The following is a 144,179-nucleotide window of genomic DNA, read 5'->3' as shown; positions in this document are numbered from 1 at the left end:
GCTTGATAGCTCATTTCTTTTTATCACTGCATGATATTCCATTGTAGAGATGCACTACAGTTAGCTTATCCAGTCATCTATTGAGGAATATTTTAATTGCCTCCACTTATTTCTCCCTTTAAAATTTTTTCTTACTTTAGTTACCATCTAGCTTGCCTCAGAGGCTTTATATCCCCCCTTTTTTTCCCAGAAATCTCTTAATATTGTTCAGATCTCAGCTTATGTATCATTAGCTTTTCTTCTACCTTACAGTATATCCCATCAAATACTTTCTCATAACTTCTTGTTTTGACTCTTAGCAGTGACTACCACTATTTCCATGACATATTAAAGTATTTCTACTCTGAATGTCTGTAACCTCATGCTGACTGATTCAACAGTGCATCACTGGCACCTACTAGTATTTTAACACATAATAGATTCACAATACATGTTTGTTGAATATATTTATTAGTAAACAATCTCTGTACACTTTTACAATAACTATGACATAGATATTCACATTTTAGTTTCAGAAACTGAGACTAGGAAAGGTAACATATTTGCTTGAATTTATGTAGATAATAACACAGCTAAGATTTAAACTACAATATCCTAATTTGAAAGTGAGATGTTCCTTCCCCTTAAAGGTGCTGCAAGTAAAGATGTTACACAAATGACGGTTAAGTATTTTCCTATCAAAAGAAAGCTATTTCAGAAATCTACTGTTTTGAGGACATGGAGATAAATGATCTAATCAAAATCTTAAAGAATTTAAATTATTTTTTAAAAGTTTACCTTATATTTAATTATTAATTGATTGGTTAAGGGAAAAGCACTTATTTGAATGTCAAATAAGTGTCATGTTTAAAGCTATTTTGCAGATTATCTTTGCCTGCTACTGCTACTGCTAAGTCACTTCAGTCGTGTCCGACTCTGTGCGACCCCATAGACAGCAGCCCACCAGGCTTCCCCATACCTGGGATTCTCCAGGCAAGAACATGGAGTGGGTTGCCATTTCCTTCTCCAATGCATGAAAGTGAAAAGTGAAAGTGAAGTCGCTCAGTCGTGTCCGACTCTTAGCGACCCCATGGACTGCAGCCCACCAGGCTCCTCCGTCCATGGGATTTTCCAGGCCAGAGTACTGGAGTGGGGTGCCATTGTCTTCTCCGTATCTTTGCCTAGAGAATGGTTATAATGTTACCCCTGAATATTTTTCTACTGGCAACTAAAGTAAACATTCATGAGTCTCTACCTGTTAGACGTTGAGGGTAGAGTCCCAGTGACTTCCAAAAAAATTTTTTTTCTGCTCTATAGGTGAAATTGAGTCCTTTGTCATTGAAGTCAGGCCTGGACCCCGTGATCTATTTTCTTAGCTTTTTCTTTTCAGCATGGAATAGTTTGAAAGCCTTTGCCATAGGTTTTTAATCCATTTTAAACACAGGCAAAATATACTCACCAAAAGTGTCCTAAGCTTACAAAAATATACTACCTCCGTCTCAGCATAGTAACGCCAATCTTTCAACAAATGTCACTTTATAGAAACCTTCTAAAATCACTGAAAATGAGGGATTGTGCAATTAAAAGATTACTCATGAATCAGTTCAGTTGCTAAATTAATTCTCAGTCACTTTTCTGTTCAGAATGGTTAAGCCCCACAGCACTACAAGGACTATTTTTTCTACTAGAATTAAAAAGATTAAGAAGAGCAATAAAGAATCATTAGTTCATCAAGTCCATTTATCTCAATAGTAGAGCAATCTTTGGAACAACGGACTGGTTCCAAATTGGGAAAAGAGTACATCAAGACTGCATATTGTCACCTTGTTTATTTAACTTCTATCCTATGCAGAGTACATCATGTGAAATTCTGGGTTGGATGAAATTCAAGCTGGAATCAAGATTGCACGGAGAAAAATCAATAACCTCGGATATGCAGATGACACCACCCTTATGGCAGAAAGTGAAGAGGAACTAAAGAGCCTTTTGATGAAGGGGAAAGAAGGGAGTGAAAAAGCTGGCTTAAAATTCACTATTTAGAAAACTAAGATCATGGTATCCAGTCCCATCACTTCATGGCAAATAAATGGGGAAATAATGGAAGCAGTGAGAGAGTTTTATTGTCTTGGGTTCCAAAACCACTGCAGATGGTGACTGCAGCCACAAAATTAAAAGACGCTTACTCCTTGAAAGAAAAGTTGTGACAAACCTAGACCGCATATTAAAAAGCAGAGACATTACTTTACAGACAAAGGTCCATATAGTCAAAGTTACGGTTTTTCCAGTAGTTATGCATGGGTGTGAGAGTTGGACCATAAAGAAAACTGAGCACTGAAGAATTGATGCTTTTGAACTGTGGTGTTGGAGAAGGCTCTTGAGAGTCCCTTGGACTGCAAGATCAAACCAGTCAATCCTAAAGGAAATCAGTTCTGAATATTCACTGGAAGGACTGATTCTGAAGCTGAAGCTCCAATACTTTGGCCACCTGATGAGAGGAACTGACTCACTGGAAAAGACCCTGATGCTGGGAAAGACCAAAGGCAAAAGGAGAAGAGGGCGGTAGAGGATGAGATGATTAGACAGCATCACCGACTCAATAAACATGAATTTGAGCAAACTCTGGGAGATGGTGAAGGACAGGGAAGCCTGGCGTGCTGCAGTTTATGGGGTAACAAAGAGTCAGACATGATTTAGCAACTGAACAACAACAACATTCGTGAAATATGCAAAGAAACAAAGAAAGGTAACTCTTTGTTTACCTTTACCACCAAAGAGTGGGACATGACTGACTGACTGAACTGAATTGAATTTTGTTAATGAGGTTCCATTTAAAATTTATTGTTTTTGTCTGTCATCCTTATATTTAACATTTTCTTAAACCACATACTTGGAAAGCGATTACATCACTGAATACAGTGCATTTCTTTTATCTATTTAGTTTTCTATATCATAGATTTCTATATCAAGGAATTACCTAAAATAATGAAAAGACATGCTGCTGTCATTATTCTTCTCCTGGTATGATATCTCCTTTTCCCTCTTTACCATAGTCAGACCCATTGAAATAAATTGAAATAATTCTTTATGTGACACATGGATGAAAAATAATATGCTAAATTGCTTCAGTGGTATCCATCTGACTCTTTGCAACCTTATGGACCCTATGGTAGCCCACCAGGTTCCTCTGTCTGTGGGATTCTCCAGGCAAGAATACTGGAGTGGATAGTCATTCTCTTCTCCAGGGGATCTCCAGACCCATGGATCAACCCCGAGTCTCTTATGGCTCCTGCATTGGCAGGCGGCTTCTCCTGATCTGATATCTTTTTCTCTGTCCTCACCATAGTCAGACCCATAGTCACCATAGTCAGAAATGATTCTTTATTTGACACATGGATGCAAAATAATGTATGTCATACATCATAATATTTGAACTTGGTTCCACTGTTCTTACTGGTTTATACTCTTTTTTTTTTTTTTTTTTTGCTTTTTAAATTTTATTTTATTTATTTATTTATTTATTTTTATTTTTAAACTTTACATAATTGTATTAGTTTTGCCAAATATCAAAATGAATCCGCCACAGGTATACATGTGTTCCCCATCCTGAACCCTCCTCCCTCCTATACTCTTGAACAAAGTCATCATTTTTTGTTTTGTTTTCTTTTTTTAACCATACAAAAAAAATCAATAAAATTTAAACTGTTTAGTTTTAAATGTGCAGTCTCTATCCTGACTTACAGAGCACCTGTACATGACTCAGTTAATATGTACAGGAATATTATCTTATTATGAAGATAGTACATGGTCATTTAAGAAAAAGATTAAATGAATTAAGCAAACATTTTAGTTATATATAAGCATGAAGGCAGGAGAAGAAGGCAACGACAGAGGATGAGATGGTTGGATGGCATCATTGACTCAATGGACATGAGTTTGGGTAAGCTCCAGGAGTCAGTGATGAACAGGGAGGCTTGGGGTGCTGCAGTCCATGGGGTCACAAAGAGTCGGACATGACTGAGCGACTGAACTGAACTGACTGATGTATCCACACTGCCTGCATATGTTACGATTATTTTGATAGCTAACCAATGTGATGTGTTAGTATGATTATATTCTATAAAACTTAGTTGACTGCCTCACAAATGGGACTATATATATATATATATATATATATATATATATATATATATATTTTCCATATATATGACCAACATTATATCTAAATTTATATCTATCAAAATGCTACACCATATTTTATTTAGTATCTGTAAGTAGCTACCTAGATTTTGCCTCATTTTTCACAACTTCATATAACACAATGATATACATCCTTATGCACATATTATTTCCGATTACATTTTCTTCAAGACTATTTATTATAAGTGGAGTTTTTGAGTCAACACGAGCATATATTTTATGTCCAATATTTCTATTAAATATACTGGAAGTGTTTTAGTAATTTGCATGCAGTGCATGAGATTCCCCATCATTTATAACTTTTAAAATCTTGACCAGTCTAAAAAGCAAAGCATGTTTAACAAACCTTATTTTTGAGTTTTATTTCTGGGTATGTTGACTTTTTATAGTATTAATTGAACATTTATATTTCTTCTACACCACAGATAAAGCCTGAGGAGTCAGAATACTGAAAGGAAGACATGACATATGTTACCTGCAATTTGCCAAAAATTATCTCCCCATCTTAGTAAGAAAACTGATACAAGCACATTACTAAGTATGTAGTGAATCTGTTCCAAGAAGTAAAATAAATGACATCTCAGACCTGGCTGCCTTTATGGATGCTGCCTACAACATCCCTTTGAGTCATTTTGAACTTACTATCCAACATATCTCACATTTTTTCAGCCACTGCATATATTTTCATGATTACTTTTAAGTATACTAAAAGTAAGTTATTAGATAAGAAAGTTCACAAAATAATGTAAGTAGGAGTACACTCTACATCATTATTGGTATGGAGATCTTTATTATGCTGCATAGAATATAACATCAAAGACACAGGCTAAATTGAAGTCCATTTTTACAGTAGATCTTCAGTCAAGAATTATGCTTTCTGACAAAAAATATATTTTAATATTACTGTTTTGACTGATGAGTGGTTTTTGAGTTCATGCAGGAGAGGTGCATAAATTTACTTTCCAGTTATGGTTCTTCCCAGTAAAAAGCTGAATAATTAAGTTCTACTACAAATACCTTGCTTATATTACGTTTCTTCATTTTGTAGGTTAATGTGGCCCAAATCCATTTAAAATCAATAATGTCTTACATAACACAGTGATGTTTCTTAGATATATACATTCACACCAGTAAAGAGGATGATTTTGCAAGCAACAAATATTATTTCAGATATTCCTCATCTACTAGTAAATGTAACTGCTCACAGTCTGATGAGTTTCAGGTCATTGACAACATCAAAAATGTAAGTCACTAGTATTACAAGCTAAATGTCTTTAGTATCAAAATTTTGCTTCAGTATTGTAGATTGAGATATTTTCTCATTGTTTAAGATGGCACCATTTTAAGGCATACTTCCCTGGTGGCTCAGATGGTAAAATGTCTGCCTGCAATGCGGGAGACCTGGGTTTGATCCCTGGCTCAGGAAGATCTCCTGGAGAAGGAAATGGTAAACCATTCCAGTACTCTTGCCTGGAAAATTCCATGGACGAAGGAGCCTGGTAGGCTACAGCCCATGGGATCACAAAGAGTCGCACATGACCAAGCGACTTCCCTTCCTTTCCCTTTTCTTTTTCATTTACGTACAGAATATCACATGCACACACATATGCTACTATTGTGTCATGTAGTATAGGCTAGTTTACACTACAGCAATGAATATTCCCAATAACAAATGGTATATGTTTCTGACTAATTCTGCATGCCTACCATGGGTTGGTTAGAATCTTAGATTGATGAACACTTTATCTCAAAATAGGTTCTACTATCATTCTAACAAAGGGAAAGGATTTGGCCAATGGATTCTGGCACTGAATGTTCCTACCAGAAAGTGATATTGATGGTTAATTTTATGTGTCAAAGGAGTTAGGTTATGGTGCCCAGTTGTTCAATCAACAATGAAATTTTCTGAAGGAGAAAAATTCTGTCTCCAGATTATAACACAGAAATCTTTTTTGAGTTTCCAGCCTTCTCTCACACAGAATTTGGACTCAAAATTGAAATATCAACTCTTGCTTAAATTTCCAGACTTCCAGTGTGCTGGCCTACCATTGAAAATTGAGACTTTCTAGCCCCCACAATTGCTTAATTCTGTGTTTAACTTTTTGAGGAATCAACAGAATGTTCCCCATGATGACTACACCATTGTACATTTCAACAGCAATGTACGAGAAACCCAATTTTTCCACATTCTCATGAACACACCTGTCATTTTCCTTTTTTCCCCCTATAATTTTAGCCGTCTTAGTGGGGATGAAGTAGTAGATGATTATTTTAAAATCAAAACAACTTGATATTTTGTTATTAATCTTGTCCATTTTTATGTTTTCCATTTCAAACATTTGGATTACATATTTATAGTCTTCCTAATAATTTTATTAAATTATATCCATGATTGCTTTGATTTGGCTTATACTGTCATACGATGCAGAGAAGGCAATGGCACCCCACTCCAGTACTCTTGATTGGAGAATCCCATGGACGGAGTAATAGTCCATGGGGTCGCTACGAGTCGGACACGACTGAGCGACTTCACTTTCACTTTTCACTTTCCTGCATTGGAGAAGGAAATGGCAACCCACTTCAGCGTTCTTGACTGGAGAATCCCAGGGACAGGGGAGCCTGGTGGGCTGCCATCTATGGGGTCGCACAGAGTCGGACACGACTGAAGCGACTTAGCAGCAGCAGCAGCAGCAGTCATATGATGAATTTTCTTCTGTTTGAGCTCATATTTTCTGGGAGAGAAATAATTCTGTGAGAATTCTTAAAGTCCTGGATTGAGCACATTTTTTCTTCAAAAAAGATTTCCTGAAGAATGACCAAAATGGTGGAGCAGGAAGACTTTGATCCTGACTCTTCTCACAGGCATACCAAAATTACAACTGTTTACAAAACAACTATTAATAAAAAACTAAAACCTATCAAAAAAATTGTCTACAACCAAATATATAAAAAAAAGAAGCACACAAAATGGGCAGGAGTATGGATTCGCAGTAGAGTCAAGACCAATAACCTTGGTTGCTGCTGCTGCTGCTAAGTTGCTTCAGTCGTGTCCGACTCTGTGCGACCCCATAGGCGGCAGCCCACCAGGCTCCCCCATCCCTGGAATTCTCCAGGCAAGAATGCTGGAGTGGGTTGCCATTTCCTTCTCCAATGCATGAAAGTGAAAAGTGAAAGTCGCTCAGTCGTGTCCGACTCTTAGCGACCCCATGGATGCAGCCCACCAGGCTCTTCCATCCGTGGGATTTTCCAGGCAAGAGTACTGGAGTGGGGTGCCATTGCCTTCTCCATAACCCTTGGTGGTGACCCACAAACAGGAGTATAATTACTCTCTAAGGAGTAATGGGTCTGAGCCCCACATTGGACTCCTCAGCCCTGTGTTTCTGTACTGGAAAGATGAGCTCATAGAAAGTTTGATTTTGAAGGCCATCAGGGCTTGCTTTCAGGGGACCCAGAGGACTGTCACAAACAAATATTCTACTCTTAAAGGATGCACACAAAATCTCACATGCTCTGAAACCCAGGGCAGAAGCAGTAATTTGAAAGGAGTCTGGGTTAGACTCATCTGCTGGTTTTAGAGACTCCCAAAGAGGCAGAACACAACTGGACCTCACCCTGGAGACATAGACACTGGCATCAGCCATTTTTGAAAGCTTATTCTATGGCACAGACACTGGTACAGACAAATGCTATTTTTTAATCTTTCTTGCACCTTATTAGCACTGGATACCACCTGACCTACCAGCATGCAGTATGCTTTAAGACTGCCTGATCCCTGTGACATGGTCCTATCCACAAAAGTAAGCAGGACAAGGCTCTCTCCACCAGTGAGCAGGTATTAGACCCAGGACTTGCAAGGCCTGGGTGTAGAGGTCCCAGGAATTATCTCTACCCACCAGTGAGGCAGCTCTAGCCTTGGAAACAGCCTCACCCACCAGTGGGTAGGCATCTGCCCTAGGGCCTAACTGGGCCTCAACTCTGACCACCTGTGAGATGACACACCAACTATGGGACTTCTGGAGCCCAATAGCAGAGATTCTGGGACCCCACTCTGCCTAACCGTGAGCTGTCATCAGCCTACAACTCCCTGGGCCCAAGTCTAACACACCAGTAGTATGACAACCAACTCAAGTACTTCCAGGGAACTGCAGGCAGAAACACTAGGACCTGGCTTTCTCCACAAGAGAGGCAGAATTAGCCCTGAGCTCAACCTCACACATCAGTGGGCTGGCATCAGTCTCAGGATGCCAAGTGCCCTGGTAGTGCCCACCATGGGTGGACACCAGGCTCAAGTCACTGCAGCCCCTCAGCCTGCTATGGCAAAACCCAGTCTACTCACCAGCAGGCTAGCACCAGTCTTGGACCCCCTGGTCCCTGACCAGGTCCACTATCAGGCCAACACCAGCTCTGAGAGATTTGGGCCTCTCAGCCAACATCTCTGGGATCCAGTTCCACCAAGCAGTGGGCACACACAAGCTTCAGGGCACCCTGGATACTGCAGTCACCTGTGTCAGAAACAGGCCCCACTTATCAAGGTTCCACTATGCCTGCCAGTGGGTCCCAAGACAAATTAGCCCCAAATACAGCTTCACACAACAATGAATGTGTGTGAAGCCCCAGGAATCAGCCTCACCCTCCATCAGGCTAAAACTAGCTTCAGGAACCCCAGGGCCCTGCAATCAGGGATACCAGTATCCAGCTCTGCCTACCAGTGAGCCCCAAAAGAGAACCCCGACTTTCTGAGCCTTCGCTCCTTCCACTAGGAAGCTGACTCTAGATTCAAGAGGCCTGGAACCACAACCACACATGCCAAAACTTGGCTCTGCCCACCACTGAGCTAGCCCCAGCCCCAAACACCCCTGGGGTTCTGCAGCCAGCCAACTCATGATCCCACCAACCAGTGGCAACCACCTGGGAAGAGCCTGCTATGCCCACCAGATTGCACATAGGAGAGAGTCCACCACAATAGAAGGACACATGGAGCCCAAATAGGGGGCATCCCTAGAGCACGTAGTTCTGGTGACCACAGGAAATGTGATGCTGGGAAGCATAGGGTATTTCTTATAAGAGACCACTTCTTCAAGGTCAGGAAACATAACCAGCCTACCAACTACATAGAAATAAATATAGCAAATGAGGCAACAGAGGAACATGTTCCAGACAAGAAACATGATAAAACCCCATAAGGACTAAGTGAATTGGAGATAGGCAATCTACCCAATGGGCTTCCAAGGTGGAGTCAGTGATAAAGAACCTGCCTGCAATGCAGGGGATGTAAGAGAGACGTGGGTGTGAGAGATTCTCCAATCTCTTGAATGTAAGAGATTCCTGGGTCAAGAAGATTCCCCTGGGGAATGGGATGTCAACCCATTCCAGTATTCTTGCCTGGAAAATCCCATGGACCGAGGAGCCTGGTGGGCTACAGTCCATAACATCACAAAGAGTCGGACATGACTGAAGCGACTTAGCACTCATGTACGCAATCTATCAGATAGAGTTCAAAGTAATGATCATAAAGATACTTAAAGAACTGGAGAGAAGAATGGACGAGCAGAGTGAGAAGTTAGACACTTTCAATAAAGAACAAATATAAAGAAGAACCAATGAGAGATCAAGAATTCAACAACTGAAACAAAAAATACACTAGAAGGAATTAACAGTGGATGATACAGAACAGCTCAGCGAGGCTAGTAGATACTGTAGTGGAAATAACTGCAGTCAAACAAAGAGAAAGAAAAAAGAATAAAAAGGAGTGAGTACAATTTCAGAGGCCTCTGGGAAAACATCAAGCATACTAGCATTTGCATTATAAATGTGCAGGAAGGAGAAGAGAGAGAGGGTGAAAGGAGCAAAGAGCATATCTGATGTAATAATAGTTAAAGACTTCCCTCACTAAGAAAGGAAACAGATATCTATGTCCAAGAATTACAGAGAGTCTCAAACAGAATTAACCCAAAGAGGACCACACCAAGATAAATTATAACTAAAATGGAAAATATTAGAGATAAAAAGAAATTATTGCCAGATGTGGTGGCACGTGCCTGTAGCCCCACCTGCTTGGGAGGCTGAGGCGCGAGGATTGCTTGACCCCAGGAGTTCTGGGCTGTACTGCTCTGACCGATCAGGTGTCTGCACTAAGTTTGGCATATGGACACCTCCCAGGAGCAGGAGACCACTAGGATGCCTAAGGAGGGGTGAACTGGCCCAGGTCGGAAATGGAACAGGTCAAAACTCCCATGCTGATCAGTAGTGGGGTCATGCCTGTGAATAGCCACTGCATTCCAGCCTGGGTAACATAGAGAGACTCTGTCTCTAGGGAAAAAAAAAAAAAAGAGAGAGAGAGAGACAATATTAAAAGTATCAAGGAAAAGCAGTAATTTACATACAAGGGAAATCCCATAATACTATCAGCTGACTTTTCAGCAGTTTATTTACTTTATTTTTTTTTTAACTTTACTTTACTTCCAAAATGGAGAGAATAGTAGCACTTCCTTTCCCTTTCAAATAACTGCCCAGTCCCTAATTTCTCTATCTCATTTTTTATTAACTGCCAGTTATATTTTTTACCTCTTATTTTTGCATGATCAAGGTTGTATGGGGCCCCAAAACACTTAATCTAGTGAAACCTGTTTTAGTAATTTTAATAGAGAATCAAAGTCATTACTATAGGTGTTACTATTGCTATTGGTCCTTACTATTGGTTCTTGGTGGGTGTGTGGGTTGAGGGTGACAGTGGAATTTATCTACAAAGTAAATTCTTGTGCTCATTAAGATGCTTATGATTATTTCTCCTCACCTAACTGCAATAATCTCCATAAAACTCCTGCTTTATGGTTCATATTCCCCAGTAACTTGGACATTTCTGTAAATCAAATAACAATGTTAAAGAGATACAATCCAAGAGTGATTCTAAACCTTAAAATTAAGTCTAAGAGAAGACTATATTATTCATGGAGCAAAGCCTGCAGAACCCAAAATCATGGTAGCTATATTGCCACCATATCTATGTGCATGGTTTGCTACAGTTATATGTAAAACAGTAAAAAGCAATATTTAAATAGCACTGATAATACTAATAGAGAGCTTGTTTTGAGCCTTGCTCTGTTTTAGGTGCTGGACTTTAGAGCTAGAGAGGTTCTAAATTCAGGTCCAATATTTGATAATTGTGTGACTTGACACAGATTTCTAACTGCACTGAGTTTCTGTTTATTTCTAAAATGAAAATACGTAAGTTGCCTGAGAGGATTGTTGTGCAGGTTAAATACATGATGAACTTAATGTCTTTATCAAAGACCATGCACAAAGTGACCATTTGCTAGTATTTAAATTATTTCCAACAGACTAACCTCAGTATGTAGATTTGTGTGTGTGTGTGTGTGTGTGTGTGTATTGTTGTCTACGACTTATAAAATCCAGCAAATTAGTTGTTTCACTTTGGTCAAAGGATAAGCTAATGAATTTTTATTTTCACACCTTCTTTAAAGCAATTATGTTTAACTTACATTTCTTTCATTCTCCCAGTTCCTTATATAGTCCTTCACTGGCTTTGAAGTCATAGAGTTTGACACCAAGGTGATGAGATTTCCATTTCAAAATAGAAAAAGCCATGTAATTTTTAAGTGGTTTAAAGCATAAAGTTCTCAATTTTGTTACGCCAGAAAACATAAAATTACTTTTCCTTGCTTCTTTGTTTTTGATGAATGCTGTGGTTCCAAAGACTAAATATTTAGCTCATCCTCAAACCCTCTTTCATATAGCAAAATAAATGTGGATATATGTATAGTAGATAGATTTATACATATTTATAGAGATAGATTTTTATTCATTGATTTTTCTATAAAAGCACTGCTGCTAAGTCATTTCAGTCGTGTCCAACTCTGTGTGACCCCATAGACGGCCGCCCACCAGGCTCCTCTGTCCATGTGATTCTCTAGGCAAAAACGCTGGGGTGCGTTGCCATTTCCTTCTTCCAATAAAAGCACATCCACTCACAAACAAAACAGAGGAGGGAAAATTATTGATAACCTGTAGTCTTTAAGATATCTGCTAAAGTGGGCTGTATAAACAGGAAGAGTAAGTGACTGCCTTTATTGAGTGAACCAGAGGGTGCTGTTTAGACTAAAAATGCCACCCTAACTAGGACTTTTTAAGGTCACTATATGAATGCAAAACTACTTTCTGAGGGAAGGTGTCACATGAAAAGAAGTGAAAATAATGTGAGGGAGAAAATGTTTCCAGATCATCAAGGTCAAAATTTTTTGACATCTTAAAAGTTTTTATTTTAATTTTCAATTAGAGTGTAATTTCAATATTGTGATGGTTTCTGCCATACATCGACATGAATCAGCCATAGGTATACACATGTCTCATCCCTCCTAAATCTCCCTCCTGCCTCCCTCCCCACCCCACCCCTCTAGGTTTTCTTAGAGCACCATTTTGGGGTTCCTTGCATCATACAGCAAATTCCCACTGGCTATCTATTTAAAATATTATAATGTATATATTTCAATGCTATTCTCTGAAATTATCTCACCCTCTCCTTTACACCTTCAATTTTAATATTTTTTTAAAGAAATCAAGTCTTTCAGAGCCAGAAGATATATTTATGGTGTGAATTAAAGACTGAGATGAGAGAAATGTGATGAGCAATGAAGAATGACCTGAAACCCCGCCACCTGGTTAGGATTACTGTCCCCTCTTCATTTTTATATGAATGATGAAGAGGTTACAAGATGGGGCAGGCATATCGTAATTGGAAATACATATTTACAAAAACTTCTTTTCTATTTGAATGAAGGAACTTCAGTTTCTCTATGGCATGTATTGACCTATTGCCATGTTTTGTATGACCAGAAACAAAATACACTAAGTAAGGTCTGGAGCACTTGAGAAGTTTCTTCTTATAAATCTGAAGGCTTCTTACATGGCGATGGCGGAGTTAGAATTGATGGCATCTGTTTCATATAATCCTATCACCACTCAAGTGAAGCAAGGCTGGATGATAGGAGTGGCATTACAAAATGTATCTGCTTGTGAGGGTACAACTGGGATCCAAAAAGCAGATCTCAAGTTCTAATTATTTAATAAAGCTTTATAAATGAATAGAACAAGAGGCTACATGCAAGCAGAATTGTCTTCACGGTTGGTGCTAAATACTTCTTTGTTATGTAAATTAATGAATAAGTAAATAGCATTGTTCCTCAGCTCAGTGGGATATTTTGTAGTGTGTTAAGATCATAGTATAATTCTATTTGTTCTTGGGATGCACAGGAGACTTTTAATAAAGACCCAGATTATATGAGATAGAGTAGGCCGTTGCCCTGTCCTTTCCATTTTGAGGCTTTCATGTAGTTCATCTACAAAAATGAAGAGAAAAAAAGGTTTTCTTAAATGATTAACCTTATCACTAACTTTTTATTTTTAGAGGTACATATATTTGAGCCTTTAGAGTTCTTAAGCATCTTCTTTCAAATAATAAATTCTAGGTTTTATTCAGCCTCTAATTTTAATAAAGTTCTCAATCACACTTGGATAGATATTGGAAAATATTACTAACATTTATTGTTTCTGAAGAATCAGCGGAGAAAACTATATTGTCTATATTATAGCTTTGATGAGAAAAAGAAAGGATAAGGGAATATAATGTTCAGATAACTGGGCATTTAAGGCCTACATAAAAAGGAGATTATTTACAAAGTAACAAGACTTTATCATTCAATAATATATACTATATCCATATTTACATCTATATCCATTTAAGTGGATTAATATTTGCACAATAACTCCAAGTGATCGATAATGAGTGCTGACAGTTTTGTTCTTTGGAGTGATAATGGAGTCACCACTGGGTGTATCTTCAATGTCAATTATAACTGATTAATAAATGGGAAAATGGCAGCATAAGACTGTGTAGTTGTTCTAAGGAATGCCAAAGTTGCTGTTGTTGCTGTTTAGTCACTAAGTCATGTCCATCTCTTTGCTACTCCATGGACTGCATCATGCCAGGCTTCCCTGTCGTTAACTGTCTCACAGAATTTGTTTAAACTTATGTCCATTGAGTCAGTGATGCCTTCCAACCATCTCATCCTCTGTCACCTCCTTCTTCTCTTGTCCTCAATCTTTCCCAGCATCAGGGTCTTTTCCAATGCCTAAGTAATAGTGACAAAAATATGATACACCCCCAGAGCAATACAATCAAAATGGTACAGAAAAGACAGACTAGTGAGGCCCAGTTTGCTTTTCTGTCAGCTCTAACCTCTGTGCATCTCCTTAAGCAAACAGTAGCATCATAGATGACATCAGCCCATAGCCCAGGTAATTTCTGTGATGAATTGGCAGCAGAGGAACAGTGATCATCACATTTTTACTTTTACCCTTTGTATTCAGTTGCAAAACTTAAGGACAAGGATTCAGCTTTTTATCTGGATTTGTGTTGGGGTTTGTTATGTGAAATGTCTTCAATATTCTCAAATAGCCTCTCCTCTGAATATAGAAACCGTCACCCTCAACAAAACACAGCAGTCCAAAGAGACCAGCATTTAGTCTCTTTTTCCTGATGTTTTAAAGAAATGAGTGAGTTACCAAAATGCCCTGGATTCATTTAACTGTGAAATGTAAAAGAAATACATGTTTTCTCACTCCAGTCAGAAACATGTTAAAGCTCTGAAGCATAACACCAGATATTTCTTGCACAGTGGTTTTGTCCTATTGATTATCATGTACACACTAGTCTTATTCTCATTTAACCAGCCAACAAGTATTCCCCATAGAACTTCAAAATGGCTAATACCTGATGGTGAATTGTACATCCCTGGAAAAATGTTTGTTTCGATCTATTTCAACAATTGCTGTACATCTATAAAATAGGTGACAACTATAACTTGATGAGGGAATGTATCTTTTCTGCATCTTTAACTTCACAACCAACTGCATCTTCTTTAGAGGCAGAGATCGGATATGATGTGTCTGTCCTGTGGTATAATTACTCTATACCAGAGTCCAAATGGCTCAGTGGGAAAAGAATCCGACTGTAATGTAGGAAACACAGGAGATGCAAGTCCAATCCCTGGGTCAGGAAGATTCCCTAACGAAGGACATGGCAACCCACTCTAGTATTCTTGCCTGGAAAATGCCATGGACAGAGAAACCTGGAAAGCTACAGTCCATGGGGTCACAAGAGTTGGACACAACTGAGTAACTAAACAGCAGCAGAAGAGTCCCAACATTAGTGCCAAGAAAGACCTTGACAGTTATTGAAATACGAAGAGATTATATTACTCTTAGACTCGTATGTAACTACACTAAATTTAGTTGTAGATTGAGAATTATTTGCAAATATTCTTGACCTATTTAATAGCAAAACAGTTTCCAAAATCCAAATCCACAAATCAAATGTTCTTTTTATGCTATAACCACCATTAACTCAAATCTTTCCACTCAGTCTTTGTTTTTAAGTACAGAAGGTGAAAGAAAAGGAGAAACTATGATTTGCATGTGTGTATATGTATTTGTGATGAATAAAACATTGGGTTAAATATTACCACATATATATACCCTAATGTTTGACTATCACCAATTTTTTTTTTATTATTATTTTAGAAAAGTAAAATTAGACTGTTCAATTGCTTTGTTCCAATGTCTCAAGGTTACTAAATAGCCAGTATTCTACCTTGGACAATTCTATTACCAAAGTTCAACTGCAAAAAAATGGAAATTCCTTTGAATTTCTTTCAGGGACGTCTTTAGGGTGTTCTGATAAAATAGTGAATATAAGCACTGGGGTTTGTTAATCTTCTTTATTGTTCTTATTAATCTTTCATGATTTTCCTGCACACACTGGTTAAGAGAATACAAAGAGAGTTTGGGAAAGCCAGCAATGAGAGGGAGCGTGCTTTGCCTTTGTGCCAGCACTCTGTGCAACACTGTGGCTCCTTCCTTCTGTTTTGCTCTCATTCCCCTCTTTGCAGTGGAGCTCACCTCTTCTCTCTGCTAGTGCCATCCAGGTAGCCCAGCTTCCGGCTTGTTTTCCAGTATGTATGGTTCTGCTGCAGAACCGCGTGGTTTCACTAGTTGTCACTACTCATGGCCAGGATGTTCCAGGATCAAGTCACTACCAACACAATGTTATTCCTGCCTCCTGGGTCAAATCTTGCCAGAGTTGGACTTTTCATAATGCCTGCCTTTGTTGTCATCACTGCATCTGTTTCTGCTGATGTCAACTTTACCAGTTCCCTCAGAACTACAAGATTGCTCACAGAAGTAGGAGAGTATTCTCTAATCCTTTAACCAGGATTCAAAAATACCCATCTCCTTCTCCTTTCCAGTAGAAATGCTGGTATCATAAATGATATATTAAGCTTGATCTTTCACTTTCGAGTAAACATTGATGGATAAATTATCAGCATTTATCTCAACATAGCAGAGACTATTCAATTGGTACCATATTCTGTCCCAAACAAACAGTTTTTCTCCTTGTCTGGTGTTGGCACACCTTTCACTTCACTCTCCTAGGATGACTTACATGCTTTCCAAAGGCACCATTTCTAAAGACTGGAAAGTGGTGTGTGTCCCAAATTTCATTTGAGAATGACTTTGTCTAGAGACTCACTTTGCATTCCCAATATAATTCTTCAAAATGTTTTTCTTAAATATCCATCAAAAGCTCATGAAAATAGAATTCCTGTTTTATCATCTGATTTCTCAGCACCCCCTTAGAGAATATGTCAATAACAATTCCATCTGTGAGTCTCTAGATGCTTATTCTCACCAAGTGAAATAGGTTCTGGGTAATTTGACTCTTTCTTGGTGCTATTAATACATACATTTCCAGAAAAGTTTGATTCAACCCGTAGCTATAATCACATCTTATGGTAACATAGTGACCTAACCTAGCAGTCACAAACAATTCATTGTTGATAAAATTTGAAGTGGTCCTAGAAAAAAGGTTGCTAAGAAATTATTTTGATTCTGTGGAAAGGTCAACGCATGGGGCTCTTTTAAGAGCAGCTATTTAGCACAGTGACAAAAAGGTGTGATAGGGCTTAGAAGGAAATCATATGAAAGAGTCCAGCCAAATTTAGTGAAACAATAATGAAAAAAGACATTGCAAGTAAAAGATAAATTGCACAAATAGAATCCCTAAATTTTAGATCAAAATGTGTATGAGTTTTAATCACAGGATAATATTGCTCTGATGTGGGAATGGTATTGGTCAAGGGACAAACAGTTGTAATTTTGATGAAGAGACAAGATAACATTTTATTTACCATTGGAAAATAAAACAAAGCAATATTCTGAGGTTACCTCAAGTTCTTGGCTCATTTTTTTTTTAATATTTATTTATTTTGGCTGTGCTGGGTCTTAGTTGTGGCATATGCAGTCAATCCCCTGACCAGGGATTGAACCTAGGCCCCCTGTATTAGGAGCATGAAATCTTAGCCACTGGACCAGCAGGGAAGTCCCCTCTGCTTATTTTGCTTCTTCCTCTTTTCCCTAGTTTTTCTGCCACTAGTTTTCCTTTCTGAAATTTTCTTATTTTGGTTTATCTTTTGCAAGATAACTTTTGGTTTATCTTTGGTTGTGGGCTAGATCTGGAGTGTCACCCCCAAATGGGCTTATACATATATTTTTGTTTCATTTACTTAAATTTCTATCCCAAGTGCCCAGCTGCACTCAGGGCCCAATGTCATTCAGACTGTAAATATTTCTTCTTTAATTAATTTATTTTTAAATTGAAGGATAATTGTTTTATGGAATTGTGTTGGTTTCTGCCAAACATCAACATGAATCAGCCATAGGTATACATATTTAATGATTATTCACTAGCAATGATTCTCTTACATGTCATAAAGAAGGTATAATCCCAGCTGACATAGATAATAAGGGCTCAGCTCTTCCCCTACATCCTCCCTAGATGCAACTCATGTATTTAAGTATTGGTCTATAATATTTCTTGTTGCCCTTCTGTCTTGGTGATGGGAGAGAAGCTGAATCCTGTCTCCATACCCTGATAACAAAGTAAATCTCAGGGACAGAGTTTGGAATGAAGTAGAAAATAGCTTTACTGTTTTTCCAGGTAGGGGGGGGCCACAGAGGGATAGAGCCCTCAACACTGTGTCTCAACCTGGATGGAGTAGTGAGGAGTTTTATAGTAATGGTTCAAAGAGGTTATGATCAGATTGTGGACATTCTTTTGACTGGTTGGTGGTGAAGTAAGTGGAAGTCACCATCATCCCTTCTGGTTCCAACCAGTCTGGGGTCTGCATGTTTCTAGGCAGGTACTATTGTTAACTGTTAACTTCTCCCACGTAATAGGGGTTTCAGTCTCTGTAAAACAAAGATATTTTTGTGTGTATCCCTTGAGGGGGAACCATGACCCTTCTCTGAGACTGCATAATTGGTTCTCTTGACTATATCTCCCTTATCTCGCATCCTCTCCTTTCCCTGATTAACAACCACTTTAACCTGCCATTAGAACTCAGGGGAAGTCATGAAGGTTGAATGAAGCCTGTTTCCTAATGAAAGAAATGGGGGACACAGAAGGCTTTTGTGCTCAGGAGTCCCACAAACAGGGTCCTGCTGATATTAGTAGTAACACAAGTGACAGCAGATGCAGCCTGTCCAGTTCCTGACCCCTGATGAGAATGCCCACCAAGTCAGCCAACTTAATTGCACTTCTGACAAACATATTGCAGCTTTGCCTGCTCTTGGAATCTTACCTGACATATAAACTAGTTTACATGCTTATCTGTTAATCCTTTGCTATACCAGTAACTTTAAGTAATGGTATTCTCAAACTACTTGAGAAGGTTCAGTATTTCCTAGGAGCAAGATATAGAACAATACCCTGGATCATTATTGGGTTAAAACACAGTGTAGACCAAACAGAAAGGAATGGAAATGATTAAAGGAGGGAAAAGGTCTGAATTCAAATCCTGTGCTTTTAATTTCCTACTGGGTAATGTGACTTAGATTTTGAGAGCCTCAATTTCCACTTATTAATACAGAAATGCATGTGTATAGGGAAATTGTGAAGACTGCTTGAGACAGTATACTGAGTGCAGGCCCAGTACAGGTCAGCACTCTTTAAATCAAGTCATTAGTATGACGATGATTAAGAATTACAAGCATCATATTTCGGGTTGCAGCATCTCTCTGAATATTACTCTTCTTTAAATACTTCCTGGAATGTTGGTTCTTCTTCGTGGTTGGTATAATCTGAACAGGATTGAGGTTTTCTCTTGAGAAATGGAATATCTCCTGCCATATCATTAAACAAGGATGTCATAGTCATCAGCAATCACAGCCCTCCACTGTGAGCTAGCAAGCTGTAAGGGAACTCAAGGAGAAGAATACTTGCTACCTAGAAAAGGTCAGACTGCAGCCACTCCCTATGGTGAGCCCAAAGGAGCTCAGGATGTGAAAAGCACTGGCACCAGATAGCTGGGATACATATGAAAAGAATAATTTCAGTGAGCCCAGATTCTTGCATCTCCCCATACATAGAATACTAAATTCCTTAATTTGGGATATCCGGTTTTCTTTAATTAACAATAATCTTTTGATGTTCAGACTACTTGCCCTTTGTTGTAAAGCTTCTGTATAACCTGGCTGCTCCTCTTGCCTCCTCAGAGCAGTTCTCTCATAGTCATTTGAGATGCTGTCTCCCAAGCCCAAAGTCCTAAAAATCCCCACCACATAAAACATAACTCTCAACTTTTAGGTTGTGAATATCTTTTAATTCAATACTCCTGACTGGAGAGTTACCAAGCTTAGGGTTGACTAAACTCTTGTCTACATATGAGAGAGTCATTTTATTTTCCCTTTGGTAGGATTTTGTTCAAGTTCTTTCACTGTCTCTTCTTTCCACAGGATAAATAAGCATAGAAAGGTAAGAATGAGTACAGCCTAGAAGTAAAGGGTCAGAGAATTTCTTATGCTGTATTTCAGGCAAATCTCTTTCTAGTGCTTTCAGATCAGATCAGATCAGTTGCTCAGTCATGTCCGACTCTTTGCGATCCCATGAATCGCAGCACACCAGGCCTCCCTGTCCATCACCAACTCCCGGAGTTCACTCATCTAGTGCTTTAGCAAGAGTTTATAATAATCATGGAGATTTTATACAGTTTACTAGTTTACATTGAACTTGTACACAGTTTTCACTTTAAGCAAAGACATAATAAAGTTATCAGTGAATTGCCTTTGTGTTTTCTGTGTATGATCATAATGTGTATTTCAGGAAAAATTTAGAATTTTGGACTCTTGTCCAGATATAATTTCAACTGTCCATGATCAACACATTAAAAAAAGTTCTCACTGAGTAAAATAAATAATAGTGTGTTAAGAACTATACATATTAATCATTGGAAATATCTTGTGAATTTAAAATCAAAGCAGACATCCATCATTGCCATAAATTATGATATTAACAGTTTTTTTTCCTTCATTTTTTATCTGAAACATTTTAATTTGGTTTCAAATAAATATCCTTTGGAAAACTTAACAGACATTATCTAAGAAGGTCTTAAAATAAACAGAAGCATTTAAGCTTAGCATATGGTTTGAGATCCAGGAGGGAGAAAATCATTATCAGGGCACACAGAAAATGCCAATTAAATTAAGGTTACCACCTGCCTGGTTTCAATTAGGATATTTCAAAATAAAAGTTTGTGTTCAATGTCTTGATTGACTTCATCTCTGAACCAATATTTTAATTTTTTTAATTTGAAACCTTAATTTTTAGTCTTATAATTTCTCTTTAGGATTGTTATAACAGGGTTCTAAAAGGACATCCTGACTATAGTTTTGTCCTCTTCTCATCTACCTACATTTCTTACAGAACAATCTTTCCAAATTGCATACATAATCATATTACTCTTCTGTTTAATTTGATGAACCAAATTTTTTACATAAAAATTCTAAATCTTTTGAAATATTGTTAATCTAAGGCCTCCATTGATCTTCTTAATGTCCTGACCCTGTAACCCAGAAACTCCAGATCATCTTTAATTCATCACAGCTTGCAGGCAATTTCTTTTGCTATATTCTCTGAACCAAATGTGAATGACCGTCTTCCTTTCTTTACAAGCCTCTCCTAATTCCTTAGACCACTAAGCAGTATAGGGCAATGATACTGTCAACTGAGCTCACTTTTATATTCCCAGCATTAATTATAGTGATAGCTACACAATAAATATTTTCTGAATAAATGCAAGTTACCCAGTTTAAACACATATGTCTTAAACTCAGCATTTTAGTGAAAGGTAACAATTTACATATTTACTAATTAATTATTAATTAATTAAATACTAACTGACTAATTATAATTCATTATAATTTTGATTCAATTTCATGTCACCACTCTTGATCATGAAATACTTGAAGATGAGCTACATTTTATCTACCTCATTATCTACCTTGTGGTTGGTTCTTGGTCCAAATATTCTTGTTCTTTGTTTCATCCTTCATGTTCTATCAAAGTTCAGGGGAGAAAATAAAATTAAGGGAGTTCTGACCATACTGTGCAAAGTAGATTTGGTAGACAGAAAGAGTTGAAAAAATGGTTCAGAAACGAAGTGCTAGAGCAGTATGGGGCAGAAGCTGAAGTCAGGGTGTGAGTTGAAACAAGTCTGATCAGGAACAAAGGGATCAGGGAATGGAAAGTCACTATAAACTCATTTATCTATCAGTCTGTGAAAAATGGCAGACACTATTCCAGATGCTAGGAAGAAGCCATGATAAGTAGATAAAAATCTCTACTGTTGAATCTGACATTAACATGCCTCTCCTAATGCCTTAGGCCTCCAGGCTACAAGAGGACAGTGACAGTGTGGAGGAGATAGGTGATGACAAAATAAATAACTGAATAATCTTAAGTGCCAAAAAATACAGATGGTGAAGGCTGACACTGAGAATGGAAAAAAGAAATAAACCAAGGCAAGAGGGAAATTTATTTTCATGGCAATTTTTATAGAAGTACAGTTAATTTAGAATATTAGTATCAAGTGTCCAACATCATGATTAGATATATTTATAGACTGTACACCTTTTAAATTTATTTAAAAATAAAGGCTATATTCCCTGTGCTGTACAATGTATCCTTGTTGCTTATTTGTTTTATACATTGTAGCTTGTATTTCTTAATCCTATACCCTGATCTTGTCCCCAACATTCCCTCTACTCACTGGGAACCAGTGAATCTGTTTCTATTTTGTTATATATATTCATCTGTTTTCTTTTTTAGATTCCACCTATAAGTGACAACAGAATATTTGCCTTTCTTTGGCTTACTTAATTCATTAAACATAATGCTCTCTAGGTCCATCCATATTGTGGCAAATGGCAGAATTTCATAGTTTTCTATGGCTAATAACATTCTTCCTTTGTATGTGTGTGTGTGTGTGTATATATATATATATATACACATACCATGTCTTCTTTATCTGTTGATTAGCACTTAGACTGCTTCCATATCTTGGCTCTTCTAAATAATACTACTGTGAACATTGGGGTGTAGATATCTTTTTCATTTGGTGGTTTTATTTTCTTCAGATATATATCCAGAAATGGAATAGGTAAACCAAATGGTAAGTCTATTTTTCGTTTCTTTAAGGAACTTTATACAGTTTTAAATAGGAGCTGCACCAATTTACCTTCCCAATTACATGTACAAGGGTTACTTTTTCTATGCATCCTGCCCAATATTTGTTTATGTTCTTTTTGATGATAAGCATTTTGGCAGATGTAAGTTGATATCTCATTGTGGTTTTGATTTGCATATCTTTGATGTTTAGCCATGTTGAGCATCTGTGTGTGTGTGTGTGTATTTTAAGTGGTCAGGGGATTTCTTTCTGAGAATGTGACTGTTGGCAAAAGAACTGAAGGAGATGCATACTATTCACAGCAGTGCTAGTCTAAACTTCAGTAAAAAATTGACTCCAAAACTCCAGTGAAATAATGCAACTAGAGACAATTTCTTGCTTTTGTTGTATATTCAGTGAGAGTGGGTAGTATGCTCTGCTCCACACAGTCTTTGAGACAATAAGGCTGATGGCAGCTCTAACTTGTATGGGCTGCACAGGAGCACACAACCTTGGATGTCTCTGTGCTGTGGGAAGAACGATGAGAGGGCCTTATATCAACCTGTCAGTACTTTAGCTCTACCTTGGTGGCTCAGTGGTAAAGAATCCACCTGCCAAGCAGGAGACATGGGTTCAATTCCTAGGTCAGGAAGATCCCCTGGAGAAGGAAATGGCAACTCACTCCAGTATTCTTCTCCAGAAATCAATCCCATGGAGACAAATCTTCCAGGATAGAGTCCATGGGGTCACAAAGAGTCAGATACTACTGAGTGGCTAAACAACAACTTCAGCTTCAAAATCATGCAAATGTATTCTCACAGCCTACTGGGCAGAACCAATCATATGGCTCAATCCTGCATTAAAGGGGTCTAATAAGGTAAACTTGATATGTTCAAGTTCTCTTATTGTTGTAACAAATCAACACAAACTCTGTGGCTTAGAGCAGCACAAGTTCATTTTATTTCACTTTTGAAGTCAGAAACTCAAAAATGGGTGTTGGTAGCTGTGTTCTTTCTGGAGGCTCTTGGGAGTTCATTAACTTTATCAACTTCTAGCATCACTCCTTGTTCTTCTGTTTATGGCTCCAAATCACATAGCATTTTCTCTCTCTGTTTTCATAATCACATTGCCTTGTCTCCAAATCTGACCCTCTTGCCTCTCTCTTAAAGTACTCTTTCAATTATATTGATCCCTCCTGGGTAACCCAGAATACTGCCCATTGCAAATAGTTAACCTAATCATCCTGCAAAGTCAGGGTTCTTTTACCATGTTAGGTAACACACACAGATTCTAGGAGTTAAAATATTGGTACTTTGGGTAGAGGCATTATTCTGTTTTCCACACTCGATATGCCTAAGGTAAAATAATCTCTGCAACTACATTTGAGCCACGTGGAGATGTGAATTGAAAACATTGCAGATATTTACTTCCAATCTATAGATGTCTTTTCATTTTGCTTATTGTTTCCTTGCTGTGCCAAAGCTTTTAAGCAGGTACCATTTATTTATTTTTATTTCCATTATTGTGGGAGATAAATTGAACAAAATATTTCTGTAATTTATGTCAGAGATTGTTCTGCCTATGTTTTCCTCTATGAGTTTTATAGTATGCAGTCTCATATTTAGGCTTTTAATCCATTTTGAGCTTATTTTCATGTATGGAGTTAAAGAATGAACTAATTTTTTTTTCTTGCATGTAACTGTTTCATTTTCCCAGCAACATTTGTTGAAGAGAAATGTCGTCACTAAGTAGTCAACGATGTGTAGTGTTGCCTCCTTTGTCATAAATTAATTAACCATAGATTCATTTCTATTTCTGGGTTTTCTATCCTGTTTCATTGATCTATATTTCTATTTTTGTGTCAGTACCATACTTTTTTGATGACTGTAGCTTTGTAGTGTAGTCTAAATTCAGAGAGCCTGATTCTTCTACTCCATTTTTCTTTCTCAAGATTTCTTTGGCTATTTGGTTTTTTTTTTTGTTTCTCCATAAAAATTTGAGATTTTTGTCGTTGTCGTTGCTCTATTTCTGTGAAAAATGCCACTAATAGTTTGATAGGGATTTCATTGAATCTGTAGATTGCCTTGGGAAGTATAATCATTCTGATAATATTAATTCTTCCAATGCAGGAATATGGTATATCTTTCCATCTGTTTATGTTTTCTTTGATTTCTTTCAGCAGTATCTTATAGTTTCAGAGACAGGAGAGTATTGTACTCTTTTGTATCCTGATGTAAATTTATTCCTAGGTATTTTATTTTTTGATGCAATGATAAATGGAATTGTTTCTTGAATTTCCCTTTCTGATCTTCTGTTGTTAGTGTATAGAAATGATGTTACTGATAAAGAACTAGTCTCAAAAATGTTCAACTAGCTCTTGACACTTAACAGTATTAAAATAAACAACACTCTCAAAAAATGAGCAGAAGACCTAAATAGATACTTCTCCAAAGAAGACATACAGATGGCCAAGAGGCACATAAAAATTATTCATCATCACTGATTATTAAAGAAATGTAAATCAAAACTATGAGATATCACCTCACAGCAATGAGAATGACTATCATCAAAAAAATCACAAACAAAAAATGCTGGAGAAGATCCATAGGGAAGGGAACCTTCCTACACTGTTGGTGGGAATGTAAATTGGTATGACCACTATGGAGAACTCTATGGAAGTTCCCTAAAAATAATTAAAAATATAACTATTATATAATGTGCATTCCTACTCCTGGGCATATATTCAGAGGGAAAAAATGATCCAAAAGGATATGTACACCCCAGTATTCACTGAAGCACTCTTTACAATACCCAAGGCTTGAAAGCAACCTAAATGTGCATCAAAATAGGAATGGATAAAGATGTGGTACATTTATACAATGGAATATTACTCAGCCATTGAAAGAATGAAATAATGTCATTTGCAGCAACATTGATGGACCTAGAAAATGTCATAGTGAGTGAAGTAAGTCAGACAGAGGAGACTATCCTATGACATCCTATGACATGTAGAATCTAAAAAGAAATAATACAGATGAACTTAAAAAACTGAAAGAGACTCACAGACTTAGAGAACAGACTTATGATGGTGGGAAAGGATAATTAGGGAGTTTGGGAGGGGCATATGCACTCTGTTACATTTAAAATGGATAACAAAAAAGGACACACTATAGAGCACATGAAACTCTGTTCAATGTTATGTGGCAGTGTGGATGGGAGGGGAATTTGGAGAAGAATGGATACATGTATATGTATGGCTGAGTCCCTTTACTGTCCACCTGAAACAATCACAACATTGTTAAATGGTTATACCCCAATACAAAATAAACAGTTTTGAAAAAATAAAATAAAAATAAAGCTGTTTTTTAAAAAAGTTAATTAGAAAAAAATCACAGATAAAAATAAATAAACAAGCAAAAGAGACACTGATGTATAGAACAGTCTTTTGGACTCTGTGGGAGAGGGAGAGGGTGGGATGATTTGGGAGAATGGCATTGAAATATGTATAATATCATATATGAAACGAGTCGCCAGTCCAGGTTTGATGCACAATACTGGATGCTTGGGGCTGGTGCACTGGGACGACCCAGAGGGATGGTATGGGGAGGGAGGAGGGAGGAGGGTTCAGGATGGGGAACACATGTATACCTGTGGCAGATTCATTTTGATTTATGGCAAAACAATACAATATTGTAAAGTTAAATAAAATACAATTAAAAAAATAAATTTAAAAAAATAAACAAACAAACCCAGCAATTCTCTGTGTTTAGAATATAGTCAGGGCTTAGCAGGAACCCCAGCATGGATGGAATGAGCAAAGAGAAGTGACAGGAGACAAAGTCAGAAAGATAAAGGAGGAGTGGGTGGGAGGAGTTTATGAGGGGCCTTTCTTGTGGCCCACAAGGAGGATTTGGACCTTTACCCTAAGTAAGATGGGAAGCCCATTTGAAGGTATCGACTAAATGAATAACATCATTTGAGACTAGACTGTAAAGTTGAAATGAAAAACTGGAAGGAGAACACCAAAGTGAATCAAAAACAGAAGACTATTGGAAATGATAAAAGAAGCAGAGCACAGCTAACCATGTCCCTTATCTAATTCATCCTATCCTGCTGAGTATGCGTGTGTGTGTTCTCAGTCACTTCAGTCGTGTCCAACTCTTTAAGACCCTATGGACTGTAGTCTGCCCCGCTCTTCTGTCCATGGGATTCTCCAAACAAGAACACTGGAGTGGGTTGCCATGCCTTTCTCCAAGGGATCTTCCTGACCCAGGGATCGAACCCACATATCCTACATCTCCTGCATTGCAAGCAAAGTCCTTACCACTAAGCCACTGGTAAAGTCCATATGCAGGCTAAATTTTATTAAAATTCATATTTCTTTCTTAGGAACCCAGCAGGTTCTGGGAGCAAAGCAATTATGTAAGAAAGAATTGAGATGGTTTGTCTACTAAGCTATGCATTCACAGTATTGGTTCACACTTATTCCCCATCTTGTCATAATAATTATATATACATAATGATTTATACTAGAATGAGTTTTTTTATTATTCTATGTATATATTTAATGTAGAATGTAGGTGAAGGAAGGTTAAAGCAACACTATCATAAGGAGGATTTTGTGAGTGTGTGTGATATTTTTATGTACTAGAATTTAATTTAACAGACTAAAAACAAGTTTTTCTCTCCTATGACTTAATATTTGGTCAACAGAGAAAGTAAGCTAGAGGGAAATAAATAACCTCCCTAAAAAAGGCCAACTTCTAGGGATGATTATATTATTAAGCACATAATAGTTGTGAATTACTGTGCTGAAAGGAAATGTGTAAGGAGTAGTCTTACTATCAAACTTTACAGAGGAGAAAACTCAGATCAGAGAGGTTAAGAATATTCTCAATCTTTATATATCACTGCAAATAAGTTGTACAGCCAAGGTTAAAAACAGTCTGACTCTTTTACATTGGGAACAGATTTGTGGTTGCCAAGGGAGAGGCAGGTTATGGAAGGTTGTATTGGGGGGTTGGGAATAGCAGACGCAAACTATTACATATGGAATGGATAAATAACAATGTCCTACTATACAGCACAGGGAACTATGTTCACTATCCTGTGATAAATCATAATGGAAAAGAATATGGAAAATAATATACATACATACATACACACACACATATATAACTGAATCACTTTGCTGTATGATAGAAATTAACACAACATTGTAAATTAATTATATTTCAGTAAAAGTAAATTGTAAAAAACTTTAGTCTGACTCTAAAGTGAAGTGAGTGAAGTCGCTCAGTTGTATCTGACTCTTTGCAACCCATGGACTGTAGCCTGCCAGGTTCCTCTGTCCATGGGATTTTCCAGGCAAGGATACTGGAGTGGGTTGCCATTTCCTTCTCCAGGGGATCTTCCCAACTCAGAGATTGAACCCAGGTATCCTGCACTGCAGGCAGATTCTAAAGCCTATCTTCTGACCAGTACACTGAATACTTCCATTAGCTAAGCTCTGTTCCCAATCCAATTAGATGTGTACAACTATTTTCAAAATAACAAACAAATTAGCAAATTTATTTAAAATTAATCAAATTAATTATCTAATTAGTTAATTATTAATTCTGTAGTCATGAATTATGATCCTCATTTGATAACCCTAAATTTGAGAGAAAGGATTCAACTAATGCATATCACTACAATCTCTGATATAAATACCTAAGATTATAAAGTAAATCATATTTTATGAAGCCATCTGATAAGCTGTAATGAAAAGGTAAAAGTGCTTTTGAATTCAAACTTATTGAAACTTTTAATCTATAATTTTTGCTTAAGTCATTTTTTAAGGTATTTTTCCACCTAGGCTCTTCAACCTTGTTGGGGTAGCAAGCAGCTTAGTTTTGTTTTCCACTGTTTAAGATGTTCAATTTATTTGAACTAATTTAAAGAAAATTTAAGCATTTTTGGATTTTTGTGGTCAAGTTTATGCTATAGCTCCATTTCTCTCTCTTGATTTTATTGGATTAATCATATCCCAATGGCCTTCTTGCTTTCAGAATTTGGTGTCTATGTTTATTTAATCAAGTATAGATATTTAATGTATGCATATATATAGTATTATATATTATTTCTCTATATAGTACATATAAATGGAATATATATATGTACACAATATAAATAAGGTGGAACATTATATATATGATGTATATATATGCATTATAATATATATTATAATATATATAATATATAATATTATAATATATACATTATATATTTGCATATATATATGGTGGAACATTATATATATATGTATGTATGTATTATATATATATTATATATATGTATATTCAATACTATATGGTAGTTACCATAACCTGTTTAAAATGCTTAGAACCCATATTCACATACATGTGCATAGATGAACAGCCATTAACACTATTATTAAATATGTGAGTGAAATGCATATCTGTAGATATGATCATTTTCATAATACAGTAGATTTTGTATCTAAGAAGTGCCCTAACTGAGGAAAAATGACCCTTATTGAGAAAATAATTCAATCAGAAACCAAGAACAAGGATGCAAGAATTAGCCAAGGAGGCAAAAGCCCTTTAATTTTTCTGTGTGTGCATGTGTGTGTATGTATGTGTGCACCTGTGTGTTACTTCACACCATTTTATTCAGTGTATAAAATAAGATTTAGGAAATATTTTTTTATTTCTAAAATAAAATGAGAAGTCTAGTGAGAAAAAGGAAGAATGCATTTTCAAATCTGAAAAATGTTTAGGTAATTTTTATAAAAGTACTTTTAAACATGTAATTTCTCTTAGGGCTTAATTATAGCAAATGCCTTTTATTATGCAGAATTCCTCATCACCATTTTCACATAGAGAAATACATTCTAAACTACTTCTTATTTTCATTTTTGCTTTTGAGAAATGATGTTCTTTGATATCAACTGTTTCAGCTTCTGTACCCTTTCTCATACTGGCGGTGGTGGTGGTGGTGGTGGTTTAGTCATTTAGTCGTGTCTGACTCTTTGCAACCTTATGGACTGTAGCCCTCCAGGCTCCTCTGTCCATGGGATTCTCCAGGCAAGAATACTGGAATCGGTTGCCATTTCCTTCTCCAGAGGATCTTCTGGACCCAGGAATTGAACCCAGGTCTCTTGCATTGCAGACGGATTCTTTACCAACTGAGCTATGCGGGAACAATTAAATCACAGACATACTCCTTCTCTGAATCCCTTCCTATCATTTATAGAATTTAAGGAAACAATTGTATCCTATACTCAGGTCAGTATTCAGTTGCTTATTTGAGTCTTTCTTGTTTTGTAAATGTTTTAGAAATCTTCTGAATAAAAAAGAAGATTACCTCAAGGATATAGAACCTTATATCTTTCATCTTATGACTATTCTGTCTTCCGGTAATGGGCATCATAATACCAAAAAGATACCACTGACTATAGACCAATGGAAAGAAGATGAAATTACAAATTGAAGCAACTTTTTGTAAAAGTATGTACAGTAATCTGAATGTTTGTGTTCCCCCAGAATTCATATGTTGAGATTCTGATCCCCACTAGGGCTTCCAGTGGCTCAGATTATAAAAAATCTGCCTGCAATACAGGAGACCCAGGTTCAATCCCAGAGTTGGGAAGATCCCCTGGAGAAGGGAATGGCTGCCCACTCCAGTACTCTTTCCTGGAGAATTCCATGAACAAAGGAGCCAGGCAGGCTACATTCCATGGGGTCGCAAAGAGTGGACATGACTGAGCAACTAACACTAAAATTCTTATGTTAAGATCCTGAGTCACAAAGGTGATAGTCTTAGTAGGAGGGCATTTGAGAGGTGATTAAGTCTAGACGAGGGAACCTCATGAATGGGATTCTTGCTTTTATAAAAGAGACCCCAGAGACCTCCCTAGCCCCTTCCACCATGTGAGGATACAAAGGAAAGTCTGTGATCCAAAAGAAGACCCTTACCTGACTAGCTGACACCTTGATCTCAGACTTCCATTATTCAGAACTATAAGCAGTATGTTTCTATTGTTTATAAACTAGCCAGTCTGGTATTTTGTTATAGCTGCCTGAACAAAGATGCTAGGGTTTCTATTGGATTTAAATTAGTATATTTTTCTTACTTGAACAGCATAAGCCTTGAATAGTTGTTTCCTTTCAGCAATCTAATATTAAGGAGAAGCAAGGAACTGTCCAAATATGGAAGAAATTAGAGATGGCAAATATACCCAAAGCACCTGTCAGTGTTCTGCAAATGACAACTATAACTGGACACTGGGATAAAGAAAGTTTGGCAGGTCCAGAGAGTCAGGGATCAATTGCCTTTGGTTTATGACTGAGAGAAAGAGAGGGGTAAGTTGAGAAATAAAAATAAATCCCATGCTCTGAATTAACTATACAAAGCTCAGGGCTGAAGATGAATAAATGCCATGATGAAAAGAAAATTACTATGGCTAAGCTACAGCCTTATTTTGCAAAGACATTAGAGAGAATTAAAAGTAATCAGGAAATAGGAGAAAATTACTGGTTTATTCATAACTTGTAAGAGAAACATTTCTGTGAAAGAGTAAACAAAAAGGACATACCAAATGTACAGTTGTGTGTGTGTGTGTGTGTGTGTGTGCTAAGTTGCTTCCATTGTGTCCAACTTTGTGCAACCCTATGTACTATAGCCTGCCAGGCTCCTCTGTCCATGGGATTCTCCAGGCAAGAATACTGGTGTGTTGCCATGCCTTCCTCCAGGGGAGCTTCTTGACCCAGGGATTGAACCCAACACCCTTAAGTCGCCTGCATTGACAGGTGGATTCTTTACCACTAGCACCACCTGGGAAACCCTCTAATTGTATGGCAGGTTGGATGATTTGGTAATCTTAAAAGAAAGATATTCTCATTTGAATGCAGCATTCCAAAGACAGGCAAGGAGAGATAAGAATGCCTTCCTCAGTGATCAATGCAAAGAAATAGAGGAAAACAATGCAGAGGGTGGGAAATTTTGGGAGAATGGCATTGAAACATGTAAAATATCATGTATGAAACGAGTTGCCAGTCCAGGTTCGATGCACGATACTGGATGCTTGGGGCTGGTGCACTGGGACGACCCAGAGGGATGGAATGGGGAGGGGGGAGGGAGGAGGGAGGAGGGAGGAGGGTTCAGGATGGGGAACACATGTATTCCTGTGGCGGATTCATTTTGATATTTGGCAAAACTAATACAGTTATGTAAAGTTTAAAAATAAAATAAAATGAAAAAAAAAGATCATGGAAAAAGAAAGAAAAAGAAAAAAAAAAGAAAGTAAATTCTATATTAAGTAGCTTAAAAAAAAAAAAACAATAGAATGGGAAAGATTAGAGATATCGTCAAGAAAATTAGAGATACCAAGGGAATATTTTCTGTAAATATGGGTAAAATAAAGGACAGAAATGGTATGGACCTAACAGAAGCAGAAGATATTAAGAAGAAGTGGCAAGAATATACAGAAGAACTATACAAAAAAGATCTTCATAACACAGATAACCACAATGGTGTGATCACTCACCTAGAACCAGATATCCTGGAATGTGAAGTTAAGTAGGCCTTAGGAAGCATCACTATGAACAAAGCTAGTGGAGGTTATGGAATTCCAGTTGAGCTATTTCAAATCTGAAAAGATGATGCTGTGAAAGTGTTACACTCAATATACCAGAAAATTTGGAAAGCTCGGCAGTGGCTTCAGGACTGGAAAAGGTCAGGTTTAATTCAAATCCCAAAGAAAGGCAATGCCAATGAATGTGCAAACTACAGCACAGTTGCACTCATCTCACATGCTAGCTAAGTAATGCTCAAAATTATACTAGTCAGACATCAACAGTACATGAACTGTGAACTTCCAGATGTTCAAGCTGGATTTAGAAAAGGCAAAGGAACCAGAGATCAAATTGCTAACATCCATTGGATTATTGAAAAAGCAAGACAATTCCAGAAAAACATCTACTTCTGCTTTATTGACTACTCCAAAACTTACACTGTGTGGATCACAACAAACTGTAGAAAATTATTAAAGAGATGGGAATACCTGACCACCTGATCTGCCTCCTGAGAAATTTGTATGCAGGTCAAGAAGCAACAGTTAGAACTGGACATGGAACAACAGACTAGTTCCAAATCACAAAAGGAGTACGTCAAGGCTGTATATTGTTACCCTGCTTATTTAACTTATATGCAAAGTACAGCATGAGAAATGCTGGACTGGATGAAGCAGAAGCTGGAATCAAGATTACTGGGAGAAACATCAATAACCTCAGATATGCAGATGACACCACACTTACAGCAAAAAGTGAAGAACTAAACAGCCTCGTGATGAAAGTGAAAGAGTAGAGTGAAAAAGTTGGCTTAAAACTCAACATTCGGAAGACTAAGATCATGATATCTGGTCCCATCACTTTAAGGCAAGTAGATGGGGAAACATTGGAAATGGTGGCAGACTTTATTTTGGGGGGCTCCAAAATCACTGCAGATGGTGACTGCAGCCATAAAATTAAAGGACGCTTATTCCCCCTGAAGAAAACTTAGGACCAACCTAGACAGCATATTAAAAAGCAGAGACATTACTTTTTCAACAAAGTCTGTCTAGTCAAAGCTATGGTTTTTCCAGTGGTCATGTATGGATGTGAGAGTTGGAATATAAAGAAAGCTGAGGGCCAAAGAATTGATGCTTTTGAATTGTGGTGTTGGAGAAACCTCTTGAGAGTCCCTTGGACTGCAAGGAGATCCAACCAGTCCATCCTAAAGGAAATCAGTCCTGTATATTCATTGGAAGGACTGATGCTAAAGCTGAAACTCCAATACTTTGGCCATGTGATGCTAAAAGCTGACTCGAAAAGTCCCTGATGCTGGGAAAGATCGAAGTGGGGAGGAGAAGGGGAGGACAAGGATGAGATGGTTGGATGGCATCACCGACTCAATGGACATGAATTTGAGTAGGCTCTAGGAGTTGGTGATGGACAGGTAGGCCTGGAATGCTGCAATCCATGGGGTCACAAAGAGTCAGACATGACTAGCAACTGAACTGAAATATATATAATTATATACAATAATATATAATGTATATTATATATGTATATAATCTTGAAGGGGAAAACACAAAAGTTCTGATAGTTTTCCTCTTCTTGGGCTCCAAAATCACTGCAGAGAGTGACTGCAGCCATGAAATCAGAAGAGGATTGATTCTTGACAAGAGAGAGATGGCAAACATAAACAGTGTGTTGAAAAGCAGAAACATTACTCTGCTAACAAAGGTCTGTATGGTCAAGGCTAAGTCCCAGTGGTCAGGTATGGTTGTGAGAGCTGGACCAGAAGGAAGGCAGAGCATGGAAGATTTGATGCCTTCAAACTGTGATGCTTGAGAGGACTCCTGAGAGCCCCTTGGACAGCAAGTAGATCAAACCAGTCAATCTTCAGGGAGATCAACCCTGAATATTCACTGGAAGGACTGAGGCTGAAGCTGAAGCTCCAGTATTTTGGCCACCTGATGCAAACAGATGACTCATTGGAAAAGTCCCTGATGCTGGGAAAGATTGAGGGCAGAAGGAGAAGAGAGTGTCAGAGCATGAGATGATTGGATGGCATCACCATTGCAATGAACATGAACTTTTGCAAACTCCAGGAGATGATGAGGGACAGGGAAGCCTGGCATGCTGCAGTCCATGGGGTTGCAAAGAGTCAGAATCATTGGGCAACTGAACAACAATAACAACAAAAGTTATATATAAATTATATGTTAGAATGTGTGTTATAGGGTAGAAATAATATATTTAATTTTGAATTGTAAATTTGTAAATTAATCAAGTTTCTCCTATAAAACTAATAGAACTAATAAGAGGTAGGGATGTGTGTGTATGTGTGTGTGTGTGTATAGATATTTATTATAAGGAATTGATTGACATGATTATGAAATCTGACAAAAGCCAAGACCCTAGAATGAGTAGGTAAACTGGAGACCCAGGAGAGTTGATGGTGTACTTTCAACCTGAGTCCAAAGACATAAGAATCAGGAGAACTGATGTTCAGTTTGAGTACAAAGGTACTTACTTGATGGTGGGTCAGATTTCTTTTTTCCCCCTATGGAAACCTATAATTGATCCGATGAGGCCCACTCATTTTAGAGAGGTCCATCTACTAACTCATTCTATCAATTAACATGTTAATCTCATCCAGAAACAGCCTCACGCACCCAGAATGATGTATAACCATATAACTAAGCACTTTGTGGTTCAGGCCAGTTGACACAAACAATTAACCACTACAATATATTTCAGAAATAAACATTATGAATTAACTGATTCGCAACTTTCAGATAAGAAACTTGCCAATTTGTTTTTGCTGTCTGTTTGCTATATATTATCCACTATTATTTTTGCTTTAGAGTTGTTACTATATGTCAAAGAAAAGCAACTTCAAATTCTACTGAAAATGTCAAAGAGCCTGTTATTTATTAAAAATAACTATTATCTTAGATTTCTCTATCTTTAAGTTTTCCAGTTGTTGGGATTTTAATTCATTTTCTTACCTGAGAGGCTTCCCAGATTGCCCTAGTGATAAAAAATCTGCCTGCCAATACTGGAGGCACACAAGACTTGAGTTCAATCCCTGGGTTAGGAAGATCTGATGGAGAAGGAAATGGCAACCCACTTCATTATTCTTGCCTGGAAAATTCCATGGACAGAGGAGACTGGCAGGCCACAGTCCCTGGGATCACAAAGAATCAGACAAGACTGAGCGACAGAGCACACACATACATCTACACCTTAAAAATGCAGCTTTAGACACACCTTACACATGATTCAGCTGCTGGTAGGATGACATTGATGATCTGTTTTTTTTTTTTTTTTTTCCAAATTAAATGTATTCCAAATGCCGACAAGTTGTGGTGAATATAGGGAAAAACTATAAACACTGAACTCAAGACACAGAAAACTAAGCACTTGTTTGATTGAAGAAAAGGTTGATAATGAACTCTTTTAGCCCTGAGTTACATGGACTATTCATTTGTATATTTGGCACTTAGTATATTTGGTACTTCCTACAATGGCACAGGAGCTGTGAGCGGTGGTTGCATGGCTCTGCAGTGGCAAGCGGCTGAGAGGAGATACTCCACGTTCAAGGTGAGGAGTGGTGCCTGCGCTTCGCTGGACCAGCTGTGTGGACATACCCTACGTCCAAGGGCAAAGGAGAAGCTCCACCAAGATGGTAGGGGGCAAATTCAAGTTTAGAATCAAACCCCATTCCCACCAGAAACACTCGGAGGGCTCAAACAAACCTTGTGCACACCAGGACGCAGGGACTCCACAGAGACTGAGACAGAACTGTGTTTGAGCGTCTCCTGTGGAGGCACAGGTCTGCAGTGGTCTGCCACAGGGACAGGAGCTCTGGGTGTGGGTATGGCATAAGTCCTCTTGGAGGAGGTCGCCATCAACCCCACTATAGACCTGCCAGAACTTACATAGGACTGGGAAATAGACTATTGGAGGGCACAACAAAACTTTGTGCAACAGGATCCAGGGGAAAGGGACAGTGACCCCACAGGATACTTGCCTGTGGGTGTCTGGGAATCTCTGGTGAAGGCATGGGTTAGTGATGGCCTGCTGCAGGTTTGGGGCATGGACTGTAGCAGTACATGCATGGGATCTTTTGAGGGAGGTCACCATTATCTTCATTACATCCACCATAGTTTGGCCCCAGGTAAATAGCTGGGATGATGCTGAAGCTGATACTCCAATACTTTGGCCACCTGATGGGAAGAGCTGACTCATTCGAAAAGACCCTGATGCTTGGAAAGATTGAAGGCAGGAGGAGAAGGGGACGACAGAGGATCAGATGGTTGGATGGCAATACCAACTCAATGGACATAAGTTTGAGCAAGTTCTAGGAGCTGGTGATGGACAGGGAGACCTGGCATGCTGCAGTTGCAAAGAGATGCAAAGAGTCGGATATGACTGAGCGACTGAACTGAACAATGGAATATTACCCAGCCATAAAAAGAGAGTGAAATAATGCCTTTTACATCAACCTGGATAAGCCAGCTGCTGCTGCTGCTAAGTCGCTTCAGTCGTGTCTAACTCTGTGCGACCCCAAAGACGGAAGCCCACCAGGCTTCCCCGTCCCTGGGATTCTCCAGGCAAGAACACTGGAGTGGGTTGCCATTTCCTTCTCCAATGCATAAAAGTGAAAAGTGAAAGGGAAGTCACTCAGTCGTGTCCGACTCTTAGCGACCCCATGGACTGCAGCCTACCAGGCTCCTCCATCCATGGGATTTTCCAGGCAAGAGTACTAGAGTGGGGTGCCATTGCCTTCTCCGTGGATAGGCCTAGAGGTTACCATACTAAGTGAAGTAACTCAGGGAAATATCCTAATCATATTACTTATATTTTATCTGGAATATAAAAATAATGATGTGAATGAACTTATAGAAAGTAGAGATAAACTCACAGACATTAAATACAAAGTTATGGTTACCAAAGAGGAAAGTGGGGAAGGGATAAATTAGGAGTTTGGGATTAAAATGTATATACTACTATATATATTATAGATAACCAACAATGACCTACTGTGTATATTAGAAAACTATACTCAATATTCTGTACTAATGTATTAAAAATAATCTGAAAAAATATATATATATGTGCTTGTGTCCAACTCTTTGTAACCACATGGACTATAGCCTGCCAGACTCCTTTGTCTATGGTGATTCTCCAGACAAGAATACTGGAGTGGGTTGCCATGCCCTCCTCCAGGGTATCTTCCCAACCCAGGAATCAAACCCAGGTCTCCCGCATTTTTGCAGAGATTCTTTACAGACTATCTGTAATATGCAGACAGATTCTCTACCATATGACCCACCAGGAAAGCCCAAGAATATTGAAGTGGGTAGCCTATCGCTTTTCAAAGGGAACTTCCCAACCCAGGAAACAAACCAGGTTCTCCTGCACTGTGGTAGATTTTTTACCAGCTGAGCTACCCAGGAAGCCCACATATATGTATAAAGCTCAACATTCAGAAAACTAAGATCATGGCATCCAGTCCCATCACTTCATGGCAAATAGATGGGGAAACAGTTGAAACAGTGGCAGACTTTTTTCTGAGGGTTCCAAAATCACGGCAGATGGTAACTGCAGCCATGAAATTAAAAGACAATTACTTGGAAGGAAAGTTATGACCAACCTAGACAGCATATTAAAAATCAGAGACATTATTTGCGGACAAAGGCCGTGGAGTCAAGGTTATGGTTTTTCCAGTAGTCATATATGGATGTGAGAATTGAACTTTAAAGAAAGCTGAGCACTGAAGAATTGATGCTTTTGAACTGTGGTGTTGGAGAAGACTCTTGAGAGTCCCTGGGACTGCAAGGAGATCCAACCAGTCCATTCAAAAGGAAATCAGTCCTGAATATTCATTGGAAGGACTGATGTTGAAGCTGAAACTCCAATACTTTGGCCACCTGATGTGAAGAGCTGACTCATTTGAAAAGACCCTGATGCTGGGAAAGATTAAAGGCAGAAGGAGAAGGGGACAACAAGGATGAGATGGTTGGTTGGCATCACTGACTCAGTGGATATGAATTTGAGTAAGTTCTAGGAGTTGGTGATGGACAGGGAGGCCTAGTGTGCTGCAGTCCATGGGGTCGCAAAGAGTCAGACACGACTGAGCGACTGAACTGAACTGATCACATATTATGCATTACTCACTTTGGAGTACACCTGAAATAGCAAAACATTATAAATCAGCTATACTTCAATTAAAAAGAGATTGCTTTGCATATTAAAAAATAAAATAGACTGTGTAACTTAGCTCGTTGGACTTTGTGATTTCTATAAATTTTAGAATTATTTGTTCTAGTTCTATGAAAAATGCCACTTAAAATTTTGATAGGGATTACACTGAATCTTTAGGTTGCTTTGGGTAATATAGACATATTAACAATATTAAATTTTTCCAATCCATGAGCACAGTGTTATCTCTCATTCACTTGTGTCTTATTCAATTTCTTTCATCAATGTAAGAATTTTAAGTGTAGGGGTCTTTCACATCATTGGTTAAATTTATTGCTAAGTATTTTATTCTGTGATTTTTATACATGGGATTGTTTAATTTCTCTTTCTGATTAGTTCTTTTTTATTGTATAGAAACAGAAAAATGTGACCATTTCACAACATATACAAATGTTGACTAACTATGCTATACACCTAAAACTAATATAATATTGTTTGCCAATTACAGCTCAACAAATAAATGTAACTTACTTCAAAATTAAAATATAATCATGAACCTACAGAATATGAATGTGAATAATTTTCTCTTATGGAGAAAATTAATAGTATTAAGAAGGGATGGCAATAAAAGACAAGATATTTCACAACCAAAAACAGGACGATTATATTTAATAAATGTCAGTTCTTCCTAAATTCTCTATGAATTCAGTGTTATTGCAACCAAAGGAAACTGAAAAAAAAAAACTAGTTTTAAATAATAAATGAAAACACAAAAGAAAACACAAAAAATGTGATTTTAAATAAAAACTAGATGTGTCCCACTTTGCATGTGTGCATGCTAAATCACTTCAGTCGTGTCTGACTCTTTGCAACCTCATGAACCCTAACCCATCTGGCTCCTCTGTCCATGGAATTATCCAGGCAAGACTATTATATATATTATAATGGCCAATAAGGACCTACTGTATATATCAGAGAACTATACTCAATATTTTGTAATAATGTATAAGAGAAAATAATCTGAAAATATATATATATATATATATATATATGTGTGTGTGTGTGCAGTGCGGTGTTTAGTCACTCAGCTTAGTCATCCAACTCTTTGTGACCACATGGACTGTAGCCTGCCAGGCTCCTTTGTCCATGGTGATCCTCAAGACAAAACTACTAGAATGAGTTGCCATGCCCTTTCCCAGGGGATCTTCCCAACCCGGGGATTGAACCCACCTCTCTTATGTCTCTGCATTGGCTGGCAGGTTCTTTACTGCTAGTGCCACCTGGGAAGCCCCATATCCCACTTTACTAGATGTCAAAATTTATATTAGTAAATGATAGAAATTAAAATAATATAGTAAAGGAAAATGACAGACCAAAGTCAGTATAATGAAATCAAGTCCAGACACATTATTTTGGATGCCTGAAAACAATGTGCAAATGAACTAGCAAATGAGATTAGAGAAAGATGTTCAAGTAACAGTGCTAGCACAATTGTTTCCCACATGAAAATAAATTAGATTAAGTCATATTCACCATACAATGAAAAAATCCAAGTGAATTAAATAATATATAGAAAAACAAACTTTAAATATAAAAGTATATGCCAATTTATTTGAGATAAAGATGGGTTTCTCAAAAAAGAGTCAAAAACACTTAATATAAAGTAAAATTAATTGAATTTAACAGTGAAAAAAGATCATCAATGAAATGATAAATAAACATGAGAAGACAAATCATAATGGAGAGAAAATATTAAAAAGATGAGAAAGATACCAATCAGAAAATATTGTCTACAGATCAAAAGAAATACACAATCCAATAGAAAATAAATAATTCATAGAAGAAATATAATAAACCAATAAACACTTGTCAAGATTCAGAACTTCAATAGTAATCATGGAAATGTAAAATAATCCAATTATTCAGGGAAATAAAATTATTATTACACAGAATTTAATTTCCTTCTCACTAGAGTTACAGGTTTTTGGGTTTTTAAAATGTGTCAATTGCAAGTAAAGGGGAAAATTTAAAGCACCATGTACCCTTAGACACTGCTGAAGTGTAAATTGTATGACATTTTCCAGGGAACAAATTGGTAACATTTACCAGTATTGGGGATGTATATACTCTATGGCCAGCAATTCTGTTTCAAGTTGTAAAACTTAACAAAATCCTCCTACATGTGCATCAGGAAATACAGAACTTCATACACATGTATTTTTTTTCTTTTTTCCCAAAGATCTTGAATCTTTATTCTTTCTTTAAAATTTTATGGAGTAGAGCTGATTTACAATTTTATGTCACTTTCTTTTTTAATGTTCATACATTTATATGCATTTTTTTTATTTTTCTTCTTTTTTTTAATTTTATTTTATTTTTAAACTTTACATAACTGTATTAGTTTTGCCAAATATCAAAATGAATCCGCCACAGGTATACATGTGTTCCCCATCCTGAACCCTCCTCCCTCCTCCCTCCCCATTCATCCCTCTGGGTCGTCCCAAAGTAAATCAGTTATACATATACATGTATCCACTCTTTTTTAGATTTTTTTTTTTGCATATAGGCCATTACAGAGTATTGAATAGAGTTCCCAGTGCTGTACAGTAGGTCTTTATTTGTTATCTATTTTATATTCATGGGCTTCCCTTGTGGTTCAGCTCATAAAGAATCTGCCTACAATGCAGGAAACCTGGGTTTGATCCCTAGATTGGGAAGATACCCTGGAGAAGGGAAAGGCTACCCACTCCAGTATTCTGGCCTGGAGAATTCCTGATCTTAACTGATCTTTATGCACCTATTTACAATCCCTTCCAGTCGGTTTCCCACACTTGGTTGCAGATGAAGGAATACTTTAAAAAGTCCATGCTTAGGCGCTTGTATCATTTTAATGATAAAATTAAAATATGTAGTTTGATCTCAATATTTTGCAGAACCATGCTTTTGTCCATCTCTCTTGCTCATAATACTCCAGTCATTAACAGTCCTTTAATGTTTACAATTGCCACATTCCCTCCTATACCAGGGCCTTTATACATCTGTTCCTTTTAATTTAAGCATACTTTCACCCCCTTTGCTTAATAAACTTCTTCTATTGCTTCATTTCTCCATTCAGGTTTACTGTGAAGAGAGCCCTCTTTGAATCTCCAGACTGTATGTTTCCACGGTAATATGTTTCCATGGGTCCTTATCAGTTCCTTCATAGCATTAATCTCAGTTTGTAATAATGATCCAAATGAATACTTTATAATCAAATTAATATCTCTCTTTTCCACCATGTTAAGACCCCACATGAGTAACTATGTCTGCTATGCTCCTCCTTGGGTCTTCCCTGATGGCTCAGTGGGTAAAGAATTGTCTTGCAATGTAAGAGACACAGGAGATGCTGGTTCAACCCATGGATTGGGAATACCCCCCTGAAGAAGGAAATGGCAACCCATCCAGTATTCTTGCCTGAAAAATCGCATGGACAGAGTAGACTGCAGGGCTATAGTCCAAAGGGTCACAGACATTGGACACATCTCAGCAACAAAGCATGTTCCTCCTGGTAGCTCCTTATCTAGTATAGCACTGAAATAGAGCTTAATAAATATTTGCTGCACAAGTGGTAGAGAAAATTGTCTTTATGAAAATTTTATTTAGAGAAACCCATGACTTTCTTTTAAGAAAACAGAGTAGAAAAATTGTATAAGTGCCTTTTGTGGTGGTGAGTATTCTAAGAATATGCTATGCTTTGCTGTGCTAAGTCGCTTCAGTCCTGTCAAACTCTGTGTGACCCTATGAACTGTAGCCCATCAGGATACTCTGTTTATGGGGTTTCCCCAGGCAAAAATACTGGACTGGGTTGCCATGCCCTTGTCCAGGGAATCTTCCCCATCCAGGGATTTAATCCACATCTCTTAAGCCTCCTGCATTGGCAGGCAGGTTCTTTACAACTACTGCCACCTGGGAAGCCCATTCTAAGGATACCTGAAATAAAAGACATTTCTTTGGAGGAAGAAAACAAAGAGGAAAAGGAAAAGAAGTAGAAAGAGGTGACAGGAGAGAGGAGAAGAGCAAAGATGAGATGTAGGGAGAAGAGTGAGTGAAAGTTGCTCAGTCATGTCCAACTCTTTGTGACCCCTATGGAATTCTCCAGGCAAGAATTCTGGAGTGGGTAGGAGTTTAGAAAAGTGTTGGGAAGATAAGTGAGGGAAAGAGTAGAAGTGAAAACCATGTACAACTATTCAATTATGAATTTACCCATCCACTTATTCAGCAGGCTACTCAACATGTTAACATTTATTGCATATTTACTATGTGCCTGGTACAAGGTCTACAGTAATAAACAGAATAAGACTACTCTCCTTGCTTATAATTCAGTGATGAAACTATGTAATGGAAAAGGGAAAATCTGACTCCATATTAGGTCTCTTTTTTCCACTTTAACCTTTATATTCTATTGCTTTTGCTTTGCATTAAGAATGATACCCATAGCTTAAAATACATGGGAGAGCCCATTCTCAAGGTTCTGATCTTTAAGAGTATAACACTTTTTACTTCATATAGAAATAAAAAGATGAAAAAGAGTGAATACTATTTTCTTTTTAGAGATTTATAGGATCATTGTTACCTGACCTATGTGGACAGTTTCAAAAACAAAAGAACCCTACACCAAGAAGTTTCCAACCATCAAACACTCTCCTCCCTCAGTTTGCCTTTAAAAATGTCTGGCTTCAATCCCACTACTGGATATAAACCTTGAGAAAACCACAAATGAAAAAGACACATGTATCCCAGTGTCCATTGGAGAACTATTTAAAAATAGCTAAGACCTGCAAGCAACCTAGATGTCTGCTGAAGTTGTATTACATGTATCAGTTCAGTTCAGTTCAGTCGCTCAGTTTGTGTCCAACTCTTTGCGACCCATGAATTGCAGCACACCAGGCCTCCCGGTCCATCACCAACTCCCAGAGTTCACTCAAACTCAGGTCCATCGAGTCAGTGATGCCATCCAGCCACCTCATCCTCTGTTGTCCCCTTCTCCTCCTGTCCCCAATCCCTCCCAGCATCAGAGTCTTTTCCAATGAGTCAACTCTTCGCATGAGGTGGCCAAAGTACTGGAGTTTCAGCTTTAGCATCATTCCTTCCAAAGAACACTCAGGGCTGATCTCCTTCAGAATAGACTGGTTAGATTTCCTTGCAGTCCAAGGGACTCTCAAGAGTCTTCTTCAACACTACAGTTCAAAAGCATCAATTCTTCGGCACTCAGCTTTCTTTACAGTCCAACTCTCACATCCATACATGACTACTGGAAAAACCATAGCCTTGACTAGATGGACCTTTGTTGGCAAAGTAATGTCTCTGCTTTTGAATATGCTGTCAAGTTTGGTCATAACTTTCGTTCCAAGGAGTAAGTGTCTTTTAATTTCATGGCTGTAATCCCCATCTGCAGTGATTTTGGAGCCCCAAAACATAAAGTCTGACACTGTTTCTACTCTACAATGAGATATTACTCAGTCGTGAAAAAAGGAATGAATTTGAGTCACTTGTAGTGAGGTGGATGAACCTAGACCCTGATATACAGAGTGAAGTAAATCAGAAAAAGAAAAAAAAAATATTGTATATACTAATGCATATATATGGAATCTAGAAAAAGGGTATTGATGAACCTATTTTCAGGGCAAGGATAGAGAACAGACTTATGTACACAGAGGGGGAAAGGAAAAGGTGGGACAAATTGAGAGGGTGCCATTGAAGTATATACATTACCATGTGTAAGACTTATAGCCAATGGGAACTTGCTGTATAGTGCAGGGATCTCAGTCTGATGCTCAGTAACAACCCGGGTAGGATGGAATGGGAGGTGGGAGGGAGGTTCAAGAGGGAGGGGACATGTGTATATCTTTGGCTGATTCATATTGATGTAGGGCAGAAACCAACACAACATTGTAAATCAATTATCCTCCATTTAAATATAATTTTTTAAAATAAAAAAAAGTCTTGTTAAAATCCTTCAGATTTTTTAGGGGGTTGGGGGTATAAACTACCCATTTTCCTTGCATAGCCCTGCAATAAACCTTTCTGTGCTCTAAAATCAGACATTTAAATATTGTTTGGCCTCTCTGTTAGGCATAAGAATTTGTATTTGGTAAGAAATATTGAAAAATAATTGAGAAAATTAACAATAGCATTTTAGACAGTGCTGTGTCCTATAGAATAAAACAGAATGTACTTTGACAGGGCTACACATTATGGGAAAAAGAATATGTGATGTACTAGCTTCTCAATATTGAGTAAAAGTTTACTGTTACAATAGTAACAGTAAAAAATTGAATAAGCAGAGTTCTGCACCTTAGGTTATTATCAGTTGAACTGAGACAGCATAAACACAAAATGTATGAGGTAAATAAGATGAGACAGCAAATCATGGGGATATACAGAAAAATGTGGGCAATAATCTGGATTGATATAATGTTAGAAAATGGAGCTTGGGCCAAGTTCACCTGTATTTCTGAGGGAGAAAGAAGCTATATCTAATATCAATTCTACATTTAAAGGAACAAATGTATCTCAATCATCTTAAAAAAACTTAAATCAAAAAACATTTCGGTTACTAACTCAACTCCACGAAAAGAATTAGGCATTTCTAGTACAGAGATTATGATCTCATGCCTCCTTTCATAAAATAATATGAAATTTCCTACCTAGGTTTTGAGATCAGAGTTAAAATGGGACACATTTAGTGCAAAAGAAGTACATTTTGGGAGACTATGTATCTTCTTTTAATTTCATTTGTTTATTTTTTGGCTGTGCTGGGTCTTTGCTGCTCTGGGTAGGCTTTCTCTAGTTGCACTGAGGAAGGGCTGCTCTATAGTTGAAGTGTGCAGGCTTCTCATTGATGTGGCCTCCTGTTGCAGAGCACAGGCTCTAGGGTGTGTAGGCTTCAGTAGTTGTGGCACATGGGCTCAGTAACTGGTACACAGGCTCAGTTGACCATAGGCATGTGGAATCTTCCCAAACCAGGGATCCAACCTGAGTCCTCTGCATTGGTGGGTGAATTTTTAACTGCTGGACCACAGGAAAGTCCAGCACTTTGTTATCTTGATCCTGACTCAATTTCTCAATTTCATAAGTGAAAGGACCAAAGGAACTCAGTGGAAACTTCAGACATGAATAATTTTCTATCTGTGGAAAAGGAAGCATATCTATCAAGGTCTCAATAGGAGAACAAATTAAAACATTAAGTAATAAATAAATGAATATATTATTTGTTTTCTCTGAAATCAATAAAGGAAAACCAAACCAGGTGTGACCAACAGCTTCCATTTGCTATTCCATTTTTCACCATTCTCTAATATGCTTTATGTCTTTTCAAATTGACCTGTGAATTACAGCCACAGAGTTCATATGCCACTGAGGCTTCCAAAGAGTTTGGGCACTGAAGATCATGCTGAAAGATGAGAGGGTAGGAGGACAGAAAGTCTTTATTTCCCTAGCTTTCTTGTAATACAACTTAGCTTGGGATGACTGCACAATTTTTCTTCCAAATGGGGAATCTGAGAGTGAAAGAAGTGCTACTAATGGTTATACTTGTACAAAAGGTTTTAAATCTTACCTGGCCCAGGCAAATCTATACTTACATTCAGCCTAATTTGGGCTATCTTCCTCAGTTGAATATTAGTGCTCTTCTCAAGTTGTTCAATGTGATTCTCTCCTTTTCTGAGCACCAGGTGTCTCTGTTTCTCCTAGCCCACTGTTTCTCAAATACTAGCATGTATCAGAATCACCTATTAAAGTAGGGATTGGTGGAGACTGGACTCAGAGTTTTAGGTTCAGGGATGGAGGCTGAGTATTTTCATGTCTAACAGATTCCAAGTAATGCTAATGCTTCTGGCTCCTGATTTGTACTTTGAGACACACTATCTTGATCATTTTGGGTTAAGCTTGATAAGAACATTGATACTGTTAACCTAATTAAGTCTCTGTACTATACTAAGGGGTCCTTTTATACTTGTCCACACTTTTGTATATAGCCTGTCTGTAACTATTTCTCCTTGAATTATGCAGGATACTATATAATGATGAAAGCCAAGGATTATAAATTATAATCTCATTATAAATCCTTAAAGTTTACTTTAAATAAAATGGATTCAGAGCTGGTTCTTGTGTCATGGTGAGAAAGTTGATTGATTTTGTAGGGCAGTACAAGACATGTGCTTCAATTATCTCCTTATCACATTTCTTGCTTTGAAACAGACACTAATGAAGAATCTATGTCCTCTTGCCTTTCTGATTGTCTCTAGCAAGTCAAGGTTTATAACACAATGATCAGAAGTGATGGGGAAAACATAGAGTTGTGTAAGTGGATCCATATTGAGAAAATGATCTGCAGTCTTTATTTCAGCAAAGCGTATCCTCAGCAACTATCATATTCATTTGGGGAAAAGTAAATATTATCGTCTGATCTAGGGTTGTCAGTCATCTTAATGTTCAACAGAACACCTTAAGAAACATTTTATTGATGTATATTCAAATGAATAATTAAAAGTTGAAAGCATCTGCAGCTGAACCAGTGGCACTCTAATCTATATAGAAAAAGGATTGCAAGTTTATGACCAAAAGGAAAAGAAAAGGGAAAGGAATACAAATGAAAGGTTGTACAATGATTTGCAGTTTTGAAGGGGCCCTACTGCCGGGAGCCGGCATATTGCATATTGAGTGCAGCAGTTTCCACAGCATCATCTTTCAGGATCTGGAATAGCTCAACTGGAATTCTATCACTGCCGGGAGCCAGCGTGAGGAACTCCGCCCGTGACAAAGGTCATGAGGAAGGAGGCTCGGCATACGCAAAGGCGGGATCGAGCCTCAGGAGTCCCCCTGGAAATTCTTGAGCATCTACCCCCCAAATCAGAGTCTGCCTACTTTCTGCTTTGTGCTTTCACCTACACCTCTGACTTTACAGGGGGCTGTCCCCCACTACCTCTCTCTGAAAAAAAAAGAGTTAGCTTACAGCTCCAGTTAATAATTCCTGGGTGTGACAGTGTTTCAACCTACAAACTCCTTTGGAAATCCTCTAGCCTGCCTGAATTGGTTTTTCCGGCCACATGTGATTGTTCAGAGCCTCCCAACTGTGAGAGGCAGGAGATGTTCTAAACTGCCTAAACACAGATTCCTTTGAGTAGTTAAAAGATTGATTAGAAATTTTATTGGTGAAGGGTTTTTCACTTGTTGGGCCAATGTTTGCTGCTAAGTCTCCATACTCCTTACCTACTGTGTCCTTGGCAGTGTATTGATTGATATAATGGGTGTATAGAAATGTAAGTAGTAGCCTCAATGTTTGTAACGTTGGACCCTTGAGTTAATTCTTTTCTTGATTGAGCCCACCTCACCTTTGCCCTATAGGAATGCAGCTTTGTCCAATGCTTTTTTGGAGGCTGGTGCCTGACTTTGGAATAATCACCTTTAGAGAAAGATAAGTTTCTTAAAATGTTAACAGGCCTCCTGGCCAGAAGATGATGTAATTCACCTGAACTTTTGCATATGATAAGTTTGAAAACCTGGCTTCGATTAGGACCAGGAACTGCTGTCCTTGCATGACTCCACCCCTTCCCCCATTATCCTCTATGCACAACTTAAGGTATAAAAACTACTTTGGAAAATAAAGTGCGGGCCTTGTTCACCAAAACTTTGTCTCCCCATGTCGTTCTTTCTTTCACCTTCTGGCTGAATTTTTCCTGAGGTGGGAAAGCTCGTCAAGCCTACTAATTTTGCCTGGGCTTCTAAGATCCGACCAGGGAGGCCTTGGTGTCTCCTCTCCTTCGGGAGAACGGGAGGACCCCTGCGGCCTTCGTGGGTGACGCTAATTCCCTGCTTTGGAATTTTATTCAGCCTCTTTCCTCCACTGAATTTTCCTACTGAGCTATCCTCATTCTATTACTCTTTAAATCTTTGATAAATATTTATAAATAAATAGGTCGCCGACGCCGTCCCCGCTTCGAATACCCTGGATCAGCCGGGGCTGGACCCCGGCACCCTACTCTTTGCCACTTCACAGATGCAATTTTCGTATCAGCCATGGTAAGCAAGAGACTAAAACCCTGTTGAGTTTGGTGGTTGGCTGAGGTGGAAGAGGGGATTTTAAAAAGTCGAGTTCATTCCTTTAAGGAAAAAAAATCCAAAAATTAATACCAAAATGTAATAATGTCAAAGGAATTAAAACTAAATGCCCCCCCCCCAAAAAAAAAACTAAATGCCCATATGCAGGAATCTAAGTTTATTTTTTTAGCATTGTATTGCAATCTTTGAATGATGGAAATATCTTAATCTGTCATATATCAGTGAGATTTTTTACTAGTACCAACATTTTCCTAGTTTTCAAAAAATCATTTTACAATTTGACTGTATTTATTTAGTCCTGTCAGCCTCTGCCTATAATTCTTTATATCTAATATTCTTGTGTAGCTTAAATTCACATAGCCAGCAATACATGGCAGAGTTGAATTCCAAACCTAGGTATGTGCAACTCCAAAGCCAGGGCTCCTAACCAGCAAACAGTTCTGCATCCTAGCCCCCATGTCTTTCCAGATCTCTTTCTTTTCTGCTTCCATGAAATATCCATTCATTTATTCACTGAAATAACACTGATAGTTGTGAAAGTTAGTCGTGTCTGACTCTTGAGACCCTGTGGACTATATATAGTCCATGGAATGCTCCAGGCCAGAATACTGAAGTGGGTAGCCTTTCCCTTCTCCAGGGGATCTTCCCAACCCAGGGATTGAATTCAGGTCTCCCTCATTGCAGATGGATTCTTTACCAGCTAGCTGAGCCACAAGGGAAGCCCAATATTGATAGTATTGATAGTTGCTAAACTCTAAAATTATGTGTGTGCTCAGTTGCTTCAGTTGTGTCCAGCTCTTTGTGACCCTATGGACTGCACTCTGCCAGGTTCCTCTGTCCATGAGATTCTCCTGGCAGGAATACTGGATTGGGTTGCCATGCCCTCTTCCAGGGGATTTTTCTAATCCAGGGATTGAACACACGTTTCTTGCATTGCAGGCAGATTCTTGCACACTGTGCCACTTGTGTAGCCCCAAACTTTAAATAAAATTTGTTAAACTCTAGTATCAGGAAGTATGTTGTGACTGTATGATTCAATATTCTAAGCAAAAACAGGCAACAACCTGTCTGAGGCAATACATTCCTTGAGTTCAGAGATATGTCTTTTCTATATCTACATTCCTAGGATGAGCAAAATGAAAAAGTGAAAGTCGTTCAGTCGTGTCTGACTCTGCGAATCCATGGGCCATACAGTCCATGGAATTCCTCTGGCCAGAGTACTGGAGTGGGTAACCATTCCCTTCTCCAGGAGATCTTCCAAACCAAGGGGTCGAACCCAGGTCTCCTGCATTACAGGTGGACTCTTTACCATCTGAGCCACCAGGGAAGCCCAGGCTTCATAGAATTGAGGCTAACCTCCCTCATGAAAGTACAAGCATAAGTCATTGGTAGTGCTTTTCATTAGTCATGGGCCTGGGAGAAAGTCTCACAGAGGATGTGTCATTGAAGTTGCAAATTTGATTAAAGAAGGATAGTGTAAGGCAGAAAACAAAAGGAACAAAACACAAACACTATACCTGGATGGTTCACTGATTTCTCACAGGGGCCAAGGTTAGGAATCCTGATATTGTTTTATTTGCACACACAGATAAAGAATTACATATAGATGTATATATGCATGCATATATACATCTATGTGAAATACATACATATGCATGATTATGCATATATACATCTATATGTAATTCTTTATCTGTGTGTGCAAATAAAGCAGTATCAGGATTCCTAAACTTGGCCCCTGTGAGAAATCAATGAACCACCCAAGTACAGTGTTTTGTTCCTTTTGTTTTCTGCCTTACACTATCCTTCTTTAATCAAATTTGCAACTTCAATGACACATCCTCTGTGAGACTTTCTCCCAGGCCCATGACTAATGAAAAGCACTACCAATGACTTATGCTTGTACTTTCATGAGGGAGGTTAGCCTCAATTCTATGAAGCCTGGCCCATAACTATATATATATATATATATATATATATATATATACACACACACACACTTACTTACGGGCTTCCCTGATGGCTCAGAGGTTAAAGCGTCTGCCTGGAATGAGGGTGACCCTGGTTTGATCCCTGGGTCGAAAAGATCCCCTGGAGAAGGAAATGGCAACCCACTCCAGTACTCTTGCCTGGAGAATCCCATGGAGGGAGGAGCCTGGTAGGCTACAGTCCATGGGGTCACAAAGAGTCGGACACGACTGAGTGACTTCACTTTCACTTTCATATATACTTCTATATTTTCTTAGTGCTATCCACTGAGAGTTGCCAGAAGCAGTGATATTTGTTAACAATGAGCACACTCAGCACATCTTAGTTTCTAAGTCCATCCACTCGTACAAGTGGAGAACACACTCTTTATCCAATACAGTAAAGCTCTTTAGCTCTTTAATGAAGTGGCTGACTCCAGAGCTTGGTTGAGGGAAAGAAAAGTAAGTCTGGCATCATGCATACAAGAGTGTAAGGAAGTACTCTGAAAATAATAACAACACAAACAAATACCTGCAAGTTCATACTTATCCTAATGACTAAGTAAATAAATAAATAGGGATGGAGAGATGTGTCAAATATTTCTTGAAGAATAATTCAAGTCAATAAAGATAATGAGAAAAAATAGAAAATTGCCATTCATTATATCACAGTAATAATTTTCTGGGCAAGATTCATGCATGAATGCAGAAACTAGCAGGTGAAAATTTAAGCAGAAACAGAATATTTGCATAATGTCAAGGTAATTAACACACAACTTCAATGAAATAATGAGAGACCATCAGACGATCTCAAGTCAAAGGACAGTCTACATGTTAACTGATCTTCAAAAGTGACATGAAAATATGAAAGAGAAAGCATGAAAAATATCTAAAAAGACAAGAAAGGTTGAGGGGCTCTCACAGATAAGGGGAGACTACAGACATAAGACAATTAAATCAACATGGAGTCTTGAGTTAGATTTTGCAACAAGAAAAACAAAACAAAATGTGTACAAAATGGTTACATTAGTTAATATATTTCAATAAGGTAAATAAATATTTTATGATAATGTAAGTTACTAAATAAAGGAAATTGGAGGAAGGGCATATGGAAAATCTTTGTGCTTGATTTTATTTGTGAATTTAAAATTATCCCCCCCAAAAAAAAAATTGGAAAAATATCACTCAGTTTGCTAATCTTGGAGGAAGGCTGCGTCCAGACTCTTGCCTGCTGCCCTGCCTCACAGAAGGGTTAGAGCCAGGAACAGTAGGGCACAGAGAGTTTGATGCTGTTTCTTCCCTTTTAAAGGATATCAAGGCAGCATGAGCCAGTTTCTCCATGGGAAGATGATAACTTACAGGAAAATGGGACAAACATAGTGCTTGGAGATGCCTGTAAATGTGGTTTAGCCACTTGATGGAGGAAATGAAACCATAAAACAGTATTTACCAAGTCCTTGTGAAAACACAGAAAAATACCCAATCTAATGTAACAAGAAAGCAAATATAAAATATATACTAAATCATAAATGTGTAAAAAACAAACCCACTCAGAAGGAGGGATAAAAGAATAAACTCAATAGCCACTGTTAAGATTTTAGTGCATGTCTAGATGATAATAGCTTATTTTTTTCTTTTTTCAAATACCTCTATATTTTGTTTATTGATTCTTTCACCTTTTTCCAAAAACTGATTTAAAGTAGCTTAGTCTGAATTTTGCATTAATAAACATTATTTTTAACAATACAAAAAAAAAAGAATAAAATAAAGTTGAAGATTTTTCTTATGCAGGGGAAGGCATTTCAGGCAAAGAGAACTGTATCAACAAGGACTTGAAAACACATGCCATGTATTTGAGAAACCGTGAAGAAGTCTATTGGGCTTTCATGGTGGCTCAGACAGTAAAGAATCTTCCTGCAATACAGGAGACCAGGGTTCAGTCCTTGGGTTGGGAAGATCCCCTGGAAAAGAAGTCTAGTGTAACTAGACTAAGAGTAGATAACAAGGCTCATGTGTAGGTTAACAAAATAAAATTGTGACCCAGCTTCCATGGATCTCTTGAGGAATTTCTATAGAGATACACTGGCATAGATTTCACAGTGGAGAAGTGGTAAGTGAGTATATTAGAAAGGAAAGCTGAGATGGGAGAAGGACAGAGTAGGGGATATGGTCCACAGGCTGAGAGAGCAATTAAGGGTGGCCTTAGACTGCCTTCTGGGACCCTGAATGCATGCATGTGCTTGTCATGGAAACAGAATTCATTAGTGTGAAGTACATTTTCTTCTGGTCAAACCTATTTAGATTTCATGCTAGAAAAGATGTGATAAACATATTCACATCACAGTATTAATGTATTCCATTGTAGCGAAATTTCAGTTATCTCTTCCAAGACTTGAGTACCAAGATAACTTCACCAAATCTATTTTAAAAATTTGAGAATTAAGTTGTTGATATTGACATAATGGCAATGTAAAATATAACTGTTACCCTTAGTAGAAACAGCAATTGCAGGAGTTTCCTGGTTGTCCAGTGATTAAGAATCCATCTGCCAATGTAGGGGACATGGATTCAATCCTGGTATAGGAAGATTCCAAATGTTTGGGGGCAGCTAAGCTACTGCCACAACTACTGAAGCCCATGCTCCTAGAGACTGTGATCTGAGATGAGAGGCCACTGCAATGAGAAGCCTGTACACTTCAAAGAAGAGTAGCCCTCACTGTCCGCAACTAAAGAAAATCTGTGTGCAGCAAGGAAGACTCAGAACAGCCAAAAATGAATGGCTAAATAAATAAATAAATAATTTTTCATGTTTCTCACCATGGAGCTCCCTGCTCCTCAGGCTATATGACTTGGGCTGAGAGCTTGTCATTTAAAATAAAGAAAAGAAAGTGCAATTGCATTATCCTATTTTTTTTTTTTAATTGGAGAGATGTGGACTGAATGTTTTACTTTATGTTATGTATTAGACATAATGATTTATATTGCCTCTACTACATTTATAGCATTTCTCCCTGCAAAAATATTAGTAAGATATTTTAAAATAGTTTTTTTTTTTTTTTTTAAGTATTATAGGTTGCCTGAATTAAACCAAACTATCATCAATGGGAATACTTATGGCTAATAACAGGAAGGAACCATGGCTTGTAAAATGATTTAAAGAAGATTAACATGGTTCTATATATATATTTTACATTCAAACTGTATGAGGATGAATTGAGACCAATATTTTTGTGTTTTATATATTTGCTACAGCTTATTTGTATAAGTCAAAAGACTCAGTCTTTGTATCTACTGAAAGTCAAATATAGTTCACTGCTATGAAGGATAAGTCAACATACCACTTATGTACCCAGAGAAAATAATTTTCTTCTCTGGAGCTAAAACATGCTGTTACTAAAAGACAACCAAAATCTCAGGGGAGGAGAAAAAATTTAAACTGAACCTATCCCTGAGAAGGGGTTGGAGTTGGGAAAAAGAGTCATGGTGAAGAGTTAAGAGATTTTTGTAATAATTCAGGTGAGAGCTGAGAGAGGTTTGAACCAGAGTGTTTTTGTTGGTGATTATGAAAAGTGGTAAAAACATGAGTGCAATGGTAAAGCTGGCAAGATTTGCTGACAGATGGGATGTGAAATGTGGAAGAAACTAAGTAATATCAATAAATTACTACTGAATGCAACTGGCTAAATTAAGAAAATGTTATGTCTTAGAAGAATACTCTCCAATAGAAGCATTGTATTCAGGTGATTTTCCTAAGGCTCAAATTTAATAAAATTTTCTTTTAAAGGAGTTGATAAAATTTAAAGAATAAAGAAGCTTGCTACTAACAGGAAAAGGTAGACACTTGTTTGGAAGTTTACCATCCTCTGCAATTTTCTGGAAGAGTTTGAGCAGGATAGGTGTTAGCTCTTCTCTAAATTTTTGGCAGAATTCAGCTGTGAAGCCGTCTGGACCTGGGCTTTTGTTTGCTGGAAGATTTTTGATTACAGTTTCAATTTCCGTGCTTGTGATGGGTCTGTTAAGATTTTCTATTTCTTCCTGGTCCAGTTTTGGAAAGTTGTACTTTTCTAAGAATTTGTCCATTTCTTCCACGTTGTCCATTTTGTTGGCATATAATTGTTGATAGTACTCTCTTATGATCCTTTGTATTTCTGTGTTGTCTGTTGTGATCTCTCCATTTTCATTTCTAATTTTATTGATTTGATTTTTCTCCCTTTGTTTCTTGATGAGTCTGGCTAATGGTTTGTCAATTTTATTTATCCTTTCAAAAAACCAGCTTTTGGTTTTGTTGGTTTTTGCTATGATCTCTTTTGTTTCTTTTGCATTTATTTCTGCTCTAAGTTTTAAGATTTCTTTCCTTCTACTAACTCTGGGGTTCTTCATTTCTTCCTTTTCTAGTTGCTTTAGGTGTAGAGTTAGGTTATTTATTTGACTTTTTTCTTGTTTCTTGAGGTGTGCCTGTATTGCTATGAGCTTTCCCCTTAGGACTGCTTTTACCGTGTCCCACAGGTTTTGGGTTGCTGTGTTTTCATTTTCATTCATTTCTATGCAAATTTTGATTTCTTTTTTGATTTCTTCTGTGATTTGTTGGTTATTCAGCAGCGTGTTGTTCAGCCTCCATATGTTGGAATTTTTAATAGTTTTTCTCCTGTAATTGAGATCTAATCTTACTGCATTGTGGTCAGAAAAGATGCTTGGAATGATTTCTATTTTTTTGAATTTACCAAGGCTAGTTTTATGGCCCAGGATGTGATCTATCCTGGAGAAGGTTCCATGTGTGCTTGAGAAAAAGGTGAAATTCATTGTTTTGGGATGAAATGTCCTATAGATAACAATTAGGTCTAACTGGTCTATTGTATCGTTTAAAGTTTGTGTTTCCTTGTTAATTTTCTGTTCAGTTGATCTATCCATAGGTGTGAGTGGGGTATTAAAGTCTCCCACTATTATTGAGTTATTGTTAATTTCTCCTTTCATACTTGTTAGCATTTGTCTTACATACTGCGGTGCTCCCGTGTTGGGTGCATATATATTTATAATTGTTATATCTTCTTCTTGGATTGATCCTTTGATCATTATATAGTGACCTTCTTTGTCTCTTTTCACAGCCTTTGTTTTAAAGTCTATTTTATCTGATATGAGTATTGCTACTCCTGCTTTCTTTTTGGTCCCTATTTGCATGGAAAATCTTTTTCCAGCCCTTCACTTCAGTCTGTATGTGTCCCCTGTTTTGAGGTGGGTTTCTTGTAGACAACATATGTAGGGGTCTTGTTTTTGTATCCATTCACCCAGTCTTTGTCTTTTGGTTGGGGCATTCAACCCATTTATGTTTAAGGTAATTACTGATAAGTATGATCCCATTGCCATTTACTTTATTGTTTTGGGTTCAAATTTATACACTGTTTTTGTGTTTCCTGTCTAGAGAATATTCTTTAGTATTTGTTGGAGAGCTGGTTTGGTGGTGCAGAATTCTCTCAGCTTTTGCTTGTCTGAAAAGCTTTTGATTTCTCCTTCATACTTGAATGAGATCCTTGCTGGGTACAATAATCTGGGCTGTAAGTTATTTTCTTTCATCATTTTAAGTATGTCTTGCCATTCCCTCCTGGCTTGAAGAGTTTCTATTGAAAGATCAGCTGTTATCCTTATGGGAATTCCCTTGTGTGTTATTTGTTGTTTTTCCCTTGCTGCTTTTAATATTTGTTCTTTGTGTTTGATCTTTGTTAATTTGATTAATATGTGTCTTGGGGTGTTTCACCTTGGGTTTATCCTGTTTGGGACTCTCTGGGTTTCTTGGACTTGGGTGATTATTTCCTTCCCCATTTTAGGGAAGTTTTCAACTATTATCTCCTCAAGTATTTTCTCATGGTCTTTCTTTTTGTCTTCTTCTTCTGGGACCCCTATGATTCGAATGTTGTAGCGTTTAATATTGTCCTGGAGGTCTCTGAGATTGTCCTCATTTCTTTTAATTCGTTTTTCTTTTATCCTCTCTGATTCATTTATTTCTACCATTCTATCTTCTAATTCACTAATCCTATCTGCCTCTGTTATTCTACTATTTGTTGCCTCCAGAGTGTTTTTAATTTCACTTATTGCATTATTCATTATATATTGACTCTTTTTCATTTCTTCTAAGTCCTTGTTAAACCTTTCTTGCATCTTCTCAATCCTTGTCTCCAGGCTATTTATCTGTGATTCCATTTTGATTTCAAGATTTTGGATCAATTTCACTATCATTATTCGGAATTCTTTATCAGGTAGATTCCCTATCTCTTCCTCTTTTGTTTGGTTTGGTGGGCATTTATCCTGTTCCTTTATCTGCTGGCTATTCCTCTGTCTCTTCATCTTGTTTAAATTGCTGAGTTTGGGGTGTCCTTTCTGTATTCTGGCAGTTTGTGGAGTTCTCTTTATTGTGGCGTTTCCTCGCTGTGTGTGGGTATGTATAGGTGGCTTGTCATGGTTTCCTGGTTAAGGAAGCTTGTGTCGATGTTCTGGTGGATGGAGCTGTATTTCTTCTCTCTGGAGTGTAATGAAATGTCCAGTAATGAGTTATGAGATGTCTATGGTTTTGGGGTGACTTTGGGCAGCCTGTATCTTGAAGCTCAGGGCTGTGTTCCTTTGTTGCTGGAGAATTTGCTTGGTATGTCTTGCCCTGGAACTTGTTGGCCCTTGTGTGGTGCTGGGTTTCAGTGTCGGTATGGAGGCATTTGATGAGCTCCTGTCAATTAATGTTCCTTGGAGTCAGAAGTTCCCTGGAGTCAGGGTTTGGACTTAAGCCTCCTACTTCCAGTTATCGGTCTTATTTTTACAGTAGTTTCAAAACTTCTCCTTCTATACAGCACCATTGATAAAACATCTATGTTAAAGATGAAAAGTTTCTCTACTGTGAGGGTCACTCAGAGAGGTTCACAGCGTTACATGGAGAAGAGAAGAGGGAGGAGGGAGTTAGAGGTGACCCAAATGAGATGAGGTGGAATCAATAGTGGAGAGAGTGGGCTAGCCAGTAGTCACTTCCTTATGTGCACTCCACAACTGGACCGCTCAGAGATGTTCACAGAGTTATACAGAGAAGAGAAGAAGGAGGCAGGAGACAGAGGTGGCCAGAAGGATAAAAGGGGGAAATGAAAAGGAGGGCAACAGATCCAGCCAGTAATCAGTTCCCTAAGTGTTCTCCACCATCTGGAATACACAGAAATTCACAGAGTTGGGTAGAGTAGAGAGGGGTTAGGGAGGAGATACAGGCGACCTGGTGGAGAAAAAGGAGAGTCCAAAGGGAGAGAGAGCAGTCAAGCCAGTAATCTCATTCCCTAGTGAAAAATGGGTCCTGAAGATTGGGTTCTTAAAGGTACAAAATTGGTAACAAATACATAAAAGCAAAAATTAAAAATCTACAGTAGAGTTTGGAATTTCAAAAATATGATGTTAATGAAAAGAAGAAGGAAAAGAAAGAGAGAAAAAATGAACAAAGAAAAACAAACAAGGTCGTGAAAATTCTAAAGAAACTACAGGTACAAAATTGATAACTAATACCAAAAAGCAAAAATTAAAAATCTAGAGTAGAGTTTGGAATTTCAAAAATACAATGTTAAAAAAAAGAGGAAGAAAAATAAAGAGAGAAAACAAACAAACCAACAAAAACAATGTCGCAAAAATTATAAAGAAAATACAGGTACAAAATTGATATCAAATACCAAAAAGCATAAACTAAAAATCTTGAGTAGGGTTTGGAATTGCAGATATACGATGTTATATAAAAGAAGAAGAGAAAGAAACAGAGAAGAAAAAAAAAGTCACAGAAATTATAAAAAAAAAAAAAAAACTATAGGTACAAAATTGATGATTGATAACATATACCAAAAGGCTAAAATTAAAAATCTAGAGTAGAGTTTGGAATTTCAAAAATACAATGTTAAAGAAAAGAAGAAAAAGAAAAAAAAAAACAAAACACGGTCAAAAAATTATAAAATATATATATGAAGTTTGCTGAAGAAGAAAAAAAAATAGGGTCTTTTTTTTTTGCAAAGTAATAGGTTATAAAAGTGAAAATTAAAGGACAATAGAGGACTTAAAATTTAAAAAAAAAAAAGAAAGAAAGATTGATCATAAAAATTGTAAAAATATATCTAGGTCTTTCTCTGGTTTTGTTGTGAGTATTGTGGGTTCAGTTCATTTTTGGCTAGTTCCTTGGTCCGACTTATATTTCTCAAGATCTGTAGGCCCCTTCCTATGTAGTTCGTAGTAATCACAGGGTTTTAATCTATGGCCTGTAGCTTCCAAGGTGTTTCCCTCTGTTATAGCTTCTTCTGTTTGCTGGTCTCTTCAGTGTCTGGTTCGTGCCCTGACACAAAGGGGAAGGTGGAGGACACTTTTTTTTTTTTTTTTTTTTAATTTAGGCTCACTTGTTCAGTCGCGCTGTGGGGAGGGAGGGAGGGATGCTGCAAACAAATAACACTGGCATGCGCTCGCAGTGCCTCAGCCACACTGGGTCTGCCCCTGCTCACGGCGCGTGTAGCCTCCCTCCCCACACTGCTCGGGCTCTAGGTTGTTCCACCGGGAACAATCAGAGGCCGGCCCTGGGCTGACCTCCCAGGTCCAAGCCGCTCAGGTTCAGGCACTCGGGTAGTCCTCAAAGGCGCAGACTCGGTTGGGCCTGCGTTTTGTGCTCTTCCCAGATCCGAGCAGCTCAGGTGATGAGGTGTTTGGTGAGCACCAATGCTGCGACTTATCGCCTCCCCGCCACTCAGTTATCTGGGTGTAAAACTGGCGCACCTTCTCAGGCAGATGTTGACCATCCAGACCCTCAAGAAGTTTTAGTTAGCAAAGAAGCCTGCTTACAGTTTTATAGATAGTGTCTCTTTGGGGCTGCGATTGCCCTCTTCTGGCTCTGGCTGCCTGTCACCGGAGGGGGAAGGTCGGCAGCCGGCTATCTCTGTTCAGTCCTTTGTTCTGTGCACGGGCCTGGCGGTGTCTTAGGTTAGGGCTGGCTTTTCACGTGGTAGATATCCCACAGTCTGGTTTACTAGCCCAAATTATTTCGCTCAGATAGCGCTCAGGACATTTGGGCCAGATTCTTACTCTAAGCGACGCAGCCCGCGCCGCGCTTCCCTGCCCAGCCCCCGCTTGCTAATGGCGTGTGCAGGCGTCTGCGCTGCTTCTCTGCTGGGGGAGTTACCGTAGGGCTCACAATCTGCGATTTTTAATTGTTTATTTATTTTTTTCTCCTTGTTATGTTGCCCTCTGTGTTTCCAAAGGCCGGCACAGATTCGGCAGTGAGAAGGTTTCCTGGTGTTTGGAAACTTCTCTCTTTTTAAGACTCCCTTCCTGGGACGGAACTCCGTCCCTCCCTCTTTTGTCTCTTTTTTTGTCTTTTATATTTTTTCCTACCTCCTTTCGAAGAGATGGGTTGCTTTTCTGGGTGCCTGATGTCCTCTGCCGGCATTCAGAAGTTGTTTTGTGGAATTTACTCGACATTTAAATGCTCTTTTGATGAATTTGTGGGGGAGAAAGTGTTCTCCCCGTCCTACTCCTCCGCCATCTTGGCTCCTCCTCCCTTAATTCATATTAATTGTATATTAATATAATAATTCATATTAATTGTAACAAGAGTGATCTTGTTAATTATAATTAATTCATATTAATTGTACTTTCTATAACATTAAAATATTTTGTGTTTATAGTGAACATCAAACTCAGTAAAGCTTCATGTTTTAAGCAGGTTATCTTAAATATACTTTATAATTCAGAATACTAACCTTCTGAGAGTTTATAAACAGAGGTTACATAAAAATAAACATTTCAGCAAACTCATGGTGAAATCCAATAATCAATCAAATTTTTTTGAAGATATATAAAATGTGAGTCCCTTGTCTCTCTTATACTGTCCATATTATTATTCCTGAAACACAATCTAGTATAGAGAAGGAGTTAAATATTTGTTGAATGAGTAACTGCTCAATATAAAAGTTTGTGCTGAGACTAAATTTTAATTTTGGATGATAGATCTACCTAAATACTTTTTTCTAAATAAATTGTGTTGAACAACAGGATAATCAAGAAGATTGTTTTGCTCATGGAAAGAGCAAATTGTCTTGCTCTTGCAAATCATCATCCAGTAAGATCCTTATGTAATGCATTGACATAAGAAGAACGAAAGAAAACTCTAGGAATCCCTTAGCAAGGGCCACTTTGCTAGAGAACTGTGTGACTCATGGAAGCTAGACTACAACATAGACAGTGGTGCTCAAAGAAGTTCATTTCCAAACACTTGAGCGCAAGGTCACAGAGCAAGGATGAAGGGGAAGGGAGGCAGAGTATAGAAAACAAGGTTTCCTTAGGCACCAGGTGGCCCAGAGTCTTTTCCCTTTATTTTCTTCCATATATCATCCATATGGACTATTCTGTGTTCCTCAAATATGCACTTACAATCTTTTGTGCTTCTATTTATAATTTTCATTCCTCTTGGAGTATTCTTTACCTCACATCATTTCTCTACTTACCAGTCTTTCCTTCTTTTCATCTTTGTTAAAATCCTTACTAGACATTCTCAATTAAAAAATACTATTTTTCCTAAGTATACCCATGTCTTTTCTATACTGAAGAATTTGTTTAATCAAGTATGCTTATATTATTATAAATTTATAGATTAACACAGTACTGAGCTATAGAGATACATAATTTGTTTAAATTTGACACAATCACAAAGGTGGCTAATCCAGCTTCCTCACCAAATATCACTGAATGGATGAAGAGAATAGTGTATACAAACCAGTGATATTGGATATCATCAAATCCTTTCCTCTGTAGATATGACGATACCATGTATGTGCTCAATCACTTAGTCATGTCTGATTCTTTGCAGCCCCATGGCCTGCCAGATGTGTTATATTATAAGGATTATATCATAATAATTATATTAAGAGTATTATATGGATTATGTTTATATTGCAATTATTTACATCACTCTTTCCCCTACTAGAAGATAGTATCTCAAAGGCAGTAGCTATGCTTTCTTTATATTTTTAGTCTTTAAGTAACCATCATGGTATTTGACATAACAAAAAATGTCCAGTAATTGCTGGGTTGAATGGAGCTGAATATTGAGTAACTTCCCAGTTCAGGGACCTCCTTGTTTCAAAAGAAAAAAGAGAAAAAAAAAAGAAGAAGAAGAAGAGGAGGAAGAAGCACAATTCCTATAACAAACCAGCCCTTATTCCTGGAAAATCCCATGAAAGCAACTTGGTTTGAAAAGTCTTCTTAAGGACAATAATGCTGGCCTTTTGTCTTCATCACATCCATCATTTTATGGGAGGATGGCACTTTTCAATGACAGCAAGGAAAAAGAGTACCCATATTTTGCAAATTATCTCCTCTCTCTTTGTTTAGTTCTAACAGTGGCTCAGTAGAGGCAGCCCGGGAAAAACACTTGAACAAACACTAGAAGGTGGGATGGTGGAAGAGGACGGTGGTCATATTTAGAGAGGGGTTACTTTTTGGGGGGGCACATCACACACAAATACCACACAAACCTACAGCAAAACCTATAGCACTGAAGTGAAAAACAAAAAACAAAACAAAAACAAAACCCTCTGAATCTGCTTTGATGTTTCAGAATCAAAAGAACCAACAGCAAATGAGGAAAGTTATGTCTGAAGCACATGTAGGGAGTTGCTGCATCCTACACATCAGATTTACAGCAGTGGAATGATCTGGTCACAGAAAAATTGTGAATCAAGCAAGTAGTCACTGCGCGTTTGCATTTGGATATCAGACATGAAAGCTCATGGCTACAACTCTGTCTTTCTTTAACTATTGTTACTCTGAAGTCAGTGGTGGAAGTGGGGCATGCTTTCCTCTTGGCTTTGAGAAAATCTGAATTTGTTTACAAAACCTTTTGTTTTCATTTTTCTTTTTTTTTTTTATTTTTTTTTATTTTTTTTTTAATTTTATTTTATTTTTAAACTTTACATAACTGTATTAGATTTGCCAAATATCAAAATGAATCCGCCACAGGTATACATGTGTTCCCCATCTTTGTTTCTGGAGGTTCAGCCACTCCCTTTTACTCAGGCTTTAAGGTTATGACAGTCTTGTACTCTCCAGGAACCTGGCACAGTCTCCAGGTAGCTGGTCAGGAAAAATATGATTGGCCTGGGCTAAGACCAGGTCTGCATCAAAATGGTCATCTTCATACCCACAGGTTCAGCAACAAGGTTTCCTTTCTAGAATGTTTTCTGCTTCCATTGCCTCAAGTATTTCTCTATTAAAAAAATCAAATCTTTCCACTTTCATCTTTCTTTTTATAGCCTTTGTGCCCTCTGCCTCAGTCAGTAGGGATTTGTTATTTTAGATGATTTCCTGTTTACCAAGACTGTCTTACTGTGCAGTTTTATAGTGGATTTGTCTGTCTTATGCTTCAGATCACTTTCTCTTTTTATAACCCAGCCTATGTTTCATCCTGAGGACCCAATGGTAATGTCAGTATCTTACCTGAAATTCCCTAATTTATATAATGTAAAGATGCTGAGCATAGCACCTTGTTACATTTAAACATGTGATTTCTTGATGCACCTGAAAGAGGCTTATGTGCATGGACTCTTTAGAAGGCTTATTTCTTTCCTCATATATGCATTCCCTGAGAATTTAATATATGGCTGATTTTCTCCAAAATTGATACCCAACCCAGAGGCCAAGTGTCATGTCTACTGTAGCCTCTCACTTCTCCTGGGTTGCAGGGAAAAGCTCTCACAGATCCCTGCCAAGAATAAGCACTGTGATGTTCAAAGTGTGCCCAAGTGGTAAGTACACAGCTCGAATGGTCATTTCTCTGGGACTTCACTTCAATTCACTTCAATGCTCACTTTCTTAATATACAATATGCTGTATACACTAATATGTTTGCATGTGTGTGTGCATGCTAAGTCACTTGAGTCATGTCTAAATCTCTGTGACCCCAAGGACTGTAGCCCACCAGGCTCCTCTGTCCATGGGATTCTCCAGGCAAGAATACTGGAGTGGGTTGCCATTTCCTTCTTCAGGGGATCTTTCTGACCCAGGGATCAAACCTGTGTCTCTTATGTCTCCTGCATTGGCAGGCAGGTTCTTTACCACTAGTGCCACATGGGAAGCCCAATACATGTGATAAACCTATAATAACATAGACTTGGAACTGGATTCGCTGGTTCATTGCCCAGCACTACCACTGTCTACTCTTGTATAGTTAGGCAAATTATTTAACTTTTCTGTGTCCATTCCAGTAACTTCTACTCTGTGACAGAGAAAGGCAGAAAATCAAACATAAATCTTGGTCCCTCTAGGTGAATGAAAAGATGAAGAATGGTATGAAATTTCAGACAGAGAAGCCTAGGCATGTAAGGAAGAATGCCTTTAGTAAAGGGGTTAAACTACCAGAAAATAGCAAACTGCAAGGAGCTAAGTAGATCATGGTCTACAGGAAAAAATCTGAAGTATTTCTTGACATGAGCTGTGTGCTTGGAAGGAAGGGGTGGAGAAGGACATCGAGAATAGCTGACTTTAATTCTTTCCCTCCATAACACTTTTGTAAGACTCTAATCCCATCCAAGCCAAAGGACTATCTGGACTGTTCCTAATGATTTTTGTGTGAAAGCGTAACCTGCACTGAATCTTCTAAGGCAACTCCAGGAGCTGTAACAGCTGAACTTGCATGTTTTCCTCCAACCCCCTCTTCTACTCTTTCCTCTAGAAATTAGCTACAGACATGCCTTTCCATCTCAACTTCAGAATACTTACTAAGTCAGGGCAGCATTCAACTGTTGTTGTTGTTGTTGTTGTTGTTTTTCTTTAACTTATATAGTTTGTTAAATATAAGCTTCTGTTTTCCTTCTTTAGTTTCACTAGAGTTGACTGAGAGAGGAGCCACCAACATGTACTATTTTTTTTTTTTTTTTTTATCTTGACAAGAAATTGCAGCTAGCTCTTCTCCTTCCATGCACTTACTATTGCCCATCCTAGCTTATCTGACACCTTCCTCCCTTTTGGTTAGAAAATTACTGCTCATTTACAATCCTCAGGTCATTTGTATCCTAGTATCTAAGTGTCTTTCTGCCTGAAGATAGAAGAGTCTGTTCCTTTTGTGTGCAAATGTAGTACTTAGCACATGACTCCATCATTGTTCTTTTGCATTATGCTGGCATCCTTTCTACAATTGGGTGGCATTAGTTTAGGGAACAGATAGGTATTTTATCTTTGTATCCTAAACTCTAAGTTAGGGCTTGGTTCATTATATGTATTAAGTGTTGTTAAAGTGAATTTGAAAAAAAAACAAAAAACAAAAAACAAAAAAACACAAGACACCAAAATAATCTGTGATGTAAAAACTTGGAATAAAACCTAGGTCTCCTGATTATCCTGGCTATCACTTTTCTCAGCATAATTTATAAAGTCTGCAATATGCAATCTTGAAACAATACCAGTTGCTTAATAGAGAATACATCAACAATTATCATAAGAGCGCTTGAGTGAATGGGCAAGCTGTGCCACATATAATTAGATAAAACGTCTTTAATATAAACAAGTGTCCTGAAGAACTTTAACAACTCATAATGAAATTGCAAATGTAAATAAATTACAAGAGAAGGGAGGAAGAAATTAAAGAACAGTAACCACAATGAAGAGGGTAGAGGTAAATGGCTTGATTACAAATTCAAATATAGTGGAGCAGTAGAAAGGGAACCATGGTTTTAGAAAGATCATTACAGAGTACAGTGGTTTAAAAGAAAAGGCAGTCATTCTAAGTGCAGAGAAAAAAAAAAATTGTGTTAGATGGAGAAGAGCTGAGTGCAAAGAAAAGAGACAGGATGAGAAATGTATTTGGGAGGCAAAACCAGAGAGCTAAATTTATTCTGATTTTGATCTCTGTTTATTTTAAGGTCAAGTATAATATCAAGAATTTGGAAGCTAGTTTAAGAGGAAAAACCTTGTGTGTATTTTTTCAAGTTTCTTAGACTGTACTACAATGTAAACAAATTCCTGTATACTCAGGAAAATAGGAAACAGACAATACGTTCCCTTGACTCTTATTTGGAGTAGTGGCTTATCCCTTCTGGGCCTAGATTATTTTCAGTTTACATTTAGTCATTCAGAATTTGTACACTATTAAGAATGAATTTTATGAATTTCTTGTAAATCCACTTATCAGGTGGGTCAGAGAAGATTCATCCTTACTTTGAATTTGCTGGGCTGTATGTATGGATGTGAGAGTTGGACTGTGAAGAAGGCTGAGCGCCCAATAATTGATGCTTTTGAACTGTGGTGTTGGAGAAGACTCCTGAGAGTCCCTTGGACTGCAAGGAGATCCAACCAGTCCATTCTGAAGGAGATCAGCCCTGGGTGTTCTTTGGAGGGAATGATGCTAAAGCTGAAGCACCAGTACTTTGGCCACCTCATGGGAAGAGTTGACTCATTGGAAAAGACTCTGATGATGGGCGGGATTGGGGACAGGAGGAAAAGGGGACGACAGAGGATGAGATGGCTGGATGGCATCACTGTTGGGAGCCATACATCACCGACTCAATGGACGTGAGTTTGAGTGAACTCCGGAAGTTGGTGATGGACTGGAGGCCTGGAGTGCTGCGATTCATGGGGCTGCAGTCAGAGACGACTGAGTGACTGAACTGAACTGAACCGAAAGGTGACTCAGACGGTAAAGAATCTGTCTGCAATAAAGGAGACCTGGACTAAATCCCTGAGTCAGGAAGATCCCCTGGAGAAGGAAATGGCAACCCACTCCAATATTCTTGCCTGGAGAGTTCTATGGACAGAGGAACCTGGCAGGCTATAGTCCACGTGGTCGCAAAGTGTCGGATGTGACTGAGTGACTAACACTTTAAATGAGTGTAGATTTTGCATAATCTTGAACATGGAAATAATTTCTATGTGACTTAGTCTGCTGATATTTTGTAATGTGTTCATCGACATAATGTAAATCTATCTTTTGGCATATTTTGACATTGATGAAATGGAAATTCATTGCCCCAAAACCATATTGCATTGAAGGGAATTTAGGTAGAAATGTCATCTTAAGAGGTAGTTATACTTAAATCATTAGTTAGAGATGAGGAAACTAATTTGCCAAAATTTAAATAAGTTTATAAAGTTTAATAAAGCTTATAAAGTTTATAATTTACAAGTAAATACATAAATAAAACATTATAACCAGTATCAGGGTCAGTTTCTGGTACAGTTAGGAGTAGAATCCCAAAACAGCTGATTTCCAGTTCTGTTTTTTGTCATAGAAACAATACTACCTCCTGTTGTTCTAGTTAAATAAATGATAACCTATGTTGGGGCTTCCCATGTGGCACAGTGGTAAAGAATCTGACTGTAATGCTGGAGAGCTGAGTTCAATCCCTGGGTAGGGAAGATTCCCTGGAGAAAAGAATGGCAACCCACTCCATTATTCTTGTCTGGAGAATTCCATGTAGAGAGGAGCTTGGTAGGCTATAGCCCATGGGGTCCAAAGAGTTGGACACAACTGAGCAACTACCACTAATACTATTACTATTACTATGTTGCAACTAACACTCATGACCCTCTAACATGACAAAGCCAGTATTAACCTAGGCAAACTGGTTTGTAATGAGGAGTATAAAAGTATCCTTCCACTACAAAATAGAATAAGTAATAGACAAAAAAATTGTACAATACAATAAAATAATGCTCTATCATTTGTATAAGATTTGGTTTAAGTCTTTAAAGAACTCTTCAAAAATAGCCCCTTCAATTTTTTTTTCCCTAGAGAAGAACACATTATGAACTTATGACAAATTCATTAATTACATCTTAGTCACTGACCCCAAAAAAGACTAAGAAGATGACATTTAGCATTTCATGGAGGAGTAGAATCAAGAAATAGAAGGCATTGTTGAAGAATTAGGATTTCACAGGACTGTGATTGTTCCCTTATCTATGTCATAAGTATATTCAGTGTTCTGGTTTCTTCTCCATTTAAAAAAAGTATCTGGATGTCAATTTTCTGGCTTCCAGTAATATTAATATAGCTTGAATATTATATTGAATTCTATTTCATGAATCTCTTATTCTAGACTGCAAAGATAACTATCATAGCATTGAGAGATGTAGTCATAAGCTTTTAATATAGCCCCCAATAATGCCACCTCTTACTTTCCATAATTTTTACTTCTCGATTATCTTGTATCCAACTATACAAAGTTGTTTGTGCAACCAATAGACTGGCAGAAGTGAGGGTGTGTCTTTTTTGAGTGTGGGTGTTTAAAGCATAGAACTTTCATCTTGGGCTCTGTCTCTTCCTCCTCCCCTCCTCCAATCTCCTTCCTCTTCTCCTTTTATCTCCTTTCTCCCTGCTTTCCTCCCCCTCCCTATTCATCCTGCCTCTCTTTCTCTTAGTCTGAGGAATGGAATGGCCATGTTATGAGGACCCTTACACAGTTCTGTGAGCTCTGTGAAGAGGCAGTATATAGAGGATCTGAGAATGCTATCCAACAGGCAGTGAGGAGTTGAGGACTCCATCCAACTGCTATGTAACAGTGCATCTTAAAAGTATATGCCTCATAAGTAAAACCTTTAGAGATATTACAGGTCTAGCCAATGACTTGACTGTAACCTCAAGAGAAGCCTTGAACAAGAACCACCCAGGTCCTGGATTCCTACTGCTCAGGAAATGTTAATAAGTTGTGTTGTCTTAATCCACTAAGTTGGGGTTACTTTTTTAATGCAGCCATTGATATCTACTACATATGCATAGTGAGTTTTAGGAATTCATTAATATAAAAAGAATTATTTACATAAATAAACGTGGTAAACACTGCCTGTTGGCCAATAACATCTGTTCTATCCTTGTTCTATAGCAAATGAATTACAGAAGTAAATCTGACTTACCAGGAAAAGACACTATTTCCTTGACTTCCACTAGATTTAGATTGGGGTATTTGACTAAATGTTAGTCAATGGGATGCAAGCAGACTTAATATTTGTAACTTCTGATTCATCATCAGCTTAAAAGGTATGAATGTGGCCTCATCCATACTCTATTTTCTTACTCAGGAGATACAATACTTTTGCGAATAGCAGAATTATAAAATGAAGGAAAATGCACCCTCAGGTGATGATTAGAATCAGGACTGGCCTTGGGTTTGTCTGTAAGAAAGAAAGAAACAGTTTTGTAACTCACTTGTATTGTTGAGGTTACTTACAGCTCTTTAGTCTACTTTTATTAAAAGAAGTTATTGAAGACTATCATATGGAAGGTCAGTTTTTTATATGCATAAGGAAATGAGAGAGAGAGAGCAGATAGAAAAGAAACGAGGAAATTTGTTTCCATGGATAATTGAAAAAGGGAAACTGAAAATAAGAATGAAATTCAAGAAAAATTGGGTACCATGGAAACCTTACTGAAATGCAGGACAAAGATAATGCAAGCACATACTTTAAGATAGTTATTTATCACTTCAGACAAGGGTGAACCCTCTATTAGGTGTTTACTCAGAATATAAGCATTAACTGTTTCTTGCCACCAAGCACAACATTAGACACAGAGATAATTTCTAGACTCACCTTATTTAATTTGAGAAGTACCAGTTTCTCTCAAAGCTTCTCTCCTTTCCCCTCCTTTGATACTTTGTTAACTTACTGTCACCTTACCTTACACAGTATGTCAAAAATGATATTTATTATTTTTGTTCATCTCTCAGTTTATTCTATCAAGTTTGGCTAGACTGGTAGCTGGAGAGTATAGGTGAGCATAGAATGAAATTAGAATGTACATTTTTGTCCTCATAAACCAACAGTTCTATTTCTCATTTTAATTTTTGATCAAGGTAGAGATAGATATAGGGGTGGGTAATGAAAAACAGAAAGCAACTGATATCTAAGAAATGGTGAAAGATTCAGGAGAAAAAAAGTGATAACAGCAACTTGAAGTAGACAATCAAAAGCATAGATCTATATAAAATATTAATTAGTATTTTTTCCTCAATTAATTACTTGATTCCTAAAACTTGCTTATAAAGGAATAACCCCAGGATTCATTTAATCACCATGTGGTCAGGTAATACTTCCCTCTTCTCATTGATTGAAACAGTAAGATCAAATCTATATCTGTAACTGACAAGTAAAATACTGAGTTAATGATTTAAAAACTTTACCATCACCTGATGGATTACTCAGAAATGGTATAGACCTAAAAGAAGCAGAAGATATCAAGAAGAGGTGGCAAGGACACACAGAAGAACTGTACAAAAAAGATCTTCATGACCCAGATAATCACGATGGTGTGATCACTGACCTAGAGCCAGACATCCTGGAATATGAAGTCAAGTGGGCCTTAGAAAGCATCACTACGAAAAAAGCTAGTGGAGGTGATGGAATTCCAGTTGAGCTCTTTCAAATCTTGAAAGATGATGCTGTGAAAGTGCTGCACTCAATATGCCAGCAAATTTGGAAAACTCAGCAGTGGCCACAGGACTGGAAAAGGTCAGTTTTCATTCCGATCCCAAAGAAAGGCAATGTCAAAGAATGCTCAAACTACCGCACAATTGCACTCATCTCACATGCTAGTAAAGCAATGCTCAAAATTCTCCAAGCCAAGGCTTCAGCAATACGTGAACCATGAACTTCCAGATGTTCAAGCTGGTTTTAGAAAAGGCAGAGGAACCAGAGATCAAATTGCCAACATCCACTGAATCATCAAAAAAGCAAGAGAGTTCCAGAAAAACATCTATTTCTGCTTTATTGACTATGCCAAAGCCTTTGACTGTGTGCATCACAATAAATTGTAGAAAATTCTGAAAGAGATGGGAATACCAGACCACCAGACCTGCCTCTTGAGAAATTTGTATGCAGGTCAGGAAGCAACAGTTAGAACTGGACATGGAACAACAGACTGGTTCCAAATAGGAAAAGGAGTATGTCAAGGCTGTATATTATCACCCTGCTTATTTAGCTTATATGCAGAGTACATCATGAGAAACGCTGGACTGGAAGAAACACAAGCTGGAATCAAGATTGCTGGGAGAAATATCAATCACCTCAGATATGCAGATGACACCACCTTTATGGCAGAAAGTAAAGAAGAACTAAAAAACCTCTTGATGAAAGTGAAAGTGGAGAGTGAAAAAATTGGCTTAAAGCTCAACATTCAGAAAACTAAGATCATGGCATCTGGTCCCACCATTTCATGGGAAATAGATGGGGAAACAGTGGAAACAGTGCCATACTTTCTTTTTTGGGGCTCCAAAATCACTGCAGATGGTGACTGCAGCCACAAAATTAAAAGATGCTTACTCCTTGGAAGGAAAGTTATGTCCAACCTAGATAGCATATTGAAAAGCAGAGACATTACTTTGCCAACAAAGGTCCGTCTAGTCAAGCCTATGGTTTTTTCCTGTGGTCATGTATGGATGTGAGAGTTGGACTGTGAAGAAGGCTGAGCGTCGATGAGTTGATGCTTTTGAACTGTGGTGTTGGAGAAGACTCTTGAGAGTCCCTTGGATTGCAAGGAGATCCAGCCAGTCCATTCTGAAGGAGATCAGCCCTGGGATTTCTTTGGCAGAAATGATGCTAAAGCTGAAACTCCAGTATTTTGGCCACCTCATGCAAAGTGTTGACTCATTGGAAAAGACTCTGATGCTGGGAGGGACTGGGGCAGGAGGAGAAGGGGATGGCAGAGGATGAGATGGCTGGATGGCATCACTGACTCGATGGACGTGAGTCTGAGTGAACTCTGGGAGTTGGTGATGGACAGGGAGGCCTGGTGTGCTATGATTAATGGGGTTGCAAAGAGTCGGACACGACTGAGCGACTGAACTGAACTAAACTGAACTGATGAACTACTATTTCTTTAGCTATTTCCATCTCCTATTCAGTGTTTCTTAATATTTCAGTCTTTTCTTACCTTAGCAACAGGGTAGACACAACTGTCTAATAAAGATTGGCTTACAGTAAGTAGAGGTCATGCTTACATCTGTCTCAGCTGAGCAATGCTGTTTCAGGAGTGCCAATCAAATCAATTCAACTATAAGCATCTTAGGCAATTAGCAGAATCTTTTTCTTTCTTTTTTTTTAAACTCAAGTTTAAATTTCTGAATTTCAAATGTATTTTAAGTATCTTGCATTTGTACTCTTCTCCCCTCATGATTAATCTTTTTATTTATTATTTATTGAAATAGACTTGTTTTATATTTATAAGTATAGTTGTTTTATACTTATAACTATAGTTGAAATATAGTTGGAGAAGTAAATGGTAAACCACTCCAGTATTCTTGCCTGGAGAATCCTATGGACAGAGATACAGCCGATGGAGTCACAAAGAGTCAGACACGACTGAGCAACTATCACTAACTCACTTATAGCTGTTTTACAGTGTTGTATTAGTTTCAGATGTACAGTAAAATGATTCAGTTATACATATGTATATATATGTTCTTTTTTTTTTTTTTTTTACATTCTCTTCCATTATAGGTTATTACAAGAAATTGAGTATATTTCGCTAGGCTATTCAGTAGCCCCTTGCTGATTACCTATTTTATATATAATAGTGTATTAATCCCAAATTTTTAATTTGTCCCTGTCCTCTCTCCTCTATTTATATTTTTATTTGTATTCTATTTTACAATATGACTCTGCAGATAATCAATATCATATAATATTTGTCTTTCTGTCTGATTTACTTCCCTTAATATGATAATCTCTATTTTTCTATCTGTATAAAAATCTTTATTGTAGGTTGTTCAAGAATCTTGACCACAATCTAAATATAATTCAGATGCTGAGTTAACAGCTTTATTTGTTTTTTAAAACTTTTTCTTTTGTATTGGGGCATAGTTTCAGGTGAACAAGGAAGGGACTCAGCCATACAGATCCATGTATCCATTCTCCCTCAAACTCCCCTCCCCGCCATCCAGGCTGCCATATAACAGTGAGCAGAGTTCCATACAGTGGTTCCTTATTGGTTATCCATTTTAAATATAGCAGTGTATACACATCCATCACAAACTCATTAACTGTCCCTTCCTCCTGGCAACCATTAAGTTCATTCTCTAAGTCTGTGAGTCTCTTTCCACTTTGTGAGTAAGTTAATTTGTATCATTTCTTTTTAGATTCCACATATAAGGGATGTCATACAATATTCCTTCTTCTCTGTTTGACTTACTTCACTCAGTATGACACTCTCTAGGTCCATCCATGTTGCTGCAAATGACATTTATTTCATTCTTTTCGATGGCTGAGTAATATTCCTTTGTGTGTGTGTTTGTGTGTGCGTGTGTGTGTGTATGTATATGTATATATATATAAAACACATCTTCTTTATCCATTCCTTTGTTAATGGGCATTTAGATTGCTTCCATGTCTTGGCTATTGTATGCAGTATTTCAATAAATAGATAGGTGCATGTACCTTTTCAAATAATGTTTTTGTCTGGATATATGCCCAGGAGTGGGATTGTAGGGTCATATGGTAGCTCTGGTCTTCCCTGGTGGTATAGATGGTAAAGAATCCCCCTATAATGTGGGAGACATGGGTTGATCTATGGACTGGGAAGATCTCCTGGAGGAGGGCATGACAACTTACTCCAGTATTCTTGCCTGGAGAATCCCGTGGACAGAGGATCCTGGCAAGCTACAATCCATAGGTCATAACAGTCAGACATGACTCAGCCACTAAGCACAGCACATGGTAGCTCTATTTTTAGGTTTGCTTTTTTTAAAAAGTATAGTTGATTTACAATGATTCAGGTAAATTTCCCCCATCTACTCAGTGTTCGTCCATTTATTTCACAGTTAGATGCAAGCTAACTCAGTGGCATTTGTCTCAACTTATATTATTTCCCACTTGTATTTTTGTTGGGCTGATGACTTTTTTAAAATGTTTGGATGGTATAATTAATTAGCTTAAGGTCACCTCTTATTTTCCTTTCACCCATTCTATGACTGAAAGTGACAATGCCTTCTCCTCGCATTTAATCTTTTTTTGTGAGAAGCTTTAAAGACAGTTGACTAGGATGAGGATTACAAATAAGACTTTAGGATAGGATGAAGCTGATTATCTCATATTCAGGTGGGAGAAAAGCAATCATTAGAATAAAAAATTCAGGTATTGGTCTCCTTGGCTCCGATTTTTAAGGAATAGCTTCACTAGTTAAGGGCTCAACTTACAAGGTGAGTACGGAAGAAGAGGTTCTTAGAAACTCAAGAGAACTATTGTTTCCCACCAACCCCCACTGAGGGCTGAGTAATTCTCAAGTGAAAGAGGAGAATATCTATTTTCTGAGATCTCATATGCTCTGGAGAATTGGGATGCTCACTTTTACTCTCTGACACACTTATTTAAAACTATGAACCCATAATGAAAAGAACTTATGATATAGTCCCCAAGCTCATCTAATATCCACTGATAACTACTTTAAATTGCACACCAAGTTATGGAACTGTAATGTGCGCAAGTACATCTACACACTCTCATCTCATTCGATTACAACCAAATACATTCATTCTAATTGAGTAGGGCAAGAGAGTCAGCCTATGACAGTACCAACTCAGCAAGCTCTTGTGGTTACTTGATAATGTTAGCTTTACTAGCTTAATAACTGGGCTAACCAGTCATAAAGAAATAGGACTTTCCAATTGTGAGGTTACATCAATACTTCCCATTTCTTGAGAAAATAGCATGCTACCCAAACAAGTAATTACAAGATGAGAAAATAATTTTAATTAAGAGCACATTAACAATAAAAATAAAAATGCATGTTTAAGATAGCATCTCAAACACCAGAAAGGTCCATGGATAATAGCAATGGTGCTTAGTCACTGGTCAGTCTTGTCTTTGGCTATGGCTTATTTTATTTTCCAGAACCACCTCTAATTAGACTTCTGAAATGAAACCCCCACAAACAAGCTCTAAATTACATTTGACAAACTAGAGATTCAATTCCAAATATCCAAATATTCTGTATGTTGTGATACACAGTTGAGAGTCCAGGGAAACATGTCCAGCATAGCAAGTGATGTCAGGGAACATGAACAGAATGTGTAATGCAGAATTCCATACTAAGTGGTTATCTTTTTTGTTTTTCTTTTCTAATGAATTAATACTTGAAAATTCTGTTTGTGAAGAAGTTGGAGTAAACCATAAATTTTTATCAAAGCAGGTAGGTACAGGTTTGACATTATCAGGCACAGGGAGAGATGCTAAAGCATTCCACTATTTGAGGTGCATCACTAATAGTTTGATTTTTCTATGCATATTTGAAAGGTCCAGATGAATCCGAGTTTTTCTTTGGAATCTACACTTGTATAATATTTTATATATGCCTGAATCATTTCAAGTATTATGTTTATAGTACTTGGATTCCTAGCTTCTAAGTTTCTGCTTCTTAAGCATTCTTGGGCTCTGACTACAAGCCGTGACTGCCTTAAGATTCTGATCTTGTAGAGATTTTGAGAGATGGTGCCTCAAGCCAACAATGAGTGTTTTAAGCCTGGAGGTAACATGGTTGAGGTGGAACTTTCAGGATGTTTCATACTACATCATGTAAACAAATGGATTCTTCACTGGCTCCACCTGCTCTATTCATTGAATTTGATTTTCCCATGGAAAATGAGATTTGATCTGATCAGGAAAAATGTTACCTGGATTATGGGATTTTATGATTCTTTATGCACCTTACAAAGTCAGTGCATGGTGGCATATTGGTTAGAAAACTAAAATCATCAAATTTTTAAAGCTATATTTTAGAACTTGCAACTTCTCTCTTTCTTTTCACAAATTCTCAGTATATACTTACTATATGCCAGTGTTTCCTTAACCAGGGGTAAAGTAGTAAGCAAGGATGATAAAGTCTTTGTGATTATGCAGTGTCTACTATGAAGGGTAAGATCGATAATAAATAAGAAAGCAAGAAAAAATATTATATTTTTTTTACTTGTAATGCTATAAAGGAAAAAAAAGTCAAACAAGCTAAGGAAATGGAAGAAGTAGAGGTCTCTATTTTATAGAAGATATACAGATAATATGGAGAGGGAAATTGCAATCCACTCCAGTATTCTTGCCAAGAAAATCCCATGGACAAAGGAGACTGTTACATGGGTTACAGTCCATGGGGTTGCAAAGAGTTGGATACGACTGAGGGACTGAGCATACTCAAGTACAGATAGTAATTTACAGAAGTGATACTTAAGAAGAGATCTAGCAATTAACAAGATAAACATGACTAATTTATATAGCTAGTTTTTGTACTTTCTAAGCATCTTACACAAATAAATCATTTAATCTTTATCACAACTTTCAGAAGTAGGTGCAAAGAGTATCCTCCTTTTTCAGATATACTGCAAGTGTCAGGGGTGAGCTGACTGTTTTCCCATGGTCATGCACCTAGGAAGTAAGTGTGAAAGCTAGGGCTTTAGCCAGGACATCAGACTTCACTACCCATATTCTTAACTACCGCACTGCCTTATTGACAGATGTCTCTAGACAGAAAGAACAGCAGTTGTAAGACTGTAAAGATGTCAGAGCAATAGGAGGTCAGGATACTCAAGGAACAACGAGCATCTCAGTGTAGCTGTGTAATAAAATGTGAGGTGAAGAGAGGCATCAGAGAAAGTCAGAGAAGGAGATAGTTTATGCTGTTTATAAAATTAATATGACTATCATTATTGACACTATATATTGTATTACTTCTGTAGACTGGATTATGGTAAACAGTTTGGGGTTTATTATGAACAATGAGAATGCTTTCAGGTTTTGAGGGAGGGAAACAACATGACTTCATGTTTTGAGACAGTCACTTTTGCTGTTTCTTTGTAAATAGATTTTAGGTTAGCATGCCTGAAAACTCAGAACAATTTGAGTATCATTGCTGTATCCTAGGGATGATGGGGGTCGTTTTGTCAGTGCAACAGTGTTAGAAGCTGGAAAATGTGATGACATTGGGATGTAATTGAAGGCTGAGCGATTGTGATTGCATAGATCATATATGAGAAGGAGGCAGGAAAAAAGATATCAATGTGTAGTACTTTAGAGCCATTAATACGCAAGTTGAACTTTAAGACCATGTGCTAAATTGATGCTTTAATATACTGAAAAAGACGTATTGAGAAATGTTACAACACAAATACTAATACATCATATTTCATTAATTCCAACATGCACACTTTTCATATTTAACATATCTAAAATTGTTATGTCTCTTATATGTGATCATAACTTAGGTTTAATAAATATTATTCATTGAATTTGATTTTTCCATGGAAGAAAATATAAGCATTTGGTGATTTGTTAAACAGTTTTATGTTATTCTTTACACTTCATTGTATGCCATGCTTTCATAAATATGCAAACTATTTTAAAGCAGGAGGTTTTCTCTGGTGTATTTTTGGTATTTCATAGAGTACTCAGCCTAGAGTTAGGAATGGAGTAACTACTCAATAGATAACTTTTGAGTTGATTTAACAGGTTAAATTCTTTTTTTTTTAAATTTTATTTTATTTTTAAACTTTACATAATTGTATTAGTTTTGCCAAATATCAAAATGAATCCGCCACAGGCAACATCATTTTTTGTTGGCTAATTAGCTATGAGAGTAAACAGAAATATCATCTTTGTAATCAAAGTTCCAAAATGACAGCAGGAAGCAAGGGGGAGCATACTTTAAGGAAATGATGAATAAAGACCAAAATGGTTACAGGAGAAAGCGATATGGAGTAGAAATCCTTTAAGTAGAAGCACAAATCTTTTTTATATACTGGCAGGGGCAAAAATTGCCCAAATAAGGTTAATTGTTTACCTTCTTCCAGACAAGCTCTTTCCTTTTTCTTCTCCATTTTAGCATTAATTTATTGCATAATAAGATGAAACAGGAAAAAATAACAAACATGAGGAAATTCAAAACACTCACATTATATAAATGAGTTAAATATACATCTGCAAAGGTAAAACAAACTTAGCAAGATGTTATAATGACAGTGTTTCTACAAATAAATCACATATGCATGCTAATTTAAATATATATATACATGCGATTTAAATATATATTGTCCTAAACACAATATCATCGTGATAAAATCAGCATTAGGAACCAGAATTTTTGGAGAGGTGAGTACGTGTTTTTCCCAAAGTGGCATGGCAGTCAATTAAGGTCTTTGGTGATAGAAATTAGGATAGATAGAAATTAATAAATCAAGAAAGAACAGAATATGGTCACAGTGAAGGAGTAGTAAAATATTTATAGGAATGAAACAACAGAGTTCATTAGGCTGCATACTTAGCAAGTTGATTTAAAAATTTAGACCCTATGACTTTGATCTGCAGTGGAGTGTTCTAGTGCTAGGCATTCAAACGTAACCACACTGTGATGTGTTCTGAGCCTGGGTAATCACAGATAGCTCAAAGTATAGTCTATCTTTACAACAATCAGGTTCACAGTTACCTTCACTCCATTAAAGCACAAGACAATCATGAATTATCTTGAAATAATGGGTGCCTTTTCTATTCATAAAAATGCAAGAAATCCAAATATGACATTTCCCCACAGCCCTTCACTGTTAAACCAATACATCTTCGGTTCAAAGACCACTGTGAAATTTTAGGAATACCAAATATAAACATATCTGATACTATTTAGGGTGAGATATAAAATACAGTATATTAAAAATATAAGAATATGATGTCGATATTATCAAATGGAATAATTATAATGCCTAACATAATTCAGAGCAAAAAGAAAACATGGAATAAGTAGTGAGTCACACATTTTTCTTGTTCTGAATTTATCTTTCAAAAGCCTTAACAAAGACACAAACTTTCTAAGTCACACAGTGTCTGGAATTTTTATTGAATAATTATACATGTCATAGTTTATTCTGGAGATTAGTGCATGGAGCAAAATACAAAGCAAAAGTGCAGGCTTCTGTGCCCAGAGCTCTGTAGGTTCAAGAATGTCACATTGAAGGAATTTCATGACAGCTGTCTGATCTCTTGCCTCAACAATACCCAAATCAGTCAGTAATAACACAAATGTCATACATGGAGACTATCTGAGGAACCTGGACAAGAAGAACACAATTGGGCAAAGTAGAAACCAAAAGACTCAGGGAGAAAAAAAAAATGAACAAAGTGCCAGGAGGACCTGCAAACCAGGGAAACAGAGGAGTGACCACATAATCAGTAGGTATAAAGGCAGAGGGTGAGATACATCCTCTGATGCTGTCACTGACTCACTGGACATGAATGTGAGCAAACTCCAGGAGCCAGTGGAAGACAGAGGAGCCTGACATCCTGCAGTCTCTGGGGTTACAAAGAGTTGGATATGACTTAGTGACTGAACAACAACAATATACAAGGCATACTCTCTGGGAGTCAATTCAAGATAAGACTCAGAAATAGGATAAATTATTTCCAATATTCTGGGAGGTGGGTCATAGAGGATCCTTCTGTGATTTATGTCAGAGAGTGTTTTGCCTATGTTCTCCTCTAGGAGTTTTAAAGTTTCTGGTCTTATGTTTAAATCTTTAATCCATTTTGAGTTTATTTTTGTGTATGGTGTTAGAAAGTGTTCTAGTTTCATTCTTTTACAAGTGGTTGACCAGTTTTCCCAGCACCACTTGTTAAAGAGATTGCCTTTAATCCATTGTATATTCTTGCCTCCTTTGTCAAAGATAAGGTGTCCATAGGTGCGTGGATTTATCTCTGGGCTTTCTATTTTGTTCCATTGATCTATATTTCTGTCTTTGTGCCAGTACTATACTGTCTTGATGACTGTGGCTTTGTAGTAGAGCCTGAAGTCAGGCAGGTTGATTCCTCCAGTTGCGTTCTTTTTTCTCAAGATTGCTTTGGCAGAGGAGAACATAGGCAAAACACTCTCCGACATAAATCACAGCAGGATCCTCTATGACCCACCTTCCAGAATATTGGAAATAAAAGCAAAAATAAACAAATGGGACCTAATTAAACTTAAAAGCTTCTGCACAACAAAGGAAACTATTAGCAAGGTGAAAAGACAGCCTTCAGAATGGGAGAAAGTAATAGCAAATGAAGCAACTGACAAACAACTAATCTCAAAAATATACAAGCAACTCCTACAGCTCAACTCCAGAAAACTAAATCACCCAATCAAAAAATGGGCCAAAGAACTAAATAGACATTTCTCCAAAGAAGACATACAGATGGCTAACAAACACATGAAAAGATGCTCGACATCACTCATTATCAGAGAAATGCAAATCAAAACCACAATGAGTTACCATTTCATACCAGTCAGAATGGCTGCGATCGAAAAGTCTACAAGCAATAAATGCTGGAGAGGGTGTGGAGAAAAGGAAACCTTCTTACACTGTTGGTGGGAATGCAAACTAGTACAGCCTCTATGGAGAACAGTGTGGAGATTCCTTAAAAAACCGGAAATAGAACTGCCCAACAATCTCACTGCTGGGCATCATACTGAGGAAACCAGAATTAAAAGAGACATGTGTACCCCAATGTTCATTGCAGCACTGTTTCTAATAGCCAGGACATGGAAGCAACCTAGATGTCCATTGGCAGATGAATGGATAAGAAAGCTGTGATACATATATACAATGAAATATTACTCAGCCATTAAAAAGAATACATTTGAATCAGTTCTAATAAGGTGGATGAAACTGGAGCCTATTATACAGAGTGAAGTAAGCCAGAAAGAAAGACACCAGTACAGTATACTAATGCATATATATGGAATTTAGAAAGATGGTAATGATAATCCTGTATGAGAGACAGCAAAAGAGACACAGATGTATAGAACTGTCTTTTGGACTCTGTGGGAGAGGGAGAAGGTGGAATGATTTGGGAGAATGGCATTGAAACATGTATAATATCATATATGAAATGAATCGCCAGTCCAGGTTCGATGCATGATACTGGATGCTTGGGGCTGATGCACTGAGACGACTCAGAGGGATGGTATGGGGAGGGAGGAGGGAGGAGGGTTCAGGATGGGGAACACGTGTATACCTGTGGAGGATTCATGTTGATATATGGCAAAACCAATACAATATTGTAAAGTAATTAACCTCCAATTAAAATAAATAAATTTATATTAAAAAAAGAAATAAGATAAATTAGATAGCCACTGGAAATTTGCTATATGACATAGGGAACTTAAATCTGGTGCTCTGTGACAACCTAGAGGGGTAGGAGGTGGGAGGGAAGTTCAGGGAGGGGACATATGCATACCTATGGCTGATTCACTTTTATATATGGCAGAAATGAACACAATATTGTAAAGCAATTATTCTCCAGTTGACTAGAAATAAATTTTTTAAAGAAATAAGATGCATAAAGGCTTCAGGAAGTCACTACTTTGAATTTAGCCTTCCCAGAGGGGCATGGAAATGGGTAAAAAATACATAAAATCAGACATTATCTGTACTATATAATAAATTTTCACAGTTAAAAAAAATATTACCTAGCAGATATAATAAAATATAATACAGGAATTAAAGGCATCTTTAACTTCCATGTAGGCAGGGCTAGGCTGTTGAGTTCACAGTTCACTGACTGCTTGACACACCGGGGACCATGAATCCTTATTTGTTGAGTGAAGGGCAGCATTATTAGATTTGGATCATCCATAATTCCAGAACACTGCAACATTATATAAGTAGATGGGTTCACCTTTGAAAGGTCCTTATCAATACCTTAATTTGGGAATCAGGTATGAGGTTGTTGCAAGGAAAAGTCAATTTTGACCCTATGTTGGAACTGTTTCTTTGACTTGTTTTTCATTGCTTTTGTTATTATAATTATATATACTGGCCTGCCTCAGAACACCCTGTCTGTCTGCCTGACTATTAAACCAAAGTGCCTTTGTTTAGGACCCTGTCCACCTGTGGATGGCAAGAAGGAAGAAATGAACACATCCCCAGCCTGAGGCTTGCCATTCTAGGAGATATTTACAAGATTAATGCGCCTTTTACTTTGTTTCCTCACCCCACCCCACCCCATCTCTGTTCTTTAAAAGAATCTGGCATTCAGACCTCAATATGATGATTATTTTGAGACATTAGTTTGCCATCTTCTTGGTCAGTCAGCTTTCCTAATAATCATACTCCTTGCCTACACACTTCATCTTTCAGAGATTTATTGGCCTGACTTGCATGGATCTGAGTGAGCTCAGACTGAGTAACAAATTTGACTTAGTCAGCCTGGAGCCTTGCTACTTGTGGGCTAACAAGCCCCAGTCAGGGAATATTGAGCCAAGGCCTCAGTAGCTGCCAGACCATTTGTCCTGAGAATCTTTCTGTCAAAATTCCCTAAAGTGGCAAAGGCTTCCCTAGCACTTGGCAGTTGAAGCAAGGAGCCAACAAATTTCTGTGAATCCATGGACTCAATTTCGTAGGGTAAGTTGCTCCATTGTGTACACAGGGAAATTATCCCCCTCCCTCCAATTTGGGCTTTTACTTTATAGAACAAGCCAATTCGTTTGGGGTAACTTGTTGGAAAGGAGAATTGTTCTTGGACTCTACCTGAGTCAAAACTGGTTCATTGGGAGAGCTAGTTCCTGTGGGTGTAGGCCTATCCTAATTGGAATTAGTTCATTTGTTTTTTAGGGTAATTTTATTTACCTAAATTGGGAACTGGTTCTTCTGTGAATCAACTTTGGAATTTGTCTGTGCCTTTCTTTTTGGAATTTGCTTACATCTTTGTGTTTTGGTATTATCACACTTATAGAAATGGGAAGTACTTCATCTAGCACAAGAAAAGCTCTTTGGGGTGTGCCGGGGTCCAGCCCCAGCTGATCCAGGGTATTCGAAGGAGAGACGGCATAGGCGAGGGTCAGGAAACAACTGCTTAATTACACGTTAATTAAGGATACAAAGAGTAATAGAATGAGGATAGCTCAGTAGGAAAATTCAGTGGAGAAAAGAGGCCGAGTAGCTTGGTTTACGCTGGAGACCAATAAAACTTCAAGACAAGAAGTTTGCACCACTTACGTAGGCCGCAGGCGTCCTTCCGTTTTCCCAAAGGAGAGGAGACACTGAGGCCTCCCCGGTCGGATCTTAAAAGCCCAGGCATAATTAGCAAGCATGGCGGGTTCCGCGCTCCAGATGGAGACTCAGCCAGAAGTTGAAAGAGAGAGCGACATGGGGAGACCAAGTTTTGGTGAACAAGGCCTGCACTTTATTTTCCAAAGTAGTTTTTATACCTTAAGTTATGCATAGAGGATAATGGGGGAAGGGGTAGAGTCATGCAGCAAGCCAGGCTTTCTTCCTGCAAACTTATCATATGCAAAAGTTCAGGTGATTGACATCATCTTCTGGCCCGGAGGCCTGTTAACATTTTAAGAAACTTATTTTTCTCTAAAGGTGATTATTCCAAAGTCAGGCACCAGCCTCCAAAAAAGCACTGGACAAAGCTGCATTTTACATTTCTATACACCCATTATATCAATCAATACACTGCCAAGGACACAGTAGGTAAGGAGTATGGAGACTTAGCAGCAAACATTGGCCCAACAAGTGAAAAACCCTTCACCAATACAATTTCTAATCAATCTTTTAACTACTCAAAGGAATCTGTGTTTAGGGCAGTTTAGAACATCTGCCTCTCACAGTTGGGAGGCTCTGAACAATCACATGTGGCCGGAAAAACCTATTCAGGCAGGCTAGAGGATTTCCAAAGGAGTTTGTAGGTTGAAACACTGTCACACCCAGGAATTATTAACTGGAGCTGTAAGCTAACTCTTTTTTCAGAGAGAGGTAGTGGGGGACAGCCCCCCGTAAAGTCAGAGGTGTAGGTGAAAGCACAAAGCAGAAAGTAGGCAGACTCTGGTTTGGGGGTTAGATGCTCAAGAATTTCCAGGGGGACTCCTGAGGCTCGATCCCTCCTTTGCGTATGCCGAGCCTCCTTCCTCATGACCTTTGTCATGGGCGGAGTTCCTCACACTGGCTCCCGGCAGTGATAGAATTCCAGTTGAACTATTCCAGATCCTGAAAGATGATGCTGTGGAAAGTGCTGCACTCAATATGCAATATGCACTCAATATGCAATATGCTGGCTCCCGGCAGGGGTGTATATTAAATATATTAAGATTAGAAGAGCAAAGGCCCCTGCATGTCTCACAATTGTTATATGATCTTGCAGTTGAAAGTATTTTTCAAGGAAGAGAAACACCCTGATAATAAATGAAGAGGCCCATGGACTCCCTTGGACTTGAGATGTCCAATTCTAATTTACCCACAAGAGCCCATGGTAACTGTGGCAGTAGGGAACAAGTTCATTGACTTTCTAATAGAAACCACTCTCCTTTGCAAATTAAATGCTCAAGTAACCTTTTCCCTGGAACAGTTTGACATCAGGGTCCCACCAGGGCCTTTTTGGGGAGCTCTTTCTGATTTGGGAAGCTTCAGCTTTAACTTGAGGAGCTCCCCCTGTGAAGGAAAACTCCATTTATAAGGTGCTTTAGAAAGAAGGTCACAGGCCTAATGGGACCAGGAAGTCACATTTGGGGCACTTTTGCCATTTGACTTTGAATGTGACTTTATGGCTGGCTAGTTACTTTGGTAATGCTCAAACATCTGGTATTAACTGCTTGAGCTAAATGTGAAGTGCTTCCTCTAAGGTTCTACCTCCACCTGGGGGGCTCTTGGAAATTTTTAAAGAATTAGTTGCCTCAAAAGTATTTCATGTTGATATATGGCAAAACCAATAGAATATTGCAAAGTTAAAAAAAAAAAAATGTTTCTAAATAGATTACCAAAATGGGAGGCCATGGGTCTTACTAAAAACCATTTCACATGTTGGCAAGGAAATGCTCAAAATCCTTCAAGCTAAGCTTCAACTGTACATGAATAGAGAACTTCTAGATATATAAGCTGGATTTAGAAAAGGCAGAGGAACCAGAGATAAAATTGCCAACATCTGTTGGATCATAGAAAAAGCAAGGGAATTCCAAGAAAATATCTACTTCTTCTTCATTGACTGTACTAAATCCTTTAATTGTGTGGATTAAAACAAAATGTGAAAAATACTTAAAGAGATGGGAATACCAGACCACCCTATCTTCCTCCTTTATAACCTGTATGCAGATAAAGAAACAACAATTAGAACTTGATGTTCTAGTTGGACTGGTTCAAAATTGTGAAAGGAGTACATCAAGGTTGTATATTGTCACCCTGCTTATTTAACTTATATGTAGAGTACATCATGTGAAATGCCAGGCTGGATGAAGCACAAGCCAGAATCAAGATTTCCTGGAGAAATATCAACAACCTCAGATATGCAGATGATACCACTCTAATGGCAAAAACTGAGCAGGAATTAAAGAGCCTCTTGTTGAGGGTGAAAGAGGAGATTGGAAAAAAAAAAACAAAAAACAAAAAACTGGCTTAAAGCTCAACATTAAAAAAACTAAGATCATGACATCTGTTCTAATAACTTCATGGCAAATAGAAGGAGAAAAAGTGGAAACCGTGAGAGATTTTATTTTCTTGGTCCCTGAAATCATTGTGGATTGAGACTGCAGTCATGAAATTAAAAGATGCTTGCTCCTTGGAAGGAAAACTATGACAAACCTAGACAGCATATTAAAAAGCAGAGACATCATTTTGCCAACAACGTTCTGTATAGTCAGAACAGTAGTTTTTCCAGTAGTCATGATAAGAGAGTTGGATCATAAAGAAGGCTGAGCACTGAAGAACAGATGCTTTTGAATTGTGATGCTAGAGAAGACTCTGAAGAGTCCCTTGGACTGCAAAGAGATCAAGCTAGCTAATCCTAAAGGAAATCAACCCTGAATATTTATTGGAAGGGCTGATGCTAAAGCTGAAGCTCCAGTACTTTGAGCACCTAATGTGAAGAGCTGAAAGCTGAGTCATTGGAAAAGACCCTGATACTGGGAAAGATCGAAGGCAAAAGGAGAAGAGGGTGGCACAGGATGGGAGGGTTAGACAGCATCATCTACTCTATCAACATAAGTTTGAGCAAACTTCAGGAGATAGTGAAGGACAGGAAAGCCTAGTGAGCTGCAGTCCATGGGGTGGCAAAGAGTCAACCACGACTTAGCAACTCAACAGCAACAATAACAAATTAATTATAGCTGATATTGTGAGCCTAATAGGAATTTTGGATGAAGCTTTCTCCCCGAAGCTAAATGAGGAAAAGTAAAGCTTTCCAATGTAGGTAACTGGAAGTGTCAGTTCTTCAGTATCATTGAGGTAGCCACACAGTGTTTTCAAAAAACAAAACAAAGCTGTCCTTGGTTAACCAGTGTAGTCTTTACAGGAGCATAAGTGTATTTCCAAAATAATCTGAAGCCCACCAATCATTTTACCACTCTGCAAATCTCTGTTTATCTTAAGCAATTTGTACATATTAAAGTAAATTGCCTTTGTCCGTGCTTAGTTGTGTTCAACTCTTTGCAATCTAGTCCAGTCCATAGATAAGCTCCTCTGTCCATGGCACTTTCCAGGCAAGAATAGTGAAGTTGGTTTCCATTTTCTACTCCAGGGGAACTTCCTGACCCATTGATCGAACCTGCATCTCTTGCATCTTCCTGAGTTAGCAGGTGGATTTTTTTTTTTTTTTAATCAACTATGCCACCTGAGAAGCTGCAGTATCAAAGGGGAAATAAAGTCATCCTATGGGCTTCCCTGGTAGCTCAGATGGTAAAGCGTCTGCCTACAATGCAGGAGACCCGGGTTTGATCCCTGGGTCAGGAAGATCCCCTGGAGAAGGAAATGGCAACCCACTCCAGTATTCTTGCCTGGAGAATCTCATGGATGGAGGAACCTGGTGGACTACAGTCCATGGGGTCGCAAGGAGTTGGACATGACTGACTGACTTCACTTCACTTCTTCATGGAAAATTTACCTGTATTTTTGAGATGCAAATATCCTATGTAGTCTTCTCTGAAACCATCATCTCTGCCATCCTTTTAAAATTCAGATTTTAAAGAGGGTAATGTAATTCAGATGTTGTCTTGTTCAGGGTATAAATAAATCCTTATTGAATTTTCTGCAAATATTTAGCCATGTAGCCCAGTGAGCATGACTTGTTCCATCTGTTTAAAATCCAATTCTAATCCAACCTCTTTTGTAAGTTTGGGATTTTACATTACCTATCTGATGCAGGTTGAAGTCTTGAAAACAAACAAAGTGTCGCTGTTTGTTTGTATGTTTGTATGAGTCTTTGACTTTAGATAACATTGCTGAGGTTGATTTGTAAAAGAGCTCTATTTAATTGGCTTAAATGAAAGTAAGAGCTTGTAAACCAAACAATTCTAAATATAATAGAAATTAAGCTAAATGAGATTCAGGTTCCAATGATCTGGGTAATATTTAATATTATGTTAATACTTGATAATAATATTTATTTTTTGTCTTTCAGCAAGGAAAGTAACTTGATATGAAGAAACTTTTAAGGAGGGAAAATGCAAATGAGATAGAGTTTTGGGTGAACTTTTCCCTCCAGATGTTCTACAACAAGAAAGTTAAAGTTAAAATTGTGCTAAAATAAGTGATGAAAAGTTTATAGAAAATAGGCCCCCCCAAAAAAGGGGGGTTTATACATATTAGGTCAGGATTGACTAAGATTAAAGTAAGTTTAATTGAGTAAATGATCCTTGAAAGTAAGCTGGTGCAAAATTCAAATTTGGCTTTTCTCTCTGTTAAAAAAGACAAATTTTCTCAAAAAAGGCAATCTACAGATTGGGAGAAAATATTTGCAAATGATGTGACTAGTAAGGGATTAGTCTCCAAAATTTACAAAGAGATCATTATGTTTAACAACATCAAAACAAACAACCCACTCAAAAAATGGGCAGCAGACTTAAATAAATATTTCTCCAAAGGAGACATACAGATGGCCAAGAGGCACATGAAAATATGTGCATCATCATTATTTATTAGAGACATGCAAATCAAAGCAATGAAATATCACCTCACCAGGTAGAATGGCTATCCTCAAAAAAATCCACAAACAAAAATGCTGAGAGGATATGGAGAGAAGGGAAACCCCCCACACTGTTGGTAGGGGTATAAGTTAGTATAGCCACTATAAAGAACAATATTGAAATTCCTTTAAAAAGTAACCATATGACTCTGCAATCCCACTCCTGTGCATACATCCAGAGAAAAACAAGATCTGAAAGGACACATGATCCCCAATATTCATTGCAGCACTGTTTACAATAGTCAAGACATGAAAGCAACCCAAATATCCACTGACAGATGAATGGATAGAGAAAATATGGTACATATATAAAATGGAATATAACTCAGCCATTAAAAAGAATGAAATAATGCCATTTGCAGCAACATGGATGGACCTTGAGAGTATCATACTAAGTTAAGTCAGACAGAGAAGGAGAAATATTGTATGAGATCCTTTATATGTGGAATCTAAAAAAAGAAATTATACAAATGTACTTACTTACAAAGCAGAGAATGAAATTATAGTTCCCAAGGGGAAGGGATAGTTAGGAATTTGGGGATGAACATGGACACACGGCCATATTTAAAAGGATAGCCAATAAAGACCTACTGTGTAACACATGGGACTCTGCTCAGTGCTATTTGGCAACCTGATGGGATGAAGGTTTGGGGGAAAATGGATATATGTATATATATGGCTGAGTCTTGACTGTTCACCTGAAACTATCACAACATTGTTAACTGGGTATACAAAATAGTGTCAGTCGCTCAGTCATGTCCGACTCTTCGTGACCCCATGGACTGTAGCAAGGACAGGCTCTGCTGTCCGTGAAATTCTCTATGCAGGAATACTGGAGTGGGTATCCATTCCCTTCTTCAGGGGGATCTTCCTCCAGGAATCAAACCCAGGTCTCCCACACTGCTATATCCCAAAATAAAATAAAAAGGTACATAAACAATTAGTGTCCCATTGTTAAAAAGAAAAAGCAAATTTTATGAATAAACTGTCTTTGATAACATATTTTAACTTTCTTTATCTTTTAAGCGATCTGTTCTACATTTTCCTTTGAAATCTTTTGTTACTTTGCCTAAGTTAATAACTAATGCTTCACAGTGATCTAAAATCCTGTTATTTTTTAAAAGCTATTTTTTATGTTCTTTTGGCAAAACGTCCCAAATGAAATTATAATAAACTTCCCTTTACCTCTAGCTAAGTTTGTGATGCTTCAAAGGGCCCCTAAAGCACCCCAAAGGGAGATATTAAACTAATTAGGTTCACTTGGTATGTTAAATTACCTAGAAATTGTTATCAAATGAATAATAAATATTCAGGTTATATTGTACAGTAAAGGATATAGATATTCTAGAGATTATATGGAATTCTGATATGTTCTGGTAATATATTATCAGTTTTAATTCTAGTTATTATCTGAAAGTTACGTGTCATGGTAGTGATCAAATTGCTTTGACAATTTCATTGTAATCAGATTTAAACATGCATTCTTTCGTCTTTTGTTATTACAAACAGTTATGGTTTCACTCTAATGTCTTTGAAAAAATGGCTCCTCTTCAAGAAGATTTATAAAAAGGATTTTTAGATAAATACAAGTTTCTTACTTTTGATCATAAAGCAAAAATGGGTAACATACTGAAAAAAATGTAATTGAAAACCTAACTACTTCATAAAGCTGTTGACATAAAGGATTAGTTATATAGGACTGAGTAAACTGGTAAATATGGCTATAATTTTTATGGATTCCAAATAAAAAGATTATTGGTTTAAAACTGTGTCTTCCAGGTATAAGAAAGACATTCTCCTTAAACTAATTATGACTTATACTAACTTGGTAAATTATACCTTAGCCAGACATCCTGGAATGTGAAGTCAAGTGGGCCTTAGAAAGCATATCTATGAACAAAGCTAGTGGAGGTGATGGAATTCCAGCTGAGCTATTTCAAATCCTGAAAGATGATGCTGTGAAAGTGCTGTACTCAATATGCCTGCAAATTTGGAAAACTCAGCAATGGCCACAGGACTGGAAAAGGACAGTTTTCATTCCTATCCCAAAGAAAGGCAATGCCAAAGAATGCTCAAAACCGCACAATTGCAGTCATCTCACACGCTAGTAAAGTAATGCTCAAAATTCTCCAAGCCAGGCTTCAGCAATATGTGAACCGTGAACTTCCTGATGTTCAAGCTGGTTTTAGAAAAGGCAGAGGAACCAGAGATCAAATTGCTAACATCCGCTGGATCATGGAAAAAGCAAGAGAGTTCCAGAAAAATATCTATTTCTGCTTTATTGGCTATGCCAAAGCCTTTGACTGTGTGCATCACAATAAACTGTTGAAAATTCTGAAAGAGATGGGAATACCAGACCACCTAATCTGCCTCTTGAGAAACCTGTATGCAGGTCAGGAAGCAACAGTTAGAACTGGACATGGAAAAACAGACTGGTTCCAAATAGGAAAAGGAGTACATCAAGGCTGTATATTATCATTGTGCTTATTTAACTTATATGCAGATTACATCATGAGAAATGCTGGACTGGAAGAAACACAAGCTGGAATCAAGATTGCTGGGAGAAATATCAATAATCTCAGATACGCAAATGACACCACCCTTATGGCAGAAAGGGAAGAGGAACTAAAAAGCCTTTTGGTGAAAGTAAAAGAGGAGAACGAAAAAGTTGGCTTAAACCTCAACATTCAGAAAACGAAGAGCATGGCATCTGGTCCCATCACTTCATGGGAAATAGATGGGGAAACAGTGGAAACAGTGTCAGACTCTATTTTTGGGGGGCTCCAAAATCACTGCAGATGGTGATTGCAGCCATGAAATTAAAAGACGCTTACTCCTTGGAAGGAAAGTTATGACCAACTTAGATAGCATATTGAAAAGCAGAGACAATACTTTGCCAACAAAGGTCCATCTAGTTAAGGCTATGGTTTTTCCAGTAGTCATGTATGGATTTGAGAGTTGGACTGTGAAGAAAGCTGAGTGCCGAAGAATTGATACTTTTGAACTGTGGTGTTGAAAAAGACTCTTGAGAGTCCCTGGGACTGCAAGGAGATCCAACTAGTCCATTCTGAAGGAGACTAGTCCTGAGTGTTCTTTGGAAGGAATGATGCTGCAGCTGAAACTCCAGTACTTTGGCCACCTCATGTGAAGAGTTGACTCATTGGAAAAGACTCTGATGCTGGGAGGAATTGGGGGCAGGAGGAGAAGGGGACGACAGAGGATGAGATGGCTGGATGGCATCACTGACTCAATGGAAGTGAGTCTGAGTGAACTCTGGGAGTTGGTGATGGACAGGGAGGCCTGGAGTGCTGCAATTCATGGTGTCGCAAAGACTCGGACATGACTGAGCAACTGAACTGAACTAAAGCAGAATTAAAGCATTTATCTTTTTCTCTTTATGTTGATCCTGCCAGTAACATATGCTTTTCTCTAAGATTGAGTCAGGCATAAGTTGTGCACAGGCCGTACAATAAAAACTGTGGATAGCTCATTAAATCAGTTATGGCTCTTTGGTCACTAAATTATTACAACTGGATTACAACTAATTATACTAATCGATATTTTGATTTCTTCTTAGTTTTGAAATTAAGCTTTGTGTCTCTCTCCTGCACTATGTCACTGTCAATGTTACTGTCTTCATTACTTAATATCCTCTATGAGATTGTTGTTTCTTACAGTATCCTGTGTTTAACCAAGTCTCCAGAAAAACTTCTATGGCTAAAGAACTTAAGGAAATAGGTCACATTTATAACATAAAATAATTGTAATAATGTGATTCTAGGTACAGGAAAAGGCAACAAGAGAAAATGTCTCCTGGATCAAAATCAGAAGATCTAGAGAATACTTACTGATGGGGCCATTTCCAACATTTAGCACTTGGAGAGGCATATCAAGAATTTCCACCTGACCTGGGATGAGCCTCCCAGCACCATAGGACACAATTTGATCACAAAATGTCTCCCAAATATTGGACAAATTCCTGACCATGAAGGAGGGACCTGAGAAATTTAATCAGTGATTGCAGGCCTCTAACATGAGCCACTCCCTATGGTGAGCCTTGACAACACTTGGGATATGAAAACAGGATTATAGGCTCCAGACAACTGAGGTCATATCAAGAAAATGATTTAAACAAACCCTGACTCTTGCATCTTCCCATACATAGAAAAGTGCTAATTCCTTAACTTGAGATGCTACCGCCTAGATTTGAAGTCCTAAAAAAAAATCTTGCTGAATAAGACAGAACTCTTAATTTTCAGATTATAAATACCTTTTAAGTATACAGGTGTGAAGTAGAACTTTCCAGGGCAACAGTTCAGTTCAGTCGCTCAGTCATGTCTGACTCTTTGCGACCCCATGAATCACAGCACGCCAGGCCTTCCTGTCCATCACCAAGTCCCGGAATTCACTCAGACTCACATCCATCGAGTCAGTGATGCCATCCAGCCATCTCATCCTCTGTCATCCCCTTCTCCTCCTGCCCCCAATCCCTCCCAGCATCAGAGTCTTTTCCAATGAGTCAACTCTTCGCATCAGGTGGCCAAAATACTGGAGTTTCAGCTTTAGCATCATTCCTTCCAAAGAAATCCCAGGGCTGATCTCCTTTAGAATGGACTGGCTGGATCTCCTTGCAGTCCAAGGGACTCTCAAGAGTCTTCTCCAACACCACAGTTCAAAAGCATCAATTCTTCAGTGCTCAGACTTCTTCACAGTCCAACTCTCACATCCATACATGACCACAGGAAAAACCATAGCCTTGACTAGATGAACCTTGTTTGGCAAAGTAATGTCTCTGCTTTTGAATATGCTATCTAGGTTGGTCATAACTTTCCTTCCAAGGAGTAAGCGTCTTTTAATTTCATGGCTGCAATCACCATCTGCAGTGATTTTGGAGCCCAAAAATATAAAGTCTGACACTGTTTCCACTGTTTCCCCATCTATTTCCCATTAAGTGATGGGACCGGATGCCATGATCTTCGTTTTCTGAATGTTGAGCTTTAAGCCAACTTTTTCCCTCTCCACTCTCACTTTCATCAAGAGGCTTTTGATTTCCTCTTCACTTTCTGCCATAAGGGTGGTGTCATCTGCATATCTGAGGTTATTGATATTTCTCCTGGCAATCTTGATTCCAGCTTGTGTTTCTTCCAGTCCAGCGTTTCTCATGATGTACTCTGCATATAAGTTAAATAAGCAGGGTGACAATATACAGCCTTGATGTACTCCTTTTCCTATTTGGAACCAGTCTGTTGTTCCATGTCCAGTTCTAACTGTTGCTTCTTGACCTGCGTACAAATTTCTCAAGAGGCAGATCAGGTGGTCTGGTATTCCCATCTCTTTCTGAATTTTCCACAGTTTATTGTGATGCACACAGTCAAAGGCTTTGGCATAGTCAATAAACCAGAAATAGATGCTTTTCTGGAACTCTTTAGCTTTTTCCATGATCCAGCGGATGTTAGCAATTTGATCTCTGGTTCCTCTGCCTTTTCTAAAACCAGCTTGAACATCAGGAAGTTCACGGTTCACATATTGCTGAAGCCTGGCTTGGAGAATTTTGAGCATTACTTTACTAGCGTGTGAGATGAGTGCAATTGTGTGGTAGTCTGAGCATTCTTTGGCTTTGCCTTTCTTTGGGATTGGAATGAAAACTGACCTTTTCCAGTCCTGTGGCCACTGCTGAATTTTCCAAATTTGCTGGCATATTGAGTGCAGCACTTTCATATATATAAAATATTTTTTTATTTTATTTTATTTTTAAACTTTACGAGACAGCAGAAGAGACACTTATGAGTGCAGCACTTTCAAAGCATCACCTTTCAGGATTTGAAATAGCTCAGCTGGAATTCCATCACCTCCACTAGCTTTGTTCACAGATATGCTTTCTAAGGTCCACTTGGCTTCGCATTCCAGGATGTCTGGCTCTAGGTCAGAGATCACAACATCGTGATTATTGGGGTCATGAAGATCTTTTTTGTACAGTTCTTCTGTGTATTCTTGCCATCTCTTCTTAATATCTTCTGCTTCTGTTAGGTCCATACCATTTTTGTCCTTTATCAAGCTCATCTTTGCATGAAATGTTCCCTTGGTATCTCTGATTTTCTTGAAGAGATCCCTAGTCTTTCCCATTCTGTTGCTTTCCTCTATTTCTTTGCATGGATCGCTGAAGAAGGCTTTCTTATCTCTTCTTGCTATTCTTTGGAACTCTGCATTCAGATGTTTATATCTTTCCTTTTCTCCTTTGCTTTTCATTTCTCTTCTTTTCACAGCTATTTGTAAGTCCTCCCCAGATAGCCATTTTGCTTTTTTGCATTTCTTTTCCATTGGGATGGTCTTGATCCCTGTCTCCTGTACAGTGTCACGAACCTCAGTCCATAGTTCATCAGGCACTCTATCTATCAGATCTAGGCCCTTAAATCTACTTCTCACTTCCACTGTAGAATCATAAGGGATTTGATTTATTTCATACCTGAATGGTCTAGTGGTTTTCCCTACTTTTTTCAATTTAAGTATGAATTTGGCAATAAGGAATTCATGGTCTGAGCTACAGTCAGCTCCTGGTCTTGTTTTTTGCTGACACTATAGAGCTTCTTCATCTTTGGCTGCAAAGAATATAATCAATCTGATTTTGGTGTTGACTATCTGGTGATGTCCATGTGTAGAGTCTTCTCTTGTGTTGTTGGAAGTGGGTGTTTGCTATGACCAGTCATTTTCTTGGCAAAACTCTATTAGTCTTTGCCCTGCTTCATTCTGTATTCCAAGGCCAAATTTGCCTGTTACTCCAGGTGTTTCTTGACTTCCTACTTTTGCATTCCAGTCCCCTATAATGAAAAGGACATCTTTTTTGGATGTTAGTCATAAAAGGTCTTGTAGGTCTTCATAGAACTGTTCAACTTCAGCTTCTTCAGCATTACTGGTTGGGGCATAGACTTGGATTACTGTGATATTGAATGGTTTGCCTTGGAAATGAACAGAGATCATTCTGTTGTTTTTGAGATTGCATCCAAGTACTGCGTTTTGGACTCTTTTGTTGACCATGATGGCTACTCCATTTCTTGTAAGGGATTCCTGCCCGCAGTAGTAAATATAATGGTCATCTGAGTTAAATTCACCCATTCCAGTCCATTTCAGTTTGCTGATTCCTAGAATGTCAACATTCACTCTTACCATCTCTTGGTTGACCACTTCCAATTTGGTTTGATTCATGGACCTGACATTCCACGTTCCTATGCAATATTGCTCTTTATAGCATCGGGCCTTGCTTCTATCACCAGTCACATCCACAGCTGGGTATTCTTTGTGTTTTGGCTCCATCCCTTCATTCTTTCTGGAGTTATTTCTCCATTGATATCCAGTAGCATATTGGACACCTACTGACCTGGGGAGTTCCTCTTTCAGTATCCTATCATTTTGCCTTTTCATACTGTTCATGGGGTTCTCAAGGCAAGAATACTGAAGTGGTTTGCCATTCCCTTCTCCAGTGGACCACATTCTGTCAGATCTCTCCACCATGACCCGCCCATCTTGGGTTGCCCCACGGGCATGGCTTAGTTTCACAAAGGAAGACATATCTCAACCTTTGCACTGGCCCTAATGGTGGATACTCCCAGAAAGATACATCTGATGAAGCAGTTATAAAGGTTGTCTCTCTTTTTACCAAAAAACCGTGGAATGGATATTGACAGTGGGAAATAATTGCCAGGAAGAGAGGATTCTGACTCTTTTTTGGAACTTTCTTTGACTTGCTTTTGTTATTATAATCGTACATAATGGCCAGATTCAGAAAATCCTGCCCCTCTGCCTGTTAAACAAAAGTGCCTTTGTTTAGGACCCTGTCCACCCTTGAATGGCAGGAAGAAAGAAATGAACACATCTCTTACCTGAAGCTTGCCATTCTAGGAGATATTTACAATGGCCTTTTTACTTTATTTCCTCATTTCCTCCCATCTCTATTTTTTAAAAAAACCTTTCATCTGCAGATTCATGCTATTATCACCATTATAATTACTAAAATAGAAAGGAATAGAAACTATTCTCAGCTTTTTTTAAAACAAAAATGTACCATTCAATAGCTGACCAAAAATCTATCTAAATTTTTTCTACTCATTTATAATGAAAAATAATATAGTGACTCTTTAGTAATGGTTTTGGATATGGTGAAGGGGATAGTATGTGGTGGTTGTGAAACTTTCTATAAAAAAAATACTTATTGGGATAAAAATTCATTTTCATTGGAATAGGATAAGATGCATTATCATCAAAGTCTGGTAAAAATATGCATTGTCATTAATATTATCTAGCATTATTTTAGAAGTACTACTAATGGAAAATTATGATTTTTTTTAAAAAAAGTATAATTTATTGATGACTACATATGCATACTTAGAGAACCCAAGAGCATCCACTAAGATCCTATTTATAAAATTAATGAGTATCAATATTGTTACTATATATATTGTACTGCTCCTATAAAGGGTTATTTTTGTACTTTCAACAATGATATAACATCAGATCAGATCAGATCAGTCGCTCAGTGGTGTCCAACTCTTCACTACCCCATGAATCGCAGCACGCCAGGCCTCCCTGTCCATCACCAACTCCCGGAGTTCATTGAGACTCAAGTCCATCGAGTCAGTGATGCCATCCAGCCATCTCATCCTCTGTCATCCCCTTCTCCTCTTGCCCCAAATCCCTCCCAGGTTCAGAGTCTTTTCAAATGAGTCAACTCTTCGCATGAGGTGGCCAAAGTACTGGAGTTTCAGCTTTAGCAGAATTCCTTCCAAAGAAATCCCAGGGCTGATCTCCTTCAGAATGGACTGGTTGGATCTCCTTGCAGTCCAAGGGACTCTCAAGAGTCTTCTCCAATACCACAGTTCAAAAGCATCAATTCTTCGGTGCTCAGCCTTCTTCACAGTCCAACTCTCACATCCATATATGACCACAGGAAAAACCATAGCCTTGACTAGATGAACCTTTGTTGGCAAAGTAATGTCTCTGCTTTTGAATATGCTATCTAGGTTGGTCATAGCTTTCCTTCCAAGGAGTAAGCGTCTTTTAATTTCGTTGCTGCAGTCACCATCTGCAGTGATTTTGGAGCCCAAAAATATAAAGTCTGACACTGTTTCCACTGTTTTCCCATCTATTTCCCATGAAGCGATGGGACCGGATGCCATGATCTTCGTTTTCTGAATGTTGAGCTTTAAGCCAACTTTTTCACTCTCCACTCTCACTTTCATCAAGAGGCTTTTGAGTTCCTCTTCACTTTCTGCCATAAGGGTGGTGTCATCTGCATACCTGAGGTGATTGATATTTCTCCCAGCAGTCTTGATTCCAGCTTGTGTTTCTTCCAGTCCAGCGTTTCTCATGATGTACTCTGCATATAAGCTAAATAAGCAGGGTGATAATATACAGCTTTGACGTACTCCTTTTCCTATTTGGAACCAGTCTGTTGTTCCATGTCCAGTTCTAACTGTTGCTTCCTGACCTGCATACAAATTTCTCAAGAGGCAGATCAGGTGGTTTGGTATTCCCATCTCTTTCTGAATTTTCCACAGTTTATTGTGATGCACACAGTCAAAGGCTTTGGCATAGCCAATAAAGCAGAAATAGATATTTTTCTGGAACTCTCTTGCTTTTTCCATGATCCAGCAGATGTTGGCAATTTGATCTCTGGTTCCTCTGCCTTTTCTAAAACCAGCTTGAACATCAGGAAGTTCACGGTTCACATATTGCTGAAGCCTGGCTTGGAGAATTTTGAGCATTACTTTACTAGCGTGTGAGATGACCGCAATTGTGCAGTAGTTTGAGCATTCTTTGGTATTGCCTTTCTTTGGGATTGTAATGAAAACGGACCTTTTCCAGTCCTGTGGCCACTGCTGAGTTTTCCAAATTTGCTGGCATATTGAGTGCAGCACTTTCACAGCATTATCTTTCAGGATTTGGAATAGCTCGACTGAAATTCCATCACCCCCACTAGCTTTGTTTGTAGTGACGCTTTCTAAGGCCCACTTGACTTCACATCCAGGATGTCTGGCTCTAGGTCAGTGATCACACCATCATGATTGTCTGGGTCGTGAAGATCTTTTTTGTAGTTCTTCTGTGTATTCTTGCCATCTCTTCTTAATATCTTCTGCTTCTGTTAGGTCCATACCATTTCTGTCCTTTATCAAGCCCATCTTCGCATGAAATGTTCCTTTGGTATCTCTGAACATACCTAGTATCAAATTTAAGTACAACTCTTCTCTGGCCATAAGAAAGAAATTGAAATAAATGAAAAGCCAGACTTTGTTCTTGAAAATTATTTATATTTCAAAGGATTTGATAATTTGAAATTGTCCCTAAATTCATTTATTCTCTCAGAAATATTCACCACAAAATCCTACAGTGTGTAAGGAAGAGTATTTTAGAGGTACAGAGGAACAATCAATTAAATAATTATATCTAAATTGTAAGTAAAAGATGTCAATGTTTAAAAGTCAAATAATACAGTAAGTCTATAATTTAAAGGGACAAGTTTTGTCCTTGTATCTCCAATGCTGTTTCCCAGAGACAATTATTTCCCAAATAATTACTTTTATAATTACTGAAGTAAAATAAACCATCATTCTTAAGCAATGGACTTGTCTTAGTGTAAACTGATCTATCTTCTTAGAACTATTGACCTCCTACAATGATGACTGAGAGGTTTTTGGTTTTTTACCTTTCCCAATATTGCTAAAATCTTAGCTTTACTTATTATATTGATTATCATTGTGTTGCTGATATGATTAGTTTCATAGACAATATCAATTTTTATTTCTTCCCTAAAAATAAACAAACTGCAGTAGTAATGTGACCAGACCAAAAAAACCCGAATTTTTAGCTTGATGAGGGGTAAAGAAATGTGAGCTGAAATTGTCATATAGAGCTTAGGGCAGTCTCTTAATTGAGGCGGGCAACAGATACCCATTTTACTGTTATGAGGGCAACAGATACCCGTTTTACTGTTATGCTTCTCTCCTACTCCAGGCTCAGTTGATTGCTAGAGAGTCAGTGGTCAGCCTGTGACTGGCCTGAAAGTACTCCTTAGGATAGTCCGAAAAAGGGCAGGAAAGAGAGAAAGAGGGACTCTGAACATTAACGACATTCTGATCCACACTAACTGTGTGTGTGTGTTTGCTCAGTCACACAAACTAATCTTGGATCATTATCCTTGGGATTTAGTGGATGTAAGAGGGAAGAAGCATCAGTAGTGTGTTACCAAAAATATTCTGGATTTCTGTTTCAGTAGACTAACCAGTTAACAATATTGTGCAACTTTCAGTAATGCACTTATAGCCTTATATCTGCTTCATTCATCCATACTTGGTATTCCTTCAACTCCCAGTTTTTAAGCAAAGAGATCAGTTGTGGTGTTATCTTTTCTGAGAACTCTCATCCTGTCTGGCTTTAAGCCTCCTAATGTCTATGCTAAGTCACTTCAGTCATGTCCCACTCTGTGCGACCCCATAGACAGCAGCCCACCAGGCTCCCCCATCCCTGGGATTCTCCAGGCAAGAACAATGGAGTGGGTTGCCATTTCCTTCTCCAATGCATGAAAGTGAAAAGTGGAAGTGAAGTTGCTCAGTCACGTCCGACTCTCTTCACGACCCCATGGACTGCAGCCTACCAGGCTCCTCTGTCCATGAGACTTCCCAGGCAAGAGTACTGGAGTGGGGTGCCATTACCTTCTCCCCTAACTTCTATAAAATTGTATAATTATTTTCATATTTCAAGGTCAATTATATCTATATACTGTCTGTAACCACAGTTGATTATGTTATGCTTCATCTATATTTTGAATTTAAGTGAAAAAATCAATAATTAGTATTTATATTTTTATAAATCTACTAACACTGTTCACTACAGTCAAGTAGAACGCTAAATTTATCTATCATTTTTGTGTAGTTATTTTATATTTTTTCCTAGCACAATTGTTGACTCTTTTTTTCTTTTCCCATTGTTTCCTAATCATAACCCAAAATTCTTCAAAATTCTTAAACATCCCCTTTAGCTTATTTAATACTTTTTTTAGGTTCCCAAGACATCCTGTTTGAAGTTCCTCTCAGTGTGTCTGGATGTACTGCTTGTCAAGTCCAGCTGTGCAGATGGCATCTTGTTTTCTCACTTACCCTGTGTCTGAATTATTCTTTACTGTATCATTTATCTTTTTTCTTGATTTATATTCTTCTTCTATGACTTTCTAAGCAGTTTTGTCTGTTAGGTAAATTTTCTGACATTTTGCTTCTTGGTAAATGTCATTTTGTTGCTTTCACACTGATCATTTCACTTGGGTAACCAATTTCAGAATTAAAATGTTTCTTCTCAAAATTATAATGGAATTCCCCTATTGTTTATGTCAATCAAAGTAGTCAATCAAATATCTGACTGCTGTCTTCATTTTGTTTTTCTAAGACCTTCTCTGTTTCCCTCCATAGGGAGAAAATTTTCAACACATACCTAAGTTTGAAATATGGCACTTTTATTATTTGCCTTACTTGGAAATTGGTAAGATTTTTCGATTTTTAGATGTATACATAAATTTTAGTTTGGAAAATCATTTCATATTGTTTCTCTGACAAATTTTTCCTCATTGTTTCCTTTGTTCCCTCTTTCTGAAACTCCAATCAATACAATTTTGGGCATTCTGAATTAATGTTTCTTTTATTATCTATCCCTCTATATTTTTGTTTCCTGGATATTTGTTTTACTCTGGGGAAATATTCCCAAATTTACTACTTAGGATTTATGTGCCTCTACTTGTGATCATATTGAAAACTAAACTTACATTTCCAAGAACTCTTATTTTTTTATCCTCTTCTTTCTTAGTATTGCATTTTAGTCTTAAGGAGATTCTATGTTTTTTTCTAATTTCTTTGCAAACAAAAATCCAAACTCTAAAAATTGATTTTCAGTTCTCTCAATTTTTTCTGTTTCTTTTGAAGTGTTTTATGTTGAACTTTCCTTCTTATGGTAAATTTTACTCACATGTTTTTAAATTTATGTTTGGTTGTTTGCATATAAATATGATACAGTAGGAAGCTGAAATCGAAAAAAAAAAAACAAATGATACATGAAATTGTATTTTTAAGATGAAAAAGGAGAAGCAAAACATGATGTAAGGCCCCACAAATTCCAGAATATAAAGGGTTTTATTCTGAGACATATATTGACTTGGTATCAGAGATGAAGTATTACATCTATATGAAAGACACTATTTTGTTGCTATTATTTTTAACATAAGTTAAACAAATATTTATTGAGTTTTTTTAATGTGCTAGATGCCATCATAGGTGTTAAAGACACAGCTGTGAACATAACACACATAAACCCTTGTGATTCTGTGAGTAATGAAGAACATAAATAATAAGAAGGATAAGAAATGAGTATGTGCATTGAAAAGTCAAGCAAATGCTTTATTTTCTTTTATTTTGTCATCCCAGTATTTATTTTACATATATATTTTTTGCTTAGGGAGTAAATGCTTGGCTATAAGAATTAATAACTAAGTAGAAGTGGGCAGTTGTCTATTAAAATAATCCTTTAATTTCTTTTTTGTTTGTAAAAAATGGCAGTTAAAAATAGCTAGAACACACAGAACTATGGGCCATATGCAATTTTAATTCTATTACATATATGAAAAGTTTACATTATATTATTCATTTGCTCTTCATACTAACCTATGAAGCAGGTTCTAACATTACTACTTTTTAAAAAGACAAACCTTACCTTAACAAATTATGATGAGGATAAGTCTTGAGTCTTATACATTAATCACCCTCCCCTATAATTAAAAGAATAAATCATATTCATAAATGTGAATTAGTTCATAAATTGTATACTTATGCCACTGTAATTAATCCATACATTAACTGGTTCTGGTTTTGTTAGATTCTAACTAAAATAGAAGATTTCTTCCCTCACTTCAGGAATTCCACCTGATTACCTTGCACACATGCCCTATCACTATCTAGAAGTTTAGAAAAGAGAAATATATTTCAGAAAAGTTCAATGTAGAGGATCCCTGCAATCCAAAGAGTGATTTCAGTTTTATCCTCAGGAATTTGTGGTATTTCAGTGCATGGAGATTAGCAAAATGCCTTCTGCATTCCATACATATCACTAAAATACTAGGAGGCAGGAAAATCAAATAGTCATTTGAGAACCACTAAGTCAAGCTTCCCAGGTATCGCTAGTGCTAAATGAAGGAGACATAAGAGATGTGGGCTCCATCCCTGGTTTGGGACGACCTCCTGAAGTAGAAAATGGCAACCCACTCTAGGATTCTTGCCTGTGAAATCCCATTGACAGAGGAGCCTGTTGAGGCTGAAGCCAATGGGGCTGCAAAGAGTTGCATAAGACTGAATGATTGAGCAGAAGCAGGAGAAGGGGACAACAGTGGATGAGATGGTTGGTTGTCATCACCCATTCAATTGACGTGAGTTTGAGCAAACTCCAGGAGATAGTGAAGGATGGGGAAGTCTGGCGTGTTGCAATCCATGGGGTCAGAAAAAGTTGGACACGACTGAGCAAGAAGTCAGTCTGAAGGGAGCAGGTTTCAAAGAGGAGATTAAAGGGAGAGATCTGAAAGATGGATTAAAACTTTATCAAGACTTTATTCAATTAAGTGTGTGGACCTTATCCTTTAACAATGGGAGTTAAGGAAATGCTTTGAAACTGGCTAGCGAGGGGGTGAACTGGTATTTTTAGAATGCTACCTCCTTGCTGCCCTTGAATTGTAGCCCATCAGGCTCTTTGTCCATGGGATTTCCCAGACAACCATAGGATTACAAGAGTCAGACACAATTTAGTGACTAAACTTTGGCCATCTCATGCGAAGAGTTGACTCATTGGAGAAAACTCTGATGCTGGGAGGGATTGGGGGCAGGAGGAGAAGGGGACGACAGAGGATGAGATGGCTGGATGGCTTCACTGACTTGATGGACGTGAGTCTGAGTGAACTCCGGGAGTTGGTGATGGACAGGGAGGCCTGCTGTGCTGCGATTCATGGGGTCGCAAAGGGTCGGACACGACTGAGCGACTGAACTGAACTGAAACCACCACCATCTCACTGCCCATGTTAAAAATACCAGTTAAAAAGCAACAATGTAGAAAAAGATCTTAAATTTTCCTTTTCAGAAAAGCAGCCAAAATATTTTAGACACCCTGAAATGAATGCCTTTTTCTTTCTTGATCCTCTTCAGTTCAGTTCAGTCGCTCAGTCGTGTCCGACTGTTTGTGACCCCATGAACTGCAGCACACCAGGCCTCCCTGTTCATCACCAACTCCTGGAGTTTACCCAAACTCATGTCCATTGAGTCAGTGATGCCATCCAACCATCTCATCCTCTGTCATCACCTTCTCCTCCAGCCCTCAATCTTTCCCAGCATCAGGGTCTTTTCAAATGAGTCAGCTCTTCACATCAGGTAGCCACCTTGTAATTTTTTTTGGTGACTCCAGAATAATTAATATCCTAGATAAACTTCCAATGACTGAAGTAGATATTCACAGCTAGTAAGGCATAGCTTGGAAATCTGGTTTCCTCACCGTCTTCAAATCTTGCTCCCAATTAGCTTTACAAAATTGAGTAGTAAATGCCTATGACCAGTTTGATATATAACTATGAAAATGACATTAGTGCATTTCCCACCTATTATGAGAAATATAAATTTATTGCTCTAGAGTTCCCTGCATGACTGATCTAGAGCTGTAGTTTTCATTCCTGCCTCCCTAGGAAATGCAAGTTTAGTATTAAAAATATTTTAATAAAATATTAAAAGTAATTAATTATTTTTATTTTATGTTTATGATATATGCTTTACAGAAATACAAATCATGATATATTATTTGATAATTTTACTTCTATATACATAAATTTATTTTTCCTCCTACTAGGTATAATTTTGGTGTCCTTTTTAGGGGATCTTCCCAACCCAGGGATCAAGCCTGGATCGCCAACTTTGCAGGCAGATTCTTTACCATTTGAGCAATCAGGGAAGCCTGTCAACATTTTTACTGGCATCATAATATGTATTTAGTATTTATTTTCATTCATATTCTCTAGATTTTGTCTAAAATTGGAATTACCTGTGAATATTTAATTACACCTAACTAGCAATCAACCTGTCTTGATAGTTGCTTTTCAGAAATATTTTCTTTTTCTGAGTGCATTTTTTTCTCATTCCTTATGTGCATTCCTTATGTGCATTCCTTATGTCAGTAGTAGTAAGATTTACTCTTCTGAAAATATTAATTTTATCTAAGCTTTAAAATAAATTAGCATAGAGTTTTGATGTTTGGCTCTTCTTTTAAATTGCTAATGTTATTTGTCTAAATTAATCTAACCAACTGCATTCAATGTTATTATTTTTTAAAAAGGTGATTCTTGACTGTGTTCATTTCCTATTTGAGTTCTATTTTAATAGAGTCTATTAACATTATCCTTTTTTCTGCTTCATTAAAATCATTCTAAAATATCTCCTAATAGTTAAAATTGCTGGTTTTGTTTTAGATTTCATCATTGTGAATATAAATACTTGATGCTATACATTTCATTCTTTGCCACCTTAGTATTTTTTCTAAATCTTAAGTATACCATTTTCTTTATTCTGTTTTAAATATTTTTAATATGAATTATGATTTTTTATTTATAAGTTGTTAATTACTTTTAAATTTCTAACCATAATTCCTGTAATTACTAATTGAATTGCATTGTGGTTGAAGTCCTGATCAGTTGAGTTCTAAACCTTTGAAATTTGTGAATGTTGGTCTACAGTCTAACACACTGTAGATTTTAATAGGTTTCATGTATTTTTCAATTATTTGTGCAATTTTCATATCCTTCCATTAGATCAAGGTTGTGAAGTGAATATTTTTAAAACTTCTAAGTCACTCTTTGTATTTTTCCTTGAAATTTACTAAATACAAAATGAGGTAAAAGATTTATTACTTCCTCCTTTATATTCTGTCCATTTGTGTTCAAGATATTTTAAGATGCTGTTTTCAGGTGTATAAGAGTTAAGGTTTGTTCAGTGTTTTTTAATCATCCTGATTAATTAAAGTTTTTAACATATTGAAGTAATTATTTTCATCTTTATTGTTTAGATAAGTTTATGTTATTTGCTATTAACAACTATTAGTGTACTATCCCAACTAGTGTCTGCCTGATAAATCTTTTTCTATTTTCTTTCTTATAACTTATCCTGTGTTTCTCTGTCCTTCTATTTTAGGTATATTCCAGTTTAGAGAATAAAAAGTTAATTTTTAGAATATAGCCTACTGCTTTTGTCTTTTAAATTAAGATTTTAGTCTATTACTACTTTATAAATACAGTCACACTATAGCAGTAAGAATATGAATACTGGAGGCAGACTTCTTTGCTTGAATTCTGGATTTGTCTTTTACTAGATATGCATGACCCTGGGCAAGTCATTGAAACTTTCTGTGCCTCCTCATTATTTGCTGATTTAGATTTATACCAGCAATTCTCTCATGAGACTCTTGTAAAAATTAAATGAGCTAGTATTTGTAAATTCTTTCTAATGCTGTCTGAAATATAACTGATACTATATAATTGTTTGCTATTATTATATTTTATTTAAATTCCCCATCTTTTCCTCTCAGTTCAGTTCAGTTCAGTCGCTCAGTCGTGTCCGACTCTTTGCGACCCCATGAACTGCAGCACACCAGGCCTCCCTGTCCATCACCAACTCCTGGAGTTCACTCAGATTCACGTCCATCAAGTCAGTGATGTCATCCAGCCATCTCATTCTCTGTTGTCCCCTTCTCCTCCTGTCTCCAATCCCTCCCAGCATCAGAGTCTTTTCCAATGAGTTAACTCTTCGCATGAGGTGGCCAAAGTACTGGAGTTTCAGCTTTAGCATCATTCCTTCCAAAGAAATCCCGGGGCTAATCTCCTTCAGAATGGACTGGTTGGATCTCTTTGCAGTCCAAGGGACTCTCAAGAGTCTTCTCCAACACCACAGTTCAAAAGCATCAATTATTCAGTGCTCAGCTTTCTTCACAGTTCAACTCTCACATCCATACATCTTTTCCCCTATTTATGCACAATATTTTTATGGTTTTATTTGTCATTTTGCTTTTTTCTCCTTCTTACCATTTATTGATTCATTAAGCAATTTTAATCACATTTTATTTGCTTAATTATCTTTTAAAAACCCCATCATAATTTTCCCAGAAAACAGTAAAAAGCTATTCAAAAATTAAATATTTTCATAGATGAAATAAGGAACTCTAACAGAACCCACGGCTAACAAATATCTTGTCTAGTAATTTCCAAAAACTAAGAATCTGTGTTTCTGTTTTAGCAAAACAGAATCCTTTCTGTTTTGCTAAAATTCAATATAAATATTCTGTCAACTGAATACTAGTGTATCTAAAATATGTGCTAGGAAATTGGAGAAAAGGAACATACTTGCATGGTAAGGGAAGATACAATTACTTGGGCTGAAACTGACAGATGATGAATTTTTAAGAGAACTTGAGGCAATCTTTTAGAGGTTGTTTTTCAATTGAAAATTTTAAATTTTATAATTTTAAAAAGCATTAAACTAAGGCAAAATAAAAGGCTAACTGGTAGCCTTTTTGTGATTGACATCTTGGGCTCTTTGATTTTAAGATCAAACAGTTTTCTTTTTTTGATTTTTCACATGCCATTAATACATTCTATTCTGTGAATCACTTCATCCTCTGTGCAGTCTCCATGCTATTTCCCGTGCTTTAGTTTACCACTAAGCATAATAGGCTACTTTCTATAAGTTTCTCCACATTCACATTCTCTGGGTGAAAATAAATGTACTTTCAATCTGCAAAACCAAATGCTGAATGTATGCAGATTCAGACGTAAAATTAGCATATTCTGCATCTCAAAATGGAGAAACAGATTGGCAAGCAGCATCCCTGTGGATAAAATCTAAAGACAGAAATGACTTTACCTGAGTGTATTTTCTAATTTTGAACTACAGTTTCCCAGAATTTGTGGGAACCTAAGATATTATGTAGTTCAATCTCATTTTACAAATACAGAACCTGAGATTCCAAAAAAAAAGTGATTTGTCTACTACATTAGAGATCTAAGTCTCTGTTCAGAGAAACACGGATTCCATGCTGTTTCTCCTTTAGCTACCTTACCAGTTGGACATATTTGCATATATCAATTACTGTTGTTCTGTTTTTTTGAGGGGGAGGGTTTATAGTTTCGCTTTCCAACTAGATTGTTAACTGTTGAGGAGGAGAGCTATCCTTTATTAAAATCTGCACTGTAGCCCCAAATCCCTTCTTAAATTGAAGCCTAATCCCAGGTCTCACACTTACTAGGAATTTAATAAATTGTTCAATAATTTATTACTGGAGGAACAATTGTAGAAGCTTTCCTTTTTGTAAACCAAAAAGCAATAGAAATGGACAGTAATTTTACAAATGCTGGAGACAGAGATGAGAGACTAGGAATATCATCTCAGAGAATAATGTAGAAATCACCCGTAAAATCATTTGGCATGTGGGTGACACCTCTTAAGACTTATATTAAGGGGCATCAGTTCAGTTGCTTAGCCGTGTCTGACTCTTTGCAACACCATGGACTACAGCACATCAGGCTTCCTTCACTTCAGTTCAGTCACTCAGTCATGTCCGACTCTTGCAACCCCATGAGCTGCAGCAAGCCAGACCTCCCTGCTGCTGCTGCTGCTAAGTCGCTTCAGTCATGTCCGACTCTGTGCAACCCCATAGACGGCAGGCCTCCCTATCCGTCACCAAATCCCAGAGCTTGCTTAAACTCATGACCATCAAGTTGGTGATGCCATCCAACCATCTCATCCTTGTTGTCCCCTTCTCCTCCTGCCTTCAACCTTTCCCAGCATCAAGGTCTTTTCAAATGAGTTAGTTCTTTGCATCAGGTGGACAAAGTATTGAAGTTTCAGCTTTAGCATCAATTCTTCCAATGAATATTCAGGACTGATTCCCTTTAGGATGGCCTGGTTGGATATCCCTGCAGTCCAAGGGACTCTCAAAAGTTTTCTCCAATACTACAATTCAAAAGCATCAATTCTTTGGTGCTCAGCTTTCTTTATAGTCCAACTCTCACATCCATACATGACTACTGGAGAAACCATAGCTTTGGCTAGATGGATTTTTGTTGGCAAAGTAATGTCTCTGCTTTTTAATATGCTGTCAAGGTTTGTCATAGCTTTTATTCCAGGGAGCAAGTATCTTTTAATTTCATGGCTGCAGTCACCATCTGCAGTGATTTTGGAGCCCAAGAAAATAAAGTCTGTCACTGTTTCCATTTTTTCCCCATCTATTTGCCACAAACTGATGGGACCGGATACAATACACCAAAATTTAGGGAACGAGCATGCTTGATCTGTATTATGTATTATAAACAGAATTCTAGCTAAGGAAATCTGAGGCTTCAGTTAAGTAATTTTCTGGTAAAAGCATATTAAACACCAACTCTGTGTTTTTAACAATAATCCTTTAAAAAAATCTTATAAACCAGCTCTTTTAGAACAATGGAATATAGAAGGAAAAAGAACAATTTGATCCACTTAGTTTGAAAGGCTTAATGCAAGGATGAGTCATTAATCACCCTTTCTTAAAGAAAGACTATAGGTAAGAGGAGGATGAAATTAAAAGATGCTTCTTACTCCTTGGAAGGAAAGTTATGACCAACCTGGATAGCATATTGAAAAGCAGAGACATCACTTTGTCAACAAAGGTCCGTCTAGTCAAGGCTATGATTTTTCCAGTAGTCATGTATGGATGTGAGAGTTGGACTGTGAAGAAGGCTGAGCGCTGAAGAATTGATGCTTTTGAACTGTGGTGTTGGAGAAGACTCTTGAGAGACCCTTGGACTGCAAGGAGATCCAACCAGTCCATTCTGAAGGAGATCAGCCCTGGGATTTCTTTGGAAGGAATGATGCTAAAGCTGAAACTCCAGTACTTTGGCCACCTGATGCGAAGAGTTGACTCATTGGAAAAGACTCTGATGCTGGGAGGGATTGGGGGCAAGAGGAGAAGGAGATGACAGAGGATGAGATGGCTGGATGGCTTCACTGACTTGATGGACGTGAGTCTGAGTAAACTCCGGGAGTTGGTGATAGACAGGGAGGCCTGGCGTGCTGCGATTCATGGGGTCACAAAGAGTCGGACACGACTGAGCAGCCAAACTGAACTGAACTGAAGTGAAGTGAAGAGGAGGATAACTCTGGAAACTGCTGGAGAAAGGGAATAGATGTCAGACAGTTTATCTGTACATAGAAACAAGCCACCTTCAAAATTGTGGTGACTCAATAAACAATAGTTTATTTCTTTGTTCATGCTAGGTGTTCAAGGTGACTGTGCAGTCAGCCATCTGTCCAGGGAGGCTTTCCTGCAGGGGAAGATACAGCAGTTTACCTCCACATCAATACACACTTCCTTAATCCCAGTCGCTGTCTCACTAAATGCAGGAAGTAACACAGTCACATTTCCATTCACGTTTCACTGGTTGAACCAAGTTATAGGACTACACCCAATTTGAAGGTGAAAGGATGTATCTTTATTCCTGTGCACTGAAAAAGAAGAAAACACTTATCAATGAACAATGTTTTATCTGTGAAAGAGATGCAGGTTGATCACTGATTTTATATTTGCTCATATTCAAGGCAAAAGACAATGACATTTATTATACTCCTTAAAGATAACTAAAGCCTTCACATAAATAAATAAGAACTTTACCTTCACAGCCACCTGAAATTTATTTTGAAATAAAGAAGATAGCCTTTTGGTCCCCAGTCTCAATTTAAGCATGGCTATAATTTTGTAACATTTCCCATGATGTTAAAAGTTACTCATTGCACATCAAAGACAGGGACTCTTAGTCCTCCTCTGCTCTGGACACTCTGAACAAATTAGAAAATGACAAAAGTAGCTTCTTCTGCAATGTTTTAAAAATTAAGTTTCTTAGATTTTCTAATTCAAGGCCAGTAGAGCTAGAAATAAGTATACTGCTAGACATCAAATGAAGAAGGGGTAGTTTCAAAGTATGTGTGTATCTGTATGTTTGTGCATGTGTGTGTACAACCCTGGTTAAAAAAAAAGTGGAAAAAAAGGGAGGAGGTCTTCTTTTTTCACTTTTGGAAGGCATCTTTTTTTTTTTTTTTTTTTTTTTTTTTTTTACACCATGCTTGTCTGTCTGGCTCTAATGGAATCAATATTTACAATGAACTACTGATAAATGGAACCTATGGTGCACCTATAACTTTTAGTTTTTTATTTTTGCTATGGTTCTCTCCTATCACTCTGTCAATTTCTGTCTTTATATGGCACTGAATACTTTCTATGGTCTCAAATACAAGTGCGTTATCCATAGCTATAATAGGGTGGTCTAGAGTTTCTCTCATTTGGGTCTCAGCTCATGGTATAAATTAATACAAAGAATGAGTGAAGTATTAACAAAACACTATGTTAAATTTGAGTCTCTGGGGAATTAAACAATGTCACAAAAGAGCATAGAAAGGAAGTTACAGATTTAGAATTCAAAGTCAGTTTCCTCAGTCAGAATCTGGGAAATATATCTTCAAGGAATAACCATTTAAACTTGTTTTAAACTTTTTTTTTTTTTGGTTATTTCTCTAACCAAAAACTGATACTTTCCTTCTTTAAAATAAAAATGATATATTTAAGAATCTTTAAAAGATATTTCTTTTGTAGAATTGGATGGTTATGTTTTTGAGCTGCATCATTTCAGAGCTCTTATGTACATAATAAAAGTAATTTTATTTCATTTTATACTAAGAATAAATGGCTCCAAAAACTATGCATAAAAAATATACATGATGTGAATGTCTTCAAATTCCTTACTGATAGTCACCAGGGAGTTTTAAATTTGAAGAATAAAAGCATCTTAAATTACTAAAATTTTCTATCCAATTGAATGATTGTCCTAAAGAAGCATAATAATGTCTTTCAAATATTACACTTGCTTCAATGAAGTAAAAATGGAACACTAAATATGCTTACATGCTCTACTCCACTCATTACTTAATAAAGTAATTAAAAGAGACCTGAATTAAATTTTTAGGTTATTTAATTAAAAGAAAATATTATGGCGGTTTTTGGGCAGCAAAAAAAATTTGACGAGTGAAAGGAACACTGCTTCATAGTTATTTTGTATGTTCTCTGAGTGGAAAAAAACTTTGCAATGTATTTAAAATTGCATCTTATTTCTCACCTCAGGTATCTCTCCATAGGTGCCAACTGTAATATATCAATAGCTGAACAGCTCACTGCCCTAAAGTGTTCCTGCACATGCCTGACTGAGCTATCGAAAAGGCTGCTCAGATTTTAAACTCTGGTAAGATCACTGGCTCTGGCAGATGTTATTAGTTTGATTTCTTCTCAACTCCTGCTTTCTTCAATCAAAGGGCCACTGTCAGAGAGTTCAGTAAAAACTAGTGAATCAGACAAGTGATAGTCTTTACAGTCTGAACAGAGTTAAAAAAAAATTTAATAAGAATTCTTATTATTCCAGAGCAAAAATACTTTACCATTCATTTGAACTGAGTGATTGAAGATCCTTGATAAGTTAGAGTATGATATTTCTGAAGGAAAGCAGTGTTATACTACCCTTAATTTCTGACCTGACACCTTGTTGCCTCAGAAAAGACTGTAAAATCTCCTAGGATTTTGTGCCATGTTTCCCCTGTGTGTGACAGTCCTTTGTGCTCATCATCATATATTTCCAGGCATTATATCATTTTGAAAGCAAGCATGATCATATGACTTTCTTTGGCCAACAAAAGTGATGTGCGTGTTGATTACCATGTATTTCCAGGCATCACAACATTTCATTTCTCTGCTCCCTTTGAAGGTAAGCATGACCAACCACAGGACTTTGGCCAATAGAAGTGGTGGTGAATCTTCCCCTGGAATGGAAGATAAAAGCTGTTATGCAATTTTCCAAATTATTTCCTCCTGCTTCAATAATTTTGGAAATAAATATTTAAATGAAGACTCTGGTTTTCTTGATTCTAGAGTATCTATGATGAGCAAAATCCTCAGCTGGGTGTGTATGTGTGTAGAAAATACTTTTTTGTTGTATTCAAGCACTAATTTTTTTCCCCTTTACCCAGCTTAACCTACTGTCTTGACAGATACACTCTGTTCTCCCAGAGATAGCTCAATTACAAATGAATTAAAGGGTCAGAAAGATGCACTGGAACTCTACTGAAATGTAGCACTGCATGTGGCTTGGCTTTTATTTATGTAAAATTAAATTCAGAGAAATTGGTTGTTGCTACTAGCAACCTGCTTCTTCATTAACCACTCAAATGATGTTAAGAACCCAAATTATGCTCACTAGATAGAACCAGTCTGTTAAATATGCCTGCTGCTCCTGTCTTCTCCAAGTCCTTTCATACCTCTGACTACTGTCTCTCACTGAAAGCTTCATAGCTCCAGAGCCTGTATGCACACTTTTTCAGGAGCATTGGTATTTTCTTGATGGTTTCTGGTGAATTCTGACCCTACTTTTTCAAATTCACTTTCTCATACTGTTAAGTGGCATTTCAATCATCATGTTTTCCTGTTTTGGGGGGTAGTTTTCTTTTGACCTTTTATTTACACACTTCCTTTGACCCAGAAATGAATTCAAATGCAGTTTTAAAATAGCTGACTCTGGAGTCACATGGGCTAGGTCCAAATCATGGTTGTGCTATTTGATAACTTTAGGGCACTGGGCAATTTAAGAAAACATTGCTCTTTTTCGTCTTTCCATGAGAAAAAGGGAATGCTACTCTAAGGGCTACACTGAAGATTGAGATAGTCAGCATTAACAGTTTTAACCATTGTGTGCTGTGCTCTGCTCAGTCGTTCAGTTGTGTCCTACTCTCTTTGGTCCCATGGACTGTAGCCCTCCAGGTTCCTCTGTTCATGGAATTTTTCAGGCAAGAATACTGGAGCAGATTACCATTTTCTACTCCAGGAGATTGTCCTGACTCAGAGATGGAACTTGCATCTCTCACATCTCCTGTATTGGCAGGCAGATTTTTTACCTCTAGCACCACCTGGGAAACCCATTTTACACATTAAGTGTTATAATTACCACCAACACTGGCAATTCTTCATATCAGCTACTAGGTCCTATGATTACATTCTGAGAACACCCCATCTTACAAAATTTAAACAATTGGAAACATGCATTAATTTCTCTCTTTTACAAACCTTTGAGTGAGAGCTCCTTAATATACCAAATAGGGCTTTTTCAATTCTGCTTCACAACTTTTGTTACACAGGCCCTTTCTTATAGTTACTAAATGATAAAACAGACTAGCTTAGGCTTCTTTTATTCTGAAAACTCAGACCTAGTGGTGTTATTGTATATAAACAATTGCTAAAGAATTAAACAAAATTAATAAATTATTTTATTATTATTAGGGTCTCTGCTTATGGCAAAATAGTATCTCCAATTTTTGGTTTTCTAATCATTATTAATTTCAGTGGAGTAAGCCAGTCTACATCAGTGCAGTGATAGTTAAGAAATCTATCTTTTTTTTTTTTGGCAAAACTAATACAGTTATGTAAAGTTTAAAAATAAAATTAAAAAAAAAAAAAAGAAATCTAATAGGATATCCTAAAAGGGAAATCAATTTTTCTGGGTTTATTTTTGCAATTCCTAAGTCATAAATTTTAAAAATAATTCTTTTATTTATAAGTACTATTTTGTCCAGTTAAATCACATTCAAGTCACTGCTTTGGAATGAGATAAACAAAAGTTCAAATAAAGATTGTCCACAAATCTCATATACTTTGATCTTTGAAGGTATAATTCCCTAAATGGACTAATTTTAAAATTTTTATGTGACTGATATACATATAATAGCCCCATTAATTTTAACAAATTTTGAGTTTTATAACTATAGCATAAAATTTTCTAAGATGTAGAATAGGAGACATTAGCAGCACACAGGAATCTGACATAAATTGTAGAAGTCCTTTGTCTGCATAAGAAAGGACACTGTGATATAGCAGGTATTTTTAAAACAAAGTTCTACTTTTCTTTCAGGGGCAAAATTGTAATGAAATTACATTAATACTCATGTCAAAACCATAGTGGCAATGTTAGAATGCTTCTTCCATGACTCATTATCTTTTCAAGAGATATTACATCTCCACTTGGAGATGCAATAAGTAGTAGAATCTATCTGAAATAAAAGCATCCACTTGAATATTTTCATCATCAAGTAGGTCATATGCTTGAAAGGTTTTAGATTATAATTACTGTGGGAAAGACTGGGAAGGGTGTGATCATTGGTAATGCCTTTTTCCTAGCTATAGACATTATAAAGTATCCCATAATTCATCATAATTTGCTCATCAACCAGCATAATTTCATGCAATTTGTGCTCCAGGTACAGAGTGAACTTGGTTTAGCAGAACAGTGCCTAAGTTTTTGTTTTGTTTTAGTTAAATTTCCAATATTACAATGTTATAATTAAGCAGAAGGCAAAAGACAAGCTTCCAGATTACTGAACCGTGCTTTTGGAGCTGTTGTTTCTCTGTGATAATTTGGTAATGCAGAAGGGTTGAGAGGATTTGCTTTTGACCTCATGTGATTAGGGAATAGAAAATTTGAGTCTAAGATAACTTATATGTGGTCTTTATGCTGTTGTCAAGTCACTCAGTCGTGTCAGACTCTTTGCAACCCATGGACTGCAGCACACTAGGCTTCCCTGTCTTTCACTATCTCCCAGAGTTTATTCCAACTCATTCAATGCTCCATTGAATTGGTGATGCCATCCAGCCTCTGTTGCCCTTTTCTCCTCCTGCCCTCAATCTTTCCCTGTATCAGTTTTTTTTCCCAGTAAGTTGGCTTTTTGCATCAGGTGATCAAAGAATTGGAGCTTCACCTTCAGCATCAGTCCTTCCAATGAATATTCAAGACTGATTTCCTTTAAGATTGACTAGTTTGAGCTCCTTGCTGTCCAAGGGACTCTCAAGAGTCTTCTTCAGTACGACAATTTGAAAGCATCAATTCTTGACACCCAGCCTCCTTTATGGTTCATGTACATCCATAAGTGACTGCTGGAAAAAAAAATACTTTGACTCTATAGACCTCTGCATATTAAAAAGCAGAGACGTCTCTTGGTATACGTGTAGGTCTGTCAGAGCTTTTCTTCTAAGGAGAAACTGACTTATAATTTCATGGTTGCAGTCACTGTCCATAGTGATTTTGGAGCCCAAGTAAATAAATTCTATCACTGTTTTCATTCCCCCCCAACCCCATTTATCTGCCACAAAGTGACGGGAATGGATGCAAATGTAGTCTTGTTAGAACACAAATAGTTTGGGTTCAGATTCAAAGCACTACATCCTTGAAACTAGGATTAAATGACAATAAACCAGAACTTGCACAAATTACAGCCTAGTACTGAATAACCTAGAGCACCCTGGAAACATCTAAATTTCCTAAATTGAAGTACACTATAAGTTCTTAGTATACCTGGGTATAAGAAAGAAACAAAAATACTCAGTGGGATAGATAATATCTTTGGTCACAATTTTTTGTTACGTTTTTCAAACGTAACCAAAAATAACCAGGGACACAAGAAGACAAACTGACATGAGTAAGAATCATACACAATTAGACAATAACTACAGGAAATCAGAAGTTGGAACTACTCTACCCAGAATTTTTAACAACTCTGATTACTATGCTTGCAAAGTAAAAATATAGAATCAAAGTGATTTTTAAGATTTCTCTAAATTAGTTTAAAAGCTGCACAGTGGATTTTAAAGAAAAACAAATAGGAAAATACATAAGTATATACTAGTTGATTAAAAGCAATAAATTAGACAACCATGAAGAGGAAACTAGCAAAATGAATTACAGGTGAGGTGAAAATACACAAAATAAATCTGAAAGAAACAAACACATGTAAGGGAGAAAGTTTAAGAGAATACAGTATATATTAGGAACGTTAAACTTTTAATTACTTGGAGTGCTACAATGAGAAGAGAGCATGAATTAAAAAAAATAGATTTGAAGATGTAACATCCAATATTTTTTCAGGATTTATTATAGAAATTCTAAACACAGATTTAAGAAAATTAAAAAAAAACCCTCAAAGATGATAACTAAAAAGGAAACCACATGCACAGACACATTGGTAAAAAACTTCAGAATATCGTAGAGAAGAAGCAGGTTTTAACCTCAAGAAAGCTAGAAAGAAATGTAAACTGTCTTCAGAGAAAAAATATTGAACTGCCAAATTAATTTTATAACAAAGAAACTAAAACTCAACTTGAAAATGTGTTGATAGAAAATGACTGCCAACCTAGAATTATATTTAGGAAAGGCATCCTTCAAATATAAGGGTGACAAAAACTAATGGGACCTTGCCACAAGAAGAGTTTTATTATAGGAAATGATAAAAGGTTCACTTAAATAGAAAGGATAACACAATATGGAAGTTTAGGAATGAAGAAAGACATTGAGAATTGAAATAAATACATGAATGCATGTATATAAGCATGTATGTATATATATACATAACTGATATATGCATACATATATATGTGTGCATATTTACATTTGCAGAGTTTTGTATAGATATCACTGAAACTATAAAAATAATATTTTGTGAAATTAATATATATAATTCTTATATGTATTAAATTCATATAATTTAGGAACAAAGTAGTACATGAATTTAAAGTTTCTGAAATACTGTATATCAACAGTGAGTAAGCAAAAGGAACTAAATAGTGCTAAGCTTTATATGTAAAGGATTCAGTTTGCAATTTCTATACTACTTCTTCTAATACTGTAGGCACTATCTATTTAAACTTCCCTGGTGGCTCAGTGGTAAAGAATCTGCCTGAAAAGCAGGAAATGTAGGTTCAATCCCTGAGTCAGGAAGTTCCCTAAAAAAGGAAATGGTAACCCACTGCAGTGTTCTTTCCTGGGAAATCCCATGGATAGAGGAGTCTGGTGAACTACAGTCCATGGGGTCATAAGAGTCAGGCACAACTTAACAACAAAACAACAACAAAGCTATTTATAACTACACTTAATAAAAATTAATTAAAATCAATTTAAAAGGCAGTGCTTCAGTCACACTAGCCAACATTACAAGGGCTCAATAGTCATAAGTGGCTAATAGATATCTAAATGGACAACACAGATACAAAATACTTTCATATGACCGAAAGCTCTATTGGAAAGTCTTGCATACAAAGCACCATATAATATAACGGAAGATTATGTGGTGATACAAATACATGACAAAAATGTAGTAATTTTAAAAATGCACAATCCTTAAGAGGTCAAGAAATTAAAGTGTATATAGCAGTGAAAGTAGAAGTAAAAAGAATACATTAAGGTGGTAAATTTAAAGTCATAATATTTAGAATAATTTTAATATAAATGGATTAAGATCTAATTAAAACACAAAAATAGTAGTTTGAATATAAACAAAGCTCAATAATATATCAGTGTTTCTCACAAGATAGCCATCTAAAACATTAGAATATGAAACCTTGAAAATAAAGGGTAACTAATTCTATTAAACTAACCAGAAAAAGAAAGCAGCTGCGGCTATACTAACATCTAAAAAAATAAATATAAAAGGATAAAGCATTGTCAGAGATGAAGAAGGACTCTTCTTAATCATAAAACAAAGTCTTATGTCACTACCTAAAAGAATTTTAAATGTGTATGCATTTTATAACCTAAATTGAAATAAAAAGCATAACTTCACAGAACTATAAAAATAATTTTAAAGATAAGTTCTAAATTATAATGGAGAATTTTAATGTCTCACTAATTTATATAACATCAGAGATAGTGAAGTAAAAATGATAGATTTGAACTATGAAATTAACACATTTAACTTAATAAAAAATGCAGAAGACTTCTCCCTACAACTATAGAAGATAAATAATTTCAGGAAAACATAGAAAATCTATCTAAAAAACCTATGTTATAGGGTATAAAATAAAATCTCAAAGCATTTCAAGGATTTAAGCCAGAGAGAACTTTTCCTGACCTAATTCCATTAAACCAAATATCAGATTGCAAGTATCCCTATGACCCTTATGTAATTTAAAGTTAAGAAATGTACACTTCAAGAAAATCCCTCTACCAAAGGAGATATGATATTGAAAAAATGTCAATAGATACATACATATAGATCATTACCTTAAATGTAAATGGATTAAAGGCTTCAACCAAAACACACAGACTGACTGAGAGGATACAAAAACAAGACCCCAAAATATACTATCTACAAGAGACCTACTTCTGACCTACAGATGCATACAAACTGGAAGTTCAGTTCAGTTCAGTTCAGTCTCTCAGTCATGTCCGACTCTTTGCGACCCCATGAGGTGGAAAAAGATATTCCATGCAAGTGGAAATCAAAAGAAAGCTGGAGTAGCAATACATATATCAGACACAATAGACTTTACAATAAAGACTGCTACAAGAGACAAAGAAGGACATTACATAATGATCAAGGATCACTCCAAGAAGATATAACAGTTTTAAATATATATGTACCCAACACAGGAGCACCCCAACATATACAGCAAATACTAACGATCAAAAGAGGAGAAATTAACAGCAGCACAATAATAGTAGGGCAATTTAACCCCCATTTCTATCAATGGACAGATTGCAATATCAATCTGGAATATCAATAAGGAAACAAAATATCAATAAGGAAACTCAGGCCTTAAGTGACACATTAGACCAGGTAGAATTAATTGATATTTACACAGCATTCCTTCCAAAAGCAGCAGACTACACATTCTTCTTAAGTGTATATAGACTGTTCTCCAGGATTGACCACATACTGCGCCACAATACTTCAATATAGACTTCAACAGTACATGAACTGAGAAATTGCAGATGTACAAGCTGGATTTAGAAATGGCAGAGGAATCAGAGATCAAATTGTCAACATCCATTGGATCATAGAAAAAGGAAGGGAATTCCAGAAAAAAACATCTACTTCTGCTTCACTGACTAGATAAAGCCTTTGACTGTGTAGATCTCAACAAACTGTGGAAGATTCTTAAGGAGACAGGAACATCAGACCACTGTATTCGCCTCCTAAGAAACCTGCATGCAGGTCAACAAGCAATAGTTAGAACTGGAAATAGAGCAACAGACCGTCCAAAATTGGGAAAGGAGTATGTCAAGGCTTTATAGTATCACACTACTTATTTAATTTATATGCAGAATACATCTTGCAAAATGCCAGGCTGGATGAAGCAGAAGCTGGAATCAAGATTGCCAGGAGAAACATCAATAACTTCAAATATGCAGATGACATCATCCTAATGGCAGAAAGCAAAGAGGAACTAAAGAAACTTGTGATGAAGGTGAAAGAGGAAAGTGAAAAACCTCAACATTCAAAAAACGAAGATCATGGCATCTAGTCCCATCATTTCATGACAAATAGATGGGGGAAAAAGTGGAAACAGTGACAGACTTTATTTTTTGGGGCTCCAAAATCACTGCAGATTGTGACTGCAGCCATGAAATGAAAAGATGCTTGCTTCTTGGAAGAAAAATTCTGATAAACCTAGACAGCATATTAAAAAGCAGAGACATTACTTTGCAGACAATGGTCCAAGTATGGTTTTTCCAATAGTCATGTAAGGATGTGAGTGTTGGTTGCTCAAACTCATGTCCCTTGAGTCGGTGATGCCATCTAACCATCTTGTCCTCTACTGTCCCCTTCTCCTGCCTTTAATCTTTCCCAGCATCTGTAATATGCTATGCAGAAAAGAAAATGAAGAAATTACATTTACATTCAATAACCCTATTGAATCTAAAGTTATGTTAATAACATTGAGAAAAGAAAGCTCAATGCAAGAATTGTTTACCCTTTGATTGCATTTGTATGTTTTAAAATAGAAGAATGTAAAAGAGAACATTTAGAAAGATGTAATTATGCAAACACTATTAATAAAAACAAAGATTGAATTATCAGAAAAATCAATATAATCATTAACATCAGAAAACATATAGGAGTTCTGTTATGCTATAGGAACTTTCTAATAATTAGTGTGTTTGCCTACAGTGGTATTAGCCTTATAAAAGATATTTAGTTGAATATTTATGTTTTGTACACTTTTCTCTGTGTTTATTATGTTCCACAATAAACAGTTTTTTAAAAGGCAAAAATCCATGAGAGCAAGCAAGTTGTCCTATGCATTCACTGATCAATTATTTCCTATTAAATGTCCATGATATATGCTAGTCTGTCTAGGTGGTGCAATTACAATAAACAATAATGAAAAGAAGTGCTCATGTGAAGTTCTACAGTCTAGTAATAAGATACTGATGGGTTTCTGTCAATTTACCTCTGAGTTTAAAGCACCAAACTTAAAATAATCATAGTAAAACTATTAAAGGGTGAGATATTAATTTAACTTCAGTACCATCTAACCTTACTTTTCTATCATAGTATCTCACCAAGATTTGGAGCCTGATGTGATAAACAAATAGGAAAACAATCTGGGAATACTTCCAGCTAAATCCGTTGTAAGTTTGAGTAGTTGGAAAGGGACTGAGAGCAAATCTTCTGGGCAGTAATAAAAGCAAAAGGAAGTTGACCTATTCAGGGACTAGCAGGCTTACAGACAAACACCTCTGTTTATCACAACTGTTGGTCCTAATTGGTTTCCAGGCAATTTGGTTGGAAAAAATGCAGAGGAAAAGATCTATTTGTTCAAGTACTGCCATGTTAAAAGAAGAAAAAGTCATTGAGTGTTTATTGAACCACCCTAAATCTTGACTTTTAAAAAGTTGATATGTATTATTTAATATAAAATTTATGGTAAAAAGTTTTATCTTTTAGAAATCATTTTGAAGCAAAATATTTGTATAACCACAGGTTACATAAATATATACGTACATTTAAATATGCCTACATATATATGGGCTTTCCTGGTGTTTCAGTGGTAAAGAATCTGCCTGCAGTGGAGGAGCTGCAGGAGATGTAGGTTTGATCCCTGGTTGGGGAAGATTCCCTGGAAGAGGGAATGGCAAGCCTCTCCAATATTCTTGCCTGGATAATCACATGAGCAGAGGAGCCTGGCAGGCTACAGTCCATGGTGTTGCAAGAGTTGGACACGATTGAGCTACTGAGCACACACACACACACACACACACACACACACATAGATTAACACTTATACATATTTATACTGTAAAAAGTGTTGACTGGTGAGAAATAGAATAAAAACACTACATATAATCATAAAGGCTATTGGAAAGGAAATATTTGATGAATCTTTAGGAAAGCTTTACTTATTTATAGGAAAAGATATAACAGAATTTACCTTGGAATTCACTGGAACAACCTTCTTTCCATATAGTTTACTGATTCAGAATTCCTGATTGACTTTCATTAATTGTCATACAAGCATTTGCCACAGATAGCCCCCAATATGGGTGTATGAATCCATGTATACACATATACATACCTATGTTTTTACTATATACATGTACAAATATATGTGTATTCCATGTATACACAAACATATATATACTATATACACAGTACAATGTACTGTATATCCACATCCATATATGCATTCTAAAGTGAAGTGAAGTTGCTCAGTCGTGTCCGACTCTTTGCAACCCCATGGACTGTAGCCTACCAGGCTTCTCTGTCCATGGGATTTTCCAAGCAATAGTATTGGAGTGGATTGCCATTTCCTTCTCCAGGGGATCTTCCCAACCCAGGGTTGAACCTGCGTCTCCCACATTGTAGACAGACGCTTTACTGTCTGAGCCACCAGGGAAGTGCATTCTAAAAACACAGTATGCTGCATACAGAGAATATTTCTATAATTAAAAGAATCATGGCTCCTTCCCTTATGGAAAAAGCCAGTAAGTAAACAAATGTTTATTAAATAATTTAGTAGCTACTTCTATGATGAGACTTAAGAGGGAGAAATACAGAATTACATTAAACTATAGAATCTCTTTGAAGAAAAAAAATTGAAATTTACAAGTATTAGTCACAAAAATGTTCATCTCAGGAGAAATGCAGTGGCAAAAAAAAGAGAAATAACAGCCGTTAGTATAATAATAAATATAATAAAAATATCAATTATCCAAAGCTTTAATGATATAATTATATTACATAAAATGTGAATAAAGTAAGAAATATTACATAGAATTTGAATGAAGTAAGAAATACATATGGTATTTACCTCAGCTACATAGAAATATATAACGATTTTAAAGCTCTCATCTATGGTGAAGTATAAATACTGTAAGAAAATGTAACATTATAACTAAACTGACATCCTGGGCTTTCATATATCTCAGCTAGAAATACAAGTTGGAAAACTCATCATATATTATTTTGTTGCTTCTCAATCCTTTTCATCATTGGAGTTTAAGCACCACTATCTTCACTGTGTGCTCAGTCGCTCAGTCATGTCCAGCTCTTTGCAACCGCATGGACTGGGGCCCACCAGGCTTCTCTGTCCATGGAATTTTTCAGGCAAGCATACTGGAGTGAGTTGCCATTTCCTTCTCAAACTCCACAGTAGGTAATAGCAAAGACCTCCTAAAATGTTTTATCTCCAAACCTTTCCACCTTCCTTTACCTGACATTCTCCACATTGCTGATTTTGAACTTCCTAAGATGGTAATGCAATATTTATTTTTCTCTCAGACTTTTAGTGGACATTATTAATTGTAGATTCTTCATTTCCTCTCTACAGCATAAGGCTAATGGAGACATTTTCCTCCAGTACTTTACTTGTCAATAAAGAGGTTGACTTGATTGATCTAAGATTAATTATATTCCCTTTATGATTAATCACTAGTTTCCTAAGATTTGGCTCATGAACACAGTGTTTTTTGGTAAAAGGATCAGCTCAGGAGATGGAACCACAGTCAGGTCAATGGGGTATAAAGGATTTTTAAAATAAACATGAAAAAAAGAAGTTTTGTTGAGTCTACAAGAAAACCACTAGATGAGACACTTATTTTGAATACTGTGGAGCATGAGAGCCACTTATTCATCATAAATAAATCACAAAGAAACAACCTAACTAACAGACTACAAAAAAAGGAATTCTTAGAGAAACTGCACCAGAGACATGGGGTTGAGTCTTTCCCAAAGCCCCTTCAAAATCTGGATTTACACTGATACCGGCACATATATTTCCAGATGGATTTTCCTGTTTGAATGGAGTTGCCAGCTTTTTGTAGCAATAGCTTCTAAACTAAATTACAACTCTTCTAACATCTTCTTTTGATTTTAAGTAAAACTTCATTATCTATTTTGTGTGTAAGTCCCCAAATTTCTCAGGTTCTCTCTCAACTCATGGCTTTTGGAAATGCCACTGCTTGCCTGGATGCCCCTCGCTACCAACCTACTCTCTACTAAGTTCCACTGGACCTTCTGGTTTCATCTAAGATATGTCTTCCTAAAGCCCCACTCACTTCCTCCTTTTCCACAGACTCTAATGGTATGCTAAGATTCTCCTCATCAAAATATCTAACAAATGAATCATATAGACTTGCAGTTTTACTTTGAAGATCCTGCAACACATCAACACCAAGTACTGTCATTATCCACCCTTGGAGTATCCCTTATTCCAAGCACAGGGGCTAGAATGGTATAGCATCTCAATAAAGGATGTTGATAGAAAGATGTGTAAATGCATGAACTGATTATATGCATATCAGAAATTATAAGTTTTTTGAGTTGTTGAAACTTGAATTTATAAATCTGTGTTATTGTTAATTAGTCAAACTCAGAAGGAGAATGGTTTCTTATATACAATTTTACACACCATGTTCCCTCTATCCATGCTGATGATGCTTTGGACATCAGGGAAACCAATGCAATACTTCATTCTGAGACTTTTGTTTATCTATGTCTCCAATAACAAAAGGAGTGCTCCAAAGTTCTTAGGACAGTCTGCAAAACTGTGTGATGGTGAGGTGTTCAGGAAGACATCACCACTGTCTCCAGGATCTTCAACAGTGACAGACAAATGCTTAAAACACAAAATAAGATGTGTGTGTGTGTATAACTATGTATATGTATGTGATTTAACTTTATCTTTAAACATCACCTTTGTTCATTTTACAATAAACACTTTCATTTCTAAGAGTTAATGAGCCTGTTAGTCTAATGGGCTCCCTCATAACCACATGTATCTTCTGGGTAATTTGATGAGGCAGAATATTGCAAGTGCTGAAAAGGATAGTGCAAATGATCATTTCCAGAGTAAGTTAGAAAAGTAAGATATTATTTTGGGTTAACATTTTCATGGAGGTCATCCCAAAAGTGAGGTCACTTGAACTGACCTTGAATAATGTTAGATACATTCAAAGGGTTATCAATATTTCCTTAACCAAAAAATAAAAGCTTCATTATCTTTATTCCACAGTATTATAAACCTAGCAATGATCTCTCTTCAACTTTATTTCAAAGTAAAATTATTCAATTTATCATACTATTAGCCAACCGGTAAAACATTTTGTCATTACTTTCTTCAAAGTGCAATTATTGTGACTAGTTTTGTATAGGTATTAAATTAGGGAAAAAGAACACAGTTGTGGACTAGACAAATTAGCTTCTCTCTTAATGAAGTGACAGTATATCAGTAAATATATGATTTAAATAGGTTATTAGCTCAAAGCATAACTTTCAATTCTAATAAGAAGTAGGGAAGAGAGATACAGGTGGATAAAATGACATAAGAAAAATCCCAGTTCCTTGGCATAGAACACACAGGTCATATACTCCACAACTTTAGAGGCATCTTTCACACACACACAAAATGCAGTGTATAGAGATGAGCTTTATTTTAACTGGATGGGAATTTTTTCCTGGATGTGACAATTAACTATGCATTATAGAAGAGGCTCTGCTTAAAGGGTAAAGACTGGATTTGGGGTTGAGAACAAGAGCTGACATGAAAAAAAAAGACTTTTTTTCAGTGGCTCATGGGACAAATAATAATGGTGATGGGAATGGAGTTAGAGGGAAATAGACAAATAAATTTAGGAAACATAATTAATAGGACTTGCTATATGTATTTGTAGGTTACAAAGGGAGATGCAGAGTTCTTGAGGTGTTATTTGCTAACTAAGGCCACCAGTTAAACAAAACTGGAGGTAATATTAAATAATTTTAACTTTTTATACTTTTTAAGATTTACTATGATGGTAACAATAACCCTGTGTACGAGACAGCAAAAGAGACACTGATGTATAGAACAGTCTTATGGACTCTGTGAGAGAGGGAGAGGGTGGGAAGATTTGGGAGAATGGCATTGAAACATGTAAAATATCATGTATGAAACGAGTTGCCAGTCCAGGTTCCATGCACGATACTGGATGCTTGGGGCTGGTGCACTGGGACAACCCAGAGGGATGGAATGGGGAGGAAGGAGGGAGGAGGGTTCAGGATGGGGAACACATGTATACCTGTGGCGGATTCATTTTTACATTTGGCAAAACTAATACAATTATGTAAAGTTTAAAAATAAAATAAAATTGAAGAACAACAACAACAAAAAGATTTACTATGAAACCCTTAAGTAGAAATATGGACTAGATGTTCGGGTATGTGTGTGTGTTCAGTTGTGTCTGACTCTTTTGTGACCCCCATGGTCTGTAGTCCTCCAGACTCCTCTGTCCATGGAATTTTCCAGGTAAGAATACTAGAATGGGTTGCCATTTCCTAATCCGGGGAGGGGGGGGTCTTCCTGACTCAGGGATCAAAAGAGATCAAACTCTTGTGCCTCCTGTATTGCAAGCAGAGTTTTCACCATTGAATATCTGGGGAGTCCAGATCTATCTATCTATCTATCTATCTATCTATCTATATCTATCTATATCTGAAGGAGATCAGCCCTGGAATTTCTTTGGAAGGAATGATGCTAAAGCTGAAACTCCAGTACTTTGGCCACCTCATGCAAAGACTTGACTTATTGGGAAAGACTCTGATGCTGGGAGGGATTGGGGGCAGGAGGAGAAGGGGACGACAGAGGATGAGATGGCTGGATGGCATCACTGACTCAATGGACGTGGGCCAGAGTGAACTCCGGGAGTTGGTGATGGACAGGGAGGCCTGGTGTGCTGCGATTCATGGGGTCGCCAAGAGTCAGACACGACTGAGCGACTGATCTGATCTGAGATATATATATATATATATATATATATATTATATATATATATACATACATAAAAATGGGCTGGAAATTTTTATTTAGATTCTAGTGTCTGGGTGCTAATTTGCTCAGTTGTGCCCAACTCTTTTTAACCCCAGCTCCTCTGTCAATGGAATTTTCCAGGCAAGAATACTAGAGTGGGTTGCCATTTCCCACTCCAGGGGATCTTCTCAAGTCAGAGATAGAACCCAGGTCTCTTGTGTCTCCTGCATTGGCAGGCAGATTCTTTACCACTGAGCCACTTGGGAAGCCCATATTCTAGTGTATAAGGTATACTAAAGGGAAGTGATATTGATATTAGAAAGTAAGATTAATTTCATGTGTTTAAGTGCCAGCTTTCCAAGAATCACAGCAGGAAAAGTAAACTTAACCAGTCTTAAAGCATTGCAATTGGACTTCTCAGTTCACATTCAGTAACCTTGTTCTAGTGTGAAAATCTTTCCCCATTCTCAGGGCTTTAGTTTTGGCTCCTGGTAAAGGACTAGGGTAGGCTTCTGGCACAATCATGAAGGTCATCCATCATTATCAAGTTCCTCGATTTTCCCTTAGGAAGTACTTGTCAGAGTCTGATGAATTTTTATATTCTCTATATATTTAGCCCAGGAAAAGTTCCAGTGATCTTCTGAAAACTCTGGCTCTGATTTCTTTTATCTGCAATGATAAATCAAGAGCCACTATGGAGTAGTGAAAAGAACAGGTATTCAATAAACAGACAGATCAGTTTAAATCATGGCTCTACTTGTTTTGGATGAGTTACTCCATCAATCTTACTCATCTACCTTGTGAACATTAAGTATAAGTATGTATGTAAGTATATCTAGCATATATTAGGTGCAAAACAACTATTACTTCCCATTTTCCTGTAATGAACAACACTGACTTTGTTTTATTTCTCCCTAGTCTGTATTTCTGGTCACTGTCTTCGTTTCCTTCAAGTCCTAGGATATGTATTGCTCCAGGTTGGTACATTCCCTGCATCCAACTCTGGCTGATTTAATATTGGGGAAAATCCACTGTGAGATTAGAGTGTGCACATAGATTGCTGTCTGTTTACCACTTAAATAATTACAATTATAATGTAAAAGGGACTTCCCAGGTAGCTCAGTGGTAAAAAGCCACCTGTCAATGCAGGAGATGGGGGTTCAATCCCTAGGTCGGAAAGATCTCATGGAGTAGGAAATGGCAACCCACTCCAGCATTCTTGCCTGGAAAATCCAATAGACAGAGGAGCCTGGTGGGCTACAGTTCATAGGGTTTCAAAGAGTCAGACACGACTGAGTGACAAAGAGTGTGTGCACGCACAGTGTATAAAGTATTGGGGATGGTTTAAGTAACCAAAATTCAATTTGAGAAAATAAAATGGAATCATGAAAAATCTGTGATCCCACAGTGTGGGGGGAAGGGAATCAGGAAGGTCTTACACTAATAATATTGCATGTTAGCATGGACACTTTTGCTTATTAGAATGTTTTACATCTATGATGTTGTTTCTTACAATAAAGTTATGATGCAAGACTTGATATGACTCTCATTTTAATGATAAGAAAACAAAGACTCAGCAAATTCTGTAGGCTTAGAGGTAACCTGTGGTAGTTCCAAGAGATCTAAATTTCAAGTCAGGGTTTTATTAGGCCAGCTGTTCCAGCAAATTATTCTTACTCTCTGAGATGCTTAGTCTTCTTATTGGTAAGAGTAGGACTTCTTTAAGATCTATTTTATACTGAAAAGTATGAGACGTTATATCCTATCTACTGTAAAGAGATACTTGGCAGAACTGGAATGAGAATCCTATTCTATAATTCAAAGCCTATCCACTGCATTGCTTTGCTCAATGCACTATTTTGGACCCTGAATACACAGGAATGCTGATTTGGCCCAAATAAAACATCTTAACAATGGAATGGAAAAGACTGAAGAGAGAAGACAAGGCTGTTGTCAAGTCATAAAATACTCTTATGGCTTCCTACAAATGCAGAAGTTAGTGATCAAGATATTGTTTCAATAGAATTAAAGTTCCAAGTGAACCATGGCTTGTATATAAATTATAATGGATAAAATATGAGTAGCCAATATCAATAATTTAGAAATAGCTGAAACTGGCATCTAGAAGTTGACTATATATGGCTTTTTATATAACTAGAAATAGAGATTAGAAGAGCAGTGGGGATGGCTAAAAGGGAGTTTGTAGAGATGTGGAGTTTATAGAGATGTAGAGATGTAGGATCATGTAAGGACTGGACTGGATGTGAAGGGATTACAGGCTGAGCCTCAGCTTTCTGAACTGGTTAAAAGGTAAATATTGGTGTCATTCTGCAAGGTGCTCTCAGCAGATAATGCCTCTGCAACTTCCACATGGCATCTATTGAAAATAAGCAATTTGTTTGTTCTCAAGTTTGGATCACTGAGGTCAGGTGAGTGACCTAGTTATGGTGCAATTTAGTGACTAGGAAGCTGGTCAGCATGTCAGCTCATTTAGGGATAACTTTTGCTCATTTTTTCTTTTTAGTAGATGCTATTGATATATAAATGTATATATACACACACACGCACATATATGCCAAGAATATATTCCTTTGTGTTACATGAATGGATGAAGTTATGATAGGCATAAAATGGTAAAATGTTTTTTCCATCCACTAAAAAACTGTCAAAATAACAAAAGATATATATGGTTTTATACAAAATATATGTATGTGAAATATATTTATACAAGATATATATGGCTTTATACAAAAACTGGGAAAGCTGAGGAAAGTATCAACATAGGCAATAAGTTCAATAAAATAACTATAACTGCTATCTAATATACTCAATAATGTTTTAATAAAACATTAGGTCTTATATACCCTAAGAATTATACTTGGCATTAAAAAATATATATATATATATATATATATATAACATATTTAACCTATAATAAATATATAATTATTTATATATAATAGACTGAAGGTATTGCAGTCTAGTGGAGTCAGACATATAAACCATAAGATAAAGTCATTCTGTTAGAAATTTTTACCTGCAAACTTCTCCTTAAAATAAATGTGTAAAAGAATTTAACGGTGCCTAGGGAAGTCAGGGAAGATCTCACAAAGTGCTGGCTTCAAGTGATTACTTGAAGAATGAGCTGAAGTTTTGCAAACTACAAATGTATATATCTCACACGTTACACAGAAAAACAGAACATGTGTCAGAGAGTGTTCAAGAAACCATAAGGATTTCAGTGTTCCTGGAGGTTGGAACAAGAGTTAGATTGGTAGAAGAAAAGTATTAAAAGGCATACAGGTCAGACCCAAATGTATAGGATCTTATAACATGTGCAAATACACTTAAATCATATCCTGGAAGCCATAGGGAGACAATGATAACATTTAAGAACAGGAATAACATCCAGAGTGTATGGAAAGTACATTTTTATCGTGCTGTTTATGGATTAGTTTGGAAGTGAGGAAAGCTTCCTAGAAGGGGGATGAGGCTAACATGTTTTTCATTCTTATCCAGGTAAGTGAAAATAAGTGCCTGAATTGAGAACCTGGCCACTAAACTACAAAGACGGACAATATAGGGTAGTGGGCACAATTTGAGCAAACTGACTTCCTGTGTTCTGTCTTGGAAAATCATCATAATACCATTCAATGGAGTCAGAGCACTTGAGGGAGATATGGAAGAGAGACGAGGTATTTGGATTTGTAACTGTGGGTCCTCCCCAATGACTCAGTAGATAAAGAATCCACCTGCAATCCAGGAAATGCAGGAGATGTGGGTTCTATCCCTGGGTCAGGAAGATTCCCTGGAGGAGGAAATGGCAACCCACTCTAGTATTTTTGCCTGGAAAATTTCATGGGCAGAAGAGCCCAAAGGCTACATTTCATGGGGTCACAAAAAGTCAGACATGACTGAGCATACAGCATACAGTATATAATCTGGACCACTCTTCTTGGTTTTCAGAAGCCTAAATCTGAAATTAAACTCCTGAGTGGTGAGGACATTGAAGAAGAAAATTAGATCCATTATTTACTATGGGCAATTGCTGATTTTAGTTTAAGGACAATCAATTCATCAATTTAAATGTAATTTAAATTACTTTACTCAATTATTAGGATATCATTGTAAATGCAAAAGTTCCATTTCACAATGTTGGTAAACACATTATTGTGTCTTAAAAATGCATTATTTCTATTATATGAATCCCTTTATTTTGGGGGAAATATATATTGCTATTGGCATTCCAGGTGGCTCAGTGGTAAAAAGTCTGCCTACCAATGCAGGAGACACAGGAGACGCAGGTTTAGTCCCTGGGTTGGGAAGATCCCTTAGAGTAGGAAATGTCAACGCACTAGAGTATTCTTCCCTGAAAAGTTCCATGGACAGAGGAGCCTGGTGGCCTATCGTCTATCAGGTTGCTATAGTCACTCAGACACAACTGAGTGACTGAGCATACAGATACTGCTGTTATTAACAATTATTGGAATACAAGTCAAAACATAGGTAAACATATAGATATTACTATCAGGGAAGAAAAACAGAAACAAAATCCCTAATGATTTTTGAGAACCCTAATCCCAAAATCCCTAATCCCATAATGATCTGAAAGGGTCTAAAAAGCAAGAACAAGAGGAATTTAACTGAGTTGCCACAAAGCTAAAGAAGCTTAAGTTTTGGGATCTTTCATTTGCCTAAGCCCCCTCTCAAGGAGTGTTAGCAATGTGTTCATTGGGATATCAGTTGTCCTAAAACTTAAACAAGTATAATATTTTAACCACAAGCAGTTAAGAATGGGCCCCCACCATACTGAGTCCCCCATCATACTTGTTTTCCTATCAGGAGGTAGGTGGCTACTGTTATTAAGAGGTGAATTAAAGAGAACGTGAAAAATGAAAGTGTTAGTCACTCAGCTGTGTCCAACTCTTTGTGACCCTGTCCACTATAACCTACCAGGCTCCTCTGTCCATGGAATTCTCCAGGCAAGAATACTGGAGTGGATTGCCATTCCCTTCTCTGGGGTATCTTACCAACCAAGGGAGCATACCTGGGTCTCCTGCATTGCAGGCAGATTCTTTACCATCTAAACCACCAGGAAAGCCCTGAATTACAAAGTTGACATGAAAGCTTGAGATTGAAGAAACCGAAGATGTATAATATGCCCCTACAATGGCGCAATGGTAAAGAACCCACCTGCCAATGCAGGAGATGTGGGTTTGATCCCTGCGACAGAAAGATCTCCCCTGGAGAAGGAAGTGACAACACATTCTGGTATTCTTGCCTAGAGAATCCCATGCACAGAGGAGCATGGCAGGCTTATAGTCCATGGGGTCTCAAAGAGTTGGATACGACTGAGTGACTAGCTTACACAATAAGACATCAATAAACTAGTTAGCAAGTGACATCAGTTCAGGGAGTATTCAGTTACTGGAAGAAAATTTGAAATGCTCAAAACTTTCAGAGATCATCTGTGAATGAAACTTGATAGATGATTTTTTGAATTTAACAAGAATCCTAAAGATGTTTATGACATCAATAATGACTTGTGAAGTGGAAGAGATAAACTGTTATAAATAAATAAATAAGTAAATATGAAAAACAACTATGATAAAAGAATAACTAAATTATTTGCCTGTAAAGAAGAAAAGTTATGACCAACCAACGTAGCATAATGAAAAGCAGAGACATTACATTGCCTACAAAGGTCCGTCTAGTCAAGGCTGTGGTTTTTCCAGTGGTCATGTATGGATGTGAGAGTTGGACTGTGAAGAAAGCTGAGGGCTGAAGAATTGATGCTTTTGAACTGTGGTGTTGGAGAAGACTCCTGAGAGTCCCTTGGACTGCAAGGAGATCCAACCAGTCCATTCTAAAAGAGATCAGCCCTGGGATTTCTTTGGAAGGAATGATGCTAAAGCTGAAACTCCAGTACTTTGGCCACCTCATGCGAAGAGTTGACTCATTGGAAAAGACTCTGATGCTGGGAGGGGTTAGGGGCAGGAGGAGAAGGGGATGACAGAGGATGAGATGGCTGGATGGCATCACCGACTCGATGGATGTGAGTTTGAGTGAACTCTGGGAGATGGTGATGGACAGAGAGGCCTGGCATGCTGCAATTCATGGGGTCGCAAAGAGTTGGACATGACTGAGCAACTGAACTGAACTGAACTGAAAGAGTAAAAGTTTACATATGAAAAGGTTACTTTATAGCCAAATATATCTGGTGAATATAAGAGTAACATAAAGAATTCTCAGGCTATGGATGTATAAAAATATTCTGTTATTCTCTAAATTTTTTATTACTGTGGCATTTATCAGTGTTTTAAAATTGATAATGTATTATGACTATTATGCGTATTTATTATAAAGAAATATTATTTTATAGCTATTTGTAGCCATAATTTGTATTTTAAAAAGCCTCTAAAATATAGAAGTTTCAGGTCACACAAAAGACTGAAATATTCCTTTCAAGATGTCTCAGTTCTGTTCAATTCAGTCACTCAGTAGTGTCTGATTCTGCGACCTCATGGACTGCAGCATGCACCAACCAGAAAGCTGTATAGAAAATTGGTAAATGAGTGCTAATGGCTGAGGGAACAAGAATATGAAGACTTATTTGTTAATATAAGTAGGGAAAGGCAGGGAACATAGTACGTTCATCCTGTGGCAAGGAGATGAAAATTCAGGAAAAGGGAAACCTGAAAAGATATTTTAGTCTCAGATCTATTAGTGAACTTTTAACTTTATGTTTGGCAAAAACTCTTTCATAAACCACTTTGGTGTTGAGGTGGACAATATCAAGACCTCAAAAAAAGAAGCAGCTAATTTGCATGAGACAAAAAGTTTTACTTTTGCTCCTGATCTTAATTTGGAGGTGAAAAGCCTATGGGAAGAGAATACTAAGCGGGAGATGGTTGTTGTTTAGTTGCTAAGTTGTGTCTGACTCTTTTGTGACCCCATTGACTAATTCACCAGGCTCCTCTGTCCATCGGCTTTCCCAGGCAAGAATACTGGAGTGGGTTGCCATTTCCTTTTCCAGGAAATCTTCCCAGACCAGGGATAGAAACCATGTCTCTTGCTTGGCAGGTAAATTCTTTACCACTGAGCCACCAGGGAAGTCCAAGAGGAAGATTTGTTGTTGTTTTTCAGGCCCTAGGTCATGTCCAACTCTTAATAACCCCATAGACTGCAGCACACCAGCCTACCCTTTCCTTCACTATCTCCCAGAGTTTCCTCAAATTCATGTCCATTGAGTTGATGATGCTATCTGGCAATCTTAACATCTGCTGCTCCTTTTCCTTTTGCCTTTAATCTTTACCAGCATCAAGGTCTTTTCCAATGAGTCAGCTCTTTGCTTCAGGTGACCAAAGTATTGGAGCTTCAGTTTCAGCATCAATCTTCCCAGTGAATATTCAGGGCTGATTTCCTTTAGGATTGTCTGGTTTGATCTCTTTACATACCCTGGAGCTGACAGTAGCTCAGATCATGAACTCTTTATTGCAAAATTCAGACTTTGATTGAAGAAAGTAGGGAAAACAACTAGGCTATTCAGGTATGACCTAAATCAACTCCCTTATGATTATATGGAGGAGGTGACAAATAGATTCAAAGGATTAGATCTGGTAGATAGAGTGCCTGAAGAACTATGGACAGAGATTTGTAACACTGTACAGGAGGCAGTGTTGAAAACCATCCCAAAGAAACAGAAATGCAAGACGGCAAAATGGTTATCTGAGGAGGTCTTACAAATAGCTGAGAAAAGAGGAGAAACAAAAGGCAAAGGAGAAAGGGAAAGATATACTCATTGGAATGCAGAGTTCCAGAGAATAGCAAGGAGAGATGAGAAAGCCTTCTTCAGTGAACAATGCAAAAAAAAAAAAAAAAAAAAAAACAGAGGAAAACAATGGAGTAGGAAAAACTAGAAATCTCTTCAAGAAAACTGGAGATACCAAGGGAAAATTTCATGCAAAGATGGGCACAATAAAGGAGAGGTGAAGATTAGGGAAGGGGATAAACTTGGAAAAGAAATATGAGGAAGTAAAAAGGCAGGAGAAATTAGGCAAGATAAGAAATGACAGATGATATGGAGGCCAAAGACGATTTTGAGGATGATGAAAACTTCTGTTCTATTTGGACTTTATAATAAAAGTATTCTGTTGCTCATCCACCCAACCCAGTTCTTTCCTGGTGAAAATGCCAAAAAATTCTCTTCTCAAAATTCATAGTATAACACTTTTAATTTCCTTTTAAGTAAAAAAAAAAAACAAAAAAAAAAAAACCAAACGTTGAATTTTTATATGGACCAGAATAGAGAATTCTAACAAGAAAGCAGAAAGCCAGAAGGAAGAAGACACAACAATATGTGAAGCATGAACACTGGTAGAAATGCTAGGAGAGGCTCTGGGTTTCTGGATGCCAGTGAACTGAAGGGTTTGAGACTCTGCCCAGAGCTTCATAGGCACAGAATTGTCTGAGGGTCACCAGCCTTATGTTTACTTCCTCCGAAAGATTATTCTGATAATATGTTAAACGGCTTGAAGTTGAGGTTCATGTAATAAACCTTCAGAAGTAATCCAACTGGGGATGATGAAAGTCTAAAAAACAAAAAGGGTGGAGGGGATGAAAAGAAATATAATCAAGATTTAAGCTTCTAACTTACAGCTGAAATCAGGGGCTAACTGGCTATGAAAATCAAGTGAAGAGAAAAAATTAGAAACCATTTTTACTAAGATTTATTTTAAAATATCTGTGTTGGTCCACTTTGCCAATCTTAGAAGCATTCTTTGCAAAAGACAGAACTGGTAAAGAAAAGAAATGTCTGCATTCATCCTCTGGCCATTACCCCAGTGACTGAAGGTTCACAGGGAAGCACCCTTACACGATAGTGTCAGACTTTGTGGTCTTCTCATCCCCACTTGTTTTCACCTCTACTCCATTTCTGCAACTGCTTCCATTACCACACTCTGAATGTTGCCAGTAAGCTAAACTGTACCGTGTCTAACTGGACTATATAAAATACTTTACCTTTACAGTGTTCAATAATTTATATGATCTCTGCTTATTCAAGTATACCTATAGATAGGACCCCCAATATGACTGTAAAAGCAACACTAGCCACTTCTTTCCATGGAATTCTGTAAGAATTTGTGATTTTTATAACTTAAAATCAGATTTACCCACTAGAAAATAAACTCCCAGAGGGCAAGCAAGTCACCCATTTATAATTAACAAGTGGCTGACACATTACAGGCAAACAGTAATACCTGTTAATATCATCTGATTCTAAAACTGTATTCTAAAAAATAAAAAAAAAAAAAAACTTAAAAAAACAGGGACTTAATTTTTCCCACTTAAGATCCCCTTAATTGCTCTTTTGTTGTTCTTTCTGTTTGACTTTGAATAAATCAGAGACTGCCTAACTCATTCATGCTGTATGTTAAATGTATATAATGCTACCTTGTATATTGCAAGAGCTTTTGTTGGAATTCAATGGAATACTTGAAGAATTCTTAGAAAGTAAAATTATGAGCAGATGAAAATAACTTTAGATGCATAAAAATATGTATTTGTTCTTATTATTTATTTCAAGGACACAAACTCATTGATCTTTTTCATATTGTGATATGTAATTAAATCTTCTGCTTTAGATATGAAGGTATAAACGTCTTTTTTCCATTTACACAGCAAGGTGGAATTGTGAGTACTAATACTGTAAAATGTGTGTTGATTTCCACAGTCTGTAGAAACTGGAATGTCTGATGTTCTCCAGAACAGAAATTTTTAATTCACAGCATTTCACATTACTATTGGACTTGCTTCAGGCTTATTTTTTTTTTCTTAAATATCTGATGCTTTCAGGAAAAAGCTCTCTAGCTTTTTGACTTATTACTCCTTTATAACATGCAGATTGGAGAGCAAAGGAAACAGCAGATTGGAGACCCACCTGGAGGCAACATGTCTTAATTCTATAGTGCCAGAAAATGCTTGCCTATCTGGCTGCCTTTCTTACTTATGGCCCTACAGCAAATTTTTAAGATACTTATGAGAGTAATTTTTTCCAGATAACTCACACTTGTGCATAAGCCAATGGAATTTGTTTCAATTGATCTATAAACATAAGATCAATGCATGCTTTGAACTGCCTTTTGAGAATACTGATATGAGTTCTTGTATATAAAGAGAAATATACATATAACAATGTAATAATGAATCCCATATAAAATTTTGAAGTTTACAAGGCTTTTTATATATATTTCCCTGCAAAGCTTCAAGCAAGTTTTAGAGTTAGGCAGGGTTAGAATTCTGTTTCCTTTCAAGAAACTTACTTAAGATAACTTGAATGTACAGTGGTAGGTGACAGCTACAGATGTTAACCATTTTCACTAAACATGTTTGAGTAAAATCTGTTGATGAAACTGCTATGTTAAAGGCCAGATATAATCCTATGGGTTAATGTGAATACTGAAATCAGGATGGATGATTTTATAATGCATAACACATTATATCACGGTATTTATGGATTTGTGATCATTGCATATTCTATCCCTTCAAGTATACATCAAGCAAAAAGTCTACAATGTATGAAAAAATCTTGCACCTGTTGGTGCTAAAAAATAGTGTAACCATTGGAAGTATATAAGTCCAGATATAAGTCTCCAAGCTGTCACATTCTATTATAACTTTGTGCGCTGGAAAATGTATGTCCTCCCTTGAAGATTCTATATCTTCATTTGTAAAATAGTGATAGCCACGTTTCCATTCTATACTGCTTATGAAAATTCAGGGAAATAGCATGTATAAAGCGGCAAACACAAAGTTAAAATATGTTACTCTTCTTTCCCTATGTTCTCTCCACAGGGAAAAGCAGGAATAGGAATAGGAATAAAATTCACATGACTCTCTATCAATATATATCAAGCATCTCTTCCTTTATATCACACTAATCAAACTGTGCAACTCTATTATATATGGAAAGTCAAAACCAGTGCAAATTTCACAAGGAATTTATGAAGTACAGTACTAAATATATCATTTGTATCATTTGATAAAGATTAATACTCCTAGTGAATTGCAAAAATTCTACACTGTACTTAATATCTACCAAAACCTCGTCAAGCCTCTGTGGAATTATAAGCAATTTTTCCAATGAGTTGGAAAAATTCATCTAGATCTGTTTTCTTCTCATGAAAGCAATGAGTCAATATTTCTGACATTGTAAGCTATAATTCAATGATTAGTTACATTTTAGTAAAGCAAATGCGTCAATTTTGCCCAGTTCAACTGACTTTATGTGAAACGACCAGCAATATTTCATAAAATTTGTTATTTATTGAGGCTGGTATTTGACATAAATTGATATATAGCAGTAGCTTTTTAAACAAGAGTATAAAGGTGTATTTGTTTTGGACAAAAAGGAAAAAATACTGAATAGTATCTGAAACAATGAGATCAACTTATCAACCTGAGAATATTGCAATATTCAGGAAATCCACTCTCTCTATGGTTCTAATATGCATACATATTAGCTCAGTTCAGTTCAGTCGCTCAGTCATGTCCGACTGTTTGCAACCCCATTAGTTGCAGCACGCCAGGCCTCCCTGTCCATCACCAACTCTCGGAGTTCACCCAAACTCATGTCCATCGACTCGGTGATGCAATCTAGCCATTTTATAATCTATCGACCCCTTCTCCTCCTGGCCCCAATCCCTCCCAGCATCAGTCTTTTCCAAAGAGTCAACTCTTCGCATGAGGTGGCCACAGTATTGGAGTTTCAGCTTTAGCATCAGTCCTTCCAAAGAACACCCAGGACTGAGCTCCTTTAGAATGGGCTGGTTGGATCTCCTTGCATTCCAAGGGACTCTGAAGAGTCTTCTCCAACACCACAGTTCAAAAGCATCAATTCTTCAGTGCTCAGCTTTCTGAGCCCAACTTTCACATCCAACTTTCATATCCATACATGACCACTGAAAAAAACCATAGCCTTGACTAGACGGACCTTTGTTGGCAAAGTAATGTCTCTGCTTTTCAATATGCTATCTAGGTTGGTCATAACTTTCCTTCCAAAGAGTAAGCATCTTTTCATTTCATGGCTGCAATCACCATCTGCAGTGATTCTGGAGCCCCCAAAAATAAAGTCTGACACTGCTTCCACTGTTCCCCACCTATTTCCCATGAAGTGATGGGACCAGATGCCATGATCTTAGTTTTTTGAATGTTGAGCTTTCAGCCAACTTTTTTTCACTCTCCTCTTTCACTTTAAGCAAGGGGCTTTTTAGTTCCTCTTCACTTTCTGCCATAAGGGTGCTGTCATCTGCATATCTGAGGTTATTGATATTTCTCCCGGCGATCTTGATCTGGATGAAGCTTGTGCTTCATCCAGCCCAGCGTTTCTCATGATGTACTCTGCATAGAAGTTAAATAAGCAGGGTGACAATATACAGCCTTGATGTACTCCTTTTCCTATTTGGAACCAGTCTGTTGTTCCATGTCCAGTTCTAACTGTTGCTTCCTGACCTGCATATAGGTTTCTCAAGAGGCAGGTCAGGTGCTCTGGTATTCCCATCTCTTGAAGAATTTTCCACAGTTTATTGTGATCCACACAGTCAAAGGCTTTGGCATAGTCAATAAAGCAGAAATAGGTGTTTTTTCTGGAACTCTCTTGCTTTTTCGATGATCCAGCAGATGTTGGCAATTTGATCTCTGGTTGCTCTACCTTTCTAAAAGCTTGAACATCAGGAAGTTCATGGTTCACATATTGCTGAAGCCTGGCTTGGAGAATTTTGAGCATTACTTTACTAGCATGTGAGATGAGTGCAATTGTGTGGTAGTTTGAGCATTCTTTGACATTGCCTTTCTTTGGGATTGGAATGAAAACTGACCTTTTCCAGTCCTGTGGCCACTGCTGAGTTTTCCAAATTTGCTGGCATATTGAGTGCCACACTTTCACAGCATCATCTTCCAGGATTTGAAATACCTCAACTGGAATTCCATCACCTCCACTAGCTTTGTTCGTAGTGATGCTTTCTAAGGCCCACTTGACTTCACATTCCAGGATGTCTGGCTCTAGGTCAGTGATCATGCCATCGTGATTGTCTGGGTCATGAAGACATTTTTTGTACAGTTCTTCTGTGTATTCTTGTCACCTCTTCTTAATATTTTCTGCTTCTGTTAGGTCCGTACCATTTCTGTTCTCTATTGAGTCCATCTTTGCATGAAATGTTCCCTTGGTATCTGGTTAACAACACCTTAATTAAATATTACCAGTCCCCAACAACACAATTCAAATTTCAGTTGTCATGGTATGTTGCTGCTACTGCTAAGTCACTTCAGTCGTGTCCAACTCTGTGCGACCCCATAGACGGCAGCCCACCAGGTTCCTCCGTCCCTGGGATTCTCCAGGTAAGAACACTGGAGTGGGTTGTCATTTCCTTCTCTAGTGCGCTGAAGTGAAAAGTGAAAGTGAAGTCACTCAGTCGTGTCCGACTCTCAGCGACCCCATGGACTGTAGCCTTCCAGGCTCCTCCATCCATGGGATTTTCCAGGCAAGAGTACTGGAGTGGGGTGCCATTGCCTTCTCCAATCATGGTATGTTAACTATGAGTAATTGGATAAAGTATAAGCATCATTGATAAAGGTCTTCAGTTCACAAATTTGTGTGTGAATAACAGATGCACATGGAGATGAGTGATCAGCCACATCACTTTTCAAGTTTGTTGCTCATTGATCACTGCACATCTGTTGCGAAGCTCACACGTCAGCAGCAAAGGATTCAGTTTTTCTGCCTCTTTACCTCCCAGGCATAAGTCTATGTGATATTTTAGAAATGAAAAAATAAATTGGTCAAAAAAGATGGAAGCACAGCAAAGAAATGAAAGGTGATAATGATGAAAGTGAAATTTGAAATGAACCCACAGGAATTTATAGGAGAAATAGCTGAATATTGACTCTATCAGCATTCCAAAATTTCTAGATATATAGCTAGAGAAATTCAGTAAATGCCAACTTATACTTTGCTGATGCAAATATAAGACATTACTTACTATTGTAAATTATGTAAGAATACAGTGTTCAAACTATTTTTAATAAGATTTTTAATAAAGAAATAAAAACTCAACTTTTAATATTTCCGATGTCTTAAATTATAATGTCTGAAATATTAATTTGATTTTTTTCATTTTCCTATACATTTATAATTGACATTAATTAAATTTTTAAAGTTTCACAAGAATTTTTTAAAGTCATGGAATAATCAGACTATTTCCAGAGATTTTTATAGTCCCTTAGATGATTTCAAGTTCTATAGCCTATTTTATAGTACCACATTACTGTGGAAGTGAGAACTGGTATAATTTTTAAAAATTAACTTTAATTATAATTTTTTATAATTATATATATAAAAACCTAGAGGGGTAGGATGGGGAGGGAAGTGTAAGGGAGGTTCAAGTGGCTGAGGATATGGGTAAACTTATGACTGATTCATGTTGATGCTTGGTAGAAACTTATCCAACACTGTAAAGCAATTATTCTCCAATAAAAATAAATGTTTTTAAAAAGTATAAAAAGGAAATGAAATTGTTATATATAATGTGTACTATATATTTATGAACATATGAATACACAATATTTATATATATGATATATGAAGTATGTATGAATATATAACCTACAACATGAATATAAATGTGATATTTCTCCTGACAATTTTGATTCCAGCTTGTGCTTCATCCAGACTGGCATTTCACATGATGTACTCTTCATATAAGTTAATTAAGCAGGGTAACAATATACATCCTTGACATACTCCTTTTCCAATTTGGAACCAGTCTGTTGTTCCATGTCCAGTTCTAACTGTTGCTTCTTGACCTGCATACAGGTTACGCAGGAGGCAGGTAACGTGGGCTGGTATTCCCATCTCGTTAAGTATTATCCATAGATTTTTGTGATCCACAATTCAAAGGCTTTAGTGTAGTCAGTGAAGCAGTAGTAGATGTTTTTCTGGAATTCTCTTACTTTTTCTATGATCCAGTGGATGTTGGCAATTTTATATCTGGTTCTTCTGCCTTTTCTAAATCTAGATTGTACATCTGGAAGTTCTCAATTTACGTACTGTTGAACCCTAGCTTGGAGGGTTTTCAGCACATCCTTGCTAGCATGTGAAATGAGTACAATTGTGCAGTAGTTTGAACATTCTTTGGCATTGCCCTTCTTTGGAATTGGAATGAAAATTGACCTTTCCAGTCCTGTGGCTGCTTATGTTTCCATTACGTTTGAGCTCATGCCAACTTTTCCTGGATTGAATACAGCTTTTGTTCCCAAGAATTTCTTATTCATTTTATTTTCCAATGTCACTTTTTTTTTTAACATTTTTTTCTTTTTACACATAAAGTGATAGTTTATTGTTATGAAAATGTAATGAATATGAAATGACAAGGAAAATGAAGAACTAAGATGGCACAAGTGATACACAATTAAGCCCATGAAAACAGCCAAACCTAGATTTGATGAGCATAAAAATAGTGAAAGACATTTGAGACCCAAGTTCAATCCCTGGGTTGGGAAGGGCCCCTGGAGAAGGAAATGGCAACCCACTCCAGTTTTCTTTTCTTTTTTTTTTTTTTTTTTATTTAGGTATTCAGTAAATATTTGTAATTGAACTAATGGATTCAGATTAATACAAATTTTGGCCTTTGTGTGTGCTTGCTAAGTCGCTTTAGTTGTGTTGACTCTTTGTAGCCCTGTGGATCATGCTGCCAGCCTCCTCTGGCCATGAGATTCTCCACGAAAGAATACTGGAACATATGAAACCTCAAACCAGAGTCCATAAATGAGAACTTAGCACATCTGACATGTAAAATGCCTGATATTGCTCTATGATGACTAGAAATCCTAAAGTCCTGCTTAGATCAAATTAACCATTCTTTCTGTCTGGCGGAAAAAGACAGCCTAGACATAAATGTTTAGAGAGCTTGGCAGCTTTGCAGTCCATTTCCTTTAAACAGGAATAAACCTGGATCCTGATGGTTTTCCTGTGTGCATTTTCATTGTTGTTCTCCCTCTCAGTCCACTTTCTCTTTACTTTTATGACCTTGGAAAGGTTATATATCCGCTTGACTAGAGAGCTGATCTGGCATTGTTAAGGTCCCCAAAGCCAGTCTGTACAAATGTTTGCACATTTTCTTAACTCGGAGTATTTAACCAATTGACTGTAACATCTGCCTTTGGTATGATAGATTCCCTCTGGTTAGCACCAGCTCCTCCAATTCTTGCAAAACCCAAAGTGATTTCTTGATCTCCCATTGCATTATGTCCATAAAACATCCATCATGGACAACTTCAGACTGATACTACTTTGACTTTTAATTAATCAGTTAACTAAAAGGTACACATGAGCCAGAAACTCAGTGATATGAGATGGTTCATAAATAGGATTACTTAACAAGGATAAATTATCATTTCATAATATGCTGTCATAAAGCAGGAAATTTTAATAAGAATAAAAGAGAGATTCAGCCAAGTTAGTCAGTGATGATGTTCTCACTTATTATCAAATATCAATTTCTTTAACAAGAGAAATTGCTGTTGTTTCAAAACTATTTAAAACTCACCAATACAGAGGAACATTCTTTAACTAATTCCATCTGCCTTGACCACCTCTTGGCATACCTTCATTTATTATTTAAGCTGCTTCTTTACTTACTTTAAAAGCTTTTAAATGGAATGTACAATAATATAATGAGATACCACATGTGTTGACATACAACATATGTAGTTTTGCTGTCTCTTATACAATTCCATCATCACAAAAAATTGGTGATACGGTTGTTGCTATTTTATATGTGAAACTTAGAAATTTAACTGTTTTGGCATAATAATCAAGGCTGCTTGATCACGATGAATATTCCAGGAAAATGAAAAGGAACTACTAGACCACAATGTCTCAAGATAAGGCTAAGGAATTTGAAATTTTTCTAGCATTCTGAGTGGTTCATAGCCACTCTAAAAATCAAGAATCACTAAAATACGTTAAGTGTAAGCATGTGTTTAATTAGCTCAAATAGACTGGAAGCTTCTTAAAAGAAAAGACCATCTACTTTTCTCTTTTCCCAGTCTCTCAATTACTACTCATGAGTTAATGTACACCTGGAGAATCAAATGGCAACCTACTCCAGTTTTCTTGTCTGGAGAATCCCATGGATGGAGGAGCCTGGTAGGCTACAGTTCATGGGGTCGAAAAGAGTCAGACACAACTGAGCAACTTCACTTTTTTTCTTTTCTATCTTTGATGTACACCATCAGACAAGTGTTTGTAGAGAAAGGCTTTGGTGGAAGAAAAATTTTTTTATTAATAAATTCTTTGAGACCCAGAGAAAGAGAATTATCAGGTCTACTGCATGTACTTCTCAAGAGCACCACTGAAATACTGTGCCACTCAAAACTACTTGGCAAATACCTATTCTATTCATTGATTACTTAAAAAAAATAGATTACTTTTCAGTTCAGTTCAGTCGCTTAGTCCTGTCCGACTTAATGAAACCCCATGAACCACAGCATGCCAGGCTTCCCTGTCCATCACCAACTCCAGGAGTCCACCCAAACCCATGTCCATCAAGTTGGTGATGCCATCCAACCATCTCATTCTCTGAAGTCCCCTTCTCCTCCTGTCCTCAATCTTTTCCAGCATCAGTGTCTTGTCCAATGAGTCAGCTCTTCGCATCAGGTGGCCAAAATATTGGAGTTTCAGCTTCAACATCAGTCCTTCCAATGAACACCCAGGACTGATGTCCTTTAGGATGGACTTGTTGGATCTCCTTGCAGTCCATGGGACTCTCTAGAGTCTTCTCTAACACCACAGTTCAAAAGCATCAGCTTTTCACACTCAGCTTTATTTATGATCCAATTCTCATATCCATACATGACTACTGGAAAGACCATAGTTTTGACTAAATGGCCCTTTGCTGGCAAAGCAATGTCTCTGCTTTTTAACCTGCTATCTAGGTTGGTCATAAGTTTCCTTCCAAGGAGTAAGCGTCTTTTAATTTCATGGCTGCAGTCACCATCTGCAGTGATTCTGGAGCCCAGAAAAATAAAGTCAGCCACTGTTGCAACTGTTTCCCCATCTATTTCCCATGAAGTGTTGGGACCGGATGCCATGATCTTCGTTTTCTGAATGTTGAGCTTTAAGCCAACTTTTTCATTCTCTTCTTTCACTTTCATTAAGAGGCTCTTTAGTTCTTCTTCACTTTCTGCCATAAGGGTGGTGTCATCTGCATATCTGAGGTTATTGATATTTCTCCCAGCAATCTTGATTCCAGCTTGTGCTTCTTCAGCCCAGCGTTTCTCATGATGTACTCTGCATAGAAGTTAAATAAGCAGGGTGACAACATACAGCCTTGATGTACTCCTTTTCCTATTTGGAACCAGTCTGTTGTTCCATGTCCAGTTCTAACTGTTGCTTCCTGACCTGCATA

At 37.2% G+C, this 144,179-nt stretch overlaps 1 long non-coding RNA gene across 1 annotated transcript; it reads left to right on the top strand.

The window, feature by feature from the left end:
* Positions 1-81,746: 81,746 nt before the first annotated feature.
* Positions 81,747-111,498, top strand: LOC129622450 (uncharacterized). Its single transcript, XR_008699986.1, has 4 exons — positions 81,747-81,947; positions 99,948-100,017; positions 110,760-110,863; positions 111,380-111,498. It is a non-coding gene; the product is annotated as an uncharacterized LOC129622450 (long non-coding RNA).
* Positions 111,499-144,179: the final 32,681 nt, after the last annotated feature.

Source organism: Bubalus kerabau, chromosome 11, assembly GCF_029407905.1.
Source record: "Bubalus kerabau isolate K-KA32 ecotype Philippines breed swamp buffalo chromosome 11, PCC_UOA_SB_1v2, whole genome shotgun sequence".
In the NCBI taxonomy this organism is placed as follows: Eukaryota; Metazoa; Chordata; class Mammalia; order Artiodactyla; family Bovidae; genus Bubalus; species Bubalus kerabau.
Note: the sequence above shows the minus strand (reverse complement) of the source record. Positions and strands in the feature narration are given on the sequence as shown.